A 140,254-nucleotide genomic window follows, 5' to 3' on the forward strand; every position below is an offset into this window, starting at 1 on the left:
AGCCGTTGCTCTTCTTCTCATCGGTCATCGACCTAAATAAATAACTATATAACGCCGTCAATTAATCTCTTTCTAGATTGTTTGATCTTTTATATTTATAAAACAGACACCATTTCAATATTTTATACAATTGTACACTTCTGTATTGTTCCCATTCATTGTGTATTAGACATATCATTCAATTTTCTATACGATGCCGTATCTGGCAAAGTGAGCGATATTGCACGTTGTCAAGAACTGACAGAGTACACTTATAGCATCGATAAATAACGGACTTACACGTGTCAAAACTTCTCATCTAAATAACGTTATATTAATTAATACGTCAGCTGATTCGAAACAGTCTTGTATGTAAACAGAACATTGATAAATCACAACCACGATGTAATTTTGCATTTTCTCTTGGGTGTCTGTAGCAACGCCATCTGTTACGTTGCCGTTTTGGTACATACAAGTTACCACAGTTTCTGTCCTAATGGTATCAGCGAACGGAAACTGTTCATCCTTACCGTAAGTATTACAATCAAGGTTCTGGCAAACTTATAAAAACTTATATTCTAACATGGCATGATGTTATTGCCAGTTAAACAGAGAAGAAGATCATGCTCTGTACATTCTACGATAAACAACGGTTGACGTGCGGACCAGTTAGCATTATGACGTCAAGTATGACTTCAAATTGCTGCATAACGTCCATTTCATTATTACTCGAATACTAGTAAATGAAGCCCGGTATGATTTTTTTATCAAAAGATTTCTATGGTCATGCCAAAATGAAAACAATCAAGGCCTTTATGTGGTTTGACGTCTAATATACCATGGTCCATCGTTTAGATGCTTGGATATGTAACCACTCGGGCTAACACGTTCGTGGTTCTCATCCTGCAATAACTACCGGTTTCAGATACAGACAGTTGAGGTGCAACAGATGGTGATATCCAAGCCGACATTTTTTTCATACACAGATACATCGAGACAGATCGATAAAAGGAATGTAGCTGTACTACGTCTTTCTAGGCTACCTATAGGGAAGCAGCTACTCTTACATAATGACGTCCGGTTAGGTTCTATAAATGGCAACGAATATGGTGCCCTAAATGGACTTGGCAACTTCAACATGGTGTCGTCAGATGGAAATAATAAAGGCCGCGCCTTAGACGTCAAAGGGAAACAGCAACATTTACATAATGACGTCCAATTCGATTCTATAAATAGCAACAATGACTATTTCACTTTTAAACTCGAGTATGGTGTCCTAAATGGACCTGGCGACTTGAACATAGTATCATCATAAATGAAAATATTAAAGGCCGCACCGTAAACGTCAAAGGGAAACAGCAACATTTACATAATGACGTCCAATTGCGTTTGAAAAATAGAAACGTCAGATTTCGGTGAAAGATTAACGTCGAGACCTCCCGGTCAGGCCTATGAATGACGATATTAATTTTCATATAATTAAATAAAAGGAAACAGTAATTTTACATAGTTACATCGGGTGTATTTCCGTAAAAGGAAATGGCGAAAATATGATATCTTTAAGTAGAACTGTTGAATTTTTCATCTTTGCACTAAAATAAATGAATCAACTATATTTGTACATCTGTGCCGTCATTTATACAGTATCGTCTGGTTCAGTTCCACAATAAGAAAATGCAAATCACATCATGACAATTTGTCATAAATGGAAACAACTTTGGAAACACAACTTTTATACCTGACTGAATCACAGACGGGTATAGCGGAATAGTCCCTACTTATGTTCCCGCTTATGATTATGCAAGGGTAAGACAGCGTTTCCATTCTCAAGTCCCAGATCAACATGGGACTGATTGATTTGATCTAACATCGTGAGGGATAGGTCGGTTCCATTAACAGAAATAATTTATTCACCATCACGATCGTACCTGGTTGAGGGAACAATGCAATGACGTCATATCTGATGTCGTAAATTGTAAGCGATAAAAATAGTGAACTTATAAATTTTCTATCGTGACATTGAATTCCATGCCCTTAATTGATTTTTGTTTCGTTTTTGTAGGATTTAACGTCACCCCGACACAATTATAGGTCATATGGCGACTTTTCAGCTAACCCAGGTGTTAATCCGTGTATTATTTCATCGCGAGCGGGCACCTTGGTAGAACCACTAACCTTCCTCACATGAACAATTCAACGTCTCAAGAGAGGCCCGAATCCGCATCGGCTAGAGCAGGTGGTTCGAAGTCAGCGACCATAACCACTACGTCACGTAGGTCTCGTCGTAAATTGAAACGGCTAATGATTTTTGCGAAAGAAGACATATTAGAAAAGTTTTTTGTTTGTTTATTTGTTTGGATTGGGTTGGTTTATCTGTTTCTTGGGGAGAACCCCCAGCCCCCGCCCTCCCCACGATGTTCAACTGAGCATAATGACACCTGGGTACTTCTGCAAGCCAGCTGGATGAATTTTTTTAAGGGTTGGAATACACAGATGTGAGTGACAAATGATTCGAAGTAAACTACCGTAACCACGCGGCTGAGGAAGCCCCCTGGGTTTGGATTAAGAAAGTCACACTAAATTAAGGATAAATAGCGACTTTCGAGCGAAGACCCAAGATGCTTTTCCGCGTATTTGTTCAGGCACTGACTAACATCTGAGTAAAACAACCCTTGCACAGGATAGCTAAATCTAACACAATGAGGACAAGTGATTCGAGTTCAGCGAACGAAACCACCCGGCTAGGGCGCCCCTTGCGTTTGAGATGCCTTTGCGTTTTTTAAATATATGGCCGTTTATACGGCGACGAGACAACCTTGAATTTTGTAAAGTAAAACAATGAAAGCAGATGAGTTTCCAGCCCATTATTTCTCTTAATGAATTTCGTGCAACACGCCATCATACAAATTTTGTTTTGAATATCTTACGGTGAATAACTGCAGGAAAACCCTTAATGATGCTTTCTGGCACGGTCTGTAGCTTTTTGTACAGAACACGTAAATAACTATCTTGATGCACAATGCAACAAGAGCAGCTGGGCAAATATCTTATTTACTGTTTCTTGTCAGTTCAATTTCATTAAAATGCTTTATGTACCATTTCTAAGAATTCAAAAATGTAGTAATGGAAACGTTCTGCTTTAATGTTTTGAAAATATGATATTTTAATTTATCGCTTAGGCGTAGGTCAGCATATGCTTTACAACTGCACCCACCAACTTTTGGAAGGGTATTTTGATGTACTGGTAAGGATTTTACAAAATGCTTGTTGTCATTAACGTTTTTCCGTCTTTTCCCTTTTTTGTTTTGTTATAGAAATAATTCTGTTACACTGCTGTATTTCTGTGGTCTTTGGCATTTCGTAAAGAACACGTTAAAACCAAAGAATATGTTGCATATTGCAGTAAGAGTAGTTGAATAACTGTTAACTGTTTTCTTCACAGATTTTGATCGATTCCATATGAACGCTATATGGTCCTTCATTCCACAGAACTCAAAAACTCAAGAAATAATAATTGGGATTTCTTAAATTAATTTTAATAGTCAAAACCCTTAAATTGACTGTTTCCAAAATCGTTCATTTCTGCTAGTTTGGAAACCAATTACACCAACATTTTAACTCCAAATATGGTGTTTTTTTTTATAAAACATTGAGAATATCTTGGGCGTCAAAAAATGGCAAAAATTCACAGTAGAAAAAACCCCAATCAAAAACTTTTTTTTCGATAAATTCAAAAGTAAAAGTCCATTGGAGCCCTTTAGATATTTAATATCACTGGTACGATTTTACATTTGGATAGAAATAGTAATTTGAACAGTTGCTTCGACCCATCTATAAACACTGAAACGGAATTGGTAGAACTAACAGCAGAGAAGAATCACTTAAATCTTCATGAATCAAATAATATCTCAACAAAATGAAGATTACTTCAAATATTCGCGGACCAGATATTGCCGCAAACCGACGTCATGGTTCTTGACAGAACTTTATTCAGATTAGAACTTGACCGACAGTTCTTATCTACATCAGATATAGCTGGAGGAAGGAAATAACTCTCCCTGTCGGTCAAAATTCTAAAAACTGTCTCCTTGATATACGAAATACGAAAAGGGAGAGATATTGGTACCGATTGGCAGTGACGGTTCCGTGTTATTTATTGGTAGAATGTAATTATTAGAAGGAGATAGTTGCGTAAACTTCTAACGATTAATTTGGCCGCGTTTTATCATTCATCTAAATTCAGGTTGTGCCAAAGAAGGCATAGTCAATGTCTATCTCGTTGATAATGAAATAACTTCCGTAAAATTTGAGACGAAAGTACGATAATATCGTATATAATGGTGTCAGTATCATTTTGTTGGATAAAAAGCTTGTGTGGTGTATTTTTTGAAAAATAGATTGATCGATGAACAATGAAATTTAAGTCTGCCCTCGCTTTTCGAAATAAACATACCATTTATTATAAATAGATCCCCACGACGAAAACTGATCTGAATCCAAAAGTACAATCACAGTCTTTCTGAACAAATATTATAATAATATATGCGTTTTGCAAAGGATATTTATTAAATGAAAGTTATTGCTCCTGATTGCGTGCTTTTGTTGAACAGATTGAAAAGAAGCAAGAACTATTTTCTTGTGTTTGAAGAGGGCAGAAAAATACATTAAAAGAGATTCCCTTAGACTTGTTAGCAACATGAAATCTGGAATTATAAACTTGGGTATGAAAGAAGGGCAATAGTGGCCTGAAATCCTAAAATGTTTCCATCAAAGTCCTGTTGTTACCGCCAATTAAAACACACACACACACACACACACACACACACACACACACACACAGAGAAGGATGAGCAGCAAAGGGAGACTGTTAAAAAATTGTTAAGATAAAACATCGGCAAAATAGCGGAAAAAGAATACTTTGAAATAAGACGTAAGGTGTTAATGTTTGGGGATACCTTATTTTGATGAAAGAGAAACCAAAGGAGTAACATTCAATGAAAATTAGATGTTATGAAGAAAACACCATATTGCTTTTCTTCTTCTTCTTGTCGTTCGCATCTACACTTTCAGACCAGTAGCTTCGATGAAACTTGTGGTTTGCCTAAGATCCTCACTGCCTCCATACAGTTTCTGGTGGATTGAGGTATCTATTGGCCAAGTCGCAGCTCGCTCCTGGTCGTGCCTTTTACATCTCTGAAGTATATGCTCCGCAGTCTGATCTTCTTCACCACATGGACAAGTTGGCGATGATGTCAGTCTGTATTTCTTGAACATGTGAGCATTGAGCGTGTTGTGCTCTGAGCGGAGCCTGACCATTATCACTTGTTCAGACCGATCAAGGAGATGAAAAGCATCTTCCTCCATCCTTGGTCTCGTTAGTGCCTTGATGATGGTGACTTTCTCCTTGTAACTCACAGGTACTGTTGTTTGTTCTGACTGAGCTCCTAGCTTAGCCAGTTTGTCTGCCTCTTCATTGCCTGCAAGTCCACAATGGGATGGAATCCACTGAAGTGCTACTTTGCAGGTTATACTCAGGCTCTGCATTCTCCTGGCTAGCTGCGGAGCTTTATTGTTGATCAGAGCTTCCATGACAGACAGTGCATCTGTGAAAAAGACGACTGAGGAGCTTTCTTCTGCCGAGTCTTCAACCATTGAGACGGCCTTCATGAGTGCTTCAGTCTCTGCCTTGTAGTTGCTGCAGTGTTTTCCTGTGGCTGCATGTAGTGTTTCTCTCTTGCCAGATGGGTATTGAATGAAAACTCCTGCTCCTCCATCTTTGACGGCGCATGTGGCTGATCCGTCTGTATATACATGAGTCCATAATTCCGGAGGATAGTCTTCATTGATCATAGCAAGTGTGAGGCTCTTCCGAATGCCTTCATCCTCTTGCTTCCCGCGGTCAAGACGAGGAACAGCAAGTCTCACAGTCACTGAGGACAGATCATTCGCTAGTGGGTTTATGATGTCTTCACTACCTAAGGGAGTCGTTGGAATGCTCAGCTCAGTTTTGAACTCTCGGTTGAGTTTCTTTGCCTCATGTACGAAGCTGCTATGTTTGAGCCGATTCTTTGTATAGCCATCTAGCTTTGCTTTCATGAGATGGTCTTGAAAAGACCTGAACTTCTCTGCTTGAAGCAGAACCTTTGCATGTCTTCTGTCTTGTAACGGCTGTGTGCCTGTTAGCTTCTCCATGAAGGAGATTGGTGTAGACCATATTGCTTTTAAAAATGAAGAGAAACTTAATGTCTGAAGTACAGAAAGCACCCAGTGAAAACAATAGCAGTTTTAGTCTGTAAAAGAGAAGTAAATAAGCGTGCAAAAGATTCATGCACCAAATACTAGCTTCAGCAGAAGTCTGTTATGCATAAAGATTGAACGGGTACAATGGCACCTAAGGACCAGAAAATAAAACAACACTGAGTGCGTGGGGTGGGGGTGGGGGGGGGGGGTTATTACGACTACCAAACTGTACCAAATGAATGCTGCTGTAACATATAATAAAGTCCAACAGAAGATCATTTTGATGCTTAGAATGCAAACAAGCAAAATGATAGTGGACTCTATTTAATAGAACCTGCTGAAACGTACATCAAACCTCATGCCCCTAAAACAGGCGAGAAGCAGTGTATTATTCTGCAGGTAATTTATATACATTGTTACTGCAATAAAGAAAACAATATAATGAAGACTACGGAAGGAAGCAATTATGTCATTTAAACATCGGCAAGGTAAACGGATAATGGTTATCTTGTGACTTACAACGAAAACAACGGGAGTAAGTGCTTAAAATTAGAAACGAATCTAATCCGTGGTATTTTGTATCGTTCAAGTACAACAAAAGACGTATGAAATGCCTGTTTCTCAGCCGTAGAAAAGCATTTAGAGAAACATGATATATTTCATAGACATTGAAACCTATTAAAGAAGGTTAATCCAATGAAGATTAACCCTTATCATGCTGGACACGATTGATTCTGCCTTTGCGACCAGTGTAGACAAAGATCAGCATGCACATCCGTGCGGTCTCTTCATGATCTGCACTGTTCGCCATTCAGTCAGTATCTTTTTGTTAAGCACCCCTTTTAACAGCTAATGGTACTGTACAAATTGAAAGATGGACAAGTTCCTTATAGAAATTTAGTAGGGTAAGGGTTAAAGAAGCAAATTATCATACAACTGAATCATATTCAAAAAGAAACATAGTATTAATAATTAATAAGACTATATCAAGTTTGAAAGAGACAATTATTGTGCAGTTGATTCATCGACAAAGGAAGCAAAGCTGTATTAAACTACCATATATCTTAGTTATTGACAGACTCGGTCAAACCAAGTCTTCCATCATTCTGCCTGGTTTCGTTCTATGCTTCTAAAAGGTTCTTCTTATAGTTTTATTATCACAATATAAGACTGTATGCGCCGTGTGTGGCGGCTGTTAAAACTGGCCCCGTACTCGGATTCGGTGTTAATATTGTATTTTTCTAGACGTTTTGGATCATTGAGTTCATTGAACTTTACTAAACAGAGTTCAACTTAAGGGCTAGGGGGCTTACGGGCTAGAGGTCGAAAGAGACGTTGCAAATTTAATCACCTCTAATGAACAGATTCTTCTCAAACCGAGTATGTTATTATTTTACTTGGTTGCAATATGTGCAGATATTCTAGGACATTATCACAGACTTTATTACAAGTTGATTCTCAACAGCCGAAGTGAACCTTCATAATGAATGTCGCACACGCGCGTAATTATACATTATTTTGTTACGAATGTCTAACGTTAAATAACTAAAGAATTTGATACACTTTGCAGTAAAACCAGGAATACTATTTTTGGTCAATTTCATTTTTGAATGTTCCATAGATTCACAGTGTTTAATATGCTAAAATGAGAGTAGTAAGAAGTTTTCGTCTTCCAAAATAAAATTTTTAATTTTCAATTTATCATCAAAGCTCCATTTAAAGGATTTGCTGTCCATTTTTTAAATATCAGTCATTTTGAACACAAACAGTTTTTTCTAAATTAGTTTTAACTTTACTTATTCTTTTAGCACTCTTAGAAAGTATCATAACAGCATGTATATATAAATAAATAACAAACTAATAAACTGTGATTTTTATACGATATGGGCTTCCTCCGTTGAACACTTTATATTTTGTAATTAAACTTACATCTTCATCGTTCAACAACTTCCAAAAATACCAGCATTTGCAACGTTAGTTTTGTTTATGGCTTACATAATAATTATGAAATCTTTAGAAAAAAAAGCATGTCACAGAATTTGTGGAACAATGATAAACAAAATATTGGGAAGGACCAATCTTATAAATTCTAAAAACGAGATTGCTGGAATATTTAAGTAAGAACAAGATCTCTGTACCTTTGAAGAACTGTTTCTGTAAAAGATTTCATTAATGTACTGAACAGAATGGTAAGATATTATTTCAGATCAAAGTTTCACAGATTAAGTATGACAGAAAAACTGATGTCACGATTTTTGGGAGAATTTAATCAAGAACAGAACTTGACCGACAGTTCTTATCTTCTTCAGACAATACCAGGGGAAGGAAATAAATCTCAGCGTAGGTGAAATTTGGAAAATTCAAAAACTATAACCTTGGTATACGAAAGGCAAGAGATATTCGTACAAGTTGGCAGTATCGGCTTTGTGTTATTTATTGGTAGAATGTAATTACTGGTAAGAGACAGTTGCGTACACTTCTAATGATTAATTTGGCCGAACTTCTATCGTTCATCTAACTTCAGGTTGTGCCAGAAAGGCTTATGCAATGTATAACTTTTTGATAATGAAATTTAGATGAAATTATGATACTGGTACCAGAATCAGTTTGCTAAAACAGAATCTTGTGTGGTGTAATTTTTGAAAACTTAGTCGATAGATGAACATGCCATTGCTTGTCGATAGGATTGTAACATTTAATACGAATAACTCCCAAAGAAGAATGCTGATCTTAATTAAAAAAGTAAATAAATAAAAGGCAAACATAAACAATCACAGTTCTTTACAAGATATGCACGGACTTTATTAAATAGTAGTAAGAGTTCGTGGAAAATTCTTCCGATGTCGTGTTTTTGCTGAAAAATAAAGTGAAAGGAAGGCAAAAACACAAGATAAAAAAAGATTCTCGAAAAGTGTCCTTTACACTTGGTAGCAATAATAAAAAAGGAATTGAAGTACAATAGAAATAGAAAAATGAATCTGTCTACATTAGTATCATACAAATGTGACCTAAAAGGATTTAGTTTTTTTCTTTACATAGAATTTAATTCGCAGTAAAGGATGACTGCCAAAAATGAAGCATTCTTTAATCTAATACAGCCAATAGTAGAAAGACAATAGTGTGAAACATGGCTCGTGATATTAGTTTGTGATGATGCAAAGGGGAAACAAGAAAGAAACATATGATATTGAAACAGATTCTGTTATACCAAACATCTCCAAAAGAGAATCCTTGAGACCGATTTATAAAAATTAAAAATGACTATATAAAAGTCGACAGCAAAGAAGAATTCGAGACAGAGATATTGTCGAGTTACAAGGACATCTGATAAAAGGAGTTCAACATACCTATATCCAATTGAAAAGAAGTCTTAAGTCTGATTAAGAAATAAAGGGGAGTTACATGAAACTTGCTCACATTAGAAGCTTCACGTACGAACTATATTGTCATGTTCTACCTTCCAATCATGCATGAGCTCAGATCAATTTTTTGCTAATGAGACACGTCCGCAAACGCACGTCACGATCCTTGGAAGATTTAATCAAGAATAGAACTTGACCGATGGTTGGTGCTTGACAACTATCTCTTGAATACCGGTAAGAAGTTTCCAAAGTTTTCACTGGTGCTTAAAAACGCTCATGATGTAATTGACCTATAACGAAAAGATATATATCAAATACCTTGATTACTCATCTTTGTTTTTTACAGAAAAAACAAAAGCTCAACATTATTTTACGAAAAAGTCATAACGGCATGCTGCATGTGAAAAAAGAACCTTGTCTCTTACGTTGTTATTTGACTTTGTAACGTGATGACGTATTTCCTGTTTACGGACGTAAATTTTCCGCTCTCTAATTACGCTCCTGTAAGGAAAAGTCGTTTGTTTGATTTCATTTTTACTTTTGTTTGTTGAATATGGCATGCAAGTATGGTTGTATTTGCAAATGTGAATACCTGGCACTCGGATAACTGTCACTCAAGTTACACGGTAACTCAGCGAGCCTCGTTAGCGCCTATACGGTTAAAATGTACATGTACCAGATTAACATAACACCCTTTTTATAATAAACACGTTCTGAGTTGATTAACTTCCAAAGGCAGTCATTCAGAGCGCTTAATTCTTCCTCTACCAGTACTGTGCAATCTGACCAGAGGGGAGAGCAAGTGCGAGAAAAACCTTCCAGAAAATGGAGAAATCATTTCTGGCTAACTAAGTCTAGCTCCTTGCAAATAGAAAGCCTACTCTTTAACGTACTATGTGTTCTCCAACGTCCCTCCTTCCCCCCTTCCAAAACTGGCATCTTGTTTGGGTGGTCGACACTCGAGAACATCTTAGAAATGTCCAGTGTATAGACCGGGATTCGAATGGACTGACAACGAAGTGAGTTATTTTTAGACCGTGAGACCATCTATATGTTAACCCCAAGCATATACCCAAAGCTGGATGTTCCCATCTGCATCCGCAATCATCGACAGCATCTCTATTTCCTTGGTATACGAAAGGCAACAATTATTCGTACGAATTGGCAGTGACGGCGCAACCTAATTTATTGGTGGAATGTAATTATTAGTAGGAAATAGTTGTGTAAACTTCCAATGATTAATTTTGTCGTGTTTTTATCATTCATCAACATTAAGGTTGTGCCAAAGACGGCTTATTCAATGTCTAACTTGCTGATAATGAAATTTTAGATGAAGTTTATGATTAAACATTTTAGATAGATATTGGTGTCAGTATCATTTTGCTGAAAAATATCTTGCGTGTTGTATTTGTTGAACGTCAAGCTGATCGATGAACATTGAAATTCAAGTCTGCCTTCGCTTGTCGATAAAATCATGCCATTTATTTTCACTGACTCCCCATACAGAATGCTGATCGGAGTTCTAACTTACAATATCAGCTCTTTTTCCTTAAGATATGTAAAGACTTCTTTAAACTATACTTTTTCAAAGCATATTTATGACTGGGAGAAAATTACTTCCGATGTTTCTTTTTTTAAAGAAACGATAGGAAATACGAATGGTAGGGGGAAATGTATCAAAAGATACCTTCAATTAATACACTTGGTAGGAACAATGACGCTAGAAAGATGCTTACAGAAATAAGAATACTGCCATATGCAGCAAACAAGCAAGAAGAAAATGATATGAAAGGTGGACAGAGTTACTAGAATTTGAGGATGTCTGGATTCAATAAAAGAGAAAACAAAATAGTAGCATAGGAAAAATGGAGATACTATTGAAAAGATACCAATATGCCTTATTCCAAACTTAGAGCTATCAAAAGCCTGATATGTAGGACTGAAATGAACTAGACAGAGGTAGACCTAGACATTTACAGTGTTGATCTTTATGTAAATCTGAGTAAATGTGTTCAACATGCTTCAACCGATTGAAAAGAAATCAAAATCTCATTCATGAGTAAAGGCGGTCCATATTATTATTATTATTATTATTATACCACATTTGTACAACACTCTTTTCATACAAAATATGTGCGTTCAAGAGTGCTTATATGGACACGTGCTTGTTAGTCTTCCACCGTAGGTCTTAACAGAAAAAGTAAAATCTGAAATGGAATTTACTTCAGGGTGAATTTTCGCTGATCAGATACGGCGGTAGAACTGACGGCACGATTCTTGGTAGAACTTGATCAAGAATAAAACTTGACCAGCAGTTCTTATTTACAACAGATAATGCCCGGGGAAAGAAATAAATCTCCACGTCGGTCAGAATTGTACAAGCTATTTCCCTGGTATACAATATACGAAAGGCAAGAGCTATTCGTATAAACTGGCAGCGACGGCGCAGTGATATTTATTGGTAGAATGTGAATATTAATAGAAAGTAGTTGCACAAACTCCTTATAATTAATCTGGTCGCGTTTTGATAATTACATTAATGATAAAATGATGAATATACATTTTAGATTATCGTGTCAGTATCATTTTTGCAATGTTCAATGTTTGAAAAAAGGGATGTTCGGTGACCATCGAAATCTAGGTTTGCCCTCTCTAATCAATATATTCATGCTATTTATTATAAATAAATTCTTTTATAGGATATAGGTCTGAATCCTAAAGTACGGTCACAGTATTTAGTAAAGATTTAAAGGTGATCAATCACTTTTAGGCAACATTTATGACCATTTCTTTCAGTTTTCCTATATTCTGTTAGACATTTAGTTAAGAATCTTTATTTTTTAAAGACTCATTACATAGAGTTAGATTCATGTTAGAAATATAACATTTAATTTCATGAAATTTTGTAATAAACCCTCTCTAATGTGAAAGTATTTTGTTTTATTTTAATATACGTTTTAGTTTTACATTCCGTATTTGATAGATATGGGTATTTTAACAATCATAACCAAACGGCAAGCTTTAAATAGGTGTGTAGCTTCTAAATTTATCTGTTTCCGGTCTGTATTAGGTGCGCATCAAGCAAGGCAAAGGGAGGTAATAATAAAAAAGAATAATGATACAAACTTTAAATAATAAATTTTGGCTGAATATATAATTGTCAACGAAAGTCTTTGACAAATATAACACAATACTTCTCATATTCGCACCATTCCTTAAACAATACGTATTAATACCATAAAAAATTATCATGGTCGTGCAACCAGGATAGGAAAATTAAATTTTGAAAATACCTGCAGACAAAATATAATCTGTAGTGAACACAACCAAGTGTTTATGATTCGGTTAAATTCATTTCTTGAACCTCCTTTCATCATGCTGTAGTTTTATATAGAAGACGAGATGGAGAAAATAGTTTGCGAATTTACTGAACAGAGTTAAAGTCTCTTCCACATGTGTAGAAGTAAGATAAAAGACATCAGAGTTATATTGTTGTTATAATTAGACTTGGTAGCAACAATACGCTGGAATTAAATATCATAAATCGGAATTCTAACGAAGGAAAGCAAAAAAAAAAAAAAAAGAAGAAAAAAAAAGAGAAAAATGTAGAAAAACACCCACGTGCACATTCAAGTGCAAGGGAATAGTGTGGAGAGTGGCTTGATATATTTGTATTGTGGTTGAGGAGACAAATAATTTGAAAAAAAGAAATGATATTGCAAAAATGCCATCATACTTAAAAAAACAAAGCTCTGATATAGGTATATATCAACGAAAAATGACAGAGAAATCTTTTCGGAGAGGTATTTAATAGTGTTAGCCTTCAAGAAAACCTGACAAAAGAACCTGTGGAGTTAACCTTTGTGCTGTGCAAGTTTGCTTTACTCTGAAATCAAAGGTCCTCCGCGTTACACTAGACTCAATGTAGTGCTACTCGCAAGTGCACAGTCACATTTCAAAGTGCTTTGAGTGGAAGAGAAAGCTTGCAATAAGCTAAGACATGATGATTTTCAACTACCGTTACGTATATTGGAAGTTCATTTACAGCCTATGTGATTAGGAAACACGATGAACGTACTAAACATATAAACAAAAACCATCATGTGAATAATGCATGTTGCCATATAAAACACTGAAGAAGACCTCAGTGATGATATTGCTACTTGCAGTAAAAGCTTCCAGTAATGTGTTAGATTACATGAAGGCATATTTACCAAAACACTAGGCATTTAATGTTAATATCAAATGGTGATGCCAGACATTTTGGTTTATTTTGACTTTTTGAAATAGAAATAGAATTATTGAATTTCATTTTGACTTTAGCATTTAAGATGAGAGAGAGTTCCACTCTTTTATAGTTCAAAGCCTATTAATATGGTCTTAAATATGTTTACAAGAGTTAATGTGTGATGCTCATTAGTGCAAAATTTCACGTCATAGTGCTATACTCCCTATATAAAAACGAAGCGCGAAAAGTACGATTGTGCAGCATTGTTCATACCATTTATATAAGCACTCGCAAAGCGCGAAATGTGAGTGTACCTTCGGGCTTTGATATCGTTCCTTCGACTTGACATTCCTTGCGCGGAGAGCGAATGGCGAGGCGTGATTTGACCCGCTTGTAGTAGTAGCTAAGTGGGCTTGAAAGTGCCTGCAAAATTCTGAAAGATTTTATATTTGTCTTAAAACGAGCAGAAAAGCATAGGACAGACTTTAAGTGTAAATTTGAATTTACAACCATGAATGGAAAATGCGTACATACATTTTAGACAACTTTGCATTTTCGGAACTCACCCTCATTGCCACAGGCATATTAGAGCTTTTAAATATATGTTAGAAAACAAAATCGAAATAAAAAATTGAAATGAAATGTACAGAGTTAACAATTTGGTGTATTTTGGGGGGAATTTTTCAGATTATCTCTGAGTTAGAACAATTCCATTTGCATTTGAGAGAAGAGAAATGTTCACTAGTAACTTAAGGATTTCGATGGTGTAATTAATTAGGTATATGCATGTGGATAAATGTCATCGAAATTTACCTCTTCTTGTGAGCACTATTACGGTCTATACTTTGTAATCTCGTACATTCTTGCATTTGCTGACAATTTGCGTGTCTCTGTCACTTTTACATAGAATATATTAGAGCTTCAAACCCCTTCATAGAAGTCCTTGAGTAACCAGTATACACATGCAGTTCTTTTCTTGTTCCAATCTCTTTCATTCATAATTATATAGAAAAATACCGATGTAGAACAGTAGCTGTAGCATGGTGTTGCTTATCACTACTAAGTCACACTCATTTTCAAGCGTTTTCGGTCGTTGGCTAGTGCTGACATCAAGATACAAATTGATAGTTTTAAATTTTTTGTCGCCGTTATGACCGTAAATAAAGAAAATAAGTATTCTTCAATAAAATGATACATTGTTTTAGTGTGGAACACATTATCTTCACTCATCCCGTTACAAAAAGCAGGCCAAATCTACCAATCATCTGTTAGAATACCCTGAGGACACTGTTTCAATAGAAAAAGACCAAAAATTCAAAATTAAAATTCCAAATGAAATGGTAATGTAACGGGCGAAAGGATTTGGTGTATCATTGTCTTTTTGAAATATCTGAACTATAACAATTTCAACTGGCTTTTGCATATGAAAGAAAACTTCTGATGCAAGAAATTTTTACTACAATCACGGCTTAAAATATACGAACATAACATTCACGTAAATAATGCATTTTGACGGGCACAAAATAAGAGCTTAACCGTATTGCCACAGACACCAATAACGCATTAAGTATATTGATGACGTAACCTAAGCAAATTGAATGAAGAATAAAAAATTAACGTTGAGGCAAACAAGTTGATGTACATTGACCAAGAAACATTTGTATAAGGTAAGTTACTAAAGCATAAAAATCTATGTACTGCAACCTTTATTTGTCAGTTTCTTTACCGTTGTAAATCCACCTATATCAAAACGAAGTCGAAAATGAAATCGAAAAAGGATTTTAGTTCAGATCAAATTTTCACAGATCAGATACGGTGGGGAAACTGACGGCACGATTCTTGGTAAATCTTAATCAAGAACACAACTTGACCGACAGTTCTTATCTATATCAGATATGACCCGGGGAAAGGAATAAATCTCCGCCTCGGTCAAAATTCTAAAAGAAATTATTTCCTTGGTTAAAGAAAGGCAAGATATATTCATGCCAATTGGCAGTGACGGCGTAGTGTTATTTATTGGTAGACTGTAATCATTAGTAGAGAATAGTTGCGCAAAGTTCCAGTGATTAATTTGGCCGTGTTTTATCATTCATCTAAATTTAGGTTGTGTCAAAGAAGGCTTATTCAATGTCTTACTCGTTGGTGATGAAATTTGAGATGAAATTATGGTTATACACTTTACATAATGGTGTCAGTATCATTTTGCTAAAAAAATCTTGTGTGGTGTAATTTCAAAAAATCAGGTTAATCGATAAACATTGACATTTCGGTCTGCCCTCGCTTGTCGATATAATCATGCCATTTATTATCAATGAATCCCCACATAGAATGCTGATTTTTTCCCCCTAAGGTATGTAAAGACTTAATTATTCTGAAGTTTTTGCAAGTTAGAGGAAATAGCTTTCGATGGTGTGTTTTGCTGAAAGGATGAAAGAACGCAAAGAAAAGACAGCAATGGGTAAGTATCAACAAGGATGCTGGAATTAGTTGAACAGAAATTAGAGACTGAACTGAAAATTAAAAAAAAAGCAAAATGATTGAAATCAAGACAGCAAAATAACTTTCGATACAGAGTCACCGTGTGGCATGACCGTAAATTATAAATGAAAACAAGGTAAGAGAGACTGCCATAAGTGACACAATGCAGCAAAATAGCGAAAAAGAACAGTGCGAAAGATGCTTGAGGTATTAGTATTTAAGGATGCTTTAATCTGATGTAAGGGAAATCTACACTGGTCGCAAAGGCAGAATCAGTCGTGTCCAGCACGATAAGGGCTAAATATTATTCCCTATATATTCTGTTGAAATGGAAAATTATCACAAAATAGTGCCACCAATAGCTAGGCCCATTTTAGAGTATAAAACAATATCTCATTTTGAAAAATTATCCTTACATTGAGATAAAAATGAAGAGAGAAATAGAAGTAATGTATCTTCTAAGAGAGATTTTTCCTGTCACGTTTGCTAACAGCAAAGTCACATCAAAATCACTGCTATGACCTGGTATACAACCTTCTCTCTCATTGTTTTCTACAAAAACGTCACAAATGCTTACATAATATATTTTAAACAAACATTTAGCCTTAATTTAGACGTCTGCGGCCAGCCCAAGTGAAAAACTTATACGGTTAGACCAGATGGCTCTTGCCCTTGTTCCTTTAGTGCAATTAGGCATTAAGGCGTCTTAAGAAGATTGCTGACAATATGAGAGGAAGTCACAGAAGTGATTAAACTTTGCTAGTGAACGGTAAATGAAAGTAAAGAAGATTGTTTACATTGCCAGTGAACTAAGGGGGCGTAATAAGATTCCTTAAAAAGCTTCAGTTCTTTTACAGAGAAGGTCACAGCAGTTATAAATCATAACAAGCGAGGACGGCTATAAAATATTTCTTACAATAGTCTCATTCTAGTGGAGACGAAGCCAAAGCAGTGATATATCACTGCTACGGAATGTAAAAGAGGACTAAAGAAGATATATACACCTTCGTCGATTCCCTCTACATTGGAATGAGAGCATTTGTAACCATATTGTCAAGTCCTCGCTACGTTCCAGTAGAAAGCAACGCTTTGTTGCTGCTTTCATGTCCTCATTTCTATGAAATAATTGTAAACAATCTCTTTGATTTCTCTTGCCATCCACCAACAATGCTACATAACAGGTTCGATTGTCTATCCACTTGAATTAAGGAACTGGAAATAACTGTCTTTGTTGTACGTTACAGTGCTGTATATCTGCTTTGACTTCCTCACCTTTTGAACTGAGGCACTGTAAGCCATTTCCTTTAGCCTTCCATATGCCTCCCAAACCTTTTGACATGGCTATAGTAATTGTATACAAGTTGTTGAAACTGGGTATTTCAAACTACAAGGGATCAAAAGGATCGAGCGTTTTACTTCGAGATAGCCGAAATTCGACTTAAAATGATAATTGTATAGTGCCAATCTCCAAGCAGAGTTGTCGTTCGTTCCTCACCATGAATGCTAATGTAACCGGTGTGCAAGAGAGTGGTATAGTGCACGTTTTTTTCTGGACGGGTCCTTCGGGATCATTGATTTCAACTCATTTAGATTTGAAGATTGAATACTGCTTAAGCCGGTGCTAGTGGGCGTGGGCAGTGTTGCATTTTCCATTACTGCTCATGAACAGACTCAATCAAACCGAGTCTGCAATTTTCACTGTTTGCATTGTTTTCGGTGCTTCCGAGGAATCTACTTTCCAGATTTTATTGAATATGTCTTAAAGATAGCCGAGATTTTGAGATAAGCGAGTTCGAGATATCGGGTTTTAGCTGTATTTGAGCCGTGCCAAGAGAAAACCAACATAGTGGGTTTGCGACCAGCATGGATCCAGACCAGCCTGCGCATCCGCGCAGTCTGGTTAGGATCCATGCTGTTCGCTAACAGTTTCTCTAATTGCAATAGGCTTTGAAAGCGAACAGCAAGGATCCTGACCAGACTGTGCGGATGCGCAGGCTGGTCTGGATCCATGCTGGTCGCAAAGCCACTATGTTGGTTTTCCCATGGCACGGCTCATATATCATTGATAGTGAACGTTTATGAAGGTTATTGAAGGTTTTACAACTAGAAGTTCTTATATAGCTTGGTTGTTGAATTGTAAGGAAGACTATAGACTATCGTTTGACGTTGTTTCTATAAAGCATTGTTGGTGAAATTCAAGGAATAATTACTATTGTGTCTGACTATTTAATTCAAACTGTATCAGTTATATAACATTTCTGGTGAAAAGCAATAAAGTCTAAATAGTATTGTTATTGCCGATTATCTCATTCCAATTGAAGCAGATATAGCATTTCTATTGAACGACAATAATGCGTCTGTCTGTTTCATTCATATTGAAACTGTAATATAGCATTGTTGGTGACATTCAAGGCAGCCTTTATATGATTATTTCTAAAGATATCAAATTGAAGGTATAATATAGCATTTGTAGACAGCAAGTGAGGCTAAATACTATTGTCGAGAATGGTCACATTCAAACTGAAGTAATCAAAGTATCGAGACAGCATGTAGAGGATATAAAGACGGCCAATGTAAGACACCGGTCATATGAGCATTATCAGTAAAGATGAACGAGAAAGCAGAGTGAAGAAGGAAGCTGGGACGATCACAATTGTTTGAAGAAAGAATTTCAACATTGAGTGATACAATAATAAAGTTAACAAAACTATTATTTAGGCCATCGACGGGTTGGATACTGTTATTCCTCATTAATGAAGAACATGGAAAGTTATATAGTGAACGAACAATTTGATTAAAAAGAGATCGTACAGCTAGCAGCAGAAGGAAACTGTTTGGTTTGATAGTGGGGTAATAGAACCAACCTCAACGTAGTCAGAAACGTCAGAAATTGATTCAAAAGTAGAAAAAGCTGCAGTATTGAAAGCAGAGGGGACATTGCTTCAATGAAAGCAGGAAGGCAGCTTACAGTGTATTTGTAGCTTGGTAAAATAGCTGTTAAAACAAAACACAATGGTTTTATTCGAAAGGAAGGTACATAATTTGTAAAGCTGTTAGACTTAGAGGCCTGTACTGGTTCTTCCCAGGAAAGACGGCTTCGCGTATATCGGTGCTATACACCGGACACGTTAAAGAACCAGACTGTCTATTCACAAAGAGCTAGGCTAAGTTAGCCGTATAGTCTGTATCTAAAAGGATTTCTCTCTATCTGTTCTGGGGGCTTTATCTCACTCTGTCCCGTGTCTGTACTAGTAGAGGATGAATTTCGCACCCTGTATGGCTGCGTTTGCTATATGTAAAGCGCCTTTGAACGTGTTTATCATGAAAAGGGCGCTATATAAATCTGGTATAATTATAATAATAATAATAATAATAATAATAATAATAAACCACAGTAAAGATATAGTACATACATGAAAGAATAGTTTTAAAATGGAGGCAAACGGGCGAACTGAAAACACATCAATGTGAAGAAAAACATGGAAGCTGAAAAGTGCTTCAGTTCATAAGGAACAAGTTGTATTTACAAAAAAAGACAGCTGTTTGAATGTACTAAATAAGAAATCTTACTAATTATAAAAATCATGAAGGTTGTTAAGAAAGGAGAAAACACGGATGTAATTATTATTGTTCCTTTAACGAGAAGAACAGATTGAAGGAAGAAATGGTGACATTTAAACTTAAAACAAACATGTTGTAGTAAGGATGAAGATCGGATAAAAAAAGCAAAAACACGAAAATGAACTGCCAGATTTTGTCTAAAATTATCAATGGCAACATCATCATCTCACGAATATACTGCACTCTTTGTTGCTAGTATTTCATGTAAGTGTGATCATTTGCACCGACAAATTAGTGATATGAGCCGTTCCATGGGAAAACCAACATAGTGGCTTTGCGACCAGCATGGATCCAGACCAGCCTGCGCATCCGCGCAGTCTGGTCAGGATCCATGCTGTTCGCTTTCAAAGCCTATTGCAATTAGAGAAACTGTTAGCGAACAGCATGGATCCTGACCAGACTGCGCGGATGCGCAGGCTGGTCTGGATCCATGCTGGTCGCAAAGCCACTATGTTGGTTTTCTCATGGCGTGGCTCATATTATTGCAGATAGGTTAACGTTGCTCAAGTTTTATAACCCTAGATTTACAAAATAAGCACGTGTAAATTATCTTGTTCAGAAGGCATTTTGTTATTCATAATAATTTGATTGATATATTCTGTTATGCTACTGTCTGGTCCACCAAATCCGTAACAAGATTATTGTTAAATTTTGGTTTCAGTTTTCAAGAAACTGATATACGTTGCACGTCATTTCAAACTGTATCCAGGAATTTATCATTTACTAGTAATTGTCGCTTTTATGCTAACTGAGATTTCGTGGGCGTTTATAACAGTTCATCGACAAATAAAGAAGTTGATACAATACTTTTTGGCGTCCAGAATGGTTGAAACTCACATGCATATTAATAATCATTTCAAAGTTGATTTTGACGATCAGTTCATAGCTAATCAAAGTATTTTGTAAAAGTGAGAAGTCCTGTCACAATCTTGGAGTTCTTAAGTTGATGAAAACTTTTAAATTGTAGTATCTTATATTCAAAGAATAGTCTTTGTAAAACCTTGCTTCTGAAAAGAGAATAAAACATTAAGTACACGTAAAAAATTATTTGTCCTCATAATCTGCCCGTGGAGGTAGGGGTTCATAATGTCGCGTCTTGCACTGATTAAATGTACAAATCATTTTATCCAAGCATGTAATAGATCGGCTACGAAGAAAACGTGCATATGACTTTCAGTTTAGGTGTGACCTTGACATTCGGGTAAAACCTTATACTGATTACGATAATCACTCCATGCAAAAGAGTTCGAACACGATAATTGGCCCATATGAGTTTGACCTTCATGTATGACCTTGACCTTTGATACAGGGCAAGAATCGTAAGCGAGACCCATTGATTTATAATTATGAATATTTGCGGAAAGTTGTTTGAAAAGTTGTTGATACATGATACATGACAGGGTTTAAGAACGGACATATACATGTATATATAGGACTGTGGTCACGCCGCGACCGGAAGTAGTTTGCAGCCGGCAGAGGATTAACAAGAATCTTTTTTACATGGCAAGTCTTCATGTATATACATATTTCTGCAATGTTTCGGCTATTATCATCTGTAATCTACGTTTCAATTTCATCAAATCTAAACAATTATTGGATTTCATTGTTTGCTAATTTCCTTCCGTATTTATGACAAGGAACGCATTTTGAAGTGCAGGACAAGCATGAAAGTCGTAAATTTTGCCTCCATTTTAGGCTTGATAAAATCCTCTCGACACAAGAGCCAAAATATTTCAAAGCCGTTTGTGCAGTTCATTCCGGTATTTGCTTTCATTCTGCCAATCAGCTAAAAGGTTCTCGAGTCTGTCAGGGTCGTACCATTGTAATAAGAAATTTACTACCCTGGCCTTCGGACGTGTGATAATTTCCACAACGGAATGAAACTATCCAATTGTCTAAACGTGCTTAATTAAAGACATAAATCTTACAAGACAAAAAAAATCAATTGAATATGTCTGTGTTAACTTCTGCAAACGGAATACAATCGCACTGGCGTATTCACTAGCACCTGGATCTAAAATTTCGACAATAATTGGTATTTATAAATACAGATGACAATGGACTTAATGAAAAACTAGTCCCGAACGATCGCGTGTAAATCATCGCGTGAAATTTGGTTCTGTCTCGTCGATGCACTTATTAGAATACGGCGGAAGGATCAGGGACCGAGAACACAGCCGTCGCGTTGACTTTATAGGGTGCAGCAGCCATGTTGTGCATACAGCTAGAATTACGTATATAGTAAGGAAACGGTTGTCTGGATTGAATTTATGACATTAGTATAGTCATGTCAATATTAGATCTTCTGTATATTTATTGTTGCAACGATACATCACCTGCACGTCTTCACCATGTAGCCCGAAGAGAGCGGCGTTGCTGTCCGCTTAGTCAACGGGTTTGAACTTTGCCAAAACCACACTTTCTCAAGATACCCCGGCGGCTTAGATGCTGGGCTAAGGAGTGTGTAAATTCTCGCGTTTTCTTCACAATCCTACTACATGTGTAACAAACCTTCCTGTTGGAGAAATATGAAGCAAATGCCAAGAATTTGCAAACAACTGGACGATTTCATTTTGCAAGAGGAGGATAACGTTATTTATCTATTCTGCCGACGTCGCCTTTTTTTCTTCCGGAGCGAGAGTTCTAGATCTGATCTCCAAATGCATTTCTTGTATTGAAAGAATATATAACATGGAATGATATGCTATCTCTTTATCAAACATATCCATTATTATCTCTTCGCTTTCAGATCAAAATCCTCGGCATTGCAAAACAGAGGTTTTGCTCGGTAACACTGCGGTTGTGCGCAATCATTTCGTAAAATATCTGTTAAAACATATATCACCGGAGATATTTACTTCTGTTTCTACAAAATTTATGTTAATCAAAAGAATTGTGTAACTCTTTTCTATAATCTGATTTTTAGAAATGTTTGCAAAATCAAATCCTTTAATAGTGGACTTCAGCAACCAATAGAACAACCAAACGTGTCCCTGAGCGTCTGAATTTTGTTTGATTGGCCTATATATAAACGATACTGATATTTTGCAGATATCATATCCGAAATGACCTACACTTAATGACTGACTGGTGTACGTTTCAAGCTGTCGACTTCCATTTTCAGGGCATCCATAGAAATGTCAATTAAAACCAGTCTGGAATTATTCCACGCGCGCTTGATTTGCTTTACCCGTCCAAGGGGAACAGGCGTGCTTGATTTATGACCCTTTGCATCATGAGATTGCTGGGAATACAAATGAAGCAATCGAAGATCCAGTTCCGGAATTTTCGGAATCAAGGGAAAATCGGATGAATAAGTGTTCGATTCCTTAGCAATGTTTTGCACAAGAGGGTCGTAAGAAAGACAATAAAGCTGTGCTGAAAATTGCTTTTGGGACGAGGGTCGAACAACGATAACATAATTTCCGTGGGGGGCTATTGAAATTGCGTTATAATCATAGTATTCGTGGCCAAAACCTGATTAATGTAAAGCAAATCTATTTTCTTAAATGATAGTTAAGACGTCTAAAGGAAGGACTGACTAAAGGTCAGAGCCTGACCATAATTGCTTTGAATTTTAAATGCTATTATCTTAACCGGATAAGAAACAAATTTTCTTCTAAAGCCCCGGGCGCAAGTAACTGTATGATTACGGGATTGAAAGCCAACAACTTCAAAATATGTCGTACATTAATGCACGTTCCCTAAGAATTTCATTACAACAAACGTTCCTCGAATATTTTTTGGCTTCTTCATCGTTGTTTGTACAAATTGGTACTACTTAGGCCTCTATTTATACTATAATGGTGGTCATCAAATGATTTCACATGTGCTTTGTTATTTGTCCCAGGGAGGTCGTATTGGCCTAAGAACACAAACCCGATATGAAAAAACTAGATTAAAGATAATTTTTATATTCAACTCCCGGTATTGGGCCCCCTCAATTCAGCCAAACAAATTGCCTGAATCTCGTCTTGACTCTGATTTCTCGTACTGCCCCTGATTGTTATTATACTTGCCCAGATTGATAAGTAATGTATTGGTTAAACCCAGGGGGAATATGTTGTAAGAATATTATTACATTGTATTTTATACTTTGAATCTCACTATAAACTCACTGCAATTTTTACCGAATTAGTGAAAATAAACCCCCGCGAATATTTTCCAATCAACATATTCAAATCTGTTGTAATTTTTGAAGAGTTAACTAAAATAACTGTAAGTATAAAACTCTTTTCCTTTGACAAGGTAACTACATGTATATTTATCTTTCTATCTTAGGTTCATTTTCTTGTTCATCGCTTTTGCTGAAATTGCGGTATAACTAAACACAAACACATTTGCAAATTTAGCATATACATGTACGAAATGTATATACCTCCATTCTCATTTTTGAGTGGATCTTGTTACAGTTTTCTTTGTCTGCAGTGAAGATACTTTAAACTACGCGCAAAGTTCAAACTCCATCCACAGTTCGTGACACAAGAGAGAAACTGGTGCTTAGTCGCCCCCATAAAACACCCATGCTTGACAGTTGGACCGCTGTTCCTCAAGTCTCCGATCGTAAATCAAGCTCGCCTTTCCGACATGACTGAAAAATTCCCCAGGAACTTTGTACAAGGCTTGCATCTGTCGGACCATATTAAAATACGTGGAACACATTGTAATCAGATTTTGTCTGGTTCTTTCCGTAGGGAACATGTTCTGCCAATTTTGACCAAATGATTACATTTGAAATGTTTCCAAGACGTCACTGATATAGGTGTATGTATCTGTCGATTTCAATTCATGCTTTTCTTTTCTTTTATTTATACTATGTTTTAATCGTTCCTTTATAACTCACATAGAAACCTTTGAATGATATAACAAATGCATTGTTTTGATATATGGAAAAAAGTAAAACATAGCCGCAACAGCAGCAGCAACAACATCAACAATATAAGAAATAAAGTACTACAACTACTAAACCAACAATAATAATAACAGTAATAATTACAATCAATCATAACCACAGTTGTAAGCCATGCATCATTATCATTATCGTTATTATTGTTATTATTATTGTTATTGTTGTTTAAATGTTGCTGGTTTTTTGTTTTCTGTTGTTGCAATAATACTTTTTCCGCCACCTTAATTTAATTACATTTATTTCCATGGTATCATTTTCATCATCGTCATCAATAACAGCAAATACGTCAACATTATTATTAAATATCATCTCTGTCACCTTAACTTTTCATAGATATGCAGGTACAGATGTTTTATCTATTTTACACTCCCATATATCACTCAAAGAAAATAATCTCCTAACGTGTAGCGATTTTTTTTTAATTAAAAGGTTTATTAAAATTGATTTTAATACTGCATTTCTCCCAACTAATCTTATTTATTTTAAATAAACAATTTCATGAAACACCCACTGGTAATTTACTGTCAGTTGTCAACAAATGGTTTCTCATTTGTTTCTGTCTATTTTCCTCCTATTATTAGATTGAAAATAGTCACTAAGGAGCATGTTAAATTTATTCGTCAACAATAAAATAAAAATAAAATCTGTCGCATAGCAACAGATAAATTAGTCCGCCTGCGATCGTTAAATCTACCGTAATACAGTTTATGTGCGAAACTCTGAGTTTTAGTACTTTTCAGGACACTAAAATTAGCAATGATGTGTGTTAATTGTTTTAAAAAACAATTGTTTAAAGCGAAATGAGGAGTATTTTTCTAAGTGGCTTTTTAACACGTGGCTTAAGCCGAAAAGACGACTGTCCGAAAATTGTCTTTAAAGCAAAATGGTTTTCGGAAATGAATATTGTCGACGGTAACGGCCTTTGGAATGGTTATGATTCAATTAAAAGTAGAATTCCGACGGCGAAGAAAAGAAAAGATAGGATATAAATCAGAGAATCGCCTTGGATGCTCAAAGTAGCCTGTGAAAAAAAGGCGCAAAATGTAAATAAAAATTTGTTACACAAGAAAGCGGCTAATGACATTTTTTGTCAAATTTGGTCGTTCATTTTCAAACTTAATTTTGTCTTAAAAGCAAAGGCTGGAGCGCTTCTTTTGCTAATGATTTGGTTCCAAAAACATTTAGCGTACATAAGAAATTTTGAAACGTTTTTCATAAATATATCACGGAACACTGAATAATTTTGTTGTTAATGTAATTTACCAACATGTATCACTAACATTAAATGTGGACATGTATTTAATAAGAGTAGAATTGGACTTTTCTTGTGGAACCCAATTATACCATTTTGCATCATGATAAAAATTGATTTATTTCGTTTGTTTGTAAAACTGCAGAAAATGGTACATGATGTAATCCTTAAAAATATTCACCACATTTAGTTACCATGAAATTAGATTTATGTAGTTAAAATGTGAAATATTATTTTGTTGTTTTGTTGTTTTTAATGTGTGTTTGTATTTTGAGTTTTATGGATCTGCTGGGACATGTACGTTATTGCTATTCATTTTAACACTTTAATATTCCTTTCAGTCAGTGAAAGAATACTGTACAGAAGTAATTGTGTTTGTACTAAACTGATAGATTTTCACTACATGTACACTTCATGTAATTGTCTTCCTCGATAAATTTCTCCTTAAATATAACATCTCATTAATGATATACCAGTATATATACGGATTTATTGTCTTAATTCTAAATCATACGTATATTCTGTTCTATTCTATTCTATTCTACACTTCTTTGTCCTGGGTCTATTTTCATCAGCGTTTGAAGTATAAAAATCTCAGATTTAAAAACACCACATATTCATTTTGCTGTAATTTTCTTTATAGAATATTCAAAGTGATGCAATTTTTATGAGTTGTCTGCAGCTACAAAATGCCGTCCATGCCAAGTTTCATTACTATCTGCTCTAATACAACAATGAGAAGGCAAAAAGAAGTTTTACATTTTGAAGTCGTAATTCAAGACTAAGTTTCCAGAGTTAAAACACCTCTTTCTTATGTCTAATTCATGTACATTGTATACAAAGACGGTTGTTATTCTTTCTTTAATTATACTTACTGTCAAGGGATAGTGTTTTTGCAATTTCTGTTCATTACAAAAAATAAGATTTCGTTCTAGCTAGGAAAATCGGCTTACATTTTGAATCTGTGGCAATCAATTTGCTCTAATTGGTCGGCGGATAAACAAAAAAAATGTACATAAAACATAAAAAAAAAGAATCGCAAAAATCCTACCGCTTTTCGGGAGAGAGACTGATATCTTGAAAGACTCAACGTGATTTAAGGAATTTTAACTGTTACTATTTCAATCAAAATTTGCCGCAATTTGCATCTTACATCGATCATTCATTCAAATTAAAACTGTTCTTTCTCAAATGAAAACTGTTTGTCTAGCAAGAAGGAAACACGGAAATACCGATTTTGAAGGAGTTTTGACTGTTAGATGGTTTCCCAGAAAACTATATAGAGGTGAGGCATTAGATAAATCAGCCCAGAATCTTTATTGTTGAAATAACATATCTTTGCCCCATCCATCATCCGTCTGTGCTACATCATAGAAACGGGGTCAGAAAGATTCGAGGAAATCATGCAAGAATTTAATAAGCAATTACTTCTGACTTTTATTTCTCTTATCAAAACTGCACGTCATATAAATAAAAACAAAAGTTTTATGTTTTATAGGATATCGGCCGGTTTACATCGTCTGTCGCCTCAACTGTTTAAAGGGGGAAACTAGTTGTTAAAAAATTCAAATAAAAGAAAATCGTTGAAAACACACGACAGAAGAATATGATATTTTTACTAGACAAAGGGAAGTAACTCAAACAACAAATGCGGTTTTGATTGCAATAGTTGTCGCTATCTGTAAAGGGAAACAACTGCTCTGTCCTTCGTGACAATATGTGATGACTATGCAGTGCATTTAAGATCGTCACGCTATTTAAAAGTTTTATTTCTGTCAGAGACAATTAAATCGACTGAAGTAGTAACTAAACATGTCACTGCTATTATGTCCTCTGTTAAAGAAGTAGTAAAAGATAGAAACGTTGGCTTAAATTTTCGGCTTGCTTCATATAGTTGCAATATTTTAAGATGAAAGGTAATATTCTGACTATGCTCTGTTTCGTGAAGTCTACATAAGGATACTCTTCTAATGGAAGTTCTGGTAATGCGATATAAAATAACAATTATTTGCTTCGAGTATTCCCCTCAACATCCAAAGGATCAAATTTCAATTTGATGATCACGACTGTCGAAATGTGTCAGAGTGAAAAGTTTCTTTTTCGAAAATCATTCAAGTTTTTGAATTCATTTAACTTTAAAGAACAAGGGCCTTTCACGCAAGAAGTTACATTTCTGTCATGGACTGTAGGTACTTGCACACTATTTCTGTTGTTTCTTTACCAAAATAACACACGCACAATCGTGAAAAATAAAATGATAACCCGAAGGTGGTCTAAAACCGCCGGGCTATAATCCGACAATATTTACATTACGTGAAATCAGCTTAGCATTTTTATTTGAAATAATGGTTATTCTATCTGCGCCGTTATAATCCTAGTTGGTAATTTCATGGTCGGTATTCATTTTTAAATGATCGTCTTTGCCCTGTTGAAATTTAAGTAGATTTTAGAGCTTTAATATCCGAAACATATTACAAAACCATGTATCAAACTTAGCGGTATGTAAATTTGTGCCGTTAATGGACACCCCTGGAGATGATTGCGTTGAAAAGTACAAGATTCTGTTAAAAATGAATTGAGCAGTGAATTGTGTTTTCATATTTTGTTTATTTTCACAGTGTTTAGGTGACTAAGAGACTCTTAGTAACAATTAGTAACATTTTGAATAAAACCTTTAATTGCACTTGCCATTCCTTAATTGCACAGTAGTACTTTTCAGATTCTTAATACCATATTTTGGTTTTAAGACTTTTTTAACACTCACTTAGCGACTGCTTCCCCAGCTTTATTGTATGAGTCGCACCATGAGAAAACCAACATAGTGCGTTTGCGACCAGCATGGATCCAGACCATGCCATTGAAGTTTGAATTACAGGAGACTTATTATCATAGATAATTTATACACACACATGTCTTTTACATCAACTCATACTTATATGAGCCGCACCACGAGAAAACCAACAGAGTGGGTTTGCGACCAGCATGGATCTAGACCAGCCTGCGCATCCATGCTGTTCGCTTTCAAAGCCTGTTGCAATTAGAGAAACCGTTAGCGACCAACATGGATCCTGACCAGACTGCGCGGATGCGCAGCCTGGCCTGGATCCATGCTGGTCGCAAACGCACTCTGTTGGTTTTCTCGTGGTGCGGCTCATATAAGTATGAGTTGATGTAAAAGACATGTGTGTGTATAAAGTATCTATGATAATAAGTCTCCTGTAATTCAAACTTCAATGGCATTGTACTATTACTGCATGTATAAATATGTTATATATATTTGTTGTACTATGACGTAAATAAAGAAATATACCCGGTATATGCGTCTGGCCTACACTTCCTTTCATTTGATGAGTTTAGGTAAAATATTCAAAAGCGTAAATTCATATGTTGTAATGTTTACTCGATAAGTCTTTCATAATTAAGTTAGACCCTATATAAAGTCACGGTAACAGAAGAAATAAAACAGTTCTTTAATTTCCACGCATGCTATGATGGGATGCCTTTTGATAAAAGTGCATGCATACACACAGACACATAGAAGCACTGTCGCATCATGTTTTTTTTTTTTTTTTCTTTTTTCTTTTGTTTTTTTTTTGTTGTTGTTTTATTTGTGTGTTTTTCCTCTAAACATTTGACCTTTTCACTCAAAACAATAGAAAAACTACTGGGACAAGGAGCCCATCTTGTTCAGACTGGACAAAACCCTTTGTGAGTTCAATTTTCGAAGAACCTGTCAGCCGGTAAAACAGAACTGTTTCGTTTAGCTGGAGACATGCCTGGGGTCTATATTACAATGTTTGTCCATCAGTCACAAGAGGCCGAAGAAAAAATACAGGAACTCCGTTGAGGAATCAGAAACTTGTCAGGAATTCTGTCCACATGTCAAGTAAAATGATGAAATTCATTATTGTAATGATAACTCGTCTGGACCATGGAAGGAAATCTTAACAGATTTCTGGCCGTCAGTATAAAAACATTTTGCAGAAGGAAGGTCAAGCAGAGCTTCTGTTTCTTGGTTGAATATATTGCTTTGTGCTAAATTTGTTCTGGAGATAATATTACGGTAAGGCGTTTTTTTTCTCTAAATTCGTTTTCAGTTATATCAGCTTAAAATCTTACAATACAGCAAAAAAAAGCGCAAAATACATATAAACATTTTGTTAAAAAAACCGGTTTTGAACACCACGAAAAAGATCTTAATATGTTCATCTATATAAGTGCAACTGATTTTTTTTCGATTTAGTATGGTTTCCACAGGTAACAGCAGCCTTATCATGAAAACTTCAAACTGATATTTGTTTATTTTAGTAATTATGATAAATCATTATCGAGTATTAGTCTTGTGGAATGAACATTGGGACATGGTACGGTTAAAAAGATGCTATATCATCTATACAAGCCTTATTAATTATAAACGGGAAACTCTAAAATTGAATAAAATGCAAATTGCGTTTTCGTCAAAATGTTGTGCGCAATTTCGTTGCCATACTTACATAAATGTTGTTTAACATCGGTCGAATATTAGTTTAAAAAGTCGTCACATGGTGATTACATAATCATAATAAAGCAAGACAAGATATCGTCCCTAATTATACTCTGGAATGCCATGATGACGCCGTCGACTTCTATGAATTTCGGACGCAAGCCTTGCATATAATAACTATGTATCCATCTAGTGCTTGGAAACGTAAGCATTATATATATAAATTTGTGCTGTTGACCTGTCTATAATTCAAAACTCCCAGAAAAGACTTATGAAAATTTGGCTCTAATGTCATGTTATAAAATACTTGGCCTGCTGGCAGCAAGTGATTCTGCCTTTGCGACCAGTGCAGACCAAGATCAGCCTACAAATCCGTGCAGTTTGATAATGGTCTGCACTGTTCCCCATTCAGTCAGTATCTTTTTGATAAGCACCCCTTTTAACAGTTAATGGTACTGTCTAAATTGAAAGATGGACAATTCTTTATAGAAATTTAGCAGGGTAAGGGTTAAACAGCTTACAAAGATATTGCCCAAGGTCCGAGGTCCGATGGACAACGGACAATAGTTTTGACAATTGACCTGCATGTCATTCAGTAAGTGTATTATATAGATATATTTCATAATGACCTCAAAATTGATTTGACATATTTTTGATGACAAATAATTATTTACACAATTTCCTACTTTTTTGGGGAAAAGGGTGATAAATTGCAATAACAGGTGACCCGACCAGGAGAACCTATCAAACTCGTTTATCTAAATCGTTCATCTACGATATACATGAAAAATACATTTATTATACCGCCCTATAACATCCTCATCTGTAATATTCACACCTGGCGAGAGAAAATCGGGATGAAGAATACCGCAAAATAAAGATGATATTAACTGATAAGCCCAGCACATTGGACAAAATACATTTATCAAGTGCGAATTTTTATATCGCATCCTGTCGAGGCGTTTTTGCTCCTTGTTATATTAAAGGGGCGGCAAAATTATTGAAATAACTACTGTTACATAGTAAACATATTAAAATAAATGAAAATATATAAAATAAACCGCGTAAATTTGTTTTCAAAATAGATAAATTAATTTTTCATTTTTGTTATTTATCATTTATGAAATCTTCGGTATAAGTGAAAAGATAAATGTGATGACACTTATCTTTACTACCATAAAGAATGTCATTTACTTGCATATATTTCTTTTGGTCTGATATTTAGAACTGGGTCCAGAATGATACATTTTCAGTTTGCTATGTTTTATATCTTTTTATATATTCTTTATATAATTTTGCACGAAAAATCGCTTAAAGGTAGCTATGAATGCAATACCGAATGGCATTTGTACTCGTTGAAGCCTGTGTATTTTGAACCATTACCCGTTGAAGCCTGTGTATTTTGAACCATTACCCGTTGAAGCATGTGTATTGTAAACCTTAACCCGTTGAAGCCTCTCCACGTTGAAGCCTCTATATTGTGAACCTTTGAACCTTGAGGTCTCAGTATAGTGAACCTGTACCTGCTGAAGCCTCTGTCCCGTTGAAGACTATGTATTGTGAACCTTTACACGTTAAAGCCTCTGTATTGCGAACCTTTACCCGTTGAAGCATCTGTATTATGAGCCTTCATGTATTATAAACTTTTCTTCACATATGCACTAAGTGACCAGTGTACAAGGCCAGAGGACAGCGAAACCACATCAAATAGATTTTTCTGTCGGCGTTTTCCTGGTGGTCAATTTCTTGTGGTCAGTTTTAATGGACATCTGGCCAACAGAACAATTATCTTTAATATGCCTTGTCGTTTATAATGATGTACCTATCAGATTGCGGTGAATATCAAATGCATATCGTGAAATGACTTTGTACCGAATAACTTCAAGGCGAATGAATATGGTAAATCTGACTAAATCATAACAGCTTCATCAACGTCCGATCCTTACCAAACTGTAACATGGGGTTCTTTTGAGTTTCTGATGACCTGATGCGGACTTATGTACAATCATAGTCGCCAATGGTTGCCCTTATTGCTGACTCTTCCATAAGAATGTTAGTCATGTGAGATTTTGGAGGATTGTACACGATACAGAGGATATTCCGATTCCAGAAGGCTCCATTGGTTCTTTAACGATCAAGGTATGATGCACCCGACACGAGACCTCGATTCAAAGTCACATCCCAAACGTTATTAATACTTTTATATGAAGAGCCCGGCCTCCGGTGGGATTTGAACCCGTGACATACCGCTTAAGTAGCCAGTGCTCTAACTATTGATTTTGTACTACTTTTTTATGCTGCTTGCATGACTTTGCCTATGTGACAAAAAAGACTTTGCCTATGTTGCGTGTATGACTATGCCTATGTTGCAAGAATGACTTGGCTTATGTTACAAAAATGACGTTGCCTATGTTATAAAAATGACTGACTTTGACTATGTTACGTGTATGACTTTGCCTATGTTGCAAAAATGACTTTGCCTTTGTTGCAAAAATGACTTTGCCTTTGTTGCAAAAATGAATTGGCCTATGTTATTGCAAAAATGACTTTGCCTTTATTGCAAAAACGAATTTGACTATGCTACTTATATGACTTTGCCCATGTTGCAAAAATGACTTTGCCTATGTTACAAAAACGACTTTGCCTATGTTACAAAAATGATTTTGCCTTTGTTGCAAAAATGACTTTGACTATGTTATATGTATGACTTTGCTTATGTTGCAAAAATGACTTTGCCTTTGTTGCAAAAATGACTTTGCCTATGTTACAAAAACGACCTTGCCTATATTACAAAAATGACTTTGCCTTTGTTGCAAAAATGAATTGGCCTATGTTACAAAAATGACTTGGCCTTTGTTGCAAAAATGACTTTGCCTTTATTGCAAAAATGATTTGGCTCATGTTACAAAAATGACTTTGCCTATGTTGCAAAAATGACTTTGCCTTTGTTGCAAAAATGACAAGACTTTGCCTTTGCTGCAAAATCAACTTTTCCTATGTTGCGTCTTTGTCTTATTCGCGTAAATTACTAAAAATGTCTCTGCTGGGTATGTTGTCTCAAAATTTGTTTACGTGGCGTAAATGTCCTAACCTGTCGCGTGAATTACTTTGTCCGCGTAGCGTAAATGACCGTGTATGACCGTGTTTAAGTCTCATAAATGAGTTTGATTTTCTTGCGAATGCTGTGAAAAATATGTTGCGTAAATGAATTTATATTGTTGAAATGGAATATATATGATTGTATAAGCTGCAAGAAAAACAACTTCTTGCCTGTGTCGTGTACATGACTTTGATTATGTCACGAAAATCACTATGTATATATTTGCATAAATGTCAGCTACTAGTACATATAAATGACTTATATTGCATAAGTGACTTTGTCTACGTTGTGTAAATGTCTATGTTACATGTATGACTTTGTCTATGTTGCATTAATGACCTTATCTTTGTTGCGTTACCGAGTTTGCCTATGTCATGGAAATGACTTAGCCTATCATCGTGTACGCGTAAATGACTTAATATGCCACGTGTAAATGACTGTGTCTTTAGCGCGTAACTTTCTCTGTTGCTACAAAACTTTGTCTGCCTCATGTACATGACTTTATATATGTCACGTAAATGACTTTATCTATGTCTTTTAAATGTAGATAACTTTTATTTCATAGCTAGAATGCCTGCGACTGTGAAGCAAAAATCACTCTGCTTTTGTCGTGAAAAGTTTTTATTTTATGTTGTTAATATTGTTTAAATGGCGTCGCTAATGTCATGTTTATGACGTTGTTTATTATTGTTGCCTAAATGCCTTTGTCGTCGTTGTTTTATGTTACCTGTATGGCGTAAATGATTTTTTTCTACGTCGTGTAAATTACTTTGTGTTCGTAATTTCAAATCCTCCTTTGTGCCACGTGTTACGTAAAAGTCTTCTTTCGTGACTCATAAATTTACGCCACGTAAATGACTTTGTATAAGCTGCTAAATTGACTTCTGTCTCGCATCAGTGACTACATATCTTAACGTCAATATTTTACTTTGTCTATTTCGGATATGTGTATATGCCATATAAATTACTTTACATATCTCGCTTAAATCACTTTACATACGTCACGTAAATGACTTTGATAAGTCCTTGTTGTTATCTTTGTCTATGTCGTGTAACTGAATATGAGTTAGTCGTGTGAAAGACGTTGACTATGTCGTGAAAAAGAATGCGTCCATGTCACCTATGTGACATAGATATATAAGTCACGTCAAAGACTTTGTCCAAGATGCGTATATAACTTAAGCTCTGTCGTGTAAATGACTTTTCAGCATCACAAAGATGGTTTTGTCAGTGTTGCATGTGTCACACGAATGACTTTGTCCCGTTTATAATTTTATGTATGTAGCGTGAATGATATTTCCTATGCAGTGAAAATGAAATTGTTAAATTGTTCCAGAGACTTTGTTGATGTCAATGTTACATAATTGAATGTGTCTGTGCTGCGAAAATGACTTTGTCTATATTATACAAATAACTCCGTGTCGTGTTGTTACACTGATTTTGTCAATGTTGCATAAATGAATATTTTACGGCACGTAAATAACTTTGTCTATATCGCATAACTACAAAGCATACGGGTATGTTTTGTAAATAACTTTGTCTTTTGAGCGTAAATGACATTTCCTGGCTCACCTAAATGACTTTCTTTATTCCGTATAAATATCGTAATCTGTTTCGCGTAAATAACTTTGTCTTTATCTTGAAAATGACTTTATAAATGATCGTCTGTGACTTTGTCTACGTCACGTAAATAACAGAGTCTGTGTCGCGTAAATAACGTTGTGTCACATTAATAAATCTGAATACGCTGCGTACATGACACTTCAAATATTTTGTGGATAAATTGCTTTGTCCGTGTTACATATATGATCTTGCATACATTACATACATGACCTTTTGCATGTCTTGTAAAACATTTTACCTATGTCGCATATATCATTTTGTCGCGTAAATAACTTTGCCTTTGTCGCGTAAAAGACTTTGTTTATGATTTGGACTACGTCGTGTAAATGACCTTGTCTACATCTTGAGAAAAGATTTTGCATATGTCATGACTTTTTCTATCTTACGTTAATGTTTGGCCTGCGTATTTTGGCCTGTTTCTCGTAATTTTCTTTGCATATATCACGTAAATAGTTTATATATTATATAAAGTAAATGACTTTATCTTTGCAGTATAAATTTCTGTCTTTGTCTCGTAGATGCCTGTGTCTGTGGCGCTAGTTGTTTTGTCTATGTCGAACAAATGACTTTTTCTATGTTCCATAAATGGCCTTGTCTAAGTTGCATGAATGACTGTTTACGTCGTGTTATTGATTTTGCCCATGTCTCGTCACCTGAATGACTTTGTTCAGTTTTGAAAATGATTTTATCTTAGTCGCTTAAATGACATTTTTCTATGACATATATGACTATGTCATGAAATGACTTGTATATGATTTTCTAAGTCGCTAAAATGACTTTGTCTGTATCCCGAAAATGACTTTAAATATCATTTTACATAACTTTGTTTACGTTACGTTCATGACTTTCTGTTATGTTTTGTAAGTTTGCCTAGTTCGCGTAAACACTTTTGCCCATGTCATATACGTTTTATACGTTACATACATGACTTTTTCTACGTTTTTGTAAATGTCTTTATGTCACATAAACGACTTTGCTTATATCATATTGTTTACATTGTCTTTGTTACATTAATATTTATCTACCTATGTCGGGAAAATAACTTAGTAATGTATACATAACACGTTTATGTTTATTGAAAGTCAGGTAAATGACTTTAACTATTCCGCCTACATTTTTCTGTCTGTGTTGTGTAAATTACTTTATCTGTTTTTGTCTGACTCGCATGATTTTAATATTTGGAGTAAATGATTTTGTTAACATTATGTATCTGACTCTGTCCATGTCTCGTGAATGACTTTGTCTACGTCATATACACTTTACCTGTGTCGCGTATATAAAGTGGTTTATGTTGATGCATAAATGCCTTTGTTTGCGTTGTTTTAATATTACTTTGTGTATGTTGCGTAAATGTTTTTGCCCAAGTCAGGTAAATTACTGTATGTTCGAAGCTTTGACGTTTTATTCGGATGAGCAACGTAAATTACACTGACAGTGTCAAGAACTGTGCCTTTGGTGCTAAACTGACTTCTTTGATGTCGCATAAATGACTGCAAATAAACAAATTCATGTGTATATGTTATGTAATAAATGTCTATTTTTCGTAAGTAACTTAATATGCAGCTTAAATCACGTTACCTACGTTGTGTATATGACTTTTTAAAATCTGTGTTGATATCTCTGTCTATGTCAGGTAATGATGTGGTCTATGTCATGTAAAAGATTGTGTATGCGTCATCTAAGCGGCTTTGTTTATGTCACGTAAATAATAGTGTCTGTGTAATGAAAACGACTTTTCTGTGTCACATAAATGACTTTGTGTTGCATATGTCGTGTAAATAATGTTGTATATGTCGCGCACATGACTTTGTATATGTAACGAGAATGACTTTCCTATGTAAATAACATTATTCATATGGTAAAATTGTCTGTGTTTTTGTCAATTAAATGACTTTGTCTAAACCGTTTTAATGGTTTTGTCTATGTCGCTTAAATGACTTTGTCTATGTCTTTGTAGCCTGTCCTAAGTGACTTTGTTCAGATCAATTACTTTGTATATGATGCATAAATGATTTTGTTATGGTCGCATGCATGACTTTGTATACAAACGTATGTTATCAAACTGACATTGTCGATGTCGAAAATGTGACTTTTTACGTCACGTCTATGTCACAAATATTGATTTTGTAGATGTTGTACAAATAATTACATTTGTGTTATGTCTATGTCACGTTTATAACTTTGTCTATATCTCATAAATTACTATGTTCATACCATGTATTAAATAACATTGCCTGTGTCGTGTAAATGACTTTGCATAAGTCTTGTGTAAATGCTTTTGCCTGCATCCCCTTAATCTCTGTTTATCTAAATAAGTTTGTCTGCGTTATATAAATGATTTTGTCACATAACTATGTTTGTCTTTTTCCTGAAATATCTTTGTATATGATGACTAATTGACTTTGTCTAAGTAGTTTGTATGATGTGTATGTGTGTTTGGGTTTAGCGTCTTTTTCAACAATTTTTCTGTCATATAAACTACGGTGTCGACTTTTTGCATCGAGCACAATGCCCAACTTTATAGTGCTGCCTCACTGGAAAATCACGCCATAGACACGTGGTGTGACATCCCACCCAGTCACATTATACTGACACCGGACTGACCAGTTATATCACTATCCTCTTAATGCTGAGCATCATACGTTTTTGGGATGACGCAGCCAGTTATCAAACCCATGACCTCCCACACTCGAAGCGGGCACTCTACCATTAGGTTACCGAGGCGGTCAGTTTGTATGATATTGTCCATTTCGCGAAAATGACTTTCTCTTTATCACGAACATGCATTTATAAATGCTATGTATGACTGTGTCTACGTCACGTACATGTGTTTGTGTCTATGTGGTGTAAAATTGTCGATGTCACATAAATGACTGTGTTAGTTTTGTAAATGACTTTGCCTATATTGTGTAAATGATTTTGTCCATGTCGCGCAAATGACATTGTCTATGTGATGTAAAATTCTACATCGTGTAAATGACTTTGCCTACATCGCGTGAATGACTTCGTCTATGTAGCATTAATGTTTTTCTACATCACGTTTATGACTGCCGAACGATTTTTTTGATGTTATAACACGAAAGAACCATGCGTTAACGCTTTTCTAGTATATAACATGAAAAGAAATAATATATAGTCCATCAACATTAAATTTCCATGAAATCATGCGCGGCGCGGGAAAGTCAGAGTTGTTTGATCACGTTGACGTAATTTCCTTTTGAATTATCCGTTACGGAAAGTACATAATAAAAGAGAATATCGTTCTTGAAGTACTAGAGTTATGAATCTTGTATTTTTGTCAAAATTGTTTCTAGTTCAGACATTGCTAGCTTTTACCAGAACAAATAGCTTGAGTAATCTGTAGGAAACTGATGCATTATTTACAAGTTTAAAAATATCTGTAAAGACAATTACAATGTATAAAGAACATAATTGTTATATTACGTTAGCGTTATGGCCTTTGAATTAATCAAAATCACCATGTTTCACATTCTTAGCACGATATTGTGTAAATTATCGTCCTGTCCTTCTACAGTTGTTTCTTGGTGGTGGGGGTGATGAGGGGATGGGCTGGCGCGAAAGTACGACACAACGGTTAGATAATTTCGTTTTAGCGCCGACAGAGTGAATGGACGACAGTTTTAGTGTGTGCATACATTACGTTCTTTATTTCTGTCGCGCTGCATTTCTCGTTCTTTCTTTTGGCTTTTGCGACAGTACGAGCTAGGAAACGACAACAAAAAACACATCAAAATATTGTTCTTTCGCCGTGGTGAAGGGGGAAGGGAAGAGGGAAATAATGCTACAACAACACATTAAAGAAATAGGGAAATATCGTTCTGTCGTTGTGGCGGGGGCGACAGACGGAATTGGCAGAAATCAACAACTTCCACTTTCGCATTTAAATAGGAAGAAAAAAGAGGCCTTTTCCTGCTTTTCAGTGAAACTGTTATTGTTTACAGGGCGCATAAAGGCCAAACCGCAGATTTGTAAACAGGAATAAAATCATTTCAAAATGGGAGTTTACACGTGCAATTTAAATGCACAGACATTACAGAAATTCTAGGCATATGTTAAGTCCTGATTTTTTATCTCTCTTTAAGTTACAGAACCTACTTGTGATTGCTTGGTGTCGGTTTTCAATTATTGACAGAATAATGTTTTTAATACTTTAATCATTTGCCAAAATCCCCGTTTGCTTTATCTCTTGTAATTACTAATTAAAGCCATTTTATGAATGATCTTCATATATTTTAATTGCTTTTTCGAGTATCCTATACGCGCTCATTTCGTAAATTGCTGCTATGGTGGGGTTTTATAGTGGTTTTATAGGTTATAGAATACGCAGCGTTTTGATATTCTGACTCTTATAGCCCATTTCGTGGTAGTAAAAATGATTTTATTACTTCGCAGAAATATGTGTTATATCTAGATGAGACAAACTCACAGTTTGCACAGATGCAAACTATTGAAAATGATGGAAGAATGATTTTTTTATTTGAGAAAACTATTCACAAAATACGGATATTAAGTGCATCGTGTTAATTTCGATGCTAATTAAGAAGTAACGTAAAATAAATTCAGCCTAAAGCTTATAGCGAAAAATACATCAAAAGTTTCAAGTATGCTGACGTAAAAATATTTTTCCTCCTAGTCAAAGGATAGACAACTCTGCAAGTAAAAAATTTACGAACAGGCATTCTCATCAAACTTATAACTGCATAATTTATCAAGGGGTTAACTGTTTAATCACCTTTGCCATAAGAAAGCTTTTCATTTTACATAATTTCAAAGAACTCCAAATCTTCAAAATATCCTGATTGCTTTTGAATTTATCGCCAAAAATGTTTTAATGTTGTTTCTTTCTGTTGTGAATAGCATGCTCTTTGGGCACAGTGGCACTGTTAAATGTCATTCACTCCGCTGTACGTGAAAACGTCGCAAAACGTCATAAAATGCACGCTGTATGCCATTAGACCGCTAAAAGTAACAACGATAAGTGTAGCAATAAACTGGACGTAATGCGGCAATTTGACGTCATAATGCTCTCTTACCGGTCCGCACGTCAACTGTTGTTAAAAATGTTTAAAGAATTTATAATGCTTAGCGGTGTCACCGGTCTCTTATAAGTTTTGAAGTTTCATTTTTTGCCTTATCTGTTGGTGGATTGATTTAAAACATTCAGCATATCTTGGGCGCCATATCTTGTAGCACAAAAGCAACAATCCACTGAAAATTATTTTTAAATCTCAATTTCACTTTTTCAAAATGTTTCACTGGCCCTACGCGTTTACACAGGGGAAATACATGTTGTAATTTAACTTACATTATTAAAGACTTTTTCAACATTCAAAACGTTCCTACTATCAACCGTAGATACATGCCGAAACTGACCATGGGATGATGGGTTAAACAGTAGATTTCTTTTGAGTTATGTCCCCTTAGACATGATCGTAAAATATTGATAAAATGTGCTTTTGTGGTATAATAACGTAAGCAGAATAAGGAAATCTTACTTCATTATATTTGTATTAAAGTGACTCTAACATGTTAATTGTTAAGAATTCGGTCGCGTTGAAATCCGTATTAAATATTTCTTACAGGGACATCAAAGATAGGTTGAATAAATATATCATTTTATTTTATTTACGAGACGATAATGTACTGTACTACAAAAATGCGGACTCTAGTATTCTATAAAGGTGTCATCGCTCAAATAAAGTTAATTTAATGCAAATGAACTGCTTTGGCCAGGTGTTTATATTACTACCTCATTTGAAAACCGGTGTTACAATAAAATTCACATTTATAATAATCTCATGTTAGAAGTGACAAAGCTGTTATTCATAAGCAAGAAAATACATTTGTCTTCAACGCTCTGTGAGTTTAACAAAAAAATATATCTTTCAAATCAAATTGTAGATAGATAGGTTTTCCGCTCCTTAAATATATTCTTTTTTTGCGATTTTTTTCTGTACTTTCTCATGTAGGTGCCTTTTTCGTCTGCTCGTGATTCAGAAAAAATATCACACAGGATGAAACACTTAACACTAGGTCAGAAAAGCTTTGTTTTTGTTTAGCAAAAATGCTGCGTTTTTTAGTATTTTCTTATAACATTTTATTCTGAAGATAGAGTTGATGTGACAAAACATATTTACCTCCCTTACGTTGAAGTTTTTTGGTTTTGTTTCTGGAATGGGAAAAAATAATCTTTTTCAAAATCGTTGACATTTTTTTCCTTGAAGTTGAAATAAAGACCCACTTTATACATTGGGGTGTATAATGTTGGTAAACGTGTAGGTAGTTTCGTATAGATCCATAAACTCGGATAACCTTTCCGGCAAGAAATCGTTGTTACTTTTAGGCTGTTTTTAATGCATAGTTCGGACAAATCAACTTATTCAACGCCAAATATCGTTCACGATTTTTATGATTTGAGATAGTTTTGACTGGATAAAAAGAGGAAATTTTGTTTTAAAAATACAACATATTCATGCATATGGTAGAGCAATATGCTTCATTTATTGTGTCATTGCATAATCATTAATAGCTTTAATGCAATACATATTCAAGAATTTTAAATTCATACTCTAATCTGCCGATACTCGCATTACAACACAGTTTTGCACAGTCATAACATTTTATCGCATTATTTGATCAGTTTTAATTTTTTCTCTGTCTTGCTTGAAAAGACTCTACGAATTTTCTTCATATCGGTAAGATCAAAAATGATGTTGATAGATTTATGATACTTTAGTATTAGTTTCAATAGACAATCTTGTCAAGGCACTGCTCAACCATGTAATTTTATCATCACCATGCCTTCCTTAAGGGAATACATGAATATTAAAAAAATACGAATCAAAAGAATAATCACTTATCGTTGTCATCACGTCTAAACAAGAGACAATCGATTGACAAAACGCAACATCTGGGAAGCTAAAACCGACAAAATGAGAATTGAATCAACACTTCGTGAATCAAAAATTCCATTACATATCAATGGCGGTGCTGGTTCCAGCAACTTTGCAATATCTCTAGGGGAGATGTTATAGTTTTCAAATTTTATTGATATTACATACATTTCATGTAAAATATTCTTTTTATATGAAAATAACAGAAATATGATAACGATTTCTCCAAGGACAGCAGTCTTTCTGACAACCTCAACACTTTTTCTCTCTTGGTCCATCCGGTGTCAAATGCTTTACATCTATAATGTGTAGGGAAATCACAGGCTCGAATTTCTTCTTTTGTTGTGTTTCCAGCCAGGGAATGTACATTTTTGTATAAAGCTACTGTCTGCGGTACATTTTTAAATGGCTCCACCTTTATACTTAAAAGCTAAGGACCACTTGTAATGGTGATATTAAATCCGATGATTTCAATTTATTATGGTTTCTATTTCCTGACAGAGTCCATGGTAGCTAAAAGATTTCGAGAAAGTCGTTCCAGACAAAAACGTTGCAAATACGAGCATTTAATTGGTTGCTTCTCAGAAAATTCCTTAAACTGACCAATGACAAGCTTGCGTTTTGAAGTTGGTCTCCAAACTCAGTTACGTAACCCCGGAACCAAAGTTGCCACCATTAAAACATGGTTTCTGTAATAAGTCCATATATCCGTTTTGGCTCTGTGATTTGCACCTGAAAATATATGTAAAGATTTCACTGAATTTGCTTTAATAATATCTGAATACTGTAACGTAATAGATTACTGCAAGCAGATCTGGCGAGTGTAACCGTGCCATTTTCTTGTATACGTTAGACTGTCGTTAAAAATATCTGACCCGAGTATGTCACAAACTTGCGTGCACAGAGTGGGATAGTTTGAGATTTTGGGGGAGGGATGGAGATTTATAGACTTACTGGAATGGATTGGGGAAAGTGATCGGCTGACGGATAGGTGCCGGGAATGTAAATGAAGAAACTATCATTCCGACGAATGTTACTTGCAACATTATACACAATTTAGTATCGCATTTTCACTATACGTTCCGCTTACTCCTCGTATACTATGTTTTGTTCATAGGAGATAACTCCTGAGGATATTCAAATTTTGTATAATTATTTCCCTTTTCTTCTCAAAACATAATGCCTGTGTGAAAAAGTTATTTTCAGCGTCTCCTGAGTCCTGTATATCGATCTTTTTTTCAGGTCAAGATAATCAGAGCCAAGAAATATCAAGTCAGACTTGTGTTGTGTGTGAAAGCAACAACAATTCTGTTATTAGAACACCTTTCATCATGTTAAGATCTTTATGTTGAGATCGAACAGTTTTACCGATGCAAAATAGACTGTATTTCTACGAGGTGATATTGTAGATACTAATCTTAAGTTATAACATACTGTGACTCGTAATTCTAGAAAAAAAGCAAATCTGAAAGATCTGTATTTCAAGCGAATGCAATTTTTGAATTTATTATAAGTAGATTTTACATTTTTTATCAAGTATACTCAAGATTTTTTAAAATATAAATTTGTTAAAGTTCCTGCGAAGAAAAGACACTCTAAACAGTTTATCAAAGTATTTAAATCTTAATGTTATACGTTGTCGATAGGGGATACTTCATTCTTCAAAAGTTGGTATGAAAATATCTATCATTCAGTTATTTGAGTTATTTCCCATTCATGAGGTAATATGCAACACAGAATCCATACTATTTGCGCGTTTTAATTTAATAGATATTGGCGTCAAAAGTCCATATATGAAATAGCTGTTGTTTCAGTTATAATGATATTTGTACCATTAATTAAAGAAAATATACTATTAAGATCTTATTAAGTCATTCTGAAATATGGTTAATTATACTATTTTTGCAATGAAACGGCATTTTGCTGAAGAAAACGTTTCCGCCAAAGACAAAAAGGAATTCTCATCCTGTATCACACACAATAATATTGAAATAAGAAATTTAAATGATGTTTTAATATTAAGATATATTTAGATTATGTACCATATTTTTCAATTTTGATATCATATTTATGTACGTGCGTCATTTATTTAGTGTTCCTAATAACAAAAGCGGCCTAAATTTAATTTGTGCTTGATTATTTGTTCTGTTAGATAATATACCCTTATGACACAAACATATTTATAAACTTACATGCATACATTTTCACTACACATTGATGATAGAATTAGTTCGCCTGCCAACTAGTTAACAGTTTCTTTCAGTTTACATAAGATTAAAAAAAAATCATATTCGACATCCTTGGCCTTGGTACTGTTGTTATTACTGTTTTGTTTTGTTTTGTTTGTGGAAGGAAGGGGAATTAATTTTACAAAAACTAATGATTTGAGAAGTTTTCTCCCCTGCGGTAAAAACCTAAGGTTTGAATACAGACACAAATGGGATAAAAAAATCGAAACACTATAAACGGAAAACAAATTCCAATATTTAAAGCATTTTGTGGGGTCTCTAATAGACCTTTCATCATTATACTCCCCTGTAGTATGGCTACTTGCAATTGAAAATGGGTTTCATTCATATGTAAAATTGTGAAATCGTGTTTCATTTGACACTCACGTAAATTTTCTGTTTCTTTTCAGGCAAATTGAAGAGGTGCTTGATTTTGAAGGATTTACGACTCTATTAAAGGCAGCGGCAAGACTTTTGATCTTTACAATTTGCCAGAAGCCCCATTCAAAACTTCGAGATTGTTTGAATTAGTTTTGTCCGCCATTATGAATATTAATTCGCCGAACTGTTTACATCCCGTTCCGGTGAATGCGCAAGATTTCAGCGTACAAATGAATAGCCAAGATACAGGAGTTAGGCATTTAGAAACATTGACGACTAGTCATCAGAAATTTGAAGAGCATTTGAATTATTCGACCCAACTTAAGAATAACATTAGAAATTCCTCATTACATGATAAAAAGTCTCCTGAAAACTTCCTTATTTTTATGCCAGAAACGTTTTACCAGGAGCGGGAGTGTTTCCGAAAGCAACGTTGCGACAACTTCCAAGACAACGTTTTCACTCCTGAAAGACTTTTAGACATTTTCAAAGTCAACAACATACCCCCAGACAGTCATTATTCTATCAACAGTGATAGGAGATCAACAAAAACAAATTCTATGGGTGGTGTTATTGGTCCCTGCGGTCAGGAGGAGCCCGTGCCGGCGTTAGACGGAGGAGTGTCCGATGATGAAACAGAAGATTCTGATTCCTTCCCTTTATATCCGTGGATGAGGTCATATTATACTGGTATGTAAATATATATCATATAAATTAACAATATTAACGATTACATGTTACCATGAAATCAAATTATACAAGCTAGAACTAAGCAATTAAGATTTGGAAAGGACGACGTGAATTTATCTTTACAATCAATTCAATGCTCCAACTGAGTTTTAAAAAGAAGTCGGAAACAAGTCTATTTTGGGGAAAGTTACTGCAGACTGCGAAACAAAAAAAAAGCATCCTGCATGGTTGAAAAATTTCAAAATGAATAAGTTTTAATGAAGCAAATTTTAAAACCCGAAATTAAATGATTGAATGGAACAATGAATAGACATCTAGTATCAACATGAACATGCGTTTGCTGGTAACAAAAAAAAAACCCTTTATTCAACGGATATGAATACACCACAAGTCTGGCCGGCGAGCTACACATTTATGCGACAGCTAAAAAACAACAAAATATTCGACATGAACTGTAACACGCACATTCCTGCTTGTAAACATGTGTGAGCTGAGATTAATGCATTTTCGGAATACAATTGGCAGATAGAACGCGTATCGAAGGGCGAAAACCTGTACAATGTTTGAAAGTATAAACCCATCGATCAATGTCACTACCGCGCATGTATCTTACTCTCCGGCGTAATGATTTACGAGAGTAGGCGGAGCTAAATATTGATCCAGTCACGGTATCTATTACTGCACGTCGGAAAAAAGTAGTGCATATTTGTTTACATTTTTCGTTATTGATAATAAATTGTACAAAAGCGCAATGTTCAATATGTATTCATTGCAAACTGAGTTCGATTTTAATCATAATTGTGTATGCCGTCAGTTGTAATTAGAAATCGTGGAAAATGACGATGATAATGCTGATGATGGAACAGATTTAGCTAATTATAAACAATACAGCTTTTCAGTGGTATAACAATAAATTTGCTAAATCTATGAGAAGCTTTTAAGCATAAATTTGATTCCGGTCTGCTTTAAAACCGTTTCGTTATTTCTATTTCCATACTGTTGCCCGTTTCGCGTTTCGTTAGTACGTTTCCGTGTTTTATCTTCTAAAGCTCCCGGAAAAAAACAAGTTTGAAAGACGATTTGTAATTTAAGACCTTTAACATTTAAACAGCATAATATATTACTGCACAAAATGTCGACATCATTTGTTTAGAGCCATTCGCGCGTGGATAAAATACGCCATAATTCTTGTCAAAACTGTACTAAAAGGAAAACATTTATTTGTAAATTACCAAGTTTAATGATACAACTAACAAAACTTAACCAATAGAAGACCCTGCAAGGAAATCAAAAATGAATATAAGATGCCTAATCTGTCATTAACTTAGCAATAAAGAAACATAAAACCTCACAAGTTGTCGGGGATATGAATTTTACGGCTAGTCTCCCAATAAAACACAACATTAGATATATTGGTGGACACGGCTTGGGGGAGAAATTTTTATGAGCCAATATTTCAAATTAATGTTTAGAAGTGATGGTATAAAACTCATGATGTCTAGTTAGAATTTTTAGTTTAGTTTTGTTTTTGTTTCTATGCGGCAGGATATAGTATGTGTATGCAAGTTTTGTTTTCGTTCGTGGAGTTTTGAATGTTGTGAATATAGTATGTAGTCTTTGGCACGGTTCGTGAAAGTGTTTTATGACTGGGATATGTTACAAAATTCCGACACATTCAAGATGTAAACGTGTTAGTTTGGGAATGACACTTCTCGTTTTGTGTATATTTGTGTAAGGATTGTAAGGTTGCGAAACACTTAAATCGCTGAATTATGAATGAACAAGCAATGCGAATGTTGTTTTGTTTTAAGTATATTTATCCCGACTTTCATATTTTAATATAAATACATGCCTGTATGGTTTCGTCTTGGTCTTGTACTACCTTTTTATTATTTTTCACAGACAATATCTTGACTGTAGCGAAGTATGAAGGTTTCATTAACAAATACCGCCTTGCAGTATGACGGCTGTAATGAATCTGCCTTTCTTTCTTTTAATCTTTAATTATTATTTTTGAAATAGTTTTATTTATTTATTTATTTATTTAAAAGAGTTATATTTTGCAACCTACTATCATAAATTTTCATGATACATGCATTTACAGGAATTATCTTTTTTGCTGTTATATTTTGAATTTTATTTTCATATTTTAAGAAATATTCCGACCATGCAATTTTTCTGAAAATATATATTTAAAAAACAACTTGAGAGTCGCAGAACACATGTTGAAATGAATAAGTTAAACACTTAACTTTATTTTTCGAGTATTTGTACTGGTCTATTTCAGAAGCGAGCCGACGACGGGGACGGCAGACGTACAGCCGGTTTCAAACCCTAGAGCTTGAGAAAGAATTCCATTTCAGTAGGTACTTGACTAGAAGAAGGAGGGTTGAGATTGCGCATGCGCTCTGTCTCACAGAAAGGCAAATCAAGATATGGTTCCAGAACCGCCGCATGAAATGGAAGAAAATATCTAAAAAGGAATGAATGAAAAAAAAAGATTAATATATTAAGTTTTTCTTTTCCGTATGCTTTGACTTCAAAATAAATGAGGAATTTGTAATATAACAATTGCACGGTTTACATGGGGTTTTTTTATATAAAAAGTAACATTTTCTTTGATGTCTTTTTTAATTCATTTATAATATATTATATGCAGTTTCCAATATTTCTGGACAACCATATACGCAAGGAACAATAATTTCGCATAAGTGCATTATAATTGAAAGCGGAAAATGCATACAAAACTATCTCATTTGTACAATATAAAATGATTGAAGCTGTCCTTGGACTCTTCTGACTTCATCTATAAAGATTTTATAACGTAATTCTTTTGTCAATGCGGCTTTTGATATTTTAGCGGTCAAATCGTTACACGCAAGTTTGTTTGTTTGTATCTAAGTTTATTAACACGCAAATCACTAGGAACGACCTTTAACGGACTTAAATATTATGAGATGCACGCACGCAAATATGTGGGGAAAAAACAGGAAGTGAGTAAAAGTAGCATTTAGAAAGAAATTATCACTATTTAATTAATAAAGTTTCTTAAAATAATTATGAATTCGCTGAAATTCAGTAAAATCCATAGAAATTGTAAAAAAAAAAAAAATCTTGGCAAGGTTAGCTTCAAGCTGTCATTTCGAAATTTCCTTCATGAAAAAGAAAATGAACATTCATCCATTTTGAAGCGGTTCGTTCCAACTTATTTTGGTGAAAAACGAAAATTACTGAAAAATCATTTACAAATTGTATTTGATGAATGTATAAACTTATTTGCATGAATATAAAGTATAAAAAATGTTTGGAAATGAGAGACGGGAATGATACGCTAAAAATCAACATTCATATGTATTTTTATTCATATTTACTGGCTTTCGCGTAATTTTGTTTATTTCATAAAGTTTGATTTACATTTATATTTAATGCTAATCAAGATATTCGTATTTTCAATATCGAATTCGATGCAAGTGCTTTTTTCTGTATTCCAACCGCAAAATAATCTATAAAGTCGGAACACAAGAGAAAATACAATATTCAATTGTTCTATGAAGATACCTTGTCATTCACGAAAATCTATAATTCCTTTTGAGTTAAGGTAGTGGGTCCGCCATGACAATCGGAAAATTACGTAATCCCCGTACGCGATTTCGGCATTTTTTGGCTTTTACGGAAAAGGTCCGAAGAATGCCACCTTAACTAAATTAACGAGAATACGTAATCACAAGGCAATTACCATTGTCATTTCGGCTTCACTACCTTAATACTATTACTTATTTGTATTCCAACATGTTCTACCAAATTAACTATAAGTAAAAATGCAAAATGATTAAAAAGAGATAATAAAAAACGATTGGAGTCAAATATTTGACTGATGTGTCAAGTCGGCATTATTTTCAACAGAATTCTTAAACATTTATTACTTTTAAAACAAAGAATTTTGCAGGCAAGACTTTTCTGTTCAAGCTAAAGCAACCCACGAAACAGAGGATGTAAGCCTAAACACTATAACGTCTGTTGGCGCATTCATTCTATCGACTGAAAACTTTTGTGAGAAATTTGAACCGAATGACCTTATAAAAAATAAAAATAAAAAATGAGTAAGATGGATGCGTTTAAAAACTATTTATTAAACTCTGATGTTTTTGCATGGCGGTATCGAGGCAGTCTAGATGATAAATGTAAATTATTAAGAAAGAATCTCGAACAATTTTGACTGTGAGCATAGTAAGTTCAAGATCACATCTTTCTGGCCACCTGTGTTAACTTAAAACTACCGTGTGTTTCAAAGGCAAATATTCGCAATTAAGATTTTCATGTTGATTTAAAAACACATTATATCAAAGAGGAAAACATATGTTTTTAGCCGCGGTGTCGAGGTAGGGGAAAGAGTAAAAAATACATTTTCTGTGCGAAGTAATGTGAATTTTGTGAGGTAGATGTGTTTTTCAAACAGCCGGGGAGTGTGGGACGTTCAAAATTGAGAGTGTCAAATGAGTTTTAAATGCAAATGTTGTTCCTGCACCTTAAAATTACTGTCATGTATAAAGATTCATATGAAATGTACCTGTTAACACCATTGATATCAAAAAGATACGAACAAAATTAAATTGATCTTCTGTAATAACCGCCGCCTGTATGAAATTAATGATAAAAAAATGAAAATATGGGTTGTTTTCATATATTTCGTGATACCAATTGTATCATATTTTTTCAGCATGCATTTTTAACAACTTTGAGTTCCTTGTAAAAAGACATGCAGTGTTTATTTTGAAAAATAAAATAAACTTTGGTAAATCTCATGTCACACTGCATATACAGATTTATGTGAATAATTAATTTTACAATTAAAGAATTACTATTCTTTTGTTACGTGAAATAATTAATCAATATATAAACCCCATGCTTTTTTTTAGCCAAACCGTCACTATAACGTGTAACTAAATGCATAAATTATCGTGCAATAAAATCTTTCATTAATGTATAAAAACAATCGGAGGAATAGACCTTCAGAATGGTTTGTTTAGTGCATTTAAAAATAAGTAAGTAAGTAAATTATTTATTATAGTGACATGTGTAAATAATTTTACAAAACTAGGTCATAGAAATACATACAAAATACACCCGGCCCAATGGGCCTATAAGTCACTTTTTAACTTGCAAGTAATCATACAATATTTACATGAAGTCACAAATGAATACAAATATATATATAATATAGCAATAGCTCTGTCTTCAAAATTAACTAAAATTAAATTAAATATAAAATAGTGATTTAATATATTTGTTAAAACTTGGAATTGATCTATACGTAATAATATGATGAAAGTAATATTATCTCTACTGTTTAATCAATTTATTAGAGTCAAATTATCTATATATAAAATATGACGGCAAAATGAAATTCAAAGATGAAAAAAAAAAGCCACGCGCATTGCATGTTATTATTCGCTTCTAGATTTTTCTTTTATATATTTCAATCAGTTTTTTTAAATATCCTTTAACTTAATAATCTCTTATAAACGGTAATAACATACTCAAAAATATTGATATGAAAGAAAGAGAAATGCTTACTTTTCATTTTATAATTTGTGTTACATGTTCTATAAATAAACTTATTTCCAGAGGTCAAAACTGTAAAATATCCACATCAAATGAATGTCATTTTTAATTGTTTTTTGGGTTGTCCTTACGGCGAATAAGATATAAAAATACAAATTACTTGCATGTGTACCGTAATCAATATTTGATCTGAAAATGTTACTTTGATAAATAACTTCTGTTCTGTTCTGATGAAATAAAATATGTGATATCAGAGGTAAATATCGCCTTATTGGATATCAGAACAGAACAGAACAGAACAGAACAGAATATTATTTCAGTAACTTATACATATACAGTATCTCGTTACATAAAACAAATTTAAATATTATAATTAAATGGTCACGTGATAAACTCATACAATATTGTTTTTTTTATACTACATCATATCCCATCGATAGATTATACTTCAGTTTTGTTCATTATACAGATATCAGAATAAACATGTAGAATGCTGAACAAAGACAGATTGTAAATGTTTCGTTAATTAACCCTTATCCTGCTATATTTCTATAATGGACTGGTCCATCTTTCAATTTGGACAGAACCACTTATTATTCAAAGGGGTTTTCACTGAAAATTTACTGACTGAATAGCGAACAGTGCAGACCATGATCAGACTGCACGGATGTGCAGGCTGATCTTGGTCTGCACTGGTCGCAAAGGCAGAATCATCTGCCGCCAGCAGACTAAGGGTTAATTAAGCGTGCTTTTTTCATTGGTAATTACACGAATTTGTCTTTATTTTAACTTTTGATAATCGCACAAATGCTAATAATACAATATTATGGCGATGTTCTTTCAAAACAGTAATAAAAAGTAATAAAAAGTCATAAATGAAGTATGAATTAATGCAGTAATATACAAATTTATGAAAAGATACGTGATAAAATAAATTTAATAACAGTTTTTATTTCTCTAACGAAACTGGATAATACAGATGAAATAAAATATGTACTGAAAGTTTTAAGATGAGAAAAGTTTGCTAAGGATAGAAGATGATCGTCTGAAATACTGTCAGTAAGAACAATAATTTAATTATGTCATTTAATAGATACTACTTATAATATGATAATTTCGTTTGAAAGAAATCACCGTTAATGTTAGATATTATTACATCCATTCATTCATTTGTTTTATCTTTTTATCATTCATTTATTCATTCATTCATTCATTCTCTAACTGTTTGAAAAAATATTTTGACATCATTTTTTGTTTTAATCTTTTTCGACTGTGTACTGATCTTTTTTTATACATTGTAAGATAGAATCAATATATTTTTGTTTGAATAATAAAAAAAGTTTTGTGAATAATTTATTTTTACTGTTACTGTCAATGACTGTATAAATTAACAATATTTTTTCTTGTGTGTATATAAATCATATTAATAAAAATACATTTTAGCAAAAACAAATACCTGTCGTTTTGTTCTTAACGAGACGAATTCAACAGAAACAATCCTTACAAGGGCACAATCCCTCCCCTGGATAAAATACCTCAACCCCTCTCCCATGCTCAACTTCACCTGCACGGACAAAATCACGGACACTCATCCCTCTCCATTTTTTTTCAAACATTATACTTATTCTTAAATAACTATGTTTTAATGAATACTATACTTATAAATTGTTATTTTCAAATTGTATCGATATTTCTTTTTCAACTTCGAAGTTATTATGAAACAAAAATAACAGGAAAATTTTGTCCGCCTTTGCGAAATCGAGCAGGGAAAATGGTGTTGTTTAGGAAGAAAAAAAAAAGAAAAAAGAAATCGGGCTAACTTGTCCCGTATATTAACATAACCCAATTCTGAAAATAAAAGTATGCTGGCAAAGTTTAAAAAGATTAATTTGTTCTCACCCTCTAAAGGGACTCTTTAACAGCAATAAAGAGAAAACCATTAAAGTTAGCTCCAACAGTTTCGATTATTTTTGAAAGACGTGTTTTCATTTTAATTTCTGGTGTATATTGATTTACGGCCCAATTTAAATTCCTGCTAATGAACACAATACGGAGACTTCAATCAGATTGAAGAAATATTTAAAGTGTACCATATGTTGAAATGGCTGCGTTTTCCAAGGTACTTGTGTTGAGGAATTTTCACACCCTATAGCCAGGAGGCAGCCAAGGCTAAAAAAGTACCATTTGGTTCTTCGGGGCCAAGTTTTTCAACGATTCAAGTTTACACTCACAAATCTTCGCCGCTTCTTTCCGCTAAAATATTGTTAGATCAATTTTTCCAACGAAAAATGTCCGCCAAAATGACAGCCATGACAATCGTGACACTGTTCGTTTTATGTGTGGTGAATGACTAAACGATAAAAATATATATGTCAATCACTTGTATACATCAACCCATACATACACAAAAAAAACTGTAGCATAGTTTCCATATGGAAAAAAAAGCATCCCATTCCGTTTTAATTTTTTTAGTTCGCTTCTTTCACACATAATCTCTAAACGGAGGAAAAGAAAACTATATTGAGGTTTGAAAGTCAAATTGGCCGCGGACGGAAACGCACAAAACCAACAAATGTGTCTGTTTAACCTAAACTTAAGAAAACTAGATTTATGTTCTTTATCCTATTTCTAACATAATCATAAGCAGCAGCTGTGCACGGTCTCTGGGAACCCTCAAACACGGATACAAATAGCTACTGGAGACAAGTTAGAGTTGTTTACGACATTTCTGCGGGGCCTACTCCTCTGTCTCGAATATTTCTGGTGCGAGGTGATTCGTAGGGTCATGTTTATGTTACGGCCTAGAGTTTTATACGGTATCAATGCGACTATTCCCACTGGGCCCCTCTATGAAATAACCCCAAACCTTTCCAGGGGTGATAATAGGTGTCAAATGTTATGCCTCAAAGAAAATGCTCTAATGCCTTTAATATTTTTCCTCTATAAGAGTGACGGTGAATGATGATGATTATGATTTGGAAATGCTACTTAGTGCTGCTGCTGCTGATGATGATGATGGTTGTGATGATGATGATGATGATGATGATGATGATGATGACAGGATCGTAACTATATTGGAAACGACGATGCGGATGACGATTAAGCGAATGGACACAATTTCGATGATGAACATGATGAAAAAAGTATTTTCAAGGTATGGCGGTGTTTTCTGATTGTCCATATTCTTTTTTTTCCAGAATGGACTGATGATAGTTTTTGGGTGGTGTTTTTGCCGGTTTATATATTTGTAGTGTTTCACTTATCAATAAGTGACATATGGTGCTCCTGAATATTCTCTAAAAAGCACTGTAGCATTTTTTTTATCTATATATATACCAGGCTTCGGACGAATGGCTTTAGATGCATTCTCTTCTGTTACTGTGTCAGTGAAAACTTTCGCCTCCCGGACTCGCGACCACCAATGTTTCCCCAAGCTTCAGGCTTCGTGCATGTCGTAAGAAGCCAAATCAGGCCTGCAAATCACTGAACGTCAGCTGTTGATGTCCTAGACACGTATCCCTAAAGATCCAGTTTCTAAAAAACAAACACTTTCTTTTAGATATGCGGTCAGAACACCTTAAAAATTGAACAACCAACAATGTAAATTGATGGAAGAAAAAATAAGTAAGCACCAATATTAATGTCACTAATTTCTAATTTGTCGAAAATGTAAATGTTAAAACTGCAATAGATTAATGAGTTTAACCAGTTAAACGCAGTTTTATGACACATTTACTGGCCCATTCGTCATGAAACAATATACAGTCTAAGGGAGGTAACAAGTATTAAACTAAACTGTTTTTACCCAATTTTTCAATATTACACTTCAGTTAAGTTTCTGCGAAGAACTGTATAGCTATGCTTTCTATTTAGAAACCGTTATGTACAATACAACTGTATAGAAATAACATAATTCTTTAGTTCACCAAGATGTAATATAATATATGTGGAAACTGAATTCAAGAAAAGCAATTTCTTAACACCATATGCTTAACAATCGTGTTCATAATTGAATAAGTGTTATGACACCAATAATTTTTCGACATATTTTCCTTCAGTGCATTCATGAAAATCATTTAAAATACTATAGTAACAAAAGTAGCAACTGTCAACCTTAAGAAGTAAAAGCTGCCTCGCCCGGTTTGCCGTCGGTAAGACAAGAAGCGAGAGGCCGCGGGTTCGATCCCTCTGCGACGATTTGACAGAAAACATTGTGTCTGAAGTCATTTGTTCCCAACGTATAATTCATGTCTTCAAGTTGTCATTTCCTTATGGAGGACAGCACTGCACTGGTGCAGAATCCATGAAAACTTGTTACTGATGCGCAGGCTGGTCCGGATCCATGCTGGTCGCAAATGTACTATGTTGGTTTTCTCATGGCGCGGCTCAAATAAACAACATCAGTAAAACAACAGCAATAGAAACCAAACTAAAAACACAAACACCATGCATAACAGTTGCAACAAATATTATAGCCGGCTATAATCGCAGTAGAAGAGACTATACCATTCATATTTAGAAACAAGGGCAACAACAAGCGGAGAAGCAGCTACAACAGTCATGAGACGGGAACAACAAGAGTAACAACAAACAGAACAACCATAATTGCAGCAACAACCACAAAAACAACAGTTACAAAATCCACATTACAAGCTGCAACAACAATGTATTATTAGCAGCAATACTTATAAAACAATAACAACAACAGTAGTAGCAAAAGTTGCAGCAACAATATACTGACAACAACATCTGCAAAAAAGCAGCGCTAGCTGCGGCGACAACAACAACAACACATTTAAAAGACAATGAAAGTAGTAAAATACAGGTTCAAAACAAAGTTTTTAGCAGATAATTATTCCAGGTGGCATCTCTTGAAGTTTGTTTTTATTTTTCAAAACAGACGTAAAGTATATGATTTACGTAGATAGCAAAAGTTGTCCAGATTAAAAGTATATATGTTGCTATAAAAGTATAGACCGCTGCTATAGAAGTAAAAGATTTTGTAGAAAGAAAATCTTTGCGACAGAAACATAACATATTGCAAGAGAAATACTAGTATTACAAGTTGCCATGTATAAATATAAGACGCCGATGAAGAAATATTTAACATTGTAATAGTAACGGCAGACGTTGCTATAATATTAGACGTTGCCAAGCTGACGTGGTTTCAGAAATATTAGATGTTCTTGCCTTAGAAATACATGACGTTGCTATAGAAATATAAGACTCTTCCATACATATTAGATGTTACTTTTAGATATATATAACGTTGCTATAGAAATATTACATTTTGCTACATAAAAGTTACACGCTGTGACAGAAATATTAGATGTTGTCATAGAAATATCAGACGTTGTCATAGAAATATTAGACGTCGCCATAGAAATGCATGTATTAGATGTTGTCATAGAAATATTAGACGTTGCCATAGAAATATTACTATCTATATTCCGTTACTGACTAACCCTTTACAGGGACGTAGACACTTTCGATTTACACGTTGCCATAGGGATATTAGATGTCACTATAGAAATGATTGACGTTGCCATAGAAATATTATTATTATATTATTATTATTATCGTACAAGATTTATATAGCGCCCTTTTCATGATAAATACGTTCAAAGCGCCTTACATACAGCAAACGCAGCCACACAGGTCGCGAAATTCATCCTCTGCTAGTACAGACACGGAGCGATCTGACCAGAGGGACAGAGTGAGATTGTTAGACATTGTCAAAGAAATATTACTTGTCACATTAGAAATATCAGATGTTGTCATAGAAATTTTGGACTTTTGACAAAACTGTTCGTCAAAATATGACACTGACTGAGCTTCTAAAAACTTCAGTATAATGAAGAATATTGGGGGAGTCGTGCGGAAACAAAATAATGACTATTCTGTACCCTAAAACAAAATGGGCCAACTTGACCATATGACTGTTATAGCTTACAATTATTTATCTTGTCAACTTCGAATTGAATCTGATAACAGACTTTGTAGTAATAATCCGGAAATGGAATATGTATATAAAATGAAATTCTAAAACATGTAACTTCGCTAAATACAAGTCAGTCGGAACATTTGAAAAAACATTTTACCTTGACCTTACATTGGGTTAAAGTCTGAAGAAAATCTTATTAAAACATACGCAAACTGTCCCATAACTGTCTAATGATTCAATTAACCAGAACTTTTCAACAATACGGACAATTATATGTCTAATAATGATTCATTAAATTGAAGTAAATCTGATTAAGTATTAAGAACAAGTCGGAGACGAGAAAACTCTAGGCTCTGTAACTAAATTCAGTTAAAACAGAACAGCCTGATAGTATGCCAAACTAAACCTGGTACTGATTTTCCTACCAAGTTTAATCAAACCTCGATCGGCTAAAATAGGTGTAGGAAAACGAAAGCAGATGGAAAAACGACAAAAACAGTATGTCTTCTTCTTTAAAGGGAAAACTCAGATAACACCTAAAAAAACTTGATTTTCATATCGCAAATTGGCTGATATATTTGACCTATTTATAAAATCTTCCAAAAATAATTTAGATCATAGAAATAGTTAGCAAAATTTGTGACGGTTTTTATCTTTTCCATGATTCGAAACTCAATTTAACTTCAAATAATGTACGTCTATTTAAGGAATTTTGCTTGGAGAATTACTCTAACCTCACACATGAAAAAAGAACAAGTTGTGGTTAAAGGTACAAGTAATGCATTAAGTTCGCCCAATTAGCCCCTTTTATCTGATTTCCGCTTCTCCCAGCCTCCTGGACCCACTAATCCCCTTACGACAAAATGGTCGTCACACCTCTTCATAGGATAAATTTCACCGAGGTGTTCCAATTGATACCTAATTGAGCATTAATAACTACCCCCATGAAGTAAATTGAACCCAAATTATTAGGCCTGTCTGTCAAAAAAGAGACAGCAAAGAACCACGGTCATACACTTTACTATGTCCTAATTGTCTAAATAAAGCCATATAAATGTTTTAGGCCTTTTTGAAATTTTTATCCAACATTTTCCCAGCCTCTGGCAACGACTTTGACCAACGGAAGCAGATCATCAGCCGGTCTTTGTCTTTCAAAAATCTATTCTAGTTTATAGTTAATGGGTTATGTACCTCTAATTTAGACGTGCGTGGCCTGTTATACAAGCGGCCGGCCTTAATGGCCATTAAGAAACCTTTATGGCTTAAGGCCGCCTATTTACGAAGATAACTTACATAAGATCTGTCTAAGCCATGTAACCAACAAGTTTATGGCCCGGTAATCATTGGCTAAAATTAATATTTTCTTGTCAGAATTCAAACGTGAAAAATCGTAAATTTCAAATCCACTGACATCTATAGCATTCTAAACTCTACCCGGCAAAGGCACACTTTTAGCAATTTTAAAAGGCATTTCTTTGATCGGATTGAATCGGTTTATGCTTAATTTTGGTCAATAGTGTCCTATTGTTTGAATTTTTTATCCAATTCAATGTGAACTTTTAAACGGACACAAAACTTCACTTTAGATATAATTAATGCGTTTCCGATGCTAAAGCAGTTTTACAAGTACATCAAAGAGTTTCTTAACCAGTTTAAATAGATCAAACCAAATAAATGTATTTTTTTTTTCAAACAAACCTTTCTTTTAATGACTTCTAGAATTGGAGAATACGCATCTGCTTTTGATTTATACATTTCCTCTCGACGTAGTTTATCTGTGTAATTTCTGAAAAGAAAAGAAAAACAAAATCAATATAATTGATAAATACTTAATAAAAATGTATGTATGAAAGCAATACAATGTCCTTTGCCCATATCAACCTACGTCATGTTTTAAGGTAGTTGTTCACAGTGCATCTTCAGTAGGGCTATGTGAATTAAATCTTATTCCCTAAATCTTCTATTTAAAGTAGTACTGCCATTCATACTGCTGCCACACATATAATAAAGTCGATTTATTTATATGCCAATTTGAAGTATGGTATTAAAAACTAACGTTGAGGGGGTGACATATCTTTTAAGTGAAAGCTTTCGTTTTAAATTTGGTTCTCTTGTTGGTTTCTACAGTTCAGTCAGGACTCCAAAAACAAAAATTTCATTTTTTACAAACATAGGACATGAATAATTTTTAATATTTTTTAGTCTTTAACCTTAAATGCTGAAGAATACAAGGCCTGTTCGCCATTTCTGTTTGAACCTAAAATGTAACAAATTCCATTATAAAGAGAGAAAAACATGTGTCATCATGTCAAGTACAAAATTGTTCTAAATGTTAATATTAATACACTGACTGATTTTACCTTAAGACATAGCAACAATGTAAAATGTATAGTGCAGAAAACGTTACTGCATGTAGCTTTCCTCACTAAATTTAGAAAATAATTTTACTACATGCACACACTATTCATTGAGTTTGTTACAAATGAGAGTCAGATGAATGTTGTAACATTTCCTCAATTTTCCCAATTTCTATGTGAATAATTATGATATATGACTATTTGATTCATTTACAGGTTCAAGTAATGGTACCATGGGCTTCGAGAAACAACAATACCATCAACAATAACAGCAACAAAAACAATGATAAAGATATCTATAAAAATTATCATTATAATAATAACAACAACGGGAGCTGCAGCAGCAGCAGCAGCAGTAGCAACAACAACACCATTTCAGAAATTCTTTCTTGAAACATAATACTGTGCAACCTGAGTTTATGTTATCTCTAAACATACAAGTGCATTTAATGAAAAGATTCTTTTCAACTAAAGTGACTGATTAGAAAAATCAACCTCTCCAAAGTATTAACCCTTGTACAACAAATTAAATGAGCCGTGCCATGAGAAAACCAACATAGTGGCTTTGCGACCAGCATGGATCCAGACCAGCCTGCGCATCCGTGCAGTCTGGTCAGGATCCATGCTGTTCGCTTTCAAAGTCTATTGCAATTAAAGAAACCGTTAGCGAACAGCATGTATCATGACCAGACTGCTCGGATGCGTAGGCTGGTCTGGATCCATGCTGGTCGCAAAGCCACTATGTTGGTTTTCCCATGGCACGGCTCAAATAATGTTCGAGTAATGTTATTTTGTAAAGGTTTTACTGTACGGTTTAATAATGGTATCTGAATTATCTCCCTTTTTGTATTTTTGTTCCAGTTCTTTTCTGGACTTATACATCATTTAATACATCATCCTTAATATAACTATCTGGAAAATTTGTAAAACATATGCAAAAAGATCTGAGAAATTAATGTGTCCTCTGTGAGCCAATCAAATTAAAGTATGATTTACGCAATATATTGCTCAAATTCATATTTATGGGTCACCCTTTAAAGGTTCCGCAAGTGGGTATCTAAAAGATTGAAAGTTAGATATACAAAAATGGTCGTTTCTTCAAAGGAGGAAAGAATGCTAAATCATTCTGAATTATTTAGGATGATTTCATAAACAATATGTCAAGAAAGCGCTTTTAAATATTGTCAAACTTTTGAAAGTTTGACACATGCGTCAGGGACTATTTTTCCACAATATAATAACGTCATAAAATTAAACGGAACAGCAAAATGTAAAGAATATTTAAGATCTAAAAATCTTAATTTATTCCATTACATCCGACAGCGCAGTGGAATATTACATGAAGCCGTGCATAACGTGTTAACATCTAGTTTTGGTTAAAATAGTATCTTAAAATCGCACATATTATTTACGACTTAATAAATCAGGTATGAAATTGAATACATCAAAAATGAATTTCTAATTGTGAATTAACTGTTCTAGTTCTAAATCAAAAGGTTAAATAGAAGATTTAGCTTTATACTTGGTATAATATATTTCATACTTAACACCTCATGTTAATACATTATTTCTCGTAAATAAGAATATTTTCTCTTCATAGCTTTGCTTCTCATGTAGCCGCTCCATGTTATAATATTTTGTTTTGAAAAGGAGCAGTCTTGCAAGTCAGGTTTATTTTAGAAAAGTCTATATATTGTGCACGAGAAACAGTTTTAAAAACATTGTTTAAGGATTTAAGGTTTTATTTGAAAGTCATGACTCATTTGGAGCATGTGACATTATTAACATATACAAAGCAATAACCACAATAATAAACACTTACTGCATGGCTTGCCGGTCAGTAGTCAAAACTGTTGACCGAGACCGACTGATTATTGACCGGCAAGGCATTCAATAAGTGTTTTATTACATGACATCAGAAATTTAAAACCATTATATGATCAAAAGCTGGTCATGATATTCAGTTACTTAAGTTTGAGTACTACGATAAATTACTTACGAATGAGAAGCGTAGTCTATCGCAGACAAATGTAATTTCTGCATACTTAATATATGCAAAAATCTATACCTGTTAATGACTATACTCATTTTATGACAATGATATTATAAAAATAAATATAATATATTTATGCACGAAGCATGCAAATTCAATTTATGCTACTGCACTGATTTATAGTGTATCTGTGCATGAAGTATGAGCATTCAGTTTATGCTACTACAAAGTAATATATCATAATTATATTCGTGCGTAAAAAAAGCAAACTCAGTCTAAGCTTCTACATTAATATATTATAATATCTATGCATAAAATGTACAAATTCAATTTATGCTACTACACTGATATATTATATATTCAGTAAACACAGCAAATTTGATATATGCTACTACACTGATGTATCAAATATTTTTATATGAAGTATGCAGATTCAATTTATGCTATCACATAACGATGCATAAAGTATGCAAACTCAAGTTATGCTATTTCACTAATATATCACGCATTTATGCATCGATTTATGCTACTACTTTGATATTTAATGTATTTATGCATTAAGTATGCATATAGTTGCATAAGTGAACTATTTTCTTATAAAATGTAAAGCACATTCAAACTGAAAGCACGGAAATTCAAAATACTGCAAAAATTAAAATATTACTAATTATATGATGTATTGAGACTCAGCCTCAAGTAATACGAGAAAAAAAAGTATGAAGTATAAAAAATAGAAATAAATGCATATTTCTAGCACCGAAATACCTTTATCATATATCTACTGACAGGTGATTATAAAGTGGAATTGTCAATTCACACATTTTAAATAATGCAAACGTGTTAAATTGAATTACATGCCTTGTCTTAATGAGTTTCCGGTTCAATACCTAAGCCCGCGTTTCAAAGCGTCTTTTTGCAGTAACATTTTCTACTTGATGACAAGTTTATAGTTAATCTATTTCAACATGTGTTGATTCAAGGATTATTACATACATCACGAACCGGTGTGTAATCATAGAATAGTCCGCTATTGTTTGTGTGTAAAATCTGACAGTCAAAATGAATTGGTTCTGTACGCTTATTTACACAGGTCAAAATTGGGACGAAAAGCAATGCAGTACGAAGGGCACTGGGTACGAAAAAAAAAAGCAGAGCTATCGACCGGATTGCAACAGCATTTTCAAAGAATTCGTAATTGAAACCAGGAATTACATTCCGACGTTTTTTGTCCATTTATATGTCTCGAACATTCTTAAGGTATTAGATCACTAATAGAGAACCTCCTTTTTGAAGAGTATTCAATTCCTACCATAAACCTACTTTTACTGCAATTCTTAGGGGGGCGTAGGTTCAAGCCCTACTGAGACCAATTTTTTTCCCCTTATTTTCCTTTTTTTCTAGTAAGTTTTTACTTCTTTCAAGACTTACTATTGATTACTTGTACAAAAATGGAAAAAGATGAATCTTATAAGTGATTTCTTGGTGTTTAAAGTGAATTTACTACTTAAACAGAAGGGGTAAACAGAATATTGAGTTACATGCGGTGAAAGTTCTCTATTTTGCTTTCACTTTTAGATCATATATTGTGGAAGAAATTTAGTAGGTTTTACCTCTGCCCTAAGGTTATTTTTAAATGGAGTAAGCAAAATTCAAAACAGAAACACAGCATTCGACCTTATTTTTTCAATGTTGAAGTATGAATTCTGTCTCATTAACTCCGTTTACTTGAGGCACCATAGAAAAAATGAGATTGACATTTTTATTTTGTGTTTTATAATTGTTTACTAATAGTTTGATGTTTCTTTTATTAAAATTAATGATAAAATGAGTTCTCTACAAACGTTTTGGATAGTGGCTATCACTTTGAAATTTGTCTCTACTTGAGCTTGAGGAGATACCGTAAGTTATACAAAATTTATAAAAAACGGCACGGTAAAAGTTGTTTAAAAAATTGCAAAATAGTGCAAAATACGGTTACCTTTCAGAATATACCAAGCAAAGGCAATTTTGTAAACATTACTATTAGTGCTCTAATACCTTAAATATTACTGTGTTGTATACATATTTTGGGCCAGGTTCAACGGTAAAACTAATTTGGATCCCCTGTTTTTGACACACCCTCATTTTCATCCACGTACTGCGGATAGGAAGCAACCTCATATTGACTAATATTCCATGAGTAGGAATAAATGTAACATATAAATATAGCTCTAATAAGATAAAAATGAAAGTGAAGAAATGGCGACAAATGTAACAAAACACGCTTAATTTTGAAAAGAAAAAGAATCCGCGCCATACCAAATTCTTGCTCCAGCATGACAGGATCTGGGTAAATGATACATAATTATCGGAAATCCCTAATTTTTTGTGACGGATGCACAATGCGCATGTCTTTGGGTCACAGGGTCATATGTCATATTTCAATGATAAACCTTTTCACCAGTTAAAATGAATACCCACTAAAGACTACCACAGAACTAAAGCATTGTCTAATCTGATCAAAATATTGAAAAATGTCATTGACGGGACAAGATAGGCATTTCTATGGAAGAGCTAACTTACAGATCCAAAGAGAAAAATATGCACAAAGGAGCAAAATCTGCACAAAAGGAGTACAAATGATATGTCTGTTTAGGCGATTGAGATAAGATATCTTATGGATATCTTGATTTGCCCTCCAAAAGAGGTCGCGGTATAACCGCATGGAGTTAGAAATGATCCTTCGTAGGCTAGAGGGTAAATTCTCCGTAAAAAGGAAATATAGACAATGACTTTATTGAGATGGGCGTGTCGCATCTTCTTGCATAATAAGCATGTTTTGGCAGAAAAAAAAGAAAGAAATTCCGTTCATTGAGGAAAATAAGTGTTCTTTTAGTAAAATGATTTTGAAAATGAAATTGATAATGAAAATATTATGTAAGAAAATAAATAAATGAACAAGAGTATGCACATTTTGTACATATTTGTAATAGTACACAAATGTTAATAAGTGTAATGGTATATTCGAGGAATTAGATGATAAAATCAGATTGATCGAAAATGGTTATATTTTCAGATTCGGAAACCAAGACTTTGTTGAACAAAAGCAAGGAACTGAAAATTCAAAACCTTCGGAAAGCCAAAGACAACGTAAACCGAAACCGGAAGCAGGACGCTTGGCGTTGCCAAGAGGAGGTAGACATGCCACTGTCTTGTTGCAAAAGGCAAGAAGAAAAACACATGGTTAAAACTTGAAACTTTGCACACTTTTATTTAACAGAAAAGAAATCTGATTATTAAGATATTATTATTATAAGAAAATGTGCCAAGTGCCTGGACCCACTGTCGTTCCTAAACTAGAATTTCAACTACATGGATATTGTCAATGCATTTCATTAAAATACGCAACATACGGTCAAAATCTCTACTTCGAACACAGTTTTCGCATAGCGTACAGATTAATACGCTAACGTTAAGCTTTCATATTGAAATAAAAATACAATTTTCACACACAAGAAAAGAGAAAAATATGAACTTTTGAACACTGTATGCTTTTAAATTTTTTTTTATCCCACAATCAGTGTGTTACTGAAAACTTCTCTGATACCGATCTAATAGGATCAACTGAGACGACAGTAAATCAGATTTATTGTTTGGTTATGAAAGCTTTACATCTTGCTTACATTTTTAAACAGCAGGTTCCTTCTAAAACAGCCTTTGAGATTTATATTACACATCTAATAAGGTGATTCATATATAGAACATCTTACGCGCATTTTTGATCCAGTTGAGCATGATTTTGGAACACTTTTCTGCTAAAACTGTTGGTATATTTTATGAGCATTATATCGAAGGGAGGTAAGTAGTCTAGATTCTATTTAGAAGTAGCTTTGGCAAGTTGTGCAGCGCCAGACGAAAAGGTTGAGAAAAACGGTTGACGTGTATTTGGAAACGTGTGCTATGTGCCCTGTGTTTTGTTTGTTCTATGTCCTTGAAGCGATCAGTGTTATGGTATAATCAGGGTGAAAGGGTGAAAAGTAAGTTACTTACAAGCATACCAGCTGCATTTCGAAGGTCAGCCAACTGTCATATCGCGGCGCCATCAGTAACTTACGCTTCATGCGTTTAAAGCAGAAAATTTATTAGTGCCTCTTACCCGACTGTCGATTATATAATTTTCTAAATTTACTCATAATTTAGTACGGGTATGGAGAGACACCTATCATTATTCGGGGCTTTTGTTATTATCTGAATACCTACAAATCAGTTATTTGTCATGACATCAAAAAACAGTCAAAACATCATTTAAAAAAGATAGAAATATAATTCTCACTGGGAGGTAAAACCTTCTTACGCACGTTGTCTACGTTTTCATGGGTATTGTAATACGATAGAATGCAGGTAAAAACAACTTATCAATTGTATACACTGTCATTATGTAAATAGTTTGGGTATTTTGTCTGTTGCTCGACAGGATTGTCAAAATAATAACATATTTCCATAAAAAGGTGGAAAAGTCAGAAAGATTAATTAACGTGAAACATACTTCTAAAATGCTAAAATTCTCTGAAAGCATGTTTATCGTGAAAAGATATTTGAAAGCCACAATCTATTCCTTTCGACAGAATAAAAGTTTTGTTTTCTAAACGCAGAAGCCGCACGTTAACAAATGGCAAGAAGTTCTTGCCTAACAAAAAGACTTTCTTTTTTCTTTTTCGAGGGCTTTAAGTCCCGCAGACACAATTCAGGTCAAATGAAAACTTAAAAGTATTTTTGTAGTGGAGAAAGACCCTAGGTGCCTGTCCCTTTGATATGTTTTCAGACATACCTGGGTAGAACAAATGACTTTCTGCAAGCCATTTAGATGGCTCCCTCAAATGAGTCAGGACTCGAACCCACCGGTTCGGGGTAAGTGATTGAAAGCCAGTGACCTATATCACTCAACCATTAAGGTCCATGAAATGAACAATATATCCAGAAATCAAAAAAAAAAAAAAAAAAAGAAAAAAAAGTCCTACATGTATTTATATGCATAAAATGGGCTCGCTGTTTTGATTGGAAGAAGATACCGAAAAAGTTACCTCCCTTTAAAGATTTTCTCACCGATCCTCTAAAGATTTATCGACAGTAAATCTAGAGGAACTGGCGGAACAAGCCGATTCATGATTCGTTTATGAACATTTTATGGCGTTGTAATTTTCAGTATGATTTTGTCTAATATTAACTTTGCGTTTTTACAACCAAAGCCATATAATGTGTCAATTTTCAAGAGTTTTGTAGCTTTTTATTGGCAGTTAAGAGTCATATAAGGAACATGGTATCAATAAATAAAACGGGGCTCTTTTTATTTATTGCCCGTTATTTGAGGCGGATATATTTGTGTTAAGTGGCTAATACTTAAGCATTTAATCAAGCTAAAATATCATTTATTTCTCACCGACTGACTTGAAACAAAACGCGATACGTTTCGCTTTGCCGGTAAAACAAATGTCTGTTGATTTATGACGTGTACATGTAAGCATTTTCGATTCAAATTTTTCATTGAGAAAATCAGTGAAATACTTTAGCCAAAAGAGGTGTTAGAATACTCTATTTTTGCAAATACTTTGTTCTGCGGTATTTTTGCATTACAGAATGGTCTCAGTGCCTGGGAATGCAATACATAAAATAAAATGACGATTTCTTTCCTCCAGTAACATAAACGCACGTGCGTGTTATTTCCGATAATAAATTTGTTTTGACTTCTTTCCGACAAAAATCTTATCATAGTCCTGTACCTTAAAAGATATTTCATAAATTGACTAATATATCAAAATATTTGTAACGCTAAAAAACCCACGCAGCTTGATAATATGTTTTATAACTATTTCCATATTTTTATTTGAACGATCAAACTGGGAACGCTTTTTCTATAGCGATATCTCAAATAAATGCTCCGCGTGTTTTCATGCTAATGTCTGTTACATGGGGGTAAATGTATATTTTTTTGCTTGATCACAAATAGGGTACTTCCATTTACAAAACTCATTTCTTAACACACAAACTACGTTATCATTATATGTTAATAGTAATAGCTTATGATAACATAGAAAATATATATTAACCTACACGAAAAACTCGTTCAGTCAGCTACATTTACATTTTTAGGTAAAAATCACATCTGAATGATGAATGGGCATCGACAATCTACACAATATTTGAAAATCCACGGCCGAGGTTCTTTAACTTGAACTCAAATTATATTTAAGATTCTAAAGATATCGCCAAAATTGTATCCAAACAGCTACCTAATAGGGACAATTTATCTGAAATAAGGATGATAGCTATTGGAAGGTAATAAAATGAAACAAAATTGCCGATAGTATCTTTTTCGGAAATTTGGAGAATCTTTCCTTAGCACTTTAAAGAAGTTCAAGATTGTTCAGGGGGAAAATTCCTCCATTTTCGATGATGTATGTTGAAACTCCAGTAACTGCTGCAATTATATCTTGCAAGAAATCTTAGATTAATGTTCGACCATGTTTGAGGCAGCCTGATTTTGTGTCCGCTAATCTGCGGCAATTTGAAGATCTGGAACTGATCGAACGCACTGCCATATGTTACTTCTATTCTTTCGAATAAATCATGCAGAAGCTGGTGTGGAAATGATACAATAATCTCGAACAAAATAGCTAACAAGGAAAATATAAGTGACAAAATAAGATACGCGGAAGGAAAGATATCTTTTATAAAACGCATGTATCAAAATACCAGAGTTCTGGAAGTTAAGTTTTCGCAAACTCAGCTTTTTTTCCTTCCGCCAAAGTGTAAATTGATCCAATCCCAATTACAAATAAGCATTTTGTTTATCAAATTTGACACTTCAGTGCAAATTCTCTGATACTCTAACATGCAAACAAAACCTGCACATTTTTCTGTACTTTCTATTTGGGATACCCGATAAACCAGATACGTATAATAGGGTGCAGAATAGATACTATTTCAACATCAAAGGGACAGTTTACATTGGTTTCAGCTCGAATTATAGATTTATCATGTTTTTCTCAATTATGGAACGCCTTCACACCCCTAATCTCAATATGATAACAGCTCTGGTACAGGAATAGGACGCACCGCCCTTCCGTGATAGAAACACTACAAGAGCAGACGACTTTTGAATGGCACGTCATTTGAAGATGACGTAAGAATTTCTGCAAGCATGTTTATAAACAATGATGATATCATTAACAACGCGGTCACTAAGAATATTAAAAAAATGCCCATAAACGCCACTACACACGTGCCTGTGCATGATTTATAGTTCAATGTATCCAGTTTCAACGAGGACATAATTTGAGCCTGCCTAGCTTTGGCCATGGCTTCCGTCAGCATACTCTCCCAGTAAAAGTGATTTGACACTTCAGAGGGACGCTGACGGGATATTTAATCAGAGGGTAGGGACACAAGGGTGAGTCTATATGAAGTATGAAGTACTTTCACAACTCATAAAATATTAGTCCGTTGAGAAGAAATGCGTTGTACTTGTGCATTGTATATATTGTTTATCAGAATTCCTAAACTAAGAAACAACAATGGGCATTCGTCAATACAGGTTACTGATATATCTTATGACTTTAAATGATAACAAAGAAACAAATAGATTATTAATTAAACGTTACTCTTAGATCAAATTTCATTAAATTCTGTTCTTGAATTATGTATTATTTGTCTATTCTTACAGACCGTAGCTTGTTGCAAAGACATAACCAATTTTCCTTTATCTGTGAATAATGCAAGCGCACTGCATCAGAGAAAAATCTCATCGTCAACGAAATCCACTTAAATCTTGATCAAGTTTCACGTACGCTCGCCACCGCTACCCAAAGATCCCCCTTTTCCCTTTGCCGAAATAATAGCTTCCATATATCAAATTAATGTTTCTCTCAACCGCTACCATGGGACCCTATACAACCTACGCTGAAGAGAGACGAAATTGATTAAGATCCTTCCCTGATTAACTCTACATCATTGGAAGAGACAGAGACATAATGCAATTTTGTCGGAGAGATTTTCTCTTTGATTGGAAACCATTCTGAAATGTCTGAAATAAGCCCGTCCGTACATTTTATTGACCCAATCTTGAATTGTCCATATAATTGGAGACCCCATATCTATGATTGCTTTTATTAGGAACCTCTATAAATAAATTGGTTGCAATATGTTTCGAGACAATAGCCTAAGCTACAAAATGGTCTACGACTGATAGAAAAAATGGCAATAAGCATTTTGGAAGAAAAATTGCAATAAGTATTTTAAGAGATATATAACTGATTCTGAATCATTAAGATGAAAGAGGTCCAACAAAGCTAGAAAGATTAATATCAGTAATCCTGAATTGCAAAGACACTTCAGTAGGTCCCAAAGTGGCAAGAACAGTGAAGAGGCTCATGCGTTCCGGATAACCTCTAGTATTATTTGAACATATTTGTTGTTAATGATATTTTCGCTTTTGAAAAAAAAAACACAAAAAAAAAAAACGCTTTTCTTAATAACTAAATATATAACAAACTTGTTTCCTTGGTGTGGTCTTTGTGACGACGAATGTGTAACCTTGTAATTTTGCCGTTGCGAAATATAAATATATGTAATAACAAAGGTCTCAATACTGAACCTTGGTTACTACCGTTTTTACAATGCTACTAATGAAACAGTATACTCCCGAGTCTAAAGATTTTAACAACTGACTGATCGTTTAAGTGGTGGTTTATGAGACAAGATAGAAATCTAGAAAAATGTCTGATGATACTGCCTTATTATCACTCGAGCTGTGAATCGAAATAATAGATCAAAGGAAAGGCGTGTCTGGGCCGCGGTCAGATAACGTCACGGGAAAACAGTATGACATAGATAAACATGTAAATTACGAGACTAAATTTAATCAACTAAATAATCAGTGTAAAGAAATTGACAACTGTGTTATTTTAAGCATCATAATGCATGCTTCTCAAACATTTTTTTCACTAGCATTTGACAATTGCACACATAAATATAAATATTCTGATACTCAGTGAAATACATGCATATGCATTATTTTTAATTCAACTCTCAATGGCGATGGAAGACCCAAGGTGCTCTCTGTGGTGTTTGTCTTTAGGCACATGGGTAGAACCACCGACCATATGCAAGCTAGCTGGGTGACTCATTGAAATAACGGCACGAGCGGGCTCGGACCCTCAGATATGAATAAATTATAAATGAATATTCAAATATCATTAATAAAACCCCTCAGATATGAATAAATCATAAATGAATATTCAAATATCAGTAAAACAAATCCAATACAAATGTAAGAATGTCGGATTAGCTATTCTGATTAGTACACAAAGTAAAGATTAAAATTACATTCATTACCGTTATGACTATAGTAATAACCAAGATACCGACGATATGATAATTATTTTCACTTTATATACACACCTTTAAATATGGAACATCTAACCTATGTCTTTCTACACACACCTGTCGGTTCACAATTGATAAACAATTATGATATATAACAAAATACATGTATATACAAGAAGCAGGTTTATTCACCAAAGTTAATTTACTAAAGTCCGAATATGGACAATAATGGCATAAAATACACCGGCGTGCATTTTATTACATTTATGACATAAAATTCACGTTCAGCGTGTTATACTTTTCTTTGGAAATTTGACACATGACTGTGTAGACTTTGATATACTTATAGTAATTATTACATATGACTGTCCGACGAGGTTCTTCCGGCCGACCGTGAAAATTAGAATCTTATTGAATGTGATCCTCTTAGTCAGGCCTTCAGGTAGGGTCAAACAGCCAATAACATAACACATGAAATTCATGATAATCCAGTGCACAACATGACAATGGAAATAATCCAAATTCTGAAATTAAATCCATTTTCAAGAGAATCATTTAGAACACTTTTTATAATCCCAGAAGAAAAGAGAGAAGTGTAATATCCAACTTAGCACAAACTTGCCCAAACCGAAAATGAACGTTCTCAAACCATGTAGACGTGTTATAACCCTAAAACAAATGGGAATAATGATACTAAAGAATTATAAATGTCCCTTAATAGGCAAGACATAACTATTAATGGGCCCAATTTTCCTCTAATGCCCATTAGGTCTGCTATAAAGTAACCTAAAACTGCGGTCAAATGGCTCAAAACATCATCATATTGACACATGGACTGGTAGTTCATTTATTGAAAACAATAATCGAGACATTTTAACAGCTATAAAGATAATATAAGAACCATAAAGATAGAGAAAACTGAATAAATCAAAAACTGTTCCCTATAATACGAATTTGTTTTTACATACCAGATGTACAGAGTGATATTTTAAACTAGTTTGAAACAGGTGTATTTGTATCAAATCTCAAAATTCATATATAAATTAGCATATAGTTGTTACAAAAACCCTTAAAGGTGTAAAGTGAAAACAAAAAGTGAAACTGAAAATTTAAAAAAAAGGTTGAAGGGACATGGCATGGTATCATTCCTTTAAATCCGATATCAATGTTTATAAAACCACAAATATCATAAAATCAGTATTATATAATTTCATATTTATGAACAGCTAAATTCTTTCTATTTTAACATAAAATTTATTCAACATTATTAAAGTAAAAGATATCTCTTCTACATTCCGAGGAGCATGAGCAAACCTATTCTATGTGATTCTTTATCTACATGCACTCAGATCAGTTTCGCTTTGGCTCCTCGATTTAGACTACATTAACTTGAATAAATAATTTTCTACAAATATACTCTTAAATGAAAGTAATTACTTCAGAAAATTTACACAGTTCTAGCCAAAAGTATTTGAAATATTTCAATCCTGAGACGGGATGAAACGTGATGGTATCTATATTTATTTGATATTTCATCAAACACAATTAATAACTGTTTGAACATATATTTATATTTTATCTACAAACATACTGAGAAGTAATTCTTCATATTTTCAAATACAAAATTTGGTCACAATATAATTGAGCCGCGCCATGAGAAAACCTACATAGTGGCTTTGTGACCGGCATGGATCCAGACCAGCCTGAGCATCCGCGCAGTCTGGTAAGGATCCGTGCTGTTCACTAACGGTTTCTCTAATTGTAATAGGCTTTGAAAGCGAACAGCATGGATCCTGACCAGACTGTGCAGATGCGCAGGCTGGTCTGGATCCATGCTGGTCGCTAAGCCACTATGTTGGTTTTCCCATGGCACGGCTCATATATTTAGAAGCAAATAAGCGTGGTTATGCATAATAAACACCTCTCAAAAGAAACTGTTAGAGCGTAAAACGTGTATTTATTATAACTTTTGCAACAATTTATTTTCTTGATGTCTCTTCTGCGTACATTGCAAAAGACGTGACATAAAACACATATTACAAATTAAATATAAGCAATTACAGTTATATTCTAATAAACCATTTACATATTACATACAAATAGAACATAAAAAGTACAAAGACTGAATGGAAATAGCAACGTTCTAAGAACACAATCACATTAAACAGAAACAACAAAGCAGTGTTAAATATAAATATGGACATTAGAATAATGAATATGTATACAAAATACATAGACAGAATAAAATATATAGACAAAGCGGAAAAAAACAAAATGAATGAAAACATTCTGTATGGCCTTAGTGCGGTCAGTGGCAAAATATATCATGGGAGTCTGAACCAGTTAATTTAGACAAAGCCTCACCATATTCCCAGGTAAAAGAGCAACAGTATAAACAATTGTTATTCCCGCCGTTAACCTAGTGGAAGCAAGCATTTATATCCATACCGAGTGCTTTGTGAATGAGGGGACTATATTTTGAAAGATATTTAATTCCCAGAATAAATTGATGAAATAAATTAATTCAAGAATATTAGAACAATTAAAGGGCAATAGCTCTGGAGTTACTGAAGAGATTCTGATGTAGATGCACCACCACCCTATAGTCATCTATACTTATGTTATATATGATGAAGATCCAGTTGTTATGTGGGAATTTATGGATCGTAAAACAACAAAAGGGCAATAACTCTGAATTTACTTAAGTTATCCTGACATGCTGTGCACGCACCATCGCCCTATAGTGATCTATATGTAAGTAAAATGTCATAGTACTTAGATACAGTCAAAAATCCTTATTTTCATCCAAATCAAGGAGGAAATCCTGTTTTTACTGGGTCAAGGGGGATAATACTAAATGTGAGAAAAAGTCATGTGCTAATTAATACTTATGTGAGGTTTGGTGATTCTAGATAAAATACATTTTTAATCATAAGCAATTTGCGGACGGACGCACGAACGGACGACAACGCTAAATTTGTATCCCTCCGCCTCCGGCGAGGGATAACAAAGACATGATTATGGCCTGTCTAACTTGCTAAATTATACATCTATGTTGTTCTTATTATATAGTCGTTATTCTTATTCAATGTTTTGTTATTCATATTGTAAACTATGTACTTGTTATTCTTCATTTCGTTATTCTTATTGTATGTGTGCTTTTCATATTCAGTACTTCGTTATAATTGACGTAAAACTCGCTGTTCATATTGTATACATTGTTATTGTATATCTTGTTATTTTTATTATATGTTTGATATACACATTTAATTCTTCATTAATGTTATTGTATGTTTGTGGTTGTTATTCAATGTTACATTATTCTTATTGTAAAACTTTCGTGGATAGCTTTACATTAGAAATGGTAAAACTGCATTACACAGCTTCAAATTTACAAAGGTAATGCTATGTCACACTAGTCTTTATTAAACAAAGTTCGAATCTTCAAAAATATCTAGGATGTTTCCCTGTTGTCCAAATACAAACAAAACAAAATAAAAAATATTGTAAAATTATTTTCGAATTCAAGGTCGAAATGAAAAGGCAAAGTTGAGTACTTGAGAACGTTTGTCTTATGCATAGTAGAGTAAAATTAAATACAATACTGTTGATTTTTAGGATCAATTTGGGAAAATAGTTTTAAAAAACCCAGCCTATATGATTGTGCAGAGCTATTTTAAGATTCCACTACTGATTTAAAAAAGGAAAGTGTGATATATCCTGGCTGCTGAATGTAACATGAAAAGCCCCAGAAAGCCGAAGACAATCCTCCACAGTGTCAATCTTAAAACTGTGTAAAGGGATAACAGAAATGGTAATATTTCTGATCCTCAGGTGCAACATATTACTGAATGCAATATATAAGAGACTCTACAAACATACATGGTTCACGATAGACCACATGGTACGAACAAGAAATTATTTAGGCTGAAAATAGGGATGTTGCCTTGGAACGGTCTGTCAACAGGAATGGAATACAATTGAAAAGTCAAAATTGGCTGCTGTATCCTGAATTCAACCTGCTGTACAAGACGGTGTGAAAAAAATCTCAATACTGATTTTAGCTCCAAAATATCAATGGAATGACAAACACATCGATTGTATAAATTGAAACAAAGAATCTAGATCAATTTGGGAAATTAGCATGCTCAATACACTCACTTCACAACTTTGCTTTGCTTACTGTACGGTAATGGAACATGAAGTATATGATAAACACACAGTATTCATAGCAGTTGCTCAACTAGCCAAAGTACAGATTTTAGAATATAAAAAGCCGTTTAGTACAGCAGGTCATATTATGTGTTGAATTGTTTTTATATAACTCACAATCAATTAAAAAGCGACGAAGGAGTAGCTGACAAGAAGCCGTAACTAGCAACATAAATATTTTTGAAAGAAAAGATAAAAAAAATATCCTGTCCTATGCAGTTACTAAAGTGTATAACAATATGGTATCATTTCGTCGAATGCTTATGCAAAATAAGTGTATTAAATATACGTGAATGTGCCCACCTTTTGGAGATGACAAAGAACGTGATGGTTTCTTAAAACCGGTCAGTCAGACTGTAAAAAAGGTAAACAAGAAGAGAAAATGATAACCTTTGAAAGCATGATATATATTTAATCCAAACGTTTTTGACCGGTGATGGCCGCAAGTACAAACTTAATATGGTATTAGTAATTTAATATATTCTACTGTGTTCCAACTGGTCCTACTCTACATTTTGCCTATTAAAGCTGAAATACACGAATTACTTAATGAGTAACAACTTAATCAATAGAAAAAGTAGCTTTATCCTGAAGAAACAGGAAGAAACAGGAAGCGTTCATCCGTTCTCATCATAGCATAGGAAACTGTAACATAAATTCTTCTTTGTTTAATGATTGTATTAAATGATATAATAAGAGCTCAAATCGGGCGCTAAATCATCATCGGTAGTTATAATAAGATGCTGTGTGTAAAACATGAGAATAATTATGCATGTTCGTGACACGCTCATTTAAATCATTTTGCTGGCCTGTTGACACTTCAGTTAGAGGTGTCGCGTTTAATGAAACGTAAGTTATGTAATACTAAACAGTTTTAACATGACATAATCTATACAGAGTTTACTCATGTGTAAGGGACATATTTGCAGCATGGTGTCTTGCTGATTGTTATGCAGTAAACAGAACGACGATTAAAAAGAAAACATTTTGTGAATAAACAAAAGCATGTGGAAGACAAGATAAATTTAACTGGCGTGGATCAAACTCAGGCCATCATTAAATAATGAACCAATAAGACTTTAACACAGGCTCAGTATTTTGTGCCATTTACGGGGTCAAAATTTCGACATGACTCCCCTCTGCAAAGAGTATGCTATTCCCCCATTTTTAACAAAGACTCTTCGCCAAAACTTATTTAACATAATCCAACAAAAAATCTTAACAGGTCTATATAATTATATAAACCATTGAAATTTTAGGGTTTTTTTTTCTAGTGTAACATATTTATAAAAATAGTGTAACATATTTATAAAAAACATCGACGCGATTTTACCCACATTTTGCAACCATTGATTCAATTTAGTTAAGGTATCCAGATATATGTTAAACGACAGTTCCAAACATAATCCAGAGAATTAAATTGCAAATACAAACGGAATTTACATTTAAGGCACATCTGACATAGATTTGTATATACAAGCCATCGAGTAAGTGAAACTTCAACATAATTCTTATGAGGCAGTGTCATATGCCAATGTCAAACACCAACCAGAGAGAAAATTGAATTTATAACATTTCAAATATACTTCCTATAAGATAAAAGCACAATTCTCATTGTCTGTTATATTTACGGTACTTTGACAGTTCATAACTTTAAAATGACATCAGAATTCTATCTGACCAATCAGAGCGTTGCATTTTCAAGTACCTGCAAGTTTCCACGTGAGCAAAACGAAGCATTTTTACAATGAACATATAATGACTGAAGGAACTAATATCACACTATTTCAGAAATGAATCAAATTCAGTCTTTTTACTACAAATGCCATAGAGGAAACTTCAAAGTTTCATTCAATTATTATATGGATTTAATATTTTGGACTTGATTTCAAATTGGAGATTTTGCACACTGGGTGTCGAGTAAAATGTAACAATTAACCAAGTGAAATTAGGGATTTCTCAATGTTTCAGACATGTTTAAATTATGAATGTAATACGCAGGCCGAACTGTAAGCTGCAGTAATATTACTTCGAAGTCAGTTACGTAATCATTTAAATTTACAGTACCTCGACAATCCTAAGCACAAGCCGCAGTGTAAGTTGTATCAATGTGACTTTCACGTATGTATGTGACAACATCACATGTCCTAGAGTCAGTTCGATTTTCAGTACTTAGTCAAATGTCGTATTACAATTCCAAACATAGTCAACCGAGGAAATTGGGCTTATTGCACTTAAACATAATACATACGATGTAAATTTCTGACGCAATGCATCATAATAACTTATCAATTTCAAATACAAGACAGTGAGAGGTCAAGCTTACGGCATTTTAATATAGACAATATGAGGAAGAAACACAAGGCATCAACTCAAATATATGACAAAGCAAATAACAAGGCCATCCTGTTAGTGGTTCCTTCGGCATAATGTAGTTTATATGTAGAGGCACAAGGCATTGTCTCAGGTGAATAAACGACACATGGACCGGTTAAATAAAACACCACAAACAAGACAATCTCAAACACAAGTAATGGGATAACTCCATTTAATGCTACTTCGGCCAAAGTTACAAGTCTTATCACAGTGGAAAAATACACAAACTAAAATAAAACAAACATAAAAATGATTATTTAAACACGGCGTTACCAATAATAAGATAATGCGCATATACCTCAAATATACATTAGTCAATTGTTCAAAAGTAGACAGACATTCATCATGTTAATATTGTAAGTAAAGACAATTTTGTCTGAGAGATACCCATTTGACGAACAACTATCGGAAGAGAGTAAATCTGGTTTCTCAACATAACTATTACAGGTATGACATGTTCAAATGAAAAAAAAAACAAACTGAAAATTTGCTGTGGTAAAGCTCACAGTCTTTATGGTTTCTTTTTTTTTTTTAATAAAATGTAATTGTATTTTAAAGACTTCATTCTGTTGTATGAGATCTGCGTGACAACTCTGATTTTGATTTTGGGTTTGAAATTGTAATACAACGTTTTCAGTTCAAAGTTTCAAACTTTCAAATTTTATTTCAAATACTCTCAGTTTGCATATCTACAAATACAGGAGACAAAAACAGTCATAAACAGCACATTATATGAGCCGCGCCATGAGAAAACCAACATAGTGTCTTTGCGACCAGCATGGATCCAGACCAGCCTGCGCATCCGCGCAGTCTGGTCAGGATCTATGCTGTTCGCTTTCAAAGCCTATTGCCATTAGAGAAACTGTTAGCGAACAGCATGGATCCTGACCAGAGTGCGCGAATGCGCAGGCTGGTCTGGATCCATGCTGGTCGCAAACGCACTATATTGGTTTTCTCATGGCGCGGCTCATATATACATTGTACAATGTAATCACGAGCTCAGATGTAGGCAACGATATGAAAATAGAACTTATCGAAATAAAGTAACATGTATAATGTAAATGTTTCGGCCTTATGGTATCCGTACAAAAGTTAAAGTAGATTAAGTTTCAACGTGATGATTTTGTGACCTAATATCATTTGTATATTTCTTGAATGTAACAGACTTTTTAATTTTGTTTGTTTTGTTAATATACTAGGAAGGTCCTTGTTAAGTGGAAACAAAACAAGAGAAGCCCTATGATAGACGCATTTGGGTCGTCATTGCTGTTGTTAACATCAAACTGTTCGTAAAAAAGTAAACTATAATATTAAATGCTAAACAAATGAGGGACTAAGGTTTTGACTGCATTCAGAATGAATAATTCTTGGTGACTGATACACAAGCAAATGAAAGAAGATAAATAATAAAAGTTCTTAGATGTTCAGTTTTTGCATTTATGTATAATCTAATCGCATTTCACATTACGAAACTGCAGGAAAAATAAGAGCATTTACCACTTTCACATGCCTTTCTTTTTTCTATTTGTAAACGTTTCTGGGCTCATACGTTATTAAAAACGCATTTAGTTAACATAGATAGAGTAAAAATATATTTTGGTTATAAGTTCTGCTAAATGCGTACATATTTTTATCTTTATCACGACCGATAGAAATTTATTTTGGCAATTGACCGCATTTTCATTTTTTGCTAATTCTTGACCAGAAAAAATATAATCTTTTCTACAATGGCATACAGCCTGCTTTGCCAAATACCATGCAGTCCGAAATAGACTGTTTAAGTTTTGAACGTGCTTTAAAAATTTTAACAGCACTTGTTCAATTATGTCATTGTTTCCTGTTCCCCAAAGTTCGGCACCATATATAAAATAGGCCTGAATATCGTATTGAAAAGGTCAATATGAAGATCTATTGGAATATCAAGGCGATGTGAATGTCTAGTATCTAATTGCTTGAGATGCAAAACGTCATTTACAATCACCAAAAGAATCAAAACTGCTAAACAGAATACTCTGTTTCTGTAGGTCAATACATAATATATAGTGTGAAGGTAATAAACCTTTAGCAGATTTGTTCCTAACAGACTTGTTCCTGGTTCAGATAATATAACTGTGTCTTAAGTATATAGTAACTTACAGACTTTGAAAAGGTCAGTTAATGCAGCGTTTTGGCAGCTTGAAATAGTTACATCACTTTCAAAATCAATGGAAAATACACAGACAAAGTAAACAAACAGGCAACGATGACCTACCAAAGAAACAAATGAACACTGTTGAGCAATGTCTTTTATTGGTTATTGGCAAACACCATCCGGTTAAATGTGCAATGAAAACTCTCTCTCTCTTACTCCCCACCATGTTCCAAAGTTACAGGATAGTGTAAATGAATTATCTCTGCCAGATGAGTGGCAACAAAATGCGAAACCATAAAAATACTCATGTAAATACATATAAAACACAATAAAACAAGTATGCATGTTCTCATTAACAGCAACAAGAGAAACAATATTAAGGACCGGACCAAACAGGACACAAAACAATTATCTTGAAAAGGAATTTATATAAGCTACTAGATTGTTTTCCAATCCATGTATTTGTACTGTGAAAATTTGTTGTACATGTTATGTGTATGTTGTTTCAAAATAAATATCGTTTAAACTAAAGAGGAAAGAAGAGTGCCCAGCTGTTACGTAGACTGATCATAAAGACCAGTTTGTCTCAAAATAGTTAACCTATTACAATTTGAAAACTGCCACGACTTAAAATATTACTTTTTGCACAAATTTATCCTTTAAAGACATTGTAAGGACTATGCATACTTATTTATGATCGTCGTTATACCTGTAGTTTCGCCATGGAACAAGCAGATATAAAACAGTACAAACACACATTTACTCTGAAATATATCGTAAATGCAAATCAAAAATTACAACAATATGAGCCGTGCCATGGGAAAACCAACATAGTGGGTTTGCGACCAGCATGGATCCAGACCAGCCTGCGCATCCGCGCAGTCTGGTCAGGCTCCATGCTGTTCGCTTTTAAAGCCTATTGGAATTGGAGAAACTGTTAGCGAACAGCATGAATCCTGACCAGACTGCGCGGATGCGCAGGCTGGTCTGGATCCATGCTGGTCGCAAACCCACTATGTTGGTTTTCTCATGGCACGGCTCAATTATGAATACTAATAGTTAGATATGTTTACAGCATCGGTAGTTCTACTGAAGGAGTTTACTAGAAACGTTAGCAATGTAATATCTATGGAAGTTTTGCAGCCTTGTGAATTTAGAAATGTATATTTAATAAATTGATGCTTCGGGAACACCACCCAAACTTAATATAAGTAATGTGCAATCTTTCTTAATATTTATTTTCTCCTGCATTATTGCATTGTATATTGTACTACTAGATAAAAACTTGGGAGATGTAAATCCCAACAGTAAGCTAAGCATCGAGAAGTTGGCACTGACATCGAAGCTCGAAAATCGAAATTAAATTTCTAGCCAGCTTTAAATTTCGAGCCAGCTCGAAGATCGTAATTCAACATTGAATATCAATTTCGTGCTAGCTTTTAACTTCTAGCCAGCTCGAAGATCGAAATTCAACATAGAATTTCGAGCTGGAATTGAATTTCGAGCCAGCTCGAAGATCGAAATTCAGATTTTTTAAAACTTGAATATCGAGCTGGGGTTGAATTTCGAGCCAGCTCGAAGATCGAAATTCAGATTTAAAGAAATAGTTGAATTTCGAGCTTGGGTTGAATTTCGAGCCAGCTCGAAGATCGAAATTCAGATTTTAAAAAAAGTTGAATTTCGAGCTGGGGTTGAATTTCGAGCCAGCTCGAAGATCGAAATACAGATTTTGAAAAAGTTGAATTTCGAGCTGGGGTTGAATTTCGAGCCAGCTCGAAGATCGAAATTCAAATTATCAAAAAGTTGAATTTCGAGCTGGGGTTGAATTTCGAGCCAGCTCGAAGATCGATATTCAGATTTTGAGAAAGTTGAATTTCGAGCTGGGATTGAATTTCGAGCCAGCTCGAAGATCGAAATTCAGATTTTGAAAAAGATGAATTTCGAACTGGGGTTTAGAAAGTTTAATTTCGAGCTGGGGTTGAATTTCGAGCCAGCTCGAAGATCGATATTCAGATTTTGTGAAAGTTGAATTTCGATCTTCGAGCTGGCTCGAAATTCAACCCCAGCTCGAAATTCAACTTTTTGAAAATTTGAATTTCGATCTTCGAGCTGGCTCGAAATTCAACCCCAGCTCGAAATTCAACTTTTTGGAAAAATCTGAATTTCGAACCCCAGCTCGAAATTCAACTTTATGAAAAAAATCTGAATTTCGATCTTCGGTCTGGCTCGATATTCAACCCTAGCTCGAAATTCAACTTTATGAAAAAAATCTGAATTTCGATCTTCGAGCTGGCTCGAAATTCAACCCCAGCTCTAAATTCAACTTTTTGAAAATTTGAATTTCGATCTTCGAGCTGGCTCGAAATTCAACCTCAGCTCGAAATTCAACTTTTGAAAAAATCTGAATTTCGATGTTCGAGCTGGCTCGAAATTCAACCCCAGCTCGAAATTCAACTTTTTGAAAAAAATCTGAATTTCGATCTTCGAGCTGGCTCGAAATTCAACCCCAGCTCGAAATTCAACTTTTTGGAAATTTGAATTTCGATCTTCGAGCTGGCTCGAAATTCAACCCCAGCTCGAAATTCAACTTTGTGAAAAAATCTGAATTTCGATCTTCGAGCTGGCTCGAAATTCAACCCCAGCTCGAAATTCAACTTTGTGAAAAAATCTGAATTTTGATCTTCGAGCTGGCTCGAAATTCAACCCCAGCTCGAAATTCAACTTTTGAAAAAATCTGAATTTCGATCTTCGAGCTGGCTCGAAATTCAACCCCAGCTCGAAATTCAACTTTGTGAAAAAAAATCTGAATTTCGATCTTCGAGCTAGCTCGAAATTCAACCCCAGCTCGAAATTTAACTTTCTTAAAAAATCTGAATTTCGATCTTCGAGCTGGCTCGAATTCAACCCCAGCTCGAAATTCAACTTTTTGAAAAAATCTGAATTTCGATCTTCGAGCTGGCTCGAAATTCAACCCCAGCTCGAAATTCAACTTTTTGAAAATCTGAATTTCGATCTTCGAGCTAGCTCGAAATTCAACCCCAGCTCGAATTTCAACTTTGTGAAAAAAAAATCTGAATTTCGATCTTCGAGCTAGCTCGAAATTCAACCCCAGCTCGAAATTTAACTTTCTTAAAAAATCTGAATTTCGATCTTCGAGCTGGCTCGAAATTCAACCCCAGCTCGAAATTCAACTTTTTGAAAAAAATCTGAATTTCGATCTTCGAGCTGGCTCGAAATTCAACCCCAGCTCGAAATTCAACTTTTTGAAAATTTGAATTTCGATCTTTGAGCTGGCTCGAAATTCAACCCCAGCTCGAAATTCAACTTTTTGAAAAAAATCTTAATTTCGATCTTCGAGCTGGCTCGAAATTCAACCCCAGCTCGGAATTCATCTTTTTGAAAAAAAATCTGAATTTCGATCTTCGTGCTGGCTCGAAATTCAACCCCAGCTCGAAATTCAACTTTTTGATAATTTGAATTTCGATCTTCGAGCTGGCTCGAAATTCAATGATGAATTTCGATCTTCGAGCTGACTAGAAGTTCAAAGCTAGCACGAAATTGATATTTGATGTTGAATTTCGATCTTCGAGCTGGCTCGAAGTTTTAAGCTGGCTAGGAATTTAATTTCGATTTTCGATCTTCGATGTCAGTGCCAACTTCTCGACGCTAGTATGCTAATGTATCTGAATCATTAGTTGTATTAAACATACTAACACCTATGGTGGCTGATTTCTGCCATCTCGTTCTGGCGTGTTGGCGCGTTTGCAGAGCGCCAAGACGCCAACACGCCAGGACGACAATTATACGCGCCAAGACGACAAAATCCATATTTGTCGTTTTGGCGCGTTCATTTGTCGTCTTGGCGTGTTGGCGCGTTGGCGTTTGCAGGGCGCCAAGACGCCAACACGCCAGGACGACAATTATACGCGCCAAGACGACAAAATTCATATTTGTCGTTTTGGCGCGTTCATTTGTCGTCTTGGCGTGTTGGCGTCTTGGCGCCCCCGCCCCCGCCAACGCGCCAACACGCCAAGACGACAAATGAACGCGCCAAAACGACAAATATGGATTTTGTCGTCTTGGCGCGTTCATTTGTCGTCTTGGCGTGTTGGCGTCTTGGCGTCCCCGCCAACGCGCCAACACGCCAAGACGACAAATGAACGCGCCAAAACGACAAATATGGATTTTGTCGTCTTGGCGCATATTATTGTCGTCCTGGCGTGTTGGCGTCTTGGCGCCCTGCAAACGCCGACGCGCCAACACGCCAAGACGACAAATGAACGCGCCAAAACGACAAATATGGATTTTGTCGTCTTGGCGCGTATAATTGTCGTCCTGGCGTGTTGGCGTCTTGTCGCCCTGCAAACGCGCTAAGACGCCAGAACGCCAGGACGACAACTTCCCAATTTAGCGTGTTGGCGCCCCCGCCAGAACGACAAATGCCTTGTTTGTCGTCTTGGCGCGTATAATTGTCGTCTTGGCATCTTGGCGTTCTGGCGCCCTGCAAACGCGCCAACACGCCAGAACGAGATGGCAGAAATCAGCCACCATAAACACCAGATGTGTAACTTTTATTAATATGCTGACAAGGTATAGATCTATGTAAAACAGAATATGTCTTCTTTTTTCTTGCATTTTTGGAGGGTGGGGTGATCGCGTGTAAAGTCACATGGACACAATTTAGATCTATGATGACTTTCTTGCTTTTGATGGCTGATGAAGACCCCAGGTGCTCCTCCAGAAATTGTTACAGGCATGGGTGGCCACCTAGGTAGAACCACTGACATCTCGTAAGACAGCTGGATGACTTCCTCACATGACAAATTATACATAGAAAGCTTGGTTTTGAACCCATACCTGTGAGTGGCAAGTGATTTGAAGTCAGCAATCTCAAACACTCGGCCATAGAGGTTCACAGTTTCTATTGTGATACGTAAAGTCTAGACCTTGTCTAAAGTGCATATAAATGTGTCGTCATGACACACCCAGTCTGCCATTGATTATACAAAAATGTATTCTTTGCTGAACATTAGGGGTTTTTCCCTAGCCATAACTATTCACATTAAATACATACGTGTAATAAAATTATTCATTATGCACGCCCATTTCCAATGTGGTGTTTATGATCATAGTTTTATTGTGGCAACAACTTTTTAACATATAATTCGCTGAAAGCTTTCATATCTACATTGTTTGTTTTGCCCAATAGATTGGACGATTTTCTAATAAAGGATTCGCTAACATTTTTTCCCCTGAATTCATGAAAGTCCAATGTTTCAGTTTTTGTTTCGCCTCCAATGCAATCTGGTAATATTGGCAACGCATTTGGTAACAAGAAAGAAACAAATCTTGACTGTTGTAAGCCGTCCCCTTACTTGTATTACCAAAAGCAAGATCGGCTTTTTCATGTAACATTGAACATAATTATTTTTATATTCACATGCGCTGGTAAATTTATCTATTCAGGTCATTTGATTCTACTTCGGTTTAAATATATATAAGAATCTTTGTTAAAACTATTTTTATAACAGACAAACAACAACAATTTTTATAAATACATTCAGATCATGTAGAATGTATAAACTGTATTGTGTTTGCATTCATTTTAAACTTGTTTATTTTTTCTGTTCCTGTCGGAAATGTATTCACTTCTGTCCTTGATTCATCTAGAAGTAAACTATTTGTTACTCTTGAAATAAGTTTGGTTACACTTTATTAGGAATTAGGCGGTGAAAATGTCCAAAAGACGAAACTCTCTTAGAATATTCTGTTACAGATTTCCTAATATATAACACGTCCATGTCTTTTTTTCATTTTCTTTCTTTTTTAAAGAATGAAAAAACGGACAGGGTGGCGTTTCAATCAGCAAACAAAAGTCTGTCCGAGATAAAATAGAAATAAATAAATAAAAAAAAGCACAGATCACTTTCTTACAAACTTCTTATCTTCCCTGTAAACGAATCTTTCGGATTAAAATTAATGTATATTTTGAAAGAATTATTACGCCTAGGTGTTAATTAAATGTCCATTATTCTATAACATTACTCTAATATTGTTGGTTAATGTTTGGAAAATTTGATGGCAGGGTAACCACAAAATGTAAAAAAAAAAACGAATCAAACTCAAATTAGAAATGAGCCTTCATGTTTTTTTCTAAACTTTTGTTTTTATATGTAGTACAAAATAAACAAGAATTTAAAGGTACTGTTTCAGAAGGGTCAAAATAATGAATTTTTCTTTAAAAAAAGTTTAAAAAATCTGTATCTTAAATCTTAGACTTTTGTTTATGATATTAATTGGAGATAAGTTATAGAGATTTAAATCTTAGAACTCCTTTTTCTTCATGTTTTTGCAAAAAATGCTTCAGCCGTATTTTTTACATACGAAATATCTTATCACTAAGTCAGTTTCAATTTACTACGGATAAAAGAAACGTATACGGGATTTTATCGCATTCCTTCATCGCCCTGTCAAACTGCCTTGTCAATATCAGTGGTCAGGAGTCAAAATCATCAAAATGAGAATTTATGGCACCCTTAGAGCAACACAACTTATACATGCCCATTAATCAGTTCTTCTGTTTTCTACGTTTCGGCTTGTTTTAATGGGCCCTTATGTCTGGTATAATCATAGACAGGGCGCATCCCGTCGAAAATTGTTATTTACAACCTTAAGTTTTTGACTTTGAAAAATGATATTTTTTTCCTACAAGAAAAAAGATATTAAATTCGCCTTATGGTCAGAAAAGTTTTCATTTTTATGATACATATGTAATAAAGATATCAGAACTTTCACTTCAAGCTAAAGTCTCTTTTTCTAATTATTCGAAAAATAACATTGGTCAGCTTTCATCTTTTTTCTCTCTTATGTTACGTTATGACAATTTCATCATCATAGTTTACAATGCTATGAAAATGATATGTTTTTGTTCATTTTGTAAATATTTTTATTAATAATACCTCTGGAAATACAATATTGAATGGTAATGAAAATAATATATGAAAATACCGATTAGACTGCTTATACGGTATGCCTCAACCATTTTTTTACAAAAAAAAAAAATAGTTACATCTAAAAATATCGAAAGAACTGTGGTTGACATATTATATGCGTATAATGTCTAATCCATAGAAATTCTTTCTATTTTACTATACAATTATCAAACGGCATTGACGTGCCTTTAGTGGTTATCAGCTCAACTAAATCTATTTCTTATAGTATTGGACGTAACCCTTCATAGAAGTGCTAGTAACCACGTAAGATTTAATGAGTCGTTTATTATACACATAAACAAGTAGTCGATCGTTTATAAAATCATTTAAGAAATAATAAGTTTATTCTACGATAAATCACATTTGGGAACTTGATATTTCGATTCTAACACGACATACTAGTATCAACAGTGTTAGAAAAAATGGTAACTACTTTTTACGACCGTGCTACGCACCTGGATCGGATGACGTCATAACACGCGCGTGGGTTATTGCATAATAACCCGAGATAGATTTTGCTCTACATGTATGTAGGTTATTTGCTGGTCGTGTTAGAGTTAATGATATAAAACATTGATGTTAACGAACTTTTTAACGCGACGACAGAAAGTAAAATGACGTGAGAAATGACGTCAAATATCTATGGCAGTCTGGGTTACAGGATTCCATTTCGATGTAACCCATTATTATTCATAGTATGGTATACAATAACAGTATATAAAAATTTACTGCGTTACTAATATAAAATAGGACCCAGTTGTTCAAAACTTTATCCGGCTGTTAAACTAACCGCCAGTTAATTTTTTCTTAAAAATATTAGCCTTGGTGGGAAACACCATAATGATGTTTTGATTTTACTGTAAGAATTATTAGTGTTCATAATCCTTAACTTATACATTTGTTTTTTAAGTTTTCTAAAATGTCCCGCGCATTTGATCACATTTAGACCTTGCCACTCTCCTGTTGCACACTTTAGTATAGTTACGGGTCAAATTAAAGTTCACGAAACGTTCTACATACACGACCATCATTTCTTAGATCATTGTAATATGACTGTATTACTCAAACTTATACCATTTATTCTTACGTAAAGCAAGGTGCCATAAAATTACTCCAACTTAAGAAGTTAATGCTTTTGCATTGAAATGCTGTGATAGTCTTCTTTTTTTCAGTGACGTCAGTAGAACGCCAGAAACCTTAAAATTTGGTTGTACTATATATACTGTTATACAAATGCATGTTACCCTGAAAAGTAATGCATGTTACATTTATGAATGCTGGTGAAATATAAAGAATGAGGTATTTACAAAAAAAAATGTGAGAACACATGTAAGTCGTTGTGTGCAAGTAACTGTATGTATTTTAAAGGAGTTTATTAGATGTATAGAACCAGGTTCTTACCTTCGTATTCACGCACATTTTACCATGAAAAGTAAGAACGTTCTATCATTTGTAAAACAAGACAAATAAAACCTACAAAATGGTAAAATGAGTTATAATATTAATTCCAAAAGAAAGTTTTTTGTTCTATAATACTGTCCAATTACGATAATTCTGTGCGTTCCTCGCAGACTATTGGAAAATATTTTAAAAAATATAATAGACACGTAATCAATTGATAGTTACACCCATTTCCTCATGTTTTTCGCGTAGCATGCACCGTTTCTGTATTTGATAAGCTACTTACTGCAATGTTGTTATTTCTCATCAACAATATAGCCTATCAATTTGAAACATTTCTGTCGCGTCTTTCAAAAAATACTTTGATTTTGAATGTATTTTTGTTTCAGAGAACCATATTAATGTGATAAACATCATTAACATATCTATTTAGAATACATTCCTTTTGAAGTTTACGCAATCCTGTCTATGAAGGGTTTTGCCGTAATTCCTAAATGTGTGATTGTCGATAGAGGCGGAAAATAAATTTTTAACATGATAGTCTTAAAGATTTTAACATGCTATTTTTATTCTCAGATCATTGCAGACATATTAAAAAACTAAGATGTTTATTTTAAGAATTAATGAGACGACCAAGTGAGTTCGTTTGCCTTATTTTTGTACGTATTACAAGATTTATGCTTAGTTTATTTTACTTCTTTAATGTAGTCAGACATAACTTCATATTCACATGCTTTATAAAATGTAAAGATAGAATCACACAACATTACATTCGTGCGCTTTATAAAAAGTAAATGTACAAGCACACAATTCCATATTAGTGCGTTTAATAAAAAGTGATGGTTTTAAGGTAGAAATGCACAATCTTTCATTTATGAATGCATTTAATAAAAAGTCATAGTAAAAACACATAATTTCACATTCATGCGCTTAATAAAATGTCATAGTAGAAACCCATAATTTCACATTCATGCGCTTAATAAAAAGTCATAGTAGAAACACATAATTTCACATTCATGCGCTTAATAAAAAGTCATAGTAGAAACCCATAATTTCACATTCATGCGCTTAATAAAAAGTCATAGTAGAAACACATAATTTCACATTCAAACACATAATTTCACATTCATGCGCTTAATGAAAAGTCATAGTAGAAACACATAATTTCACATTCATGCGCTTAATAAAAAGTCATAGTAGAAACACATAATTTCACATTCATGCGCTTAATAAAAAGTCATAGTAGAAACACATAATTTCACATTCATGCGCTTAATAAAAAGTCATAGTAGAAACTCATAATTTCACATTCATGCGCTTAATAAAAAGTTATAGTTGAACACATAATTTCACATTCATGCGCTTAATAAAAGAGTCATAGTAGAAGCACACAATTTCACATTCATGCGCTTAATAAAAAGTCACAGTAGAAACTCATAATTTCACATTCATATGCTTAATAAAAAGTTATAGTTGAACACATAATTTCACATCAATGCGCTTAATAAAAAGTCATAGTAGAAGCACACAATTTCACATTCATGCGCTTTATAAAAAGTCATAGTAGAAACACATAATTTCACATTCATGCGCTTAATAAAAAGGCATAGTCGAACACAAAATTTCACATTCACGCGCTTTATAAAAAGTCGTAGTAGAAGCACACAATTTCACATTCATGCGCTTTATAAAAAGTCATAGTAGAAGCACACAATTTCACATTCATGCGCTTTATAAAATGTCATAGTAGGAGCACACAATTTCACATTCATGCGCTTTATAAAAAGTCGCGGTAGAAGCACACAATTTCACATTCATGCGCTTTATAAAAAGTCATAGTAGAAGCACACAATTTCACATTCATGCGCTTTATAAAAAGTCGTAGTAGAAGCACACAATTTCACATTCATGCGCTTTATAAAAAGTCATAGTAGAAACATATAATTTCACATCCATGCGCTTTATAAAAAGTAAAGTCGAACACAAAATCTCACATCCATGCGCTTAATAAATATCATAGTAGAAGCACACAATTTCACACTCATGCGCTTAATAAAAGTAAATGTAGAAACACACAATTTCACTACCGCGCTTTCTAAAGAGTGGAAGAAATACACAGTTTAACATTCGCACGCTAAATAAAAAGTGAAGGTAGAAGTACATTTAAAACAATTTTACATTCGCGCATTCATTAAAAAGTAAATATAGAAACACATCATTTCGCATTTGCACGCTTGATAAAAAGTAAAAGTATAAATATAGAAATACAGTTTCACATTCACGCGCTTAATAAAAAGCACACAATGTCACATTCGGGCGCATAATAAAAAGAAAAAAAGGTAGAAACATATAATTTAACTTTTGCTCGTTTTATACAAAGTAATGGTATAAATACACAATCTCACATTCGAGCGCTTAATAAAATGTAAAGGTAGCCACAACACACAATTTCACATTCGAGCGCTTAATAAAATGTAAAGGTAGCCACAACACACAATTTCACATTCGAGCACTTAATAAACTGTAAATGTAGCAACACACAATTTCACATTCGCATGCTTAATAAAAGAGCACAATCATATTCATGCACCTTATAAAAAGTAAAGGTAGATACACACAACATCACATTCACGCACTTAACTTCAAATTCACGCGCTTGAAAATAGTTAAAACAACTTTAAATTTATGCACTTCTCATAAAAATGAAATAAAGGTATAAATAGTAAAACTGAAGAAATCTGCTATAAAAATGAACACATGACTTTTGCTAAGAATTCCAGATCTAACGGTCATTTCATGGTTTATGCTATAAATTCTTGATTTGGAAGTAACAGCAAACATCATTGTGTAAGGGCACTAAATTCAAGTATGACTAAGGGTGTAGTACAGCGGTGAAGTCGTATACAATGCACAATACATACAGTGTACAAATAAGTCTAGGCAATATGCATCCGGGCAATTGTGTCTCATACAATCACATATCTGTAAATGAAGCTTATCTGTCTTAAAATGTTATGAATATTCATACCAAAGAAAGAAATTTGCATTTTTCTGTATCATTTGAACTTAGATCTATATATTAGCATAGCACGTAATTGCAATACACCGAATTTTTGGCCATGACGATATTCATTTTGTCTGATAGGTAGTCTTGAATATTTAAAGGCATCTTAAGGATTTTCAAAATCGGCTTCAATTTCAATATCTAATAAAAAAAAAGCAGTCATTTGTTTCCATGGCAACTGAAAACAAAATGGCGGATTAAATTTATTTCTAGTTACTTGTTTGAACTGCATTCTTTAATTTTGAAAATGAATTTCTTTTCTTTTCCCAGCTAGAAAGACAGAAATTGTGATGATTTACATCTTAAACTCAAGAAACTATAGACATTCGTCTAATTAAAAGTGCATTTGCTAAAAAAAACAGTTCAGTTGTGTGTAATGACGTCATAAAAGATAAAATGGCTGCCATAGTCAATCGTTTTTTCCCCCATATCTTTATAATAACGTTTCAATTCAAAACATTCTTTCGGCGTTGTGGATGTCTAAAATGGTTTTCATCTTAACTTCTGGGCAGGCATTGCTTACCCTTTAAGGTAGTATAACCGTAATTGCATCGATTGTATATACTCGTGTGCGACTGCGGAATTCTCCGGCCGAAGGGTAACAAAAATACATATGTAATTGCATTGAAATTGCAGATTTTCATAACGAACCCATTATCTTTAACAGAAATTTGGTACAAATTATTTGGAAACCTTAATCTCTGAAGCTAAAAGATAACTTCTCCTATTGATTTTGACCTTTAACTTGTAAAGAATATTTTGATCTTGTATCTGTGAACAAACTGGACAAAACATGCTGAAATCCAGACGTATTTATTGGCCAGACAAGAATGGATTGGGAATAATGAAAATTTCAATCGATAGGGGACCTGCAACAATATCAAAGGACCGTAACTCCATAATTCTTATGTTGCAAAGATATTTAGAAAGCTTTCGAAGATCTAAAGCCAAACTGAAACAACATCTGTTGAAATATTTTCGCCCAAACTGGTTACGATTTTTCACAGAAAGTAAGACGACATGTTGGAACATAACCAAGTGCCTGTTACCACCATGTGGAATATTTATATGAGCCGCGCCATGGGAAAACCAACATAGTGGGTATGCGACCAGCATGGATCCAGACCAGCCTGCGCATCCGCGCAGTCTGGTCAGGATCCATGCTGTTCGCTAACAGTTTCTCCAATTCTAATAGGCTTTAAAAGCGACCAGCATGGAGCCTGACCAGACTGCGCGGATGCGCAGGCTGGTCTGGATCCATGCTGGTCGCAAACCCACTATGTTGGTTTTCTCATGGCACGGCTCAATTATTCAGTATAATGTGTTGTATATAAATGGTATTATCAAGATTTTTTCCTCAAATGGGTTTATGAGGGATTAGCGGATAAGCATATCATAAAAGTGAAATTCATGCGCCTTTATTATTAGCCCAAATATGTATTACACGAAAAAATGACTATTATGTAAAGATCGTTGTAAGAAGTTGACATAAAAATACCTTTTGAAAGGTTTATCGTTTTAATTTTAATGAATGATTTCCAGAATTTTAAAACCGAACGGTTACTCGCACGGAAGTCACGTGTCCGGTCACCATATATAAACACTTTTACGTTCGATTACGTGTTGTGTACTTTGCGATTTTGGCATTCTTCGGATTTTATGGAAAGGCAATTTTCTGATATGACAGAAGGTTACAACACACTAAATAGCTGTTCTCTTTATTCTATATAAAACTGCCATATTTCCAATGGCTACATCACACATCAGGACCTATTTTAAATGTCTGTAACTTACATTTTCTTGAAAAATATTGTCAAGTGTTGAATAAAAATCAAAAGAAAAGCGGGAGTCATGTTTGATGCAAGAAAAATATTTTCGCTCATACACACAAACTGCAAAATCAGCTAAAAAATGAGACCCTACATTGTAGTGGTGGTTTATGATCTAAGTATCCATAAAAAACTATGTCGTTTTATTATTTCATTATGAAAATGCTACCTACATGTCAAGCATAGATCTGTCATGTGATTTCAGCAAAAAAAAATGCAAAGAAAATAAGGAAAATATCTCAGCAGAGCAAACAAAAATATGGACTATTTGAATCCGCCATTAAGCGACTACCATTTTTTCGCGCCATTTTCCTATTTGGTGTCTGTGTGCCAGAAGGATGTCAACATTGTACACGATAATACGAAAAAGCACGGATATTGCCGATTGTCATTGCGGTCTCCATTACTTTCATAATTAACGCTGATATATGTGACTTATTTATGTCCACAAGGGTTTCGCAAATTGACAAATTTGCTTTTAATCGAACTATTTACACTCAATTTAAGGAAAAGTATGTTTCTATGTTATAAAGTTTTATTAGCAGCTATAAAGAAACATATTTTGTCCTTTATCGGATTTTCCGTTATTACATTAGCATAAACATGTCAGCATCATAAACTAAAATACAATATAATAAGCTGATTCCGGCAATGAATTCCGCCGTACAAAGTCAAAAAAAGAATATACCATTTAATAGTTGCACTAGCTGTGACATTTTTAACAGTCTTAGGCAATTTTTGTAGCTGTCCTATGCAACATGCTGCAAGTTTATTACCATTGATACCAAACCTCAAAGAAGGAAGTTATGTCATAAAATTGTTTTAAGAAAGAAAATAACTTTCATCTTGAAAATAAAACTTTTGCAAAATTAATCAGTGGAAATCCTTTGAAATAATTATTTGCATATAAAAATCTGGAGAGCAAAGATTTATGTCTTTGTATCGTGGCCACAAACACTTTGGTGTCTGTTGATTGTCGATCCATAGTCATACAAGAGATTTGTATACCAATATAAGTAAATAAAAAATGCAGAAGAAAAAGCTAAAACGCCCTGGAGACATTGCAGAATGTGTGAAAATAATGTCATACTACCATCTAAAGAAGTAATTTAACCTTTAACCTGCTAAATTTCTAAAATGGAGTGGCCCATCATTCAATTTGGGCAAAACCATTTATTATTTGAAGGGGTGGTCACTGAAAATTTTCTAACTGAATAGTGAATAGTGCAGACCATGTCCGTGCAGGCTGACCTTGGTCTGCACTGGTCGCAAAGGCAGGCTAAAGGTTAAAGTAGACAATGAACTTCTGATTTTGTGTGACGACACTAGTGGATAAGAAAGCCAAGGATTGCCATTGGGAAACCATAAGAAAATGCACGTACATGCTTATCGAAAACATATTCTTTTGTTGCCTAGCAACAGAAAGCTTGTCACGAGGCAGCAAATATTTTTCAATACTTCAATCACAAAATGATATATTACCTAATCTGGAATAAACTGGGTTATTAATGAATAATATTTTATGCGGATATCGGACGTTTTTACATAATGAAATTTAGTGTTCGTATAATTTGTTAGGATCGTTGCTGTTTTGGGGACTTTGATTTTTCCCAAGTTCCGCAAAAAAATGGAGTAGTATTTGCACATTCTCATTTGAAATGTGTTCTGCTATTTAAGTCAATTTGTTGGTGTCTCATTATTTTAAATAAAACCATATAGTATTCCTATTATTTTTCCATTCAAGTTTTGCAAATTCAAATTTTGAAATATTTCTGGTTTAGAAAAGGAAACGTTAAAAGCGGACATTTTGTTTGAATGAAAATATAAGCCGCGCCATGAGAAAACCAACATAGTGGCTTTGCGACCAGCATGGATCCAGACCAGCCTGCGCATCCGCGCAGTCTGGTCAGGATCCATGCTGTTCGCTAACGGTTTCTCTAATTGGAATAGGCTTTGAAAGCGAACAGCATGGATCCTGACCAGACTGCGCGGATGCGCAGGCTGGTATGGATCCATGCTGGTCCAAAGCCACTATGTTGGTTTTCCCATGGAGCGGCTCAATTATAATGTGTGATCTTCAGGCAAAGCATCCTGACAAGTCACCGAAAACAAAAAGAAAATCTTAACATCTTTATGCATTTCAGCTGGAGGGGTGGGGGTGCAGGAATGATTCCTTGGGTTGTTTCGAAATCGAGTTTAGAATTCTAAAATGCATTACATAATGTATTACGCGCTTAAGACAAATATTAGTTTTTGAAAAAGAGTATATTCATTTGTGTTTAATGAAAACAGACGAGTTTTAATTTTATGGGAAAAATATACTGCGTTTACTGTGTTTATATTAGTTATAAGACTCCTATTATACTTCCGTGTCCAAATATACTTTCATACCAGTGAAATTATAATTTGACAAAAGCCACTGTTTCAAACAGTGTAATTATCATCCGATGTTATATTCCTATAAACCACTGAAAGCATGAAATGCAAAGTTATATCTGTTCTGGTTTTATTTTGAATTTTACATGTGCAAATGAATTAATAATTGCAGTATAACTTAACCATAATACATTAATTTCATTTAACTGGCAACACACCAATAAAACATCAATATTTGAAAATATTGCTGGATTAATAGTCTTAAATTTTCTTGGATAATTATATTTTATGCGACCTGTCAAGTTAAATGGGAACCATTATTTTTTAGAGTTGAGGTTTAACGTGTTTTACGTAAAGTAGTTTTGGGGACTTTATTTTATTTTCCCTTCTTTCTTTGAAAACGATCACTAAATACTTCTTAATTTTCTTAAATGCAAGATAATGATATATCTTAAAACAAAAAAATCACCTAAAATTTTTGAGAAATTTCGAAAAAAATAACTGGAAGGTCCGCTTTAAGACGAGAGCTCATATAATCAAACGCCTAATTTGCATTAATTTTTTCTGCTCGGTTCACACTTAAACAAAGTATATATGCAACGTATGAACAATTCAGTCGTTTCCAGCCTATATAAGTTTTATCAGACAATTTTAAAATTTCAAATCTGACTAGTAACTTTTGTCATTTTGATCTACATACAATATTATATCATATGATTTTCAAGTTAATAAAAACTCGTTTTATTATTGAATCAAATTAAAACATATGTTAAATAGGCAACTGTTACTTATTGACGGAGCTCAAGTTCTTAAATGAAATGAATTCTGATTCGCGCCTAGTTCATTCGTGGTTAAATCTAATAACATTTTAATATCTAATAAGTGCATACTTACAACTTCCCTACTAAACCAGAAGAGTAGACATGGTAAAGACATATTCAAAATATACATGTTTATATTTGTCCGCATTTATTTTTACATCAAATGTCTCTTAAATATCTGGGTAAAATGTTGAAACCAAGTTAAAAATTACAGGTACATTTCGTTGGTGGTCAGGTTTTTTGGAGTTAGGTTTTAGGTCATATGAAAAAAAAAAGAAATAAAATAAGGAAAATTGATCCCAATTGGGACTCTTTTCTGTATGTTTTTTTATCATCTTTATGTCTTTTATTTCTACACTCAAGGCGTGTAAGTATATTATTCTCTCAAAACTGACAAATTTCAATTTCCCCGACCAGTATTATGTTACTATGTCGACATAAGATCTTTACAAAAGCATACTGTAATCGAATTTAGCTTTAAGTTGCAAAGAAAGCAGGATATTGCATAAGTACGGTTTTAGAACCAATTATCCATTCTGTTACAATTATAATGCAGTTAAAGAAGGCTGAATTTTATATTTCAATTTTTCTTCACTATCCTTTTCTATGGCAACTTTAATAGCATACTGGGTGAAAAAAATAAAGATTTAACTTTTGTTTAAGTGTGATTATAACGGTTTTTATATTAAATGTACATGAAAGGTTATTACCAGAAGGGGAAACTAGTGCGTGACTAGAATAAATTTTCACGATCATGAATTTAAATCAGCAATAAAATAATATAACCATGTTACCAGCTTTAACGAAACCACTTCTCTATTTTTTAATTCTGATAGTTTTCGTGAATAAATCTTTCCCACGACACAATTAGACTCAGAAGTCAATAGGCCAGTGAAGGCGTAAATTTTACTTAAACTATCTAAACCTTTCAACAAGGTGCGAAACTTTGTCAAAAATAAAAACAGAAAAAAAACGCATTGAAAAAAAAATGAAAAGGGACATATTTTTTCTCTCTCAGGGTTAAACCGGAGATGTCTTATCTCTGAGTAACTTGTAGTTTTTACAACCGACATATATCATTTTTGGACAAGTGATGCTTTGAATTCGGCAACAGATCAAATGGACAAGTAAAGACATTGTAAGTTATCAAGAGGACAGGAATTTCACCTTGCGATACTGTTGAAATTGCGTAACAAAATGTTCTATCTATAAAACATCAAAGATTTCTACCTTGTTTGATCGCGGTAGATCAAGAACCCGTATTGTCCCCTGTTGTCCCTTTAAACATCCAAAAATAGGTAATTACACTTGTGGTCAAAAGCCCTTCACATCTCGGACCAAAGGCGCGTTATTGGTCTACAAGAAAATTACCACTGATAAGATTTGATAATAAGATATTTAAAATTTTACAACCATAATACCCTGATAAAAATCAATCAGATTTTACTTTCAACATTTGAACATTAATTAATATTTTATTGCATTTTATTGAATGGATTGTAAAATTTTAACAATCGAAATCTTGAATTTTAATTGAGATGTTTGACAGACTTCTTTGAAAATCTATCTTGAAAAGATGTAGATCCTTAACTCTCCAGTAAAACCCGAAAATAATCGGTATTATATTTAATAAACATGAAATCTTTTGTTTACTTTTTTTTTCAATTTTGACAGCCACTGCGTCAAAAATGGGCTGGACTTCACACATGAGTGATATACACTTCATTTACTTCCCAACTTATATCTAGATACCAAAAATATTTTCATTTGAAAAAAGAATCAAGCTCACTCACCTGTTTAAAAATACCAGATCGATTTAAAATACAACAAACTTAAGACTGTAAAGATTTGATCGATTCATTTAAGTTTAAACAGTTTTGTCGTAAATAAAATCTGTCATTTATGACATAAATATAGAAAAAAAATCCGGACTATCATAAGAGTATATGAAGAGTGTGTATTTTGTGATCACGTGATACCGTAGCGAAGATTCATTGGTTGATATATTGAAGACATGCTCAGTGACTCTAGTCATTGAAATGGATTTGATGGAAGGGAAATTATGAGGTACGGCTTAAATGTTGTGTGCTTGTATACCGATATGAGTGACTTCATAGCTCATAAATATAGTTACTTGTGATAAAAAATAATTTAAGAAATGAATTCGTACTATAATAGTGTCGTACCGGCTCATATGCCGTCTATGAATAGTGGACAGACGGACGCGTTTTACGGACAAGAAGGAAAATCGCATAACGTGGATATTGGCTACCATTCTAACTCTCAAAGTATGTGCTACGAAAACGAATCTGGAAATTCCTATGGAATGACAAATTATCACGGATTCCACCAAACAAGTTATGACAAGTTTGATTCCGCCGGACATGGTCGGATTATGAATCTGTCGGCAAAACAAATGCCGCCGTTTGGTAGTAATGGGTACTATTACCAAAATGCAAACAATTATCTCAACTCGTGCAATGTAAATTCGAACGTAAATGTGAACTTAAGCAGTAATTCGCCGCCGGGAATAGGACAATATCCCGACGAAAGACATGTTCATGACAGATTAAATAATTTGAAATCTGAAGAAAATTGTATACCGACACCACCGCCAAATACTTTTTCACCTCATGAACAAAGTTTCAATCATATAAACAATAATCCAACCCATCATGGTCTCTCTCCGACGGATATTGTTCATAATAATATGAGTTCGAGCCCGCCTATTCCTCAACATTGCAACGGGATGATGGGCAACCCCTATCCTTGGATGAGGCAACTTCCGGGTATGTATAAAAATCAGAAACTATTTTTAACAATTGTATACAATTCTTTTCTACAGAAATTGATACGCTTGAAATTAAAAACCAAAATTCGGTATGTCTTGAATAGTAAATAGTCGGTATGTATTCATTTTCAGATCATTTTAATGTGAGGACAATTTCTTTTATGATATAACTTATTTGTTGACGGTGTTTATGGTGATTTTAAGACATAAATAACGACAGCAATTTAATAAAACAAGTAAGTTAGGCGTACAATAAAAATAAATCAGGCTGTTAAACTATCTTTCCTTTTTCTAAAGAAGTAGTTTCGTCCGCACAAACAGAAACCAGTTGTAAATATATACAAGAAATACTTGTTACCCGTTTTTCACTTTGTAAAAATGTCTGATTTCATCACCTTCAAAGATCGTTGATAACCATCCCGCAAGACGTATACAATAGAATAGAAAAGTTTTGAGGTCAAATGACCCGAGTGATTTTCAACATATTTATTAGCTAACGCGTTAAAAAGATGTTAAAAAACACAAAAGTTAACCAAACATCTCAGTGCGCTTTAATGTAAGATAAATGACATTTTAACATCAATGAAATTAACGTCGAAAATTACGAAATTATAGTACTTTTAGGCAAAGGTAGAATTTGAATGAGTTAAGATATCTTTTTTTTAAGTTAATTTCCATACAAAATATATCACTTTGACAAATATAAGTAACTTTAACTTATTTGACAGCCAAAAGAAAAGAAAATATTCAAATGAAGCAATATTTTTCTACGCTTAAATTATTAATATATTTTCCATGTAAAACTAATGAAAGCAAAATAAATCATTTAATATTTTCCCGGTCAAATTTATTTACTCTTTTTCTTTTCATTTACGTTATTTCTAATTTATAACGATCTATTTTTATGATCAGTTATATGATATGTAGAAATGGTTTTTTTCTCTTTTCCTACCAATTGTCACATGTTTCACTCAGTTTAAGAAAGAAAGAAGTGTTTACTGAGACGAAAACTAATTAAAAATCAGTACAAGATGGCGCGTAATTTATCTTTATCAGTAGCATCTTCAGGAGAGAAAAAAAAAGTTTTACGTTAAAACAACCAACATGTACATCTATTTACATTTATGTTTTATTCTCACTTTTTCTATTAAGTAAACCATAAACTTTTCACAAAATAATATAAAGATATATTTATTTCTATTGACAATTTGGTGTAAAATGCTTTATGAATTCCCCTAAACATTGAATATATACAGAAATTCATTTTCCTGTATAAAATGTACAGTATGTTTTTTGTAGTATTACAATCGGTTATAAAAGAAAAATATTTGAAACCGTGCCAAAACGTGCATTTAATTCATTGTCTAGACAAGAGTATAGTAAATACCAGCGCATAGTAATTTGAAAAGAAACGCTGACTTTGTTTGAAAATAATTCTTACATTAATTAACCGTCATTACACTGGTTCAAGTTTTGCGGAATAATTTTCTTTTTACCACACAATTTACATTTTTTACAAGTTCTGACGTCTGCTATTATAAAATACGATTTTAATTTGAAGGTCATAGTCACATTTCAATGCTAAATTAGATTTTCTATTTTCATGTGATTATTTATGCATTAATCTTTTCTCAGCAAGAGAATGGTGTTTTTTTTTGCAACAGTTTGAGGAAAAATCGGACGAGATATGATTTCTTTTGCGTTTCTATACGCGTCTTTATTAAACGTCTAGGGAATTTCACAGCATTTTACATATATTAATATATAATTTAAACAATTTTAAACAACATACGTGTCTTTGACAATTTTTTTTTCTCCCTGAGCAATGAATTTGAAATAAACAGTATAATGAAGAATACAAAAACAAAACAAATTGATACAGGGTGTTTGAAAAACATATTTCTAGTTAGATAATTATATCCAACGAAAATATTTCAAGTTAAAATCTCAGCATGCAAAAGAAATAGATGTAAAAGAAAAAAAAATAATCTAATTTATTATCATATATACTGAAGAATAACAGTTCAAGACGCAAACGAATGTAACTGTTTCCCCCCTCTTATTTATAGAAACTGTAAGCTGGTCATAAATTTCCGTGTGTCTAAACTAAGTTAAAATAAAATACATTTATAATTTTTATAAGCCTTTAATATACTTTGTTTAGTTGCCATGTTCCAGGGGGTTCATAGTTTGGAAAAAAAAAATGTACGTAACATTTTAAACTGACCTGCTGCAAAAATACCAGATTAATACCCACATTTTCTAAGTTTCATTGATGTTTCAGCAGTAAGTATAAGCAACGAAGACATTTAAAAAAGCACATACATGTATATAATTTAAAAAAAAATATTTTAAACGTTTAAACACTCCCGTGAATTCTTTATTTCATGCACGTTTGATATAGAAATGAAATAAAAAAAAAAAAGACAGAAATTATAGTACTATCACGTACAAGCTTTATTTTTCTCCCGTCATATATTATGGAAAATTATTCAGTAAATTGTTTATACCGGTATCAAATTAAATTCGTGATATATATGCGAAAAGTGTGATTTTATTGCGAAGTTTTGTTGGATGAGGGGCATTATTTTGTCAAGTCGGCGTCTGTCACTGTAATAAATGGTGATGTACGAGAGAGCTGAGAAATAAATTTGAGCGGTTTTATACATGATTAGTATTACATTTTAATATGATCTTACAAAATGATTTTAAAAAGCTCTGTTGCAAGAGATATTCAGATAAATTCAGTGCATTTAAATTAATTTATTTCCAGTTCTTTTTGGTCTTTTCGCCTTGTGAACTACAGGTAAACATGGCGACTGAAGTCTATAGAAATATAAAGTCTCTTTATTCTTAAAAAAAAACGAAGAGTGTATATACATAAAGAGTTCACATATATAGGCACATATAAGCGAAAAATATTACATTTGTTATACCATATCCAAATTTCATCAGTTGTACATACGTCACGTTGTAACAATTTTATACGTGATAATATTATATACACAACAGAGAAAATTTACAAAACAAGAGAAAAAAATATTTTCATTCGTTTTGACGATCGCTGTAAAACGTAGATATACATTTATGCAAATACATATTCAGTCTACATATACATTTTAGTAACAAACATAATAATGTGAGACAGGAATACATAGAAGCAAGGAAGTATTATATATCACCGTTTTTATTTCACGCAAAAAAATATCTTAGACTACACTAGCTTAACAAAATATGAATCTGATTATGTTGTATTAACTTGCAAGTTAGTACACAGTGCAAATCAATGGTTTAAAGTTCAATGAATACGCAATTAGACGGATGAAATATTTGTTGAGATGCCTTCAGTTTATGTGAATCTGACATATGTGTTAAATTAAACTTGATGAATAACTTCATCTTATTTTGTGGTACGCTAACTTGTCTTTGCTTAAACCGCAATCGCCGAAAGCTAGAATAAAAACTACTCCAAAACGTTTGACTTATAATACATCAGCCTAATCGCAATGAGATATCGTAAAAACGAGAATGAGATATCGTAAAAACGAGAACAAAACCAAAACAAATTCATTGTTTTATACCTATTGAATATACAATATAATTATAATGTGGTATCATAATAAACACCGTGGATACTAAACGATTAGTATTTATCAAAAAGTACTAATTTTTTAATATAACTTCTTGTCCTTGTTTTTACTTTTACACAAGAAGTCATAAAACACACCAGTAAATAACATATCAAGTACGGGTTTACAACCAAATCTGCCATAAACACTCATATTTTGTGAGATTTTTATGTCAGTTTTATCCCTGGCTGGTCATTAACTCCGCACCTCTGCCCGAGACTGAGTTTCGCTTTTAAAACCCAAGAATAAATTACACTGAATCAGCTACTGTATGAAACCTGTAGCCAAAATTGACATCTAAATCATATTTATGTTTCAATTTCGGAAGTAACGAATGTAAATCATTTTAAATTGGACGTACTATGATTGGTTTTCAACATCAAAAACGTATGTTGGGTGATGAGAAAAGGGTCTGAAGGGAGCTGTACAGGTCACAGGTCATGGCCCATATTAAGCGTGACATATTCATGGAACAGAGACACACAGTTCCCAGCAACATTTTCACGTCACTTGAAACGGAAGCTGTTGAAAATGGATTCATTTTCTTTGCAAATTAATCAGCGTTCATTCAACAGGAAACACATGCATTCAGCCAGTGTAGTTCCATTTTTGAAGTTGTGCCAAATTAACAGTAGCGCCATTCTTTAATATTTCAGTGGCCCTTTTTCCTGCGTAATTTATTCTGGGTTAATTAAGTAGCATCCCCTTTTCTGTGGACCAATCAGATTAAAGATATGTCTAAAACTCGTAAGAATGATGCTCGAATATTCTTCAACACATTTTTAATGCAAATTTTGTTTCATGATTCAAAACATTGCAGTTAAACATCTCTAGTGTTTCAATATTAATTTTGCACCTAACTTTATTTTGATATTAATATTTGCATCTGGGACAACAGACAGTTTCATTTTAAGATATATTTTGTTTTATTATGTCGCATTGTCATATTTCTACTTGTAAGGGGAATTTTACAGAAATACAAACACATTTATTAATTATTCAATTCTTCCCCATTTACATACAATGTTTGTATAAATATCAGTCCTTTCATTTTTACCTTTTACAATTTCAGTACCTGAATAACGTGTCTATTTCATTGCGTTCCTGTTTTTATTTTGTACAAACTTTATACAGTTTTCATTCATAAAAACCGATTAAAGATGTATCATGTTTTATACAATACAAACCAAAGTTTTCGTGATGTTATATTGTGACTCAATCTCGTATAAGCTAAACTGATTATAGGAGATAACAAGAACACGCAAATGTTGTCTTTAATTCATTGGAGACGTATTTTGTAAAAAAAAAATGGGGGAACCAGTTTTCGATCACCTTTTATAGTGGTTTTAAAGAAAAGAAAAGCGAACTACCTAGACTATCTTTTGATCATGATAAAATGGTCTGAATACAAATACAAGTCAAGTCAAGTCAAGTCAAGTCAAATAGTTTATTTATGTCTCTTCATACGTACAGCATGATAAAACATTACAATATTACAATATTTTAAAAATACGTATGCCTTTCTATATAGAAATACAAGAGACAATTTGATCTATACACATTTACATATTACGATAGCGTCGGATATTGTCTTAAATAGACAAAGATAAGGACACGTTAATTTTGTCTACTTCAAATGCACCGAACTCTAGAAGCTACATGTATATGTGAAATTTCTGTACAGCTAAGTTATTTTTGTAAAAATACCTAGAAAACAGCCATTTAGAAATCATGCTGGTCTTTAATTCTTAACCAGAAGGTTGATATTATGCCTAAAACATTTTGTTTTGAATTGAAGTAACTTCATATTTTTTTCCAGCACTAGTTCACAGAGAATATAAGCAGACTTGAGATAAAGGAATGAATGCATCTTATGTTAATGTAGTACTGGGGATGAATATAATTTGTTTTCGTTAGAATGCACTTCATTTTTATCAGTTCGAAAAAATGTTACATAACTCCATATGAAAATCGCTATTGATTGATCTATAGTTCATTTCATTAGTTTACAACTGACTCATGATTACAATAAGGATAATTATGTCACTAACATCAGCTAGTTGGATTGTGGCCTCGTTTCTATGCTGTATTGCACTATGTCATTTGTATGAACTGTATACATCACATAATTTAAAATAAAGTTGAATACTAACAAGAAAAAATCCATTGTGCTAAAAAACTAATAGTTTCATTAAAAAAATCTTAATAGCTTTTATTTTTCTCACGCATTCTGTATTTACCGAATTTAAAATTCAGCTTTTTTTCAAAACCATAAACATGACTGTTAACCTGTATATGTATTCATACATTATGTTTTAGACATGCCTTCTCAACACGGTAATTAACAGTTAAATAAATGACATCGTCGAAATAAAACAGACAGAAGTGTGAACACGTTATGTACATGATCGAATTTCCATATATATTTCATTCGTCACTGCTTTAAGTATACAAGGTTGCGTTTCGAAAAGACGGATGACTTTTTACAATGAAATAGAAAGACAAATGACTTTGATGTTAATACAAAACGTTGTCAATTTGAATGCTGCTGAATTCATGTTTTATAGGTGATCACATTCAGATGAATTTCAACTTCACATGTCTGCAATACAAAAAACAACTGATTTCATCTAAATTTTATGTAAGATATGGTTATGTATTTCAGTATCATCATCATGTACATCATTACACATAACAAAACGTACTTTATAAAAATTTACCCCTAACAAGTAGTGCTAGTCTGTCGGCCAAGTTCTTTGAAATCGAGGTTTGTAAGTTGCAATTCTTAATCATTGCAAACTCTCAGATAGAGTTCAACTGACAAGTGAATCGCCGTTCAAAAACAGTGAAAACTCTTACCGATTAGTTTTACTTTTCGTATTATTGAATCTATTCTACACGTATATCTTTTACATGTATTCAGTGAGATGTTCCATTCATTTATTAGGACAGGTCAAAAGTTTCATGAAAATATCCTCAGTATGAATGTTCAGGTTACTTGCTGATGTGGAATGTTATATACATGCGTGCCACAATATTTCTATTAATTTTTATAATACGGAAAAGTTTTATGATTATTTATAATTTCTATTATTTTTCTATTTAGAACAAAGTGGAAATATACAATAAAGAAATAAATAAAAAAATGAAAACTGAGGAAGCTGTTCCATTCAATTCTACTTTGCACAATTTGAGTAGTAAGGTCATATTATTATTATAACCAGTCTAGCTGATACGTCTAGCAATATCAATATGTACCTATTTACATACGTCTCATAAATATTCATAAAGCCGACATGGCACGATTAATAATCGGTAAATAGGTTGATATACATTTAGAAAACATTGTAGAAGCTATACGAGATCGCAAAATAATAGTTCTTAAACCACTTTGAGAAATTCCCCATGAACGTAACATACTGTTAAATAAGTTAAATGTATTTTCTTTCCTTTTTTCTTTCTTTTCTTTTGTTTATCAAATAGCTGTGACAAAATAAGAATTTTATACAGTTACAAATAAGTGAGATCTACATAAAAACGTTCTTTTAAAAAGAAAACTTAACATATGTATATCTGTCGACTAGGTGACAACAAAAATAAACAGAAGTTTAGTAATACGCTTGTACGATAAAACTCTGTCAGTGTTACAGCAGGGGACATTCTCTGCTTTGCAGCAGGCGATATAATGCAGCAAAAGATAAGTGTGTGGTAAAAAGAGTAAAATGTATTTTAAAAACAGACTACACTGAGCAAGTATATCGCATCATGAAATTCTTACTATAATTGTTTCGTTTCAAAAAATATTTTAGCGGCATTATTTGAGCCGTGCCATGGGAAAACCAACATAGTGGGTATGCGACCAGCATGGATCCAGACCAGCCTGCGCATCCGCGCAGTCTGGTCAGGATCCATGCTGTTCGCTAACAGTTTCACCAATTCCAATAGGCTTTAAAAGCGAACAGCATGGAGCCTGACCAGACTGCGCGGATGCGCAGGCTGGTCTGGATCCATGCTGGTCGCAAACCCACTATGTTGGTTTTCCCATGGCACGGCTCATTTTATGATAAGCCGTTTCCGCAAAATGTAGCATACCTACACAAGATATAATTCCTTAAGTCTTCAGTTAACAACAGAAATTTTCTATGATAATAACTGAACACATGGCTGATGTAATCAGCATGGTTATGCATTATGGTGGAATTTATTAGCTCACATGCAGTATTGTGTGTAATAAAATGAGATAATTTATTAAAGCCTCACTTTCCATGATGCATACACTATACATTATTAATATATAAAATGCAGTAAATAAAAATGCACACAGCAACAAAATAAAATAACAAGAAATTAACCTTAATGCTGAATTTCTACAATGGACTGGTCCATCATTCAATTTGGGCAGTGCCATTTATTATTTCAAGAGGTGTTCACTGAAAATTTACTGATTGAATAGAGAACAGTGCAGACCAAGATCAGATGCACTTCCGTGCAGGCTGATCATGGTCTGCACTGGTCGCAAAGGCAGAATCACTTGCCGCCAGCAGGCTTAAGGTATAAATTGGAATATATATAAAGAAAAATGAATACATGGAATGACAATGATTACACATTACAGACACTACTATGATGGCTAAGATTACATTTTAATTGATAATTAAATGCTGACATGCGAGCCAATGTAAATGTTTTTTTTTCTTCTTCAAAGGCCACTGTTACACAAACAAACAAATATGTCTATTTCGAACTAAAATTGTGATATACTTTATATTTTACATAATCATCATCAAAATCTTGTCTGTTTTATTTTCTTCTGTTTTATTTCTTCTTTCTCTGTTGCCTTCATCTTAATTTCTTTTCTTTTTTTCTTCTTGTTTCTTCATACTCGTCATAATATAAACCTAAAATCACCCAGTGGTATTCTGTTTGTACAAAACTGTCAGGTGACCTCTTCATGCATCCTGAAATTCCAAGGCAAGAATTTGTTCTCGTACTGTACTTATCAAGTCCACAAATGCTCTCATCCCTGATGAGTCACAGCTGGAAATTATACAATCTTGGGGAAAATATTACAAACTAATCAAAAACCAGTGCATCCGAGACAGTTGATATATCCTTTAAAACATTAGTTTCGCCCCAAAAGTGCAAAACAGCATAAACTTTTTGTATTATTTAATCTCTTTTAACTGTCATCAGGTTGCATACTGAAATCGATACGAGTTATATCACACTACATTCTGGAAGCTTGACTAAAGATTTTTTGTGTAATTAAACCCATAGTAAGGTTAATTTGATATGTCATGGATAACGTAGACCAGCGGATTTTCGCATAGGCTTGCAAACCGGTGCAAAAATTTGATAGTTAGGTAAGACAGGTCTTCAAAAGATGCAATCATTGACCGAACATAAGTAAATTTAAAGTAATTTTCAACCATTTTACTTTTATTGAAATATGAGTGGCAATATATTCAAAATAGCGTGTTATATTATATATATTTCAGTTATGATTCATAACTGTTCTAGTTCGTTTAGACATTTTTTCATATTTTTTTTCAAAAGCTAGAAAGTCGGTCATGCCAAATTCAACTGTCGTCAGTAACCTCCCACCAACGGAATAAATGTCATTATTAGATCTTCTTATAGACTTGGCGATCCCATTGACAAACAGTTGGAAAATATTAGAATAAACATACATGTTTAAACTATCTAATGAGTATAGTGAACTGTTTTGTTTCTCATTTCCAATACCAACAAGTCATGTACTCGTAGTCCTAGTCGTTTATATGATGCTAGACCAATTCTGTATAGCCAAATGATTAAGATTATTCCAGATTACAAAGGTAATTTGCATGTTTACATAGACTTGTTCCTTCATGTTCAATGCCCATATTCGTATACAACTGTAAAAGATACATAGACATAGCTTTAAATAATGATATCTCTGTATGTTCGTGAAACTTTAACGAAATATATATATTACGCAGTATACATTTAAATAATGGCGTTATGGCTCTGAAACAGATGCGGGTAACGGATGCGCTGAAATTCATCAATGGAACAAAAATCTTATAGATTTCCGATACTCCTGATTTTCATTTCCTTTTCAAGACGTATATTATTGGTTAGTGTCATACAAACTAAAGATAAATCAGTTTGCTAATGAATATCGCTTGTTAAATAATGAATGGATCAGCGATACGTTTACAGTAGCCAAAACAGCATGCAGAGGATGAGCAAAGTAATGGTCGATTATTGTCTTTAACGTGTTGATTTAAAATGTGATTTGTATAACTCGCACGTATTGTATACTGTCATTAAATATTGATGCTGACTGATAAGAGATGAACTGAAATTAGCAAGTCCAGCAGCTCTTTGTTCTACATGTCGTATGAAAATGATGAATAACATATTAACGATTTTTGCGCCAGTGTAACTTTATATATGAGCCGTGCCATGTGAAAACCAACATAGTGGCTTTGCGACCAGCATGGATCCAGACCAGCCTGCGCATCCGCGCAGTCTGGTCAGGATCCATGCTGTTCGCTAACGGTTTCTATAATTGTAATAGGCTTTAAAAGCGAACAGCATGGATCGTGACCAGACTGCGCGGATGCGCAGGCTGGTCTGGATCCATGCTGGTCGCAAAGCCACTGTGTTGGATTTCCCATGGCACGGCTCATAATGTAGATAGTTTATGGACGGCATATTATATCAAACAATAATGAAAGAAGCTAAATTATAAAGTGTAGAACATTTATTTTAAAGATGAATTTGAACGATATCAAATTTTCATCTGATTTCATTGAAAAATGTGTATTTCACAATGACATAGTAATACACAATAAAATACTGGGGAAGAACATTTATGGAGGTTTTCGCAAAAAAATTTGTGCCTATTTCTCAGAAAAACACTGACGCAGAACTACATCACTGTAGCTACGTACCAGTAAATTCATATAAATCTTTAAAAGATGAAATGAAAAATATTAAAACTGGATCTGATATTTCTTCAAGAAATTTGTACTAAACATATCAACTGAGAGGAAAATTTATGAAAATGAATCTTCTGACCAGTTGGCATTCAAAAATAAAAATGCACAGTTTTTTTTTTGTAAGTCTCATCCAGTTATCAAATGCATTAGCATGGTGGCAAATCATAATGGCATGCACATAACACCCAAAATATAAGAAGTGAAATACAGTAGAAAATTTACTTAAACATAAAAGAGCCACAGAAAAATAAGTAGGAATTGAATAACAGATGTAACGATATTTGGCTCTTCGTCTTGTATAAATAACAAAATTATGGAAGAGTCAGACAGGCTGCCTCAACATGCCTGTTTCTAAACTGATGTTCTGTGAACAGAAATACTTTAAGATTCTATTAACAGGGTTTGCTCAATCAGTGAAAGTGTATTACAGGCTGGTCAGGCTTTGTTTTGAACTATATTGTTGGAGGTCTTTTTTTACCAATTATCTGATCAACCCTGTTTTAACCACCTAAATGACAAGTCTTGTTATAACTAAAATATTTGGCATGCGACACATAATTTCTTACGTGCAAAAACTCCCCCATTAACGTCAAGGAAATGGATTTGGGTTTCAGGTCAAAACGACATTTCAATCTCGAAAGGCATAGGAAAAAATCCGTATTTGGGGAAAAATATGAAAACTGAAAGCCATAAATCAATTGCTGATTGTTAGAGGTCATGCTGTCAAGCCTTGGGCACAAGATCCCCGAGCCGCTGCGGTCGCTTATGATTTATGGCGTTGTAGATTCAGTCAGAATTTTTGTTCTTATCGCTCTGTCTTATATCCGTTCAACGTTATAAATTTTGTATTATCAAAGGCTGGACATTGCAAATCGAGTTTAAACACAATGTTTATTGGACAGTAGTTAAAATTTCACATCGCAGCCCCCCGGGGGCGGTGAATCGTATTGTACATAGATAGCGGCGTCTTTTGATGTGGACAATGACAGCCGTTTATTGGACTTCTCGCACTTTTTAGCAATTAAGTGGTCAATTTTATACCAAAACAGATAATTAAGAAAAACTGGATCAAAGGTCCTCATTATTTTGTTACGTTATTTGGCACTTTGGGGTATATAAAAATTAAATAAACAGTAATAAATAAACAATAAAATGAATACATTATTTTGATAAATCAGTTTTCAATCTTTAACAGAAGAAAAATATCTAATTTGTTTGTTTTGATAACAGTTTATTTGTATAGTAATAGTAATACAAATGTGATAAAATAAAAACAAAAAGCAAATAATTATACTCATGACTCTCTCAATATTTATCTTTGAGCACATGAAAAAGATGCAAGTAATACTCCAGAATAAAGTAGTAACATCCACCTAAAATGATCAGCTTACCCAGTTTTCGGACTGTTATCATTTTTCAAAGGTGGTCTGGCGTTATTTATTTTACTCTTATCAAAAATAACTGTGCTAAATATAATATCTAAAATTATAACTATTGTCTTTCGTAGAATTGTATTTTTGAAACACCATGTTGTATCGCAATCAACATAATTTATAGCTGGTCTGATATTATTGTGTTGACTCTTGAAATTTGAAACAAATTTGCTTTAAAATGTCTAAAAATGATAAAAGGGTCTTTTGAAAAAAACAAAACAAAAAAAAAAAAAACATTACTTTTTGAAAATGTAAAATCACAAAATTGGCAAATATTGCCAGAAAAAAAAACTAAAGGGAAAATTATAGAATATACCGATGCATAACAAAACTGTATTTCATAACCATTCATTTTAATCAATCTTAATTATTTACGAAACACTGCTACAACTTAAATATAAATATGAAAAACAATATTACAAAAAAATAACCCCGAAGAAAAAAGAACAGTTCAGAAAGAAAACTGCATAAAATTCATATGAAAAACATCTGTTGAAAAGACCTAAAATAATACTTCGTTTTGCATAATTTTTAATAATGAATCATTTATCGTAAGTCAATAGGAACAGAATTTTAGAACAGAACAGAATTTTATTTCACTTGAACTAAAAGTTCCTCGTGATAAATACATTTACAAGCATATTTGCATGGCATGAAAATACAGATGACATTCAAACAATTATAACGGATTTTGACATTAATCATATACATATATTTATGAATTATTTGTAAGATATTTCAGGATTTGGATGGACGGATTAACATTTAAATAGCATACAAGTACTATACAGTTAATTATATAATATTCAATGTCTCACCTATGCGCCGCAGGTCAATTAATTACGCTACACAAAAAGTAGTTCGGAACTGTTTAACATCAGTTTCTTAACTAAAAAACAACAACAAGAGCTTACAGTGCAGATGAGTAAACTAATTACACTACACAAAAAAGTAGTTCGGGACTGTTTAACATCAGTTTTTAACTAAAAACAACAACAACTAGAGTTTACAATGAAATTAGTAAGATACAAGCCGAGTGGCGCATAGGTTCAACAAAACCATACATGTCGGTAAAATGTCCATGTTATGCAACGTTGTAGATAGATGTGACCTCTATGCTTACATAGCATTTATCTCATTTTTGGAATCTTCATGTCTGATTCATGTATAGTTAACTAAGGTACTGACTTTTATAATGTAGCGATACGTAAAATGGACACATTACAAAAACATGTTGCGTTACAATATTACGCAGTTTTGAAACACGATATAATGACATTTATGCTTTAATAACAACAATAAACGGCTAAAGGCAATAGGGCAAACATTTCAAAGGTTTGACTCTCGTGTGTTAGTAAACATGACCACGTTGCATACATGATATTTCAGCTAATTTTAGGTCTGTCTGTACTTTTCATTTATTTTCAAAATTAAAATTTACATTACCTTCTTATTTTCATACAAAAATAAATGTAAACAAAAATGTATCAGCAAAACAGAGGAAAAAATATTACACCAATAAATCATTTTATTAATATAGAAATAAGCAGATCTGTTCAAATATTTTGCGTATATATATATAAAGAGTATTTGTTCATCTTCAAATTTGTATGAATCTCCTTCGTTTTAGATGTTACACATTAAAAGAAACGCAAGAATAATAAATTAAAAATATTTAATTGAAATGAATGTACAGACAGGTTTATCATAAAGTTACAACTGAACAAATATCAAATGTAGTAACAAAAATTGTTAGGAAGAAAAAAGTCAAATACTTATATTTTTTCCCCAAAATATACAGATTTTATATTACAGAGAATCAGACAAATAAGATAAATTAACATTTAATGTTCACAATACAAGATACTTTAACCTACCACTATCAGAAGTACAGGACACCATTCCACTGTCCGTAGTATGGTGAAATTGTACTACTTATGTTTATCTTACCAGAGTATTATGTGTAAACATTTCACTAAGTCTTATTGGACAAGTATAATTGTAAATTAATTTGTATTTTATGTCCTTTCTTTAAATACCAAAAGACTTTCTCTGTATAAAGAAAAAATATTGTTGTTTGTTACTGTATAATTCTGGCCACATAATCTTACTGATAAAAGGCTGATTGTACAGGAGACTGTTCAGCGTGATTGTGGTTTACTAGTATTCTTTATACAGAGATTTTAAATCGAAATATAAAATATTACTCTAGTTATGGCCAAGTATTGATCCAACTATTTCTTTCATGTTATAAAACAAAGGATTATGAAGAAAACGCACATTCATAATAAGTGAAATCAACATAGAAATATTATTAACACTTACCGACAGCATAAGCAAATTAAAATGATAAAACTATTGAATAAGTCTTCAAAATGAATACCAGAATTTGAATACACAAGTGACAATAGGAGAAAAAAAATACTAAAATACAACACACGGTGATCCCGAGCCAGTACTAGTTTTAAGAAAGCAGAAGACATCTTTATAAGTTGCGTCATCTATCTGTTTCGTAACCTAAAGATGGTAGTCTTATTGGGGCTAATAAAAAACGTCGTTTTCAACAAAGTTATACCACAAGCGCATGCATCAAGAAAGACACTAACCAGCAATTCGAAATCTAATTGAAAACCAAACAGATAAAATGGTATCATAACAATCAATTCAATAAACAAATAGTTAAAATTTTGCAATATATGGTGTAGACATGATTCAACAAAGGAACTGTACAGAAATTCGAAAATTTCCATTAAAATAGAATTAAAAACGCAGTAGACAGAATAATACCACTAAAATCAGATAGCAAATATTACAGTAATCAAAACAGATAATAATACTAATAACCAATTCAACAAACAAAAAAAATGACATAATAATGCATATGACAATATAATCGACAAATAGCACAGTCAAAGTACAACCTTCATTAGACATGTCAACAATGAAAAAAATACAAAAATAAAATCATTTATGACCTGCCAATGAAGGGAATAAGCATTCACGAAATCAAACACGATAAGAAATTGATACATAAGCAACAAAATTATTAGCACCAAACACTAAAACATGTGACCCACAGTGACTAAACTAAAACTCGAATCATCGCTATAATGAAAAAGGCAGAAGTAATATTACATAAAAAACAAATTTGAAATCTGAAAAACGACTGAAATTACAAACATAACATTGTGTTGATGCATAGATGCTTTAGATAAGAATGATATTTCTGTATTTCTGTATGTTCATGAAACTTTAACGAAATATATCACTCGATTAGATATATTACGCAGTATACATTTAAATAATGGCGTTATGGCTCTGAAACAGATGCGGGTAACGGATGCGCTGAAATTCATCAATGGAACTAAAATCTTATAGATTTCCTATACTCCTTAATTTGAAATCTGAAAAAAAAAATGACTGGAACGACAAACATAACAAGTGTTGACTTGTTCTCACTAGCACACGCAAACTTACTGTGTATGGATTATAAGATTTTGAAAAAGGCGGATACCTTGAACCGTTTTACCTAACCAAAAATAATTAGCATGTTCATCTAAATGGAAGTATGATCATAAAAACACTTTTTTTATGTTTTACAGTTGCAGTCATGCGAATACATGTACCTTTGACTGTTTACACGTGTAGAGAATCTATTGAGCAAATTGCCATCCTACAATATACCTCGCAAACCTGCATTATTGCAACGCAGATTGTTAATTTTGTAATTTTCGTTATGATTAAAGCATAAATGTATAATATAATCAACATTGGTTGATTAATGTTTGCTAAGCAACGGTATTATTTAAGGAAGGAAATTATAAATGTATATATCAACTTTGTTTTCATATAAGTGACAAAACGTTTTCTTTCAATCTGAAAAAACAAAAAAACAAAAAATACACATTAGTGAAATAGAGTTACATATACTATTGATATTTTTGGATATCTACTGTTTTAAAAATATCTGCAATTGACTAAATATCTAAATTAAGAATTCTTGTCTTTTCTTCAGCGGAAATATCATACGAACAGAAAAGAACTCGCCAAACTTACACAAGGTATCAGACGCTTGAACTGGAAAAAGAATTTCATTACAACCGCTATCTTACTCGTCGTAGACGGATCGAAATTGCTCATATGTTAGGACTTACGGAACGACAAATAAAAATCTGGTTTCAGAACAGGAGAATGAAATGGAAAAAGGAGAACAATATTCCGAAATTGACCGGACCTGACCGATCAAAACCAGAGAATGACTCAGAAAGACCACGTGATTTGACGTCATCGCTCATACCGGATATAGATGATGGAACTTCTTGTTCTCCTTGAGAAAAACTGCTGATTCACTGCTGTCGTGTTTAATGTATAATCAGTGTTTTGGAGATACTTACATTCTACAAAGTGTTATATAAATGAGAAAGAAAAAGGACAGTTCCTGGTATGACAAGAAAAGCTGAGGATTCACTGAGTACAATACTAATAAAGGTGTTCGCATGTGTTGTCACCGTTGATCAGTGAGTTCACTCACGAGACAGAGATAGTGACATAAGTGAAGGAATCGGAAAACAGCAAGCAGTGCAGATTGGGAGAATGTGCTGTTTGGGAGAATGCTTTGGACTACTTTTGAAGTAGATAGAGAAATGTGTACCATAGAGGACAACGTGTAGTGACATATTTGTCTCTGAAACCATTAAAGCTCAGGGTATGATTTAACCGACGTAAATATACATTGTTTAATCATGACTTTAGTAAAATTATTATGGTACATGTGTAAACAATCAGTATCATCATGTAACTGACAACTTCCAAAAAATATATCACTCCGTTCATTTTAGCAAGGGCGGACAAAATCCTCCTGTCTTAATTTTAAGTAGTACGAAAAAATATTACATGTAAATGGAATTACTGTTAACTTGATTATATGCAATTTTAAACAAAGAACGCGAGAAGGGTCGTTTAATCTACGTGATATTTTGTCTAGAGATCTACCTATCATATATATTGTGTATTTTTGATACTTCCGCAGCCAAAAACAAGACCGAAACTTTATAGGCTTCATCTGTGTACTTGCCTGAAAAATCCAGTTCAAAATTCTTTGACGCTTTGATGCATGAACAGATATTTTGAGAAAAATTGGAAAAGGAAAAAAATGGAGTAGTGGAAATACGATGTCTGGAAAAAAAGATAATAAGACAATAGAAGTTTAAGAGTCTGCTCCATAAAAAAGAATTTCCTAGACACCCTATTTTTCTATGGATAATTTAACACACACAAATGAAAACTTAAATATTGAATTAATGTGACTGTGAATTTATGACGTTGCTTTGTGAGATAAAACATACATACAGATTCATTAAAAAAATGACACCCGAAGTATTGCGAAATAAATTGCATACTAGTGCATTAAGGGATGGAAATATATACTCGTACAAGTGACATTTATAAATATTAATAAAATCTGTTGGTCGATAATACGTGTACATGACATTGAAACTGACAAAGGTGCACAATTTATTTGACAATATTTTGGGGGTATATTATTTTTGAAATGACGCTGTACATAGAAATCCTTAGAAATTTTAGATTCCTAAGTCATTCTTACCTACTACTTTATTTGCACACTTTTAATTGCTTTCTTAGATGATCAGTTACACCTCCTTTTCATTAAGCTGTTGATATGACTGATATTGACTCGTTTAGTTTTCTAAAAAAAAGGTCAGATATTTGAAGTTATTATATTCCTTTCTTGATAGTAATGTGGTTGTTTTGTTATACACAATGTTAATGTTTTTGTTTACAACAGAAAACATGAATATCGTAATAGACTTTAAGGGAGGTCTTATTTATAGAAAATAACTGTGCAACGCAGTGACATTTAGACTTCTCATGTGTTGATGTGGTATCGAAGACAACGTTTTTGCATATTTCTTAAATTTCAATTTTATAGGCGGTTTTGAAAAGTGAAAAATTCAGTGGATATTTTGTTGTGCGTTTAATTAATTTAATAATAATCTAGGAGTTCGGACTCAGTTTACTGAATGTAGTATTTTAATTATTTTAAGAGTTATCTATAAACTGAATACGTTCCTATTTCGATTTCCTTATTGCTTGCTACAATCTGTTCACATAAATAGTTCCGTTTTACTAGACTCCAGCGAATGGAAACCAGTGCTAAAAATGGAACATTTTTTTCTGTAGTATTTAACATGTCTTTGAAGGTATTTAACAACGGGTGTTATCACTTCTTACAATAGGGGTATCTCCGCTCTTACAGTACAATATCAAGTATGTTCAAACAGAAATTAATATAAAAATGATGTCACAGGTAATGAAGTTTCTTGCTAACATTCCCTTTTCATGATAATTTTTCCTGCGTGACGAATGCAGGTTTTCTACATATTTTACCAGCATATATATATGACCTGGTTTGTTGGAACATTCTTTTGTTGATGATCCATGATTGTTCCAAAATTTCAACAAAGGAAAGTTCCCAGATACCAGGAATATGCAACGTTACTTTACGGAATGAACAGAATTAGGTTCCAACATACCAGGTATATACAGGATATATAAATAATATATAAAATATATATAAAATACAGGCAGAGATAAGCAATCTATCTTGACCAGATAGCTAATAGAGTCCAATAATTTTTAGTATTCTTTATTTCTTGATAAAAAAAATGGTATGTTACAAGTTTTTGTTGATATATGTTATAAACACTGCCATTAGAATACGGTCACTACACGCACGAGGCATTATATCTTGTTCTTATATTTTACAGCGGAATATGGAATATGTTTAGAATTTCTAAACCAATTCTACGTTGACCTGAATTAAGTGGCTTGTTATATGATGTATTCTTACTAGTATTACAAGATAATTTCAAGTTTTGTGATTCATGAAGTGCATTTTGCATTTTGTAATATTTGTTTGCCAGTAAATGTAAGTACGATCAGATGTGAAATATTTGATTTGATATGTTGGTTACAGACATGCAACATATTCTTACATTTTCATTTAATAACCATACATCTAATTAATCTAAAACATTAAAACGCTACCGACATTTTTATATATGAGCCGTGCCATGAGAAAATCAACATAGTGGGTTTGCGACCAGCATGGATCCAGACCATCCGCGCAGTCTGGTCAGGCTCCATGCTGTTCGCTTTCAAAGCCTACTGGAATTAGAGAAACTGTTAGCGAACAGCATGGATCCTGACCAGACTGCGCGGATGCGCAGGCTGGTCTGGATCCATGCTGGTCGCACACCCACTATGTTGGTTTTCTCATGGCACGGCTCATATAACAAAATAGAAACTATATACGACTTTATATACACATTTGAATTTTATACCTAGAACAGACAAAAGCAACACGAAGCCTGTTAGATTAATTTTTTTTCAATGTTTGATTCAATAATTGATTGATTGATTTATTGATCAGTTCATTCATCGTGAACTCATTTGTTCATGTATTCACCCATCCAACAATCCATTCACTCATTTATTATTAATTCAATCAATCAATCAATCAATCAATCAATAAATCAATTCTGTACAAGATAATATTGTTGAAGGTGATCCTGCAGAAAACATTAGAATATCAAACAACAGTATAAATGCATGTATGAATTTTATCACAGAAATGTGCCCTAATAATTGTTTAAAAATATTTAACCTACTAACCATCATTTTAAAACGCTTGCTTCTTTCATTTCACACTAAGCCAGTAATAGCAAGTTAAAGAATTTTTTTCTCGTTTCTCATATAAATAACTATTACATTTATAAAAATATACCACCACTTTTATCAGTGGCAATCATACAAAAATATGTCATTGTTTATGTGCAGCTCAAGAATGATTTTATACATGTATTCATCGATTTCTACAACCATAAATAAAATCCTACATTAACATACGTTTCATTTCTTCACGTAGAAGTACATATTCTTTTCAACGTTTTGTTCATATTTTAGTCTTAAAACAGCTTTTCTCTTTGTGCAAAGATCCAGCAATACATAATTGTTTATAACGAAATTAAGACATTAATCCCATAGATGTATCAAAGGCCCTGCAGTAAGTTTCTATTGCGCATGCGTATGGGGGTTTCATGCGCATGTTAAGGATGGATGTGTTCTATTTGAATGTTAATTTATTGTAAGAACTGAGTTTGGAATGATTATCTTGTGTTATATTTTGATTGGTATTGTTTCAAAAAATGTATGAATGTTATAAGAAATGGTGCCCCATTATTGTAATCTATTAGTAAACATTGTTGAAATAAAGCCAAAAATAGAAGCAAAAATATGCTCTGATGTTTGTTTTATTCTACCACAGTCCTAAGGCAAATTATGGCGATGAAAGTTAAGTCTATTTTCTAAGAATCGTGTAACATACTTTTTACAAAAGGGGCATATTGTCGCCACTTTGTCCGTCCCTACCCGAAGCCTTGTTCGCTACAGTAACGTCTTACTATGAAATGAAGTTTGTCAGTTTGCAAGGGCATAAATGTACCACGTTCTACCACCTTGTGATATTAAAGAAACCTTCCTTCCAGATCTGAGTTTCATGCACATCAAATTTTCAACTTTTCACAAAAAATGAGTTTTTGGGGCTCTTAATGACCCAGGACTCCCTACATGTACTTCTTGAAAATATTCAAACTGTCTGATGAATAATTCAATGCAATTGAATGGGTATGTTCTAATACCATGGCAGACAATTACAAAAAGTGTATTACTTTTGTTCTCATGATGATAATTACGCGTGGTTTGCATAGGGACAATGAGAGGTAACAGTATAAGCTTTACAGTTACAAATTGACATGGACATTTAGGAAACTCATACAATGATATATGGTTTCTCTAATTAACATGAGCAAAGTTACAAAAAGGATATCAATAGGTGCAAACCTTTTTGTAAATACAGAAATTAAATCTCGAGGTATACCTGTATGATAACTGCTGGAGTAGAGAAAACTGTGTTTATTCTTGGTCTTTAAAAAAGCAATGTGATCATTGTTATGGCGTCTCGTGAAATTTAAACAAACACCTAATAAAACATTACTTTGGAAACACACCTGTTATTAACTAAATTTGGTCCTCGCATACAAGACGTTAAATCAATTAATTTCATGTTCGTACACTGCTAGTGGCTGTATCAAATACACGCATATAAATAGCAATATAAGTGTAAATAATACAGTTTCAATTCCAAACAGTTCAATTAGGTCAACACCATTTTACAAAAATATCATATTTGTAATTAATTTGAAGGCATTTTTTTCCAGATAAATAGCGAACTAGTTTCAATCCCAAACAGTTCAATTAGGTCAACACCATTTTACAAAAATATCATATTTGTAATTAATTTGAAGGCATTTTTTTCCAGATAAATAGCGAACTAAGGTAAATAGAATATAATTACTTTCGTGAAGAATAAAACGTAGGAAGTCATTGTCCGCTCGCCGAGTCTGACCATTCAGTTGAAGCCAAGCACCAAAGGATACCCTGTTCGAGAGCATTTCATTTAAATACAGTAGCAAATATATACATTGATTTCAGGTCTGATTTAAGAATATGTAATTGAATCATAGTATACAACTAATGAAACAACAGCGAAAATATGCTTGAATGGACATCTTAGCTTAACGAAAACGTTAGATAAAAAAAACGCAATTAATTACAAATGATCAAGCCATACTTAGGATCATCATCATGCAATGTGGATATACATAACCAAACCAGGACCAGTGTTGCATCAGATGGGATAGAATATTCTTTTTGAGTTAGTTCTTAATTCTTTAATACCATTCAAACCTTTGAACGTGAACGTGAAACAAATGTCCATTCATTTGGTGAACTAGAACCATAGTTTAATGCTTGCATGTGGTGTGAAAATTCTTATCCATAATGACAGAACACCTCCAAACAACAAGAAACAACAGACAAAAGATCAAATAGGAAGTGAAGACGTTTGGTAAGTACTCATTTGTTACTGAATGTTCATATTGCAGACAGTACTAATTGTTGTAAAGTATTCTGAGAGAAATGTTACTCTATTAAACAACTGTCAGTTGAAGAATTTCTGCTAGTGTATTATAATAACATAGTTGTGAAGATGCCCAACATATACCCGATCGTTTCCTTTGTATCATTTTATTTTGTGAACGAAATTTCATTTATTATCTCAGAAATTCTTTTTACCGCTTGTTGATGTAACGCATGTATTTTACCATGATTATACTAATTCATTGAAATGTGAAAATATGTGTACAGTTCCGTCATTCAGGCAATGATATGTAAGACAAGTTTTCAAACATAATGTTTCATTCAATAGATTATATGATTGTCCGTTATTCTGCGATATGATACATAAATAAACATACACCACGGACAGTCAAAAATCACCTTGCTTCACATCTGACTTAGAAATTTGCATTGTATTTCTACCTGAGAATAAAGACCAAAGACGCACTAAAGCAAGGATCATCATTTAGAATTTGACTTCATACCTATTGTTGCTTATGGTATAGTCTTATATAATTTCTTTCTTCTTGCCTTTACGGCTCCATGTTGGTTCTGTGTTAACACTGTCATGGCATTTTGGAACATGTTGGGCATTAAGGCTGAGAAACTTTGAAAAAAATCGTTTCATGGAAGTGCCCAATCATGTTAATCTATCTACGTTGCCTGAATGTTTTACACTGTCAATGTGTTTAATGTATGTTTTTTATGATGTACACCGTAGGACTCCGTTTTCTTGAAGCGTGTCTAGTCCAAATAGACTATTGTATTTCTTTTCATATTGTATGTTCACATTGAATATTTGTGTCCGTCTGTGACGTGTCTCAGTTATAACATTAAAAGTAGGGCATTCTGATTCCAAACATTATTATTTTTTTCTATCTGTATAGATATTTTGCAAAGAAAAACCGTATTTGTGAGAGACGTACCGAAATAACATCAGTTTAGTTGTATCCTATTATACTAAATATATAAAGTTCCTAAACTGTTTCGTCACGAAAATGTCTTCCGCTAGAAAAGAATTGTAAAAAATAATGTTTATAAGCTGTCGTACAGAAGATGATATACTTTTACATCCTTCTCTATTTCTAATCTTTGCGGATTATTGAAACTATTTGAATATCTACAATAGTGTTAAACTGTCTGTGAACAATTCATTTATGATTTTTTATATTTGTTCATACAACTGGTGGTATTTAAATTTTGCACTTCATAAACAAGATTGTAATGCTAGCATTTTGTCTTTGAATTTATTTATATATGGCTATACACAGACAACCAACATATAAAGATATGCTTGAGAAAGCCAAAAATAGATCGTTAGACTCGTTTCCTACAGGTGATCTAAATTGATGCGTTAAAACACATTGAAGGTGTTTATTTTGGTAATGAAATAGTGAGTTTAAGAGCCAGTTGGTCTCTGTTAACAGGTGGACTTTTAGCACAAGGGAATAGTGTCGAAACAGCTCCAGCGTATAAACTTTATGATTGACAGTTCTGTGGTATATAACCTGCTATTTTGTGGTTGTGGGTACTTCTGTATTCATTGACCACAACAATGATGTGCTAATCTGCTGATATTCTTTTATCACCTGTTGTAATAAGGTCGTAATTATCATAGACAATCAATCTCGGTTTCAAATGGCGATATCAGATAATTATATGTTCTTCTCGCATTCACCAAACTTTTAATTTTGCGTTTGCTGTATGTTTTATATGGGAACCACCGTATCTCATTTAATTTAAATGTATTGTAACTGTTCTGCTGAACATAATGATGAAAAATGGCTTTTAATGCTTTCAAGTAGTATTTGTCTCACACGAAAAGCTAATAAAAGTGTTATATATGTGTACAATAATGAATTTTGATCGTTGCAACAACGGAAAAGGAACACACTCATTTAGTACGTTCTTATTTATTATGCCTCATTTTGGATAGATTTTGTCTAAGTTAAAATACAATGATCCAAATATATTTTCCATAGATTCTGTTCGGTTATCTGGCTCATAAGATAGATATTTCAAGGTCACAAACAAGCAACATATTAAGTGGGTGGTAAAGATGTTCAAACGAAGAAACTTCCTATTAACCTTTAGCCTGCTGGCGGCAAGTGATTTTGCCTTTGCGACCAGTGCAGACCAAGATCAGCCTGCACATCCGTGCAGTCTGATTATGGTCTGCACTGTTCGCTATTCAGTCAGTAAATTTTCAGAGAACACCCCTTCAAATAATAAATGGTATTGCCTAAGCTGAATGCTGGACCAGTCCATTTTAGAATTTTAGCAGTGTAAAGGTTAAAGATAAATGTTACGATACGTTATAGACATGTAATAATATTACAGTTTTGTTTACCATTTACATTTTTATATTCTATCACTTAGCCTTTAGCACTTTCGCAAAGCCTATATAAAATGGCAGTAAACTGAAATACTCTACAACCGTCTTTGAGTAAAATTAGACCATGTGAAAATATTCCATTTGTCGCAACCAAGAGCTGTGAAGCACCAAGGATAAATATCTGAAAGGAAAAGTCATGCTTCAAGCGCGTAACCCTACCCCTTTAAACCATAACCATATAGCATTGCATATATGGATGTATACACGACGTATATTATACACAAACGTATACAAAACAACGAAAACACATTTACAAACAAAGGAACACTGCCCTTGAAGCGGTCAGTATATTATTTTTTTATATGATTCAATTAATTCGCGTCTGCTATTGTTTCTATGCTCCCAAAAGATCTTCTCATAGATTATCTTAAATATTTGTAAGATTTAATCAATATTTCAAACGAGTTCATAGTTCTATTACAGGAATATGCAAATGCTCAAATGCTTTAATGCGATATAGACATATATTTTTTGTCAACAATAATTTTTATTCTTCGTTTAAAGATATTTTGCACGAAATTGATTTGTCCAAGACTCGCTGATATTATACATGTATCAGACATGTTGTATCCAGATTTCGGTTCGTAAAATGCTTTGTCACTGAAACGTCTTCCGCTTGAAAATTTGTCTTTATCAATGGAAATTGTAACTAATACTATTTTTTTTATAAAGTTATATGCATTTGTAAGAACTCTTGAAATTTCAGCTTATTTGAGAAAAATATCACACTATATATATATAATATATATAATATAATATATATGGCCTGTTTCGACGTGGTTTTGGGTATCATGTTGAAAATGGCGTTAAACCAAATCACATTCACATATGTTATAAATAAATAACAAAATCTGAAATACTGTTGAAAATGGCGTTAAACCAAAAACTATGAAAGGTTTGTTCCGTGTTTAGAAAGGAATGTAATTTAACGTTGAACATAGTTTGTGGATGATCTTGTTTTAATTACTGATCATTTTAATCTTTTACCAATAATAAGTTAGGTATAATAATAATAATACATGTATTTGTTTCCATGGATCTGTTGACAGCAGCTGATGATAATAAATTTGTAATATCATCTCCCTCTTTCTATAGATGATGTTGAAATGTTGCCATTATGTTTTTTTTTTACATTTAAAGTCTCTTCTATGCCTTTTATTTCAGTAGCTGATTTACTTACATGTTATGTCGAAAATGGGCTTTTGTCGGACATTAATTGTGTTTTCCTTATTGATGTTAAGTACCTCTGCAAAGACATTGAGTATATGCGTACATGGATTTTTAGGTTTGCCTGGTTTTTTCTAGAGCATTTTTGTGGTTAAACATTCCATGTATTTTGTTACCATTAGGTGTTTTGAGGATTTATATGGTGGGAATAACGTTTATTTGAGCTGTAGCAGATTGGTTGCTTAAAAATCCAACATCAAGTAAATTTTAAAAAATGAAGTTCTGTACAAAGAGCTGTAGAAGGGGCCTCCGTGGCCGAGTGTTTAAGGTCGCTGACTTTAAATCACTTGCCCCTCATCGATGTGGGTTCGAGCCTTACTCGGGGCGTTGAATTCTGCATGTGAGGAAGCCATCCAGCTGGCTTACAGAAGGTCGGTAGTTCTACCCAGGTGTCCGCTCCTGATGAAATAATGCACGGAGGAGCACCTGGGGTCTTCCTCCATCATTAAAGCTGGACAGTCGCAATACGACCTATCATGTGCCGGTGCGACGTTAAATCCAACAATAAAGAGCTGTAGAATGAATGTGAATTTTATATGAACTACTCTTAGGATGTTTTAAGTGCCCAGTATTATGACTGTAGAATCTAACAGACTATAACCTTATATAAAACAATGGATGAACTACTATTCAACGAATGTAGACTTATCTTATTGTTGTCTACTGTAAAGTAGATTTTTGTACTAACTACAATATTATGAATGTAGATTGTTTTGACCACCTACAATATAATGATAGATTTTTTATACAGTGTCATATATGTCTGTTAGAACTGTCTGCAGCTTTATGAATGCAGATTTTAGTACTAACTAAGTAAGATAACTAAATAAGTCTACATGTCTACTTGCAAAATTTCTAAAAATTCCGACGTGTTATGCTTATTTAGCTAAAAGTATGCCATTAATTCACTTTTATACTATGTATTATTTTATGAATGAAAATTTGTGCTATCGGAGATTCAATATATAAATAAAAGATTAATTTTGGCATCAAACACAGAACATGTCTTTAAAAGGGCTATTCCTTACTAGTCACTAGTCGCCGGCGGCTACATTTGATAAGCTCCAAATTCAGTCTTCTTATGGAACAAGGACGATGTACACTTTGCATGAAACACATTTTTTTTTTCAATACGAATCAACAATAACTAATTTTGTATGTGAGGAATTTAGTAAATCCAGTGTTTAAAGACGTGTTGGATTCTGTGCTTCATCTACTTTTTCATCGATCTGTTACCTAACAGGATTTTTCATTGATTTCACTTTGAATATCAGACAAAGGTATTTAGACTATAGAACTCCAAGATAATTAAAGATATATTTAAACTTTTAGAACTTTCTATCACCACGTGGTTACCTTTTAGATTAGTGCAAACTATGACCGAAATACCAATTCTTTCTTCATTTCACATATATGATTACATCTACAGAGATACTATTCAGACTGCCAGAGAGACAATAAATAGCCAGTTAGTATAAAAATGTATACTTACCAAATATGTATCAATATGGAGAAGTTTTTTCTTATTTAGCTGCGAGTGTGTCACAAATTTATGCTTTCGTGACCTTGATGCATACCATCATAATTCTACTTGTTTCCGTTTTTAATGATTGTCTGACATAGAAAGTCGTGAAAAATATATAGCCATAAATTATTATTTCATGAAAGACTTATATGAAAAACTTTGGAAATATATCAAATATAAACTCAAATGGGTTAAAAAACATAAGGTATTAATATAAAATCACTGAATAATTAATCAAAGTTCTTCTGATGATGTAACAAAACATGAAATGATGCTTAGCAAAGATGAAATCGCAGAACAGAAGCGCTCAGCACTCTGAAATAATAGTACATTGTATCACAATTAAGTTTAAGGCATATTGTATAGTACTTCTGAATTAGTTCTGAAACGTAAGAAAATCTTTGTTACATATGAGGGTAATTTATTCCTAAGCTGAAAATGATTTGATAACAAAATATTTCATTTCGAGAAGAATAGACGGTACTTCTCCACTAGACATACCTAGTACTTAAGAGGTCTAATTATAGTAACTAAGGTAACAAAAATGTTTAGCCAGACCATTATAAATTATAGTTTCAAAATCAAGTAATAAGTTCATCATTTAAAAAGTTCAATACTAATTCAATTTCCAGAGCTAAAACAAGAAATCTCAGAGTCTGTTCCGTAAGAAATGCTCGCTTTCTATACAGTAATTGGCTTATTATAACACACAGGATCATATATTCACTTAATAAACTCAGGTATAAAGTGGTCCAAATATATTTGGACTTATAAGATGGCTGGGAGATACTCACTGCAGTATCATAAATGAAAACTTTTTGTACGACCTAAACTATTATGTAAGTAGGGTTTTGTACTATATTCATTTTTATAGGTAGATAAAAAGTCAAATTTGCTCAAGTCACCGCTTACGTTAGGAGACCAATTTTCTTTTTGTGTTGTTAAAGTCAAATCATGTTTCTTAAGAGACCTTCTGTGTTAACAGACCGCTTTCTTCCCTTCCCTTAGGTGGTCTCCTAAAACACTTTGCCAAAAATGCACCAAATTATCTTTTCACATTCATCTAACTTCATTGCGCAGTACGTTTTGTTGAGGAAACAACACTTTTCTCTCAGACATAATAATGAAATATGGGTTCTATATGCTTTCAGTGAGTATTTTTGAAATTGAAGGCCGCTGGCACAGAGTGCTAAGACAATATTCAAAAAGTCATACGGTGTATCTTTCAAACGAAAACGCGCCAATCTCAAATGACGAATAAGAAGTCAAGGATTGGATTCCCGATAAGGAAATGTTTTTAGATTTTAAAGACGTTATTACCCCTGATTTCATTCGTCCTCACCTCTGAGTCTTATGGGGAAGTATTCTGCTACTTGTGGACAACAAGTAAGCGCTTGCAGGAACTTAACTGACCACAAGCATAAATTTACTAGCATAAATAATGTTTGGAGATTACTTCTACATAATGTATAAAGATCCTTTGGAAACACAAAAAGCAACCAAGCAAATATAACAGCATAATCAGTTGGACTGAGCCAATCCATGAATGTTCAACACCCCTCACATCCCCTCGCATTGGCTCACGCGGAATTCTGTTACATAGATACAGTGAATGGAGTCAATGGTCCAGAAGGATCTAAAACTGGCACTACGCTATGTCCGAATACATTATGTACGGCAACCACGTGTCATTGAAAGATTCTTTTAAAGCATAATAGCGACCAAGCAAAATAATGGCAGACCCAGTTTATGAGAGGTAATGAAATGTCCAACCCCTCTCATCCCTCACATGGACTTCGTGATTACAATAGACCAAAGACTATAACAACACTGGGTCAAAGTATACGGCCATCACAAAACATTTAAAGACTGTAAATAAAATCTAATAAGACTCTGTGGAGACATAGAGAGTATCAAAGCAAAATAATGGCATACATCGTTTGATAGAGTCTGTTCATGAGAGGTAATGTATAATGAAATAGCCCTCATGCACCTAGCACTGGCTTAAGTAAAATTCTATAATACAGATACTTTAAATGCACTCCATTATTCAAATGGACCAGAGAATAAAATAACACGGATTTCAAAGTAAGCGAGATTTTTACGGACATCACACGGCACTTAAAAACTGCTGATGTGATAGATTATAAAATCTAAGACGATCCACTGAAGGCATAGAAAATAATTTAACAAACATTAGCAAAGTCAATTTGATTTAGTCTGTTCACGAGAGGTTATGATATGTGCAGCTAATCTTACGGCCCCTAGCACCGGCATTTCGTTCTACAAAATGTACTGCATGACCCCAAAGGACTAGAAAGCATATAAATATGGCGTACCATTTGGGTCAGTTTTATAACTACTTGGTGGATCTCTTTACTTTTAACCCAAATGGTACGCCATACAAATGGTACGCCTTATATCAACAAAGTCAAAGTATGGAGAGACTGTTTACGCACGCCAGGCAGCACTTACAGATCTACAATGTTTTGATTTTTCAAATTTTGGAATGATACATTTGTATGTGTTTTATACTACCTACAGTATCATGAATGTAGACTTTTTGTTATAAATACAGAATTCGTATTAAGTGAAGTATAATCAATGTATATTTTTGAAATAAGCACGATATTACGTTTGTATAATATATTCTTTATACTATTTTCAGTATTGTGATTGTAAATTTTTGTCGGCAACGTGTTTTTTTGTATTATTTAAGATATCATAAACGTATGTTTTTTTGTTTTTTACAAACTACAGTCTCCTGAATGTAGAATTTGTCCTAGGTACAGCATTACAAACGTACTTAAACGTAGATTTATAAACTAACTGCAATTTTATGTAATGTATTTGTTTTCCTTTACAGTATTATAGATATTGATGTTTGTATTATTTACAGAATAATGAATATTATTGTATACTGTCAGCATAATTTTGTTCTAACTACTGTAGCGTTAATGTAGTGTTTGTACTACAAAGTATCATAAATGTAGAGTTTTGTGTCGATAATAGTTCACCGAATGTATATATGTGTACTAACTACAGACATCACTATGACCACTAACTATCTATTTATGAATGTAGAAATTTGTATTTACGTATGCTTGCAGAATCTAGTTTTTTTATCAGCTACAGTATCATGATTGTACATAATATTTCTCTGAATTATATATATGTGTACTAACTACAGACAGCACTATGACCACTAACTACTACTTATTAATGAATGTAGAAATTGGTATTTACGTATGGTTGAAGAATCTAGATTTTTTATCAGCTACAGTATCACGATTGTACATAATAATTCTCTGAATGTATATGAACTGCCAAGGTAGCTCAATGGTAGAGCGTTCGCTTCGAGTGCGGGAGGTCGTGGGTTCGATCCTCGGCCGCGTCATACCAAAGACGTATTAAATGGTACTAGTACCTTCCTCGCTTGGCGCTCAGCATTAAGAGGGTAGTGCTTGGACTGGTCAGCCCGGTGTCAGTATAATGTGACTGGGTGGGGTATCATGTCACGTGTCTACGGCGTGATATTCCAGTGAGGCAGCACTATAAAGGTTATAACACACTAAATAGTTGTTGTTCTTTATTCTATATAAAATTAACCTAATTCCAACGACCGCAGCACACATCAGGACCCATTTTAAATTTCTGTAACCTACATTTTCTTGAAGAATATTGTCAGTGCTGACTAAAAATCAAAAGAAAAGTGGGGGTCATGTTTGATGCAAGAAAAATAATTTCAGTCAAACACACAAACTGCAAAATCAGCTAAAAAATGAGACCCCAAATTATACTGGTGGTGTATGATCTACGCTCCATGAAAAATTTTGTAATGTTGTTATTTCATTATGAAAATGCTACCTACATAACAAGCATAGATCTGTCATGTGATTTTAGCAAAAAAAAAAAAATGCAAAGAAAATAAGGAAAATAGCTCTACAGAGCAAAAAAAAAAAACCTGAGGACTATTTGTATCCGCCATTATGCGACTACCATTTTTTTCGCGCCATTATTCTATTTAGTGTCTGTATGCCTATAAGGTTATAACACACTAAATAGTTGTTGTTCTTTATTCTATATAAAATTGACCTAATTCCAATGACAGCAGCACACATCAGGACCCATTTTAAATTTCTGTAACCTACATTTTCTTGAAGAATATTGTCAGTACTAACTAAAAATCAAAAGAAAAGTGAGGGTCATGTTTGATGCAAGAAAAAAAATTTCAGTCAAACACAAAAACTGCAAAATCAGCTAAAAATCAGACCCTAAATTATACTGGTGGTGTATGATCTACGTTTCCATGAAAAATTTTGTAATGTTGTTATTTCATTATGAAAATGCTACCTACATGTCAAGCATAGATCTGTCATGTGATTTTAGCGAAACAAATTGCAAAGAAAATAAGGAAAATAGCTCTACAGAGCAAAAAACAACTGAGGACTATTTGTATCCGCCATTATGCGACTACCTTTTTTTTCGCGCCATTTTTCTATTTAGTGTCTGTATGCCTAAAGTTGGGCATTGTGCTCACTGCTACAAGTAGACACCGTTGTTTATATGACTGAAAAATTGTTGAAAAGACATTAAACCCGAACACACGCACACACACACACACACACACACACACACACACACACTGAATGTATATGTGTGAACTAACTACAGACAACACTATGACCACTAACTACTTATTTATTAATGTAGAAATTTGTATTTACGTATGGTTGAAAAATCTAGGTTTTTATCAACTACAGTGTCATGATTGTACATAATAATTCTCTGAATTATATGCATGTGTACTAACTACAGACAGCACTCTGACAACTAACTTCTTATTTATGAATGTAGAAATTTGTATTTACGTATGGTTGAAGAATCTAGATTTTTTAATCAGCTACAGTATCATGATTGTACATAATAATTCTCTGAATGTATATGTGTGTACTAACTACAGACAAGACTATGACCACTAACTACTTTTTTATGAATGTAGAAATTTGTATTTACGTATGGTTGAAAAATCTAGATTTTTTTTATCAACTACAGTATCATGATTGTACATAATAATTCTCTGAATGTATATGTGTGTACTAACTACAGACAACACTATGACCACTAACTACTTATTTATGTATATAGAAATTTGTATTTACGTATGGTTGAGGAATCTAGATTTTTTTATCAGCTACAGTATCATGATTGTACATAATAATTCTCTGAAGTATATGAACCGTCTCGGTAGCCTAGTGGTAGAGCGTTCGCTTCGAGTGCGGGAGGTCGTGGGTTCGATCCTCGGCCGCGTCATACCAAAGACGTAAAAAAATGGTACTAGCAGCTTTCTCGCTTGGCGCTCAGCATTAAGAGGGTAGTGCTAGGACTGGTCAGCCCGGTGTTAGTATAATGTGACAGGGTGGGTATCATGTCACGTGTCTACGGCGTGATATTCCAGTGAGGCAGCACTATAAAGTTGGGCATTGTGCTCACTGCTACAAGTAGACACCGTCGTTTATATGACTGAAAAATTGTTGAAAAGACGTTAAATCCGAACACACACACTGAATGTATATGTGTGAACTAACTACAGACAACACTATGACCACTAACTACTTATTTATTAATGTAGAAATTTGCATTTACGTATGGTTGAAGAATCTAGGTTTTTATCAGCTACAGTATCATGTTTGTATATAATAATTCTCTGAATTATATATATGCGTAGTAACTACAGACAGCACTATGACCACTAACTACTTATTTATGAATGTAGAAATTTGTATTTACGTATGGTTGAGGAATCTAGATTTTTTAATTTTTTAGACTGATAATAAAGACTTTGTCACAAAATTTTAACTTTTGTAATTTTTCTCTTATTTCATGTGATAGTGAAAATTGCAAGTTTACTTTAGAGATTTTCGCAGAGAACTGGTTGTAATATTATCATATATGATATTGGACATAGGATATAGACTGGCTACATTCACAATTTCAAAACTAAATATTAAAAACATATATATCATAGTCTAGGAGCTAGTCTACAGTTTAATGAATGTGGATTTTTATACTCACTGTTGTGAATATGTTTTTGTATTATCTATACAATAAAAAAGCGTACTTTCTACAATAGTTTGAATGTGTTTTTGTACTATTTACAACATTACGAATATTCAATTTAAAAATTATTACATTACTGCGACCTATGTATATAGACTTTGTAATATTAGAAACAAAAATTTAGAATAATATTTGATATTACAAACACGTCAAACAATGCAAAGAAAGCTACAAATAAGACCTCTGATTGTAATTGTGGCGAGTAACCTGAATTCCCATAGCGAAACTAGTTTTTCCAAGAGCTGTAATTCACACTTGGGACATGTCTAGATGTCTTCAACCTATATTTTATTGGGAAAAAAACAACAACAAACATTGTCAGTGTTATTACGAAAAATCAATACAAGGAAAACATTATGTTTTAAGTGTAAAATTAGCTACATCAATCACGAGATAACTTGTGTTATTGCAATTATATCATTATTAAAATGGTACAATAACGCCATGCACAAAGACATACAGTGTGATTTAAGCGTGAAATCGCGTCACAATTAAAGGAAAATGCTATACAGATCCTATTTTGACTATGTACTGCTGGCATACCAATGCAGATGTCAAGAAAACGTTCAAATTTAAGACAAATTCATCAATTTACAAAACAGGACTGTCAAAGGTATTTAAATTATGTATGTATTACAGAATTACCCATAAACCATTTACCAACCTGAAGTTTTGGTAGCTGTTTGCCTGCAATAAGAAACGCATTATTTTTCGCATTATTTTTCCCCATTACACACAATGCATTATGTGGGAAATCTAAAAATTGGATGAAGTTTTGTCCTGATTGAATAAATTCTAGGAGAGAGTGAAGTGCCAAAAATTACGTTCATACCCCGATTTGTGGCTTTGATCGCCGTGTTTTGTAATGCATGGAAGTAAGACGCTGTGGGAATCATGAAACTATGATTAGATCAAGAAGGGTGTACTTAGCCATTTTTTCATCTTCGCCCACAAAAAGAAAAGATCTAGGTTTTTGATGGGAAATTACAAGTATTTGGCTTTTACCTGCAAAGTTGGATACACCTGGAGATTTTAGGTTTGGGAATGAGATTTCTATTGATCAAGTTATTAGAAAAAAAGATGATTTAATAAAAGCGAAAGCAAATGTGAAAGGCACAAATTCAATTCTTCAAAACACTTAAGGTCAGTGGAGTTGTCGCCCTTTACTTAGGAGACGTAAATTCAGTTTCAACAAATTTGCGTTAAACAATGTGTGTTTAAAATCTATTCATTTCATTCAAATAAAACTGAAAGTTACAACATTTTGTGTAATTTGAAAAAATGTATCAAAGTAAAACCTTTTACCACGCAATCATGCAAAAATACGGCATATAAGATCTATCTGTATCATGAAAACATTCTCTGAAAAAGATGTTTTTGTGTAACGTTTAAAGCGTTGGCGGCAAAATGATAGGCTCGGTTGGCTAAAGAAGTGGCACATATTCGGATAATTTAACAAATGATAAAACCACTTTGTTATAGATGCTAATTCGGTTTAATCTATTTCATCTAAAGCCTACTAAATGTAATAAATTACTGTTGTATTAACATGTCTCATTGCTTTCATGCATTCAAACCCTGAAATCCTGTACTAGCTCATGTTTGATGTTTTCATGTTCGCATAGTACAGCCTGAACAATCTCCGGTTTTGGCTCCATGGATTACAAATGTCCTTATATGGTGATTAAGGTGTCTGCCTATCATATCAACGGTAGTGGCTGCGGAAATAGTTTTTCCCAAGGCTTTAAGTCATACCGTCATTTAGGACGTTACGTCATATGGCAACGTTCCAGCTTTAATAATGATGTACCCCTCCCGAAATAAAGTCATGGACCAGCGGGTTTCATGACAGAAACGTCACCCGCTCGTAAGCCAATGCCGTAGCCTTCTCGGATGCGAAACCTGAAAATCCACTGAACCTGTTGGTTTCATTTGGGAGCAAAGACGAGAATGACTCTACGAACGTTTGTCTTGATGGTATTGTCTGCGAACATACAAGGAACAAAAACAATTATTTTCGCCATACACGCTGTTACAGACTTGACGTATTTGACAATAGCTACAGGATTGATATTTATGACGACAGGCTTGACGTATTTGTCTACTGTCACAAGCGTGACGTATATAACATCTGTCACAGGCTTGATGTATATGACGACTGTTACAGGCTTGATGTATATGACGAATGTCGAAGGCATGATATATATGACGACTGTCGCAGGCTTGATATATATAACGACTGTCTCAGGCTTGATGTATATACCGACTGTCGCAGGCTTGATGTATATGACAAAAGTCGCAGGCTTGATGTATATGACGGTTGTTACAGGCTTGATGTATATGACGACTGTTACAAGCTTGATGTGTATAACTACTGTCGCAGGCTTAATGTATATGACGGCTGTTACAGGCTTGATGTTTGTAACGACTGTCGCAGGCTTGAAGTTTATGACGGCTGTTACAGGCTTGGTGTATATGACGACTGTTACAGACTTGATGTGTATAACTACTATTGATGTATATGACAAACGTCGCAGGCTTGATGTATATGACGGTTGTTACAGGCTTGATGTATATGACGACTGTTACAAGCTTGATGTGTATAACTACTGTCGCAGGCTTAATGTATATGACGACTGTTACAGGCTTGATGTTTGTAACGACTGTCGCAGGCTTGATGTTTATGACGACTGTTACAGGCTTGATGTATATAAATACTGTCGCAGGCTTGGTGTATATGGCGACTGTCGCAGGCCTGATGTATATGGCGACTGTCGCAGGCCTGATGTATATGACGAATGACGCAGGCATAATATATATGACGACTGTCACAGGCTTGATGTTTATGACGACTGTTACAGGCTTGATGTATATGACGACTGTCGCAGGCTTGATATATATGACGACTGTCGCAGGCTTGATGTTTATGACGACTGTTACAGGCTTGATGTATATGACGACTGTCGCAGGCTTGATGTATATGACGACTGTCGCAGGCTTGATGTTTATGACGACTGTTACAGGCTTGATGTATATGACGACTATCGCAGGCTTGATGTATATGACGACTGTTGCAGGCTTGATGTTTATGACGACAGTCGCAGGCTTGATGTATATGACGACTGTCGCAGGCTTGATGTATATGACGACTGTTACAGGCTTGATGTATATAACTACTGTCGCAGGCTTGATGTTTATGACGACTGTCGTAGGCTTCATGTATATGACGGCTGTTATAGGCTTTATGTATATGACGACTGTCGCAAGCTTGATGTATATGACGACTGTTACAGGCTTGATGTATATACTACTGTGCAGGTTATGTATATGACTGTCTGCAGCTTGATGTTTATGACGACTGTGTAGCTTCATGTAAAATGACGGCTGTTATAGGCTTTATGTATATGACGACTGTCGCAAGCTTGATGTATATGACGACTGTTACAGGCTTGATGTATATAACTACTGTCGCAGGCTTAATGTATATGACGGCTGTTGCTAGCTTGATGTATATGACGGCTGTTACAAGCTTGATGTACATGACGACTGTCGTAGGCTTGATGTATATGACGACTGTCGCAGGCATGATGTATATGACGACTGTTGCATGCTTGATGTATATGACTACTGTCGCAGGCTTAATGTATATGACGACTGTTGCAGGCTTGATGTATATGACGACTGTTACATGCTGATGTATATACTATCGAGCTTAATGTATATACAGACTGTTGCGTTGATATATGACGACTGTTACAGACTTTATGTAATGATTTTACAGTTGGGTTATGATACTGTTAAGACTTGACGTATACGATTACTGTTTACTAAGCTTGATGTATATGATGACTGTTACAGGCTTGATGCATATGAAGTCTGTTACAGGCTTGACGTATATGAAGACTGTTACAAGTTTGACGTATATGATTACTGTTACATTTGTTGATATATATGATTACTGTTACAGAATAGACACATATGACAATTGTCACATGCTTGACATATATAACTACTGCGACAAGCTTGAGGTATATAACTACTGTTACCAGGCTAGATATTTATGACTACAGTATCAGGCTTGCAGTATTTGACTACTGGTACAAGCTTATCGTATATGACTTCTCTCACATGCTTGACGTTTTTACTACTGTTACAGGCTTGACGTATCTAACTACTCTCACAGGCTTAACATATAGGACTTCTATTACAGGCTTGACTTATTCAACTACTGTCGACTTATTTGATAACTGTTACAGGTTTGCCGTATTTGATATCTGTTACATGCTCCACGTATTTTACTACTGGTACATGGTTGACGTATTTGACTACTGTTACATGCTTCACGTATTTGACTTCTGTGACATGCTTGACGTATTTGACAACTGTTACAGGCTTGACATATATAACTACTGCGACAAGCTTGAGGTACTGGTACAAGCTTATCGTATATGACTTCTCTCACATGCTTGACGTTTTTACTACTGTTACAGGCTTGACGTATCTAACTACTCTCACAGGCTTAACATATAGGACTTCTATTACAGGCTTGACTTATTCAACTACTGTCGACTTATTTGATATCTGTAACAGGCTTGGCGTATTGACTACTGTTACATGCTCCACGTATTTTACTACTGGTACATGATTGACGTATTTGACTACTGTTACATGCTTCACGTATTTGACTACTGTGACATGCTTGAGGTATTTGATACCTGTTACAGGCTTGACATATATAACTACTGCGACAAGCTTGAGGTATATAACTACTATTACCAGGCTAGATATTTATGACTACAGTAACAGGCTTGCAGTATTTGACTACTGGTACAAGCTTATCGTATATGACTTCTCTCACATGCTTGACGTTTTTACTACTGTTACAGGCTTGACGTATCTAACTACTCTCACAGCTTGACGCATCTGATTACTCGCACAGGCTTGACGTGTATGACTTCTGTCACAAACTTGACGTTTTTGACTACTGTTACAGGCTTGACGTTTTTGACTGTTGCTTCAGGCTTGATGTATATGTCTACTGTTACAGGCTTGACGTAAATGACTGCTGTTACAGGCTTGACGCATATAACTACTATTACAGACATGATGTATATGACGACTGTTACGGACTTGATGTATATGACTACTAGTGCAGGCTTGCAATATTTGACTGCTTTTACAAGCATGTGATATTTGACTACTGTTACAGTTTGACGTTTTTCGTACTGTTACATATTTTACGTATACGATTACTGTTATAAACTTGTCGTATACGACTACTGTTACATGCCTATCATACTGATTTACTGCTACAGGCTTGTCATATACCACTACTGTTACAGGCTTAACATATAGGACTTCTGTTACAGGCTTGTCTTATTCAACTACTGTCGACTTATTTGATAACTGTTACAGGTTTGCCGTATTTGATATCTGTAACAGGCTTGGCGTATTTGACTACTGTTACATGCTCCACGTATTTTACTACTGGTACATGATTGACGTATTTGACTACTGTTACATGCTTCACGTATTTGACTACTGTGACATGCTTGACGTATTTGACAACTGTTACAGGCTGGACGTTTATGACAACTGTTACATGATTGATGTATATGACTACAGTTACATTTACATGCTTGACGTATTTGACTTCAGTTACAGGCTGACGTCTGTGACTACTGTTACCGGCTCGACGTATTTGACTACTGTTACATGCTTGACGTATTTGACTACTGTTACATACTCGACGTATTTGACTACTGTTACACGCTCTACGTGTCTGACTACTGTTACAGGCTCGGCGTATTTGACTACAGTTACAGGCTTGACGTATTTGACAACTGCTACCTACTTGACGTATTTGACTACTGTTATATGTTTGACGTATTTGACTACTGTAACAGGTTTGACGTATATGACTGCTGTTACAGGCTAGACGTAAAAGTTAAAATCAAGTTGTGGTAAAATACATAAAAGGCAGAATCTGCAATCTGTATCATGTTTTTGAAATGAGGGCACTCTTACTAACATTTACGGTAATGCTGTAACGGTTACCTTCGTCGTTACTGTTATGACAAAAAGTGTAACATTTACTAACTGCTTATACTGATAGCGGCGGTGTAACAGATCATTTTGTCACACCCGTGACACTGAAAATAAAGATGCAGTGGTACATCAATATCATAAAGAAAAATATATGCACAGGAATAAGAATATTGAAATATTCTACCTAATGCAATGTTAAATATTTCATAAAATTGACATACATTTCTGAGAAATATTCACCGTCTAGAAGATCCCCATACATATGTGTACATATGAACAGTGTCTGACAAATGTAATAATGGACAGATACCGATACTCGTGCCAGTCTAAACGAATTATGAGCTAATGATAATGGAAACTGACACACGAGCACGTGCGCACGTGAGAATTTACATTATCTATAGATAGGGTAATAGTGGGATAATCAGTTTTGCAAGTGGCTCTTCAGACGTAAAATGTTAACCTCGAGTATCGCTTACTGGTTTACTTGAGATTGTTAACATGCTTCTTTTAATTAGACCTTCCCGTAAATCTTACCTATAACTTAATGCAATCGTTCTGTCTACAGTCATTTTTTTCTTCCTACATGAAAAAGTTGCCTTGAATTATGCCTGTATCTATAAATAGATTTCTGTCTACAGTGCCGTTCGTCTGTATCTTTATATGGCATATTTTGTCCTACAAGAATAAGAAAATGCTGTGGGACGTTTCGTCTGCATCTACGGTGCATCACATTCTGCAGGAAAACGGTTCTTATTGTGCGTCCTTATCTCTGAAAATATTTCTCTATACAAGAAAGCGTTCGTATCTATTAACAGATTTTCCCTCTACAAGAAAATGCTGGGAGACGTAGAGAATCGTTTGTATCATAAATAAATTTGTAATGACGTCATTATCTCCCCTTGTCTAATCATAGATTCAGAATGTGACACAAACGATTGTTAGTATATTACCATCAATGTAATTACAGAGATACATTTAGTTGAAAACCTTCAGTATACCAGCATTTCAAGCAAAGGCATCTATGAAAGCCGCTGCACTCATCGTACGTCGCACGCTATTTTGCACATAAGCGTAACGTCATTTTGACGTCAATTTACGTCCAATTACAAATTGAGAAAATAAATAGCAAAATTTACCAAGTCATAAACCCGCTTATTTAAAATTCCTGTGAAAATGTCCGATATTTTACAATAAATCCTAGGTTTTACAGCATTAGGATATCGCAAATTAGCGGACATCCTTAACAATATTATAGCGACATTAAATGCAGATATGTGACGCTTTTATTTATATTTCTAAGCTCGAAAAAAAAACGAAATTATAAACAACTGAATGATCGTAACAGCTTGATTTTGCGATTTTGATATAAGGGACCTTTTTTTCATGTTAGTTTGTGCAATAACTGAAAATCAACAGAAAAAATTCGTCTTTCGTTATTAAAGATTTTTTGATAAATATTCTAACAAACAAGTTGCTTTTGATTATGACATCGATACTGTTTTACTTTTTTGTCCGCCGTAAGCTATCGTTACACTCTTGTGTCTTTTTTTTTTTTGCCTAAAAAATATAACTACAATCGTTACTTGCAGTAGGATTATATTAAACTTCTGCCTTTCGTAACTGCATAACATTTACATAATTATAAAACATGCCGTTATACTTTAGAATAATCATTTCTTTACTGTTTTCGAGGAGCCTCCGTAGCCAAGTGGTTAAGGTCGCTGACTTCGAATCACTTGCCCTTCACCGATGTGGGTACGAGCCTCACTCGGGGCGTTGAATTCTTCATGTGAGGAAGCTTTCCAGCTGGCTTACGGAAGGTTGGTGGTTCTACCCAGGTGCCCAATCATGATGAAATAATGCACAGAGGGGCACCTGGGGTCTTCCTCCACCATCAAAGCTGGAAAGTCGCCATATGACCTATAATTGTGTCGGTGCGACGTTTAAACCCAACAAAACAAACAACTTTACTGTTTTATTTCGTTTCTGTTAGCCTGGCGATGGAGTATCAGAGTTACTTCCCCTCCCTCTGTTCCAAAGACGCTAGGGTCACGGGGACTCGCCCGCAAAGTGTCGTCTCCCTTGTCCCTTGATATATAGGAGACTTTGGTCAGTTATCTCCCTTACATACTCTCTAAAAGTAATTAGGT

The 140,254-nt window shown here is 33.8% G+C and overlaps 1 protein-coding gene and 2 long non-coding RNA genes across 3 annotated transcripts; 2 read left to right on the forward strand and 1 right to left on the reverse strand.

Moving 5' to 3' along the window:
- Positions 1-41,773: 41,773 nt before the first annotated feature.
- LOC123561806 (uncharacterized) lies at positions 41,774-97,850 on the reverse strand. The gene is made up of 4 exons (XR_006688531.2): positions 97,700-97,850; positions 97,137-97,262; positions 58,693-58,780; positions 41,774-42,921 (listed from the first exon to the last, which is right to left on the reverse strand). It is a non-coding gene; the product is annotated as an uncharacterized LOC123561806 (long non-coding RNA).
- On the forward strand, positions 63,903-64,870 carry LOC123561807 (uncharacterized). The gene is made up of 2 exons (XR_006688532.2): positions 63,903-64,260; positions 64,400-64,870. It is a non-coding gene; the product is annotated as an uncharacterized LOC123561807 (long non-coding RNA).
- A 19-nt stretch (positions 97,851-97,869) lies between the features above and the next one.
- LOC123561803 (homeobox protein Hox-B7-B-like) lies at positions 97,870-119,067 on the forward strand. The gene is made up of 2 exons (XM_045354409.2): positions 97,870-98,695; positions 114,764-119,067. Exons 1-2 carry the CDS (start codon positions 98,065-98,067, stop codon positions 115,078-115,080), a joined length of 948 nt encoding a protein of 315 aa, XP_045210344.2. The 5' UTR covers positions 97,870-98,064; the 3' UTR covers positions 115,081-119,067.
- Positions 119,068-140,254: the final 21,187 nt, after the last annotated feature.

This window comes from Mercenaria mercenaria, chromosome 10 (genome assembly GCF_021730395.1).
Source record: "Mercenaria mercenaria strain notata chromosome 10, MADL_Memer_1, whole genome shotgun sequence".
NCBI classification, from domain to species: domain Eukaryota; kingdom Metazoa; phylum Mollusca; class Bivalvia; order Venerida; family Veneridae; genus Mercenaria; species Mercenaria mercenaria.

Excerpts from the sequence above, each read along its gene's own strand:
- LOC123561803 (XM_045354409.2), top strand. The coding sequence starts at position 98,065 with ATGAATTCGTACTATAATAGTGTCGTACCGGCTCATATGCCGTCTATG. Across the intron at positions 98,696-114,763 it reads TTGGATGAGGCAACTTCCGG|CGGAAATATCATACGAACAG; the intron begins GTATGTATAAAA and ends TCTTTTCTTCAG.